This window comes from Mobula birostris, chromosome 1, assembly GCF_030028105.1.
Source record: "Mobula birostris isolate sMobBir1 chromosome 1, sMobBir1.hap1, whole genome shotgun sequence".
NCBI classification, from domain to species: Eukaryota; Metazoa; Chordata; class Chondrichthyes; order Myliobatiformes; family Myliobatidae; genus Mobula; species Mobula birostris.
The window spans coordinates 207,149,165-207,293,343 of record NC_092370.1 but is presented as its reverse complement, the minus strand read 5'-3'; the positions used below and the strand labels follow the sequence as shown (position 1 = coordinate 207,293,343).

The following is a 144,179-nucleotide window of genomic DNA, read 5'->3' as shown; positions in this document are numbered from 1 at the left end:
GGTTTTCTCCGGGTGCTCTGGTTTCCGCCCACAGTCCAAAGACAGACCAGTTGGTAGGTTAATTGGTCATCGTAAATTGTCCTGTGATTAGGCTAGGATTAAATCAGGGGATTACTGGGGCAGAGTGGCTCAATGGGCCTATTCTGCACTGCCTGTCAATAAATAAATAAATTTCAATTATTTATGGATTCGTGAACTTGGTTGGATATTGCCTTTAATTCAAAGGGAAGATCATTGTGATTGTTTGATAATGTAAACCAGGTGCAAGTGTAGCAGTCAGTCCTCAGTCTTACTTTTATACCCATGTACCCAGGTTTCAGTGAGTTCTGGGTCAATATGATATTGACCTTTTCCTGCATCACCTTCACCTTTATGCTCACTTCTTTGGCATGAAATTCTCAGCAGCACCACCACCTCCACTGATGACTGTCTCATCTCCAGCACTTAGAAAATGCTGGAGATGTGAGATCATCAATGTTCTCAATTCCGGGCTTGTACTTTTTCATCTCTAATTCTTGGTGTGACATTGCCTTTGCCTCAATACTCCCCTCCCCCAACATCCCCTCCCCCCCATGCTACACCTGGCTCCATCTACCCGCAGCCTCACTCCTGTCCCTCATCTGGTTCCTCCTACTGGCTACCGGCCTCTGCCTCACCCCTCCTCCTCATTTCCAGATGTTGTCTGACTTGCCTCCACACTCAGTCCTGGTGTGGGGTTAACCATCCATTTGCTTCCACGGTTGCTGCGTGACCAATTTCCTCCAGGAGTTTAGTTTTTTGCTAGAGTACTAGACTGATTTTCATAACCTGGTTTTCACTTCTATTCAGACCTCTAAATCTGCCAAGCTAGAAATAATTGTGATGTTTCTTTTTCCAAACAAGCAACTTGAATATGGATTTTAAACATTACCTAATTTAAAACGGTATGTAGTGCTGGAACAGGTTTAGTTCTGGCAACCTGTGTTGAAATTCTAGTTAGCTTCTGAAAGGAACCTTTTCACACCAGGGCGAACTGAATGATTATCAATGAAAATTAAACCAGGGCTTTCCATTTGTTTAGAGTTACGATTTTTTTGACCATCGATCCTTTGGATAATATCAGATTCCAGTACCTCGTCGCAGCACTTCAATGTTATATTTTAGTTAAACTATTTTAACTTGTAAAAAGCCACTGCTATTTCAAATTTATTAAATACTTCAGTGTCACATTAAGTAAGTTATTTGGGAGCCATTGATTTGACCTTAACACAAGACTTTCAAAGAACTTATGAAGAAAGCATGACAGCGCCTCTACTTCTTTAGGAGTTTGTGTAGATTCCACATGACACCTAAAACTCTGATAAACTGCTATAGACATGTAGTGCAGAGTATATTGACTAGCTGCATCACTGCCTGATATGGAAACAACAAAGTCTTTGAATGGAAAATCTTACAAAAAGTATTGGATACTGCCCAGTCCCTCACGAGTAAAGCCCTCCCAAACATTGAGCACATCTACATGAAACATTGTGACAGGAAAGCAGCGTCCATACAGGAGAGGCACCCTTCTCGCTGCTGCCACCAGAAAGAAGGTTCAAGAGCCTCATCGCACGCCACTAGATTCAGGAACAGTTATTACTCCTCAACCATCAGTTATTACTCTTGAACCAAAGGGGATAACTTCGCTAGTCCCATTATTGAATCGTTCCCACAAACAATGGTCTCACTTTCAATGACTATTCATCTCATGTTCTCCATACTTACTGATTATTTATTTCTTTTTGTATTTCCACAGGCTTCGGCACTCTGGTTGGGCATCCTTTCAGTGACTCTGTTATGCTTTTTATTCTATAGATTTATTGAGTATGCCCACATGAAAATGAATCTCAGGGTTGTATATGGTGACATATACGTACTTCGATAATAAATTTGCTTTGAACTTTGAAGTGAAAGAGGTGATCAAACACAATGCAAAGCTCTTGTGAAATTAAGTGCACAGTTCCTGATTTGCATGTATGTACTTATCCCTAGCAACAAATTCTCCTTGTGTTTGGTCACAGACTATACAATACAGGAGCTTACCTGTGATTAAAGATTAACCCAATGGATCATTATTGTTTAGTGAGTTCTCAAGTAACTCAACATGTGTGATATATCAATAGACATTTTACTTTGGAATTATATAAACATGATGCATCAAAATAAAATATTAAAAGGTGGTGAATATTACATTCATTTTAGAGGATGTAGGTAAGGCAAACACTTATTCTTCATTGCCAATTGCTCCTGTGAAGTCTGTTGTGAGCCCACTTACTGAGAAACTGCAAACTCTTTGTTAGGATGCTCCCAGACTGCTATAGGTTAGTGAGTTGCAGAACTTAAGACCAATCCAAAAAAGAACGATGATTTATTTCCAATTCAAATGGATGTGATGTTTGGAAGGGAACTTTTATGGGGTGGTATTCCCAAGTGATTGCTGTCTTTGTCCTTGGGTCATAGGTTTGGGTGGCAAAGTAGTCTTTGAACAACACTCCCTCCATCGAGAATATCTTCCAGAGGTGAAACCTCAAAAAAGTAGGATTCATCACTAAGGATCCTTTCCTTTCAGAACATCCCCAATTCTCATTATTACCCACACTCAATGAAACAGAGTGTGGCGCCTGGCCAAGTGGTTAGGACGTTGGACTAGCGATCTGAAGGTCGTGGGTTCGAGCCTCGGCCGAGGCAGCAAGTGTGTCTTAACCACACAATGCTCCAGTCTACCCAGCTGAGAATGGGTACGGGCAAAAATGCTGGGGGTTAACCTTGTGATAGATTGATGTCCTCTCTGGGGGGGGGGGGGGTCAGTCACTTCACGCCACGGAAACCAGCATAAGCACCGGCCTGATGGGCCACAAGACTTGTGACAGACTTTAATCTTAATCAATAAAACAGAAGCAGCTTCTTCTCCTCCACTATCAGATTCTTAAATCTCATTACTATGACATTACTGAATAATGACTTACTATGTTATTATTCTTTTTGGTGTACCATTTATTTTGGAATTTATAGTAAATTTATGTCTTTGCAATGTACTGGTGCCCCAAAACAAATCTCACATGTAAGGTAATATTCAGTTGACAAAAGTCCAATCGAGCCATTAGCATTTGTAAAACTGTGCAATGTTAGTCATTGCTGGAGAACTGCATGATCGTAATAAAACAAGAAATTAGATGGAAAGCTATTAAATAATTAAATAAATTAAATTGATGAGTATGCTATTGTGTACTTTCACTAAGTTGGCATTAATTTCTCCTGCAGGGGATTTTAAGGCATAGAGTTCACTGAAGTGAATGCTTTTATAAAGAAGTATCAGTGAAAATATAAGATTAAATTTCCTTGAAGTAGTGAAATCTAATTTTAATTTCAGAGTTCTCAGAAATCTATGATTTGGAAAATGTTACCTGGTTTTCTGACAAGTACATCATAATGTACGTGTTGAAATCCATTGTAGTATCACTTGGTAAAAAGTCACTGACAGTGACGACGATAATTCTGTCAACCTTGTCATCTTTTCCTCTATTGTCACAGTAAACGAATGTCCTTTTAAACTTGAAACAAACTGAGTTCTGCATTCTTTTGCTATCCTGTATTCCTACGGTTGATGTAACACAAACCAGTTTAACAGGCTAGAAGCGCATTTGGAGCCAAATAAGGGACAAAACCATTTTGTTTTAATACAGAGATGAGAAGATCCCAGTGTTGGCCTTGAGCCATTGTTCCCATAGCAACTGGCCAAGATGCAATTGTAGAAGAGAACGATGTTGAGGTTATTTCATTTGAGTCTTTTTTTAAAAGATCATTAAGGTATCATGTACCTTACTAAAGAATTTGAAGTAAGTGAAAATCAGATTTAGTTAAAAATTAAACAAAGATGTTTAATTGCTTCCAAGTTTTAACATCTGTGAGGAAATTTCAATAAATTGGTTGCCTTTGTACAAAATTTCATATTTTTAATCAATGTTGTAAAGTAATGTTTTCTTTGAAATGTATGCAAATAAATATAATCCTATAACTGCAGCAAACTTGGTCAACAAATACTATCTTTAACGATCATCTCTGAGAACTTGCCATAAAATATCATCCACAGCCTTGTTCATTCCTGCCATTTCCTAGGTTCCTTATCACAAATCTTACCAGAAGTTTCAACATTATTGATTTAAATGTTTTAGGAAATTTTTATCCTAGGTGTAGTATATTGCTAAGCAGATTTTAAAAGGAATATTTTATGTTACTCTTAAAAACATTGTTTTAAAAACCAACAATAGTGCTGAACCTGCATCTTTAGTACCTCTCAACCAACATAATGTGAGAAATTCTGGACCTCAATCAAGGATTCAGAGTCCATGGCATTATCTTTCAAATGTCTTCACTTCCTGCCTATGACTTCATTCAACTTAGTATAAATTTGAACGTTCAGTGAGGATAAACATGTAAATGTATAATCCATCTAATTAAAACACCATAAGACACTTTTTAAAAATGTCTAAAGTATAATTGATGACTGAATCCCACAACATGGTAGTTTGTTTAATTAATATAATTACCATTCAAAACCCTCCCAGCATGAGGAAGAATGCAACTGGGTAATACAGGTCGACCTTCACTAATCCAGCACCATTGGGACCTGAGGTGTGCCGGATTAGTGAAAATGCCGAATTACAGAAGGATCACATTAAGCAATAGCTAACCGCCTCATTATACCTTTAAAATACCATGTAAATCAGTACAAGTTAGATAATAATGAAACAGAAATATTAAATGAGTAGCAAGTGAAATTTTAATGAAGTAATATACTGTACAGGCACAGATAAAATAAAGGGTACAGGTAAATGTACAGGAATTAACTTGTATAGAAAAGTTGAGCACTTCCGCTTCTAAAGTGACACATTTAATATACCCTCAGGCAAAGTTACATGTGTGCAAGTGTAGGGTTGTCAGGATCATCAACATCTTCATCTTGAAGAATGAGTGAAGCATTAGGAACTGGTGCTGAAACTGGCAGAACAGTTTCTTCAAGAACTGTCGATGTTGGCGGCAGCACATCTGGGTGAGCAGAGGTTGATGGCACTGGATTTTGAAGAGTAACTGCATGAAACTGTAAGCCATGACGCTACTGTAACCGATGAAGCCAGCCTTCACTATAGTCACACTCATAATCTAGTCCTAGTCCTTCATGAAATACTTTTGCTTGTTCCTTCACCATATCTCCAGATAGTTCAACACCTTCACTTACACGAAGATTAAACCACGTTATCAGTACTTTATCCAGTTCCGAACTTCTTCCGTCTTTCATTGTTTTTCTTACGCACATCTGTTTCTTTCAGCCACTATCAGCAAAGAAATGTAGCAGTTTTTCTTTCTGTTTCTTTATATCGTACACTGTGGAAGAGCCAATGTTGTAACACGCGCACAAGCTTTTCACTGATACACCACTGTCCAGTTTTCTCAAGAGTTCAACCTCATCTTTAATGGATAATGTGCGGTGTTTTCACTTCACAGCACGAGGTGCATTTCCTTTACTCACTGGGGCCATAATTGGGGCTAAAAAGAGAGCAAATGATATTAATAACTGCAGGAAAACAAGCAGGAATCACCTGTCTGTGCTTACGAGGGCGTGCAACACATGAACAGATCTAGCGCAACCAAAACCATGTGCAGCAGATTGGTATGGTGGCCCAGGAAATTGAAATTACAGTTGCGCGGAAAATTTGAAATCAGTGCCAGATTATGGAAGGAACCAGATTACAGGTGGTCGGATTAGTGAAGGTCGACTGTACAATATTAAAACAAAGAAGTCTTGAGTGATGTGGTGCAATTGCATGTGGCACCTTCCACTCCGGGACATTTTACAGATCCTGCTCTGACCTGTGAGTGGAAAGATTCCTGAGTTCTGAATGCTTTCAAAAGACTGATGGTTTGTGAAGAACGGTTTAATGCATGGCAATTGAGGAAATGTAATCCCTGAAATTATGCCCTAGAAAAATAAACCGGTGCATTCCACCTTTCCGCCATTTGGTGTATTTGGTGGTGGGAACAATTTGATTTATATGTGATTACAGTATTTGTTTTAAGTCTTGGTAAAAAATCTCAGGGTTGTATATGGTGACATATATGTACTTTGATAATAAATTTCTTTGAACCCCTGAACCCTTTCTTTTGAGAAACATGTAATTATCCCTAAATTGTCTACTTCAATTATCCTTCCTGGGCAACTGATTTTGTAACAATCTGATCTTTAAGAGGAACCTCCTGTATTCCACTTCTAACCTTCTAATCGGAGTGCGTGGTTCTTTGAATGATTCATCATTATGAGCAATTTAGCTGAACTAATTTGTCAGATTCTTTTGTAACTGGAAACTTTAGTTAGGTCACTTCAAAGTCTCCCTTCCAAATTGGACAAGCCTAATTTCCTCAATCTATCTTCACTAATTAAATTGCTGACACATGAAATTATTTTTAATGCTTATGTCAACTGTAATAGCACTTTCCCCGTGAGGATAATTGACCAAAGACTTAAACTGGATAAGAAAACTGCAATAATCCATTTTGCTTTTTTTCTTTTAACTTTAGCTGCACTGACTAGACTACTGTGGATATTTTATGATCATTACATATTAACGACACACACCTTGTTTTTAACACGTTGCTCTCTTCCTAACTGCAACAAAGAAAACGTTTAACAAATAGACTTTGTTAGTCCAATTAACACTCTCATCAAAAGTAAACAAATCCAATTGAAGTTAGAGATGAAATCAGACGCACATCAGGTTTGACAAAGTTTTATCATGCCATTACTTTCTACAAGCTGAAACTTAACATCGTGAACAGCTGTGATGCTCCACGCCCAAATGAGCTCACCACTTGTTATGCATGCTTTGAAAAGGAGAAAATAAAACTACATTTGTAAGAATCGCCGCAGCATCTGGTGACCCTGTCATTTCTGCCTTGGAGGCCAATGTCAGAAGGTGAACCCTCTCAAGGCATGCAGCCGTGACAGGGCATTAAAACTCTCACTGCTGCAGTCAGAAGTTCCTAGCTACTTCAAAAGGATGACAACCATACCAGTCTCCAAGAAGACTAGCCCAGTTGCACTCACATCTGTGATGAGGTGCTTTCAGAGGTAGGTCATGGCCAGAGAGATTATGGACTTCGGGAAGGGGACGTCGAGGGAATACATACCAGTCATCGTGAAGGGATCGGGATCAGCATCAACAGTGGAAAGGGTGAGCAGTTTCAAGTTCCTGGGTGTCAGCATCTCCAAGGATCTATCCTGGGCCCAACATACTGATGCAATTATAAAAAAGGCATGACAGCAACTATATTTCATTAGGATTTTGAGAAGACTTTGGTATGTCACCAAAAGCTCTCACAAATTTCTACAGATGTACCATGGAGAGCATTCTAACGGGCTGCATCGAGGAGCCACTGCACAGGATCGGAAAAAGCTGCAGAAAGTTGCAAACTCAGTCAGCGCCATCATGAGCACCGGCCTCCCCAGCGTTGACGACATCTTCAAAAGCGATGCCTCAGAAAAGGCAGCATCCATCATTTAGGGCCCCCATCACCAAGGACACGGCTCTTCTCATTCCTACCACCAAGGGGGAGGTGCAGGAGCCCGAAGACACACACTCAACATTTTAGGAACAGCTTCTTCCTCCTCCACCTTCAGATTTCTGAGGGGGAACAGAAATGGGGAATGGTGAAGGCCAAATACCGGAAGTTTGACAAATCAATGTTCATGCCATCAAGTTGGAGGCTATAATTCAGATGAAATATAAACTGTTGCTTCTTCAAACTGGGTGCGGCCTCATCGCAGCAATAGAGGAGGCCATGAACTGATTCCTGTTTCTTCCTTTCATCTTAACTTCTTACCTGCCTATCACCACCCTCTGGTACTCCTCTTTACTTTTCTTCCATGGGATCCTACCCTCTCCCATCTGATTCACCCTCCCCCAGCTCTTTATCTCTTCCACCAATCAACTTCCGAACTCTTCACTTCTCTTCCCACTCTCCCTCTCCTGGTTTCACCTATCACCCACCACCTTATACTCCTTCCTCTCCTTCCTTCCCCATCTTCTTACTCTGTCTTCTCATCTTTTTTCCAGTCCTAGTGAAGGGCCTCTACCCGAAACGTTGACTGTTTACTCTTTTCCATAGATGCCGTCCGGCCTGCTGAGTTCCTCCAGTATTTTGTGTGAGTTGCTTTGGATTTCCAGCATCTGCAGCTTTTCTCATGTTTGTATATACAGGATGTTGAAAATTTGTTGGTGTGTTACACAATTTTACATTCAATGTCAAACTTGATATTGTACTTGACTTTTACATGCTTCTGCCTGTCATTGTAATTTACCTTTCAGTGCATTGATAGTATCTGTAGAAGGTGCTGACTCATGAAGGTTACATTCATTATCAAAGATCCCCACCCTCTGGGCTATTGTATCTTTACACAGCTACCATTGGACAGGAGGTACAGAAGTTTGAAGTCTCACTCCACCAGGCTCAAGGACAGCTAGTTCCCTCATTACAGGGGAGCAACTTTGTCATCACTTTGACAACTTTGCACTAATTTTGTTCTAATTGTATTCTTTCTTGTAAAAATTGTGTGTGATTTATGTTTCATTTGTTTTTTTTTCTTCTGAACACAGCTCATGTGATCCCACAGTATGTATTTGTGATTCTGCTGCAAGTAAGCTTTTAATTGCACCCCAGCATGCACTTACTTGTGAATATGACAAGGTTGACTGCTTACCTAACTACTTGAGCACAGATAATGAATTTAAACATTTGGGCAAGGCGCTTGCAAACATCTTCAATGTTAAGGTGTAGGTGTGTGCATTTTTTAAATGTTAAGATGAAAGTGGGTGGCAGGGCAAGGGGACAGATGACACTTTGGCCCTTCTACTTAACTCCAAATTATCTTCACGACTCAACACTGTTTATTGTTGTTCTTCAGTAGTCGAGTGTAAAGAGCAAAATGATTGTTACTCTGGATCCGACACAGCACACAAAAAGAAAGTAAGCATAAAACACAATAAATAAAATATAAAAGCAATTCTATAAAACCCGAACTGTTGCGTGTGGCCATATATACATAAGATTAGCTTCAATACATGGACTGATTGTAAGTACATAAAGTGATGCTGGGTGCAGGAGTATCTGTACATAATGTGACTCTGACAGTAAATGGTAAAGTGATTCTTGGCAGGAGAAACTCTCCTAGGTAACAACAGGACATATGAAAGCTCAGTAGGACAGTGACTGTCAATGTAGGTGTGAGGTGTGGAGAGTAAGTTTAAAGTGGCAGTGCATGATGGGGGAGGAGGGTTGAAGGGTGATGATTGGCTGATGTGGTGGTGGGGTGGGGTAATGGGTAGAGGTGTTGATCAGCCTGATGGCTTGGGAAAGTGACTATTTTTGAGTCTCGTGGTCCTGTCGTGGACACTACATAGCCTTTTTCCTGATGAAAAAGGGGCAAACAGTCTATAAGCAGGATGAGTGGAATCCTACATGATATTGCTGACCTTTTTATGGCACCTTTCTGTATAATATATCCTTGATGGTGAGTAATTTGGTGCTAGTGTGTTTGACAGTTTTAACTACCGGTTGTAGAGCCCTTCTATCGATCTCAGTGCAGCTTCCACACACACAGTGATGCAGTATGTTAGGTTGCACATCTGTAGAAGGTCATGATCATTTATTTCAATGTTTTATAAAATTGATCTTAATGTTCAAAACCTGCCTGTTATTATTCTAATTATGATGTCTTCAGGACAGACTATTGCAGAATATCCTTTAATTAACATTAGAATGCATTGTTTGTAAGGGCAAAGCATCGCTGTAGAAAGCTAAACTGGAAGAAGTCTATAATGTAAATTTAGTCATGGGTGTAACCAAGCACTCTGACAAAGAACCACACAGTTGATAATGAAAGTGTGAAGAAAATTGACACAGTCAGCCAGAACTAGAGGAAAAAGAGGATCAAAATTCAGGTTTAAAGTGCCACGGGGATGACTGTAGGCACATTTGAACAAGATTTTTTTAAAATTAAGCTATTGGAAATCATTAAGGCTTAGCATTTTCTATAGGAGCTTAGAACATTGGAGACAATGTATTCTTTTCATTTAAAAGTTACTGGCTTTCTTTTACTAATCAAAAGTCAATTAAAGCATGATGAGTTCATGATATTTTTCAATCGTATGATTAATCACAATTTTTCTAAATTTCTTGACAGACTGAATTTGAAAGCAGACTTTAATCTTCATGAACGACAGTGGGATTCTCATCTAAAGTGTTAAGGAATTGCCACACCTTTGCATTCCTCGGCTGAAATCTATGAGAACTCCCTCTGAGAAGGGGAGCAGCCAATTTTTAACCCTCAGTCAAAATTTGTGTGCCCTCTCAGTGTTTATGTGGAGAGAGGAAAAAGTAAATAAATCATCACAAAATGTGTTTCTTTTTCAACTCACATTTTTTGAAACATGCACAGTGATATTGCTTCATGTTATGAAAAATCATGTTAGGGCCCATTTTCTAGGAATATGTCCCAATCCCTCCTCCATGTAATCTGAGGAACCCCTGTGTAGTTCAATGGTTATTCACAGTTCATCTGTACTAGTCACCATTTCCTAGCAAGAGATTTCTGTTGTTCATTTAAAATAAAATGCATTCATGCCAATTGATCTTATTTGCAAAATATTTTAACTGAATTTGGATAAATTATTAGTTTTCATTAGCATTGTAAGAAATAATGCTGTCTTTTATAAATTGTAGAGAATCATCAACATTTTAATATATTTCGCTAAAGTCTGCAACATTAACATTGTTTTTATAAATTTTTATGTAAATGATTTGTAATATCAGAAATTATATTAATTGTTCTTGTCCTCCTTTTGAGATAATCTGCTACAGATTCCATTCCTGAATATTTAAACCTCAGCTTGTGATCAAAAGGCGTCATTTTTTACTATAAGCAGAAAAGTTTTGTTAGATAAGCCGTCAATCCCTTTTAAGAGTTCTACAACTGAACTATATTAGCTGATGCACAGAAGTTGATACCATAGCACCGCGTCCCTTGACAGATAGGACACCATCTGTTAGATAAATTTCCAGTTAGCATTATATTAACCCAATTAGGAAACTCGAGCTCACTGAAGCAGATGCACAAATGGGTCCTCTTGAGTCATTGTGAGCTCTACACAACATACAGGATCCCTTCTTTCTGCACGGCCATGACATCTGCATTTATATTAGCGAAAAGTCCTGTCCCTATTGCTCTGGACAAAAACGTTGCAAGAATAATTTAGGGGGTGGTTTTAACACTCCTTCAAACATCAGGAGGCGGGGAATTAAACATCCCCAAGCAGTCTGCCAGTTCTGGAATCAACCAGACACTATTGACTGTGACTTTCAACTCACTGTCCAGAGAAATCAGCAAGGATGCTGGGTTCTTTTACTAGGAAGGTATCTCGTGCCCAGGCAAGCAAGTTGATCCTGCTGCGTGCATAGCAATGAGCAGTCTGACTTCCTGTTTGTTTGGTAGCCAAAACTGTCAGGAGATTGACCAGCATCATAGCGTAACTGCTCAAATCACATTAGTTTTGGCCTGATCTTTGTGACCCTAGAGTAGATTTTTAATTCTCCTCACCACCTGTAATCTGTACTGGGTCAGATCATCTGCAGAATCTCTTGTGTTTGGGTCAGATATTGTAAGGCAAAGTTTAGTTCTCCATGCTGCTGCTGGACTGTACAAAAGTCAGCAGGTTTGAGATTTCTGCACACAGGTGTCGAACTTGCAACAGGTGTTCAGGTGATTTCCCAATTTTACCTCATTTGGACATCCCATGCAGTTTAGTAGTCAAGCACAATGTTCCTGCAACTCCCTATCCCTACATTTTGGAAACTCAGCTCAACAACTGAAAACAGACAGTCATAATTTGGGTAAGTATTATTATTTCTGATATTTTGATTCTGAGTTTTTCAAATGTTTTAAAATAATTTCCCACCATTTAAATGGTTCTGAATGTCTGAAATATTCTAAATACTTTTATCAGCCAGCAATTCCCAATCATGTCCATTCACATCATTGTTTCATGCAGCCACCAAAGTGGCATCACGTGAGGTGGTCAAGTCTAACCTTGCGCACAAGTTTGGGAAATAAGTCTGACAGTAGGCTCTGGCAGTATCAGATATAAGTTCAACTACTAAGAGTATGAAGCACTTAAACTTTTTTTCACAAAACCATCAAAGTCTAAGTTAACAACTGACTGGAAAGAGACTTTTCTTTAGATTTTAGCAACCAGAAAGGTAAAAATTTTTCTGAAGTAACATGCTGCTTATCATCTTCTGTCTGTGAGAAAGGGCTCTTTGTTCCTCCTTGTACTTGGTGCGGATGGTTTTGTACCAAAGTTTTGTGTTTGTCAACTTTATAAATATTCAGCAATTAGCAGAAGTCCATGCTCCCTCACCAAATCATACTGACTTTAATGTCAGAACACACCCTGTGGATTTACGTTGAATTGCTGATTCACAGCTGCAGAAATGTTAAAATTGCTGTCAGCTCATTTTTGTCATAAAATGCAGGTCATTCGTTAACTTCATTATTATAACATAAAACCTTGAACCCTATTGATTAATGAGTTTTGTATTTCAACTTCAGTGACAGAAAATTATCCTTGGTATTGTTGGATTCAGCCATTATTGTGTATATTAGTAATCTATACTTTATTATTAGTTAATATTATTATTATATTTATTATTTATTATTATCACTGTGTGTTTTTAAACATTACTGCTGTAACAAAATAATTTCCCACTCCGGATCAATAAAGTACTTATTATTATTATTACCCAGACCATTAACCATTATTATGGTGTGTGGATGAATTGAAATGGTGCAGACAAACTTTGACTTAATAAATTCATTTTAATTAGTAATACCCAGAACAGAACAATAAATCCAAATTTCAGAATGTTCGTAAAAAACTAAATGTCTTCCACATTTGATTGCAAAAATGTGTATAAAAATAAAATTAAATACTAATAATAGAAAAATACATCAGCTATCAAATTTAGCACTGTTCTACAGTATAAAAAGAAATGATCTGAACAAAGATTCACACACAAAATTAATTTTAAACATTATGTGATTCACCAAACACAATGTTTTTAATCAGAAATACAAATAGAAATAAGTTATCTGAAAAATTTGGGTTGTTAATAACTCAGGTTTGGAGCAGGGGGGGGAAAATATAAATTAGGAAACTTGGATAAGTTTTCAATGGTATACCTGTAAAATATTGAATATTAATTCCAGGATTGGACCTGTATGTCACAGTATCAATTGGAATATTTAAAGAAATAGTCCAAAGTTGGAATTTGCAGGAATTGAGAGAATTAAGATTCTTTGTGGATTTAAGGCGGACAAGGCTCTCCTCAGTTTCAAAGATGTATTGCTTAATGCAGTGAGGATTTGGAAAGAGATCACTTCCATACATTATGATAACTATGCTCGCTGTTGTACCAAATACAATGTGGTTGAGTAGCCATGAAGCTTGATCTATAAAACATGTGCCACTGTAGAACATCTATAGAAATCCGGGATTTGGAGCACCAGAATTGTAATGACCTGGCTGACTGAGAACGATGAATACAGTGACTGGTGTCTGTATCCTGTCGTGCACATGGTCCAACCTCACCCTTCCACAACACTGCCTTGTCAATTCCATTCCATCAACAAATTCCTCAAACCAGCTTATCTTGCAAACACAACCACAAGTGCCCTTAGAAACTTTTCTTATATCTCTTTGTTTGACCTTCCTCGAATCACTGTTCGTGAATTTGCTCCCAGCACTTGGCTCTGATCCTCATACAGTCTGTTGCATTTTGCTGCTGTTCTGCCTGACCAATAGTACAGCACTCATTAGAAGAACATGTACTTCTCCAAAAACCCGTTATTTCTCCCAGGAGCAACTGGTAAAGCAGGAGAGAGGTGAAGAAATCTTCAGCTGTGGAGAATAGCATAAAAGAGAGAGCTGGAGATTTGTGACACTTTGCCAACAGAGTTGGAGAGATTGGAATGTCTCAGTGATCCATGCTACAGAGCATTGTCATGTTGACTTGATTTTTCACCATGAATTTGGAACACTTTAATTATTTGACATCAGGTACAGAGGAGATGTCAGAGGTAAGTTTTTTACGCAGAGAGTGGTGAGTGCGTGGAATGGGTTGCTGGTGGTGGTGGTGGAGGCGGAAACGATAGGGTCTTTTAAGAGACTCCTGGATGGCTATGTGGAGCTCAGAAAAATTGAGTGTGTGACGAAGGCCCATCACTAACTACGGACGGCACATGGCGCACTGGGTAAGACACTCATCCCCAGCAGTAATGGTGACTGGGTCTGAAATAGAGGCAGCAGCAGCAACCTGCACAGGTGTGTTGATGGTGGAGGATACCATAATTAGCTTTTGGTTAGTCTAGGGGGAGGGGCTTAGTAGTTATAAGCCTCAGGTTACCAAGACTTTGGGGTTAGTTTTCTTTGGTGTTTAGTCTGAGGTTGACTATATATATATAGTTTTTTCCCCAGTTTTTGTCTTGTTTTGAGGTAAATAAAAGTACATCAACTTATTTTTGCGACTCAAGCCATCTGGTTATTTTTCTTAAACAATTGACCTACAGTTTTTTGTGACAGAGGGCTATGGGTAAAGCCTAGGTAGTTTTAAGGTAGGGACATGTTCGGCACAGCTTTGTGGGCCAAAGGGCCTGTATTGTGCTGTATGTTTTCTATGTTTCTATCTCTTTATCTTCCCTCCAGAGCCTTCATACACATATTAGTAGTCAGGGGTTTGGAAATTCCATTCAAGGTACTCCTACTTCTCAACCCTTGATTTCACTTCCACTATCTGTGCAGGCTGAATCCCCTCAGGTGCTGGTGGAGGAGTCTGCAATGATGCATCCACAAGTTGCCCCACCCAGTGGGAGGCTGCCAGCATCTTGAGCAGAGACTTGACAAGCTTGCTTTAATCTTTGCTGAGTCCACAAGGGTTGAACTACAGGGGACGGTTGGAAAAGGAAGAATAAAGCCTTGTAGGTGCAAAAGAATTGCTCATGATAATTTTCGAGTGGATGCATGTCTGCTGAATAACGCTGCTGTTGAACCGCTTACTGTTCATGAATTCTCCTGGTTTACGTGAGGGAGCGCAGGATGTTACTTATTTTGTCCAGGGCACCCTGCCCCAGTCGAAGTCAATCAGGGGTACAAGTGGTCATGGAATTGTCCATTCTAACGTTGAATATTGGAACTCAAGTGCACAAAACATACTTGCATCACAAGTATTTTCCACAAACTCTTTCCCAGAGGTAACTAAGAAAATGATTGTGAGCGCTTAATATTAATTGCTGCTATGGATCTGTCCTTTACTGAAGACCATGAACTGGTTTTTCATTCCAATCTTGCTTTCAAAGACAACCATCCAGAAGTTTGGGGAAAAGCAAGCCACTGGCATTCAATTTAAATGCAAGCTAAATATTATTGCAAACATTACTTTAGATATTCCAATTGATAACCCAGCTCTCTGGAGGGTGTTGCACGCACACAGCCAAATTTGCTCATACCAATGCAACCAATTGGGGTAGATTCTCTATGTCCTGATGTTCTTCAGTTCATTTAACCTTCTACCCACCTAAAACATGTGCTCGTCAATGTTAAAATTCTTCACAAGCCCTCTTGCCAGATCCGTATGGTTCAAAGTGCTTGGTGTATGTTAAGATTGAACAATCAGAGTAAGCAGGTTCAGTGGTCTGAGTTTGACCTACAAACCTCCGAGAGGTAGATATAACTGTTCCAAACCCCAGTGATGCCAATAGGTCTTCTCCTGCAAATTTGCATCTTTAGTTCAATTCTGTGATCATCAAACCTACATATTAAATCTACAGAAACAGTTTAATTTACCAGATATTATTAAAAATTGAATATATTTCCAGTAGATTGAGATTTAATTTCAGAATCAATTTTTGGATGAAATCTGCAAAATACAAGAACAATATTAATTTCTAGTGCACTTTTGTTTTCTTATAGCTCTTTCCTTCTAACTCTCAGTCAGCTGAAATAAAACAACAAACTGATGTTCGAAGATAAGATAAATTGTGACCGTAGGTTACAAAATAATCTCTTATGCTGGAGAATTCCCAATCTCAGTTGAGTTCTTCTGTAAAGGAACAAAAAAGTAGCCAAAACCTAGGTATAAAAGAGGGCAGGGTTCAAATTCTACATGGGTAGTTTGTATGGAAAGCTAATGCTAAAACAATAACAATGAGCTTAGAGTAAACACAGATGCTGGAAATCTGGAGCAACATGTTAAAAGGGTCGGGCATCATCTACAGAGAGAATTGGACAATTGTTTAAGACAAGACGTATCATCAGGACTGGAAAGAAACGGACAAAAGAGCCAGTAACTAAAAAAGTGGGAAAGAGGTGGAGCAAGAGCTGGTGGGTGCATCATAGGTGGATCCAGGTGAGCGGTTGCATTTAATATGTTTTGTTTTGGCTGCAAGTTTTTACGATTTGTTATACAGACCTAGCAAAGATTGGGCAGCTGAGAGGCACTTAATACCAAGGCCTCCTATTCTCCTACTAGCTGACTTGGGATGGCATTGCCAAAGGACCGCAAACTAAATGCTCATCAGACTATCCTATCATCCAGAATAACTGCAAAATTTAGATGAAACGTTTGCATTAGCACACACAATATTGAACATTTTCACAATTACATCATAAACAAAAGACTTTGGTGCATTGACAACAACACATTTGTTCATATCAAGCTTTTTTAACATAAGCATTCAAGCACAATGTGAAATGATTTTATTACGATAACTAGATTTAGCAAAATGTGGAATCAATAAATCTATAGCAACCTAACTAGGTTTGTAGGAAATGTTCTCCCTATCCCCTTCATTGCTTTTGAAAATGGGCTTGCTCCACACATCATGTTTAAAAATACACTGCAACAAGAAATATAATCCAACTTTGATGATTTTGATCTTGTATAAATATGCTATAAAGTGTTCTTTTATAGTGTCAGGAAAAAGTACCACCTCTCCATTCCTACATTGTAAATGATCATAAATACAGTTTCCCTCAGAGTAAAAGGAACATTAAGCTTTTCTACTGAGAAACTGGGCACTCGTAAATAGGAGCACAAGATCTGTGCCTGTTCATGCAGGTATACATTAGAAGCAGTATTCAATACGACCGATGTGCCTGTTGTGTTTGGAATGTTACCTTAAATGGCAACTTATTTGTGTCTGAACATTTTTTACTTGGATTAAAAACAACTGCAGGCTCATTCCTGCCACAGCTGATATCTAAGGCTCCAAATCTTAAGTCAGGGCACTGGTTGAAAGGCATTTTGAAGGGGGGAGGGAGCAGAGATCCATTTTTAAGATAAACTTTATAGGTATGTGGATTGCAGGGAGGCATGTCCTCTTAGCTGGAGAGGAACAGACAGCCTGCCAGTCAGAACTGATGCGAGAGAAGATGGCAGGAGATCTTCTGAGGTATCTTCCTGCAATTAAACATACCACAACTGGGAGCAACGTCAGGCAGGACTCCCTGACTGGACAAGAAATGTCAAGATGAGTGTTCAAGGCTGGGAAATGTACCTGCTTGCACTGTCTCTAAACACATGCAGCCGCAATCTTCATCCCTATGAGGCATATATCATCTAGGTTTGAAATTCTCCACTGAAATGTTACCATTTATCCATATTGCACAAGTGTGCTAGCTATTCCACAAATTCGCAACAACTACTTGGAAAGAAAATGTTTGTCTTTTTTGCCTACATCGTTCAGGACTCAGAACCAGTTGGGTTGGAATGATGAAAGTGCAGAAATAGGAACCTACTGTGCCACTGCAAATTGCATTAAAGTCTTAGCTTTAATATCGGTATTGCCAGGCCAAAACAAGTTGGACTATAGAAGAGGCAGAGAGGCTGCAGTTGGACAAAGACATTTGAAAGCTAGTGTTTGATCTCCATAGAGGAAGAAATCACACCTATATACTGCCCTCATGGACTCTGATGGAGGCTACAGATGAAAACAGTGATATGGTTGCCTGGCTGAGAAAATCCCAGGGTGATCAAGAAGCATGGGAGCATACTTCTCCAAACTCTCACAGGAGTCTCTGCAGAGCTGAGAATGTAAACCTGATTCTGGTTGGGATTCTGGTATTGTCATTCCCAACGGGCAATGGGTCAGAGTAATACAGTATGGAAACAGGCCCTTCAGCCCATCAGATTCATGCCAGTCACAGCATCTTCCCTGCTAGTCCCAGTGCCCACATTTGGCCTGTAACTCATCAAGGACACCCCCCCCAACACCGCCATTTACCTATCCAAATGCCTCTTAGCAGCTTTCTACTACCATGAAAGCACAAGAGGAAGCCATCCAAAAGCTTTGGGTTTCTGCGAATTCTCAGGTCACTTCCATTAGAATTCATCTTAGCACTACCCTAGTACGTAGTTCTTAACCAAAGGTAATGTAATAGCTGCTGGGAGCAGGCTTCTGCTAGAACAAAAAGTCCAAAGGGGGTGCTGTTCGTCCTGAGCACAGCAACTGTCCTGTTGTGTTGTTTAAAAGTTTTAGTTTCTAGATCTACGTGCTCTGGATTGTTTATTCATGATGAAGCTAGAGATAAAATCTTCTAGAAATAAGTTCCCACTTGTGTTCTGACATGAAAAATCAACTCTCATAATCTAATCTAATCTAATCTTTCTCTTTCCACAGATGTTGCCTAACCAGCGTGTTTCTTGCACTCTTTTTTAAATTTCAAGTTCCCAATTTTACTTTCAGCAGAAGAAAGCAGAAGCCTAAATTCAATAGTCGTTAAAAAAACAAGAAAGCAGAGAATGCTGGACAAGTAAACTCTGTCTGCTCATTGAAGTACAAGCCAAACTTCTGCTGTTTTATAATGTTGGCAAGATATATGGATTTCCTCTAAATAGATATTCAGAGGTGATGTTATGAGACTCTTGAATATAAAACCTATCACTATATCCAAAATAGATTTTTAGACTTAAGGTTTTGTAATTAATATAATATACACTTTGTTGTTATATAATTAACTATGACATATTTTGGAAAAAGAAACAGCTACACATTTTAGCAGCTCTCTGAATCTTTTCTTGCTTTGTCCACTTTAGAAGGAGGAACACAAGCACACTACAAATCTGCTGAAAGGATAGGAGACCAAGAAAGAGAATGTAAGTCTTTGAGTCTGTTGGTGTGCACGGGTAAAGAGTTTATGAGATGAGTCTGGTTGCAATGTCTTTTCTGGTAATAAAATGGGAGCCCAACCTGACTGTGGCCATTATGGGCCCAGGTGGTTATGAAATTGCTTCCATGCCCAGCTCAGTTATTGCTGGGTGTATAGTATTTAAAAAGTGCTGTTTGGCCAGGGAGTTCACTCTATTCTAGATGCCTCTGACCACTTTTTCTGACTTAAATTAATGCAAAGATTAATTTCAGTCAATAGCAAACGCTATATCCTGAAAGAAATAATAATCAGATAAAAGCACAGGAGAAGTCAAGAGTGTAACAGCATGAACAGGACAAAATAACAGCTCACACTTAAAGTGCATGTGCTCTTAATTTGTATATGGACAGGTGCGTGAACCTTTCAAACAGAAAGCACAGAAATGTATTTTTCTTTCAGCAAATAATATAGTGAAAGTGATGATATTCCTGCACAATGGATTGTTAGAAATCTATTCTGTCTGAATAGATTCTGATTTGTACATTCCATTAGCAAATATTTGATGGTAGGCGAGTAATAATCTGCTTGGGAAAGTAGCGCAGAAGTTATAAGATAATTTTAATAGCTAAGACTTCTGAAATTTTGGAGATACACCAATGGAGAACTAGGAATTAGACGTTCGTCGAGGCTCTGAGTGAGTATACGTTTGTGTTGAAAAAAGTGTCTCAACGTGGTTTTGATGTTTTATCAATATTTTCTGATTCTCCAAAGATTTTCGATCATGATACGAAATTGTGATATCTAAGGAAATGATATCAAGGAATATTAAAGAATTTCATATTGTGCAAGCTACAAAAATGACAAATATTTATAGGAACGGAATAGCAGTGAGGGCGAGAGTTCCAAAGCAGAGTCGGAGATAAGTAAGTAAAACTGCTGTGAACTGCTCTTCTTTCTGTAATAGTCTCCATTTAAATCCGATTAAAACAGTACAATGTTCTATTCCAGAATAAAGGGCACTTATCCTCAGCAGTGAGTAGTTAACCAAAGCAACTCCTGCAGTGTGAATTTTTCTAACAAGAAGCCTTGGAGAGCAAGTAGGTGAAGCCAGTGTGAACAATAGAGAATTGGGCTGACATCACGTTCATACCACGAAAGTATATGGAACTCGAAAATGTATTCAGGCAAAAAAATTGAAGACTTTAGGCCAGGCGAAACATTAGTTACATCACAAGTGTGGTAGCTGATTATACTGATCTATCATCATTAAAGGCCAAAGGTTGGCTCAGAAAGGTAAAGCTAGACTAGGAAAATGCGTACAGCCAGTGTGTGTGCTACAAAATGGCATTTACACTTACAGTTAGAAAGGTCTGCAGAAGTGCTCACAAACCTTACACTTTATCCATATGACCCAAGGCTGACCTAATGTACACCTTAGGTCTCAGTGTAAGCATTGAAGGTCCAAAGAAAGAGTTAGATAAATCTGAGTGACTGGGCAACACCAACTGTGGCAATGCCAAACGTGGACATTCCTGTTTGACACTGGACCAAGAGGTTGATGGTGAGCACCGTCTATTGCCTACTTTGTAGGATTTGCGTATAGAGCTGGCATGAGCCCAAGATTTCACCAAACTAGAACTCCCCAATGTAGCTATTTTCTGCTCAGCTGAATATAGATATTTTAAAAAGAGTGAAAAATATGTGGCTATTAATAAATTTCAGAAAATGTACACTAATATAAAACTACTTTATGATATGAAATTATTATCAGAGATATTTTCAATCAAAAAAGAGAAGGTACTACAAGATATAGAATGCTATCTATATAATCAGGATAATATAGCCATATGCACCAAAGAAAATGTTCAAACGTTCAAAGTTTTCCAATGGCAAGAGAAGCACAAAATAAAATTCTAAAGAAGTATGTACTTTCATATAGAATGTGGTTAGCCCTGGATTTATAAATGCAAAGGTATTGCAACCAGTTAAAGAAAAAGTGGAAGCAATTGCTAAGAGAGGAAATGACAACTTAGATCATTTTATGGTGCAATCCAGACTGTTGCTGCATCTTCCATCTGTGGTGATGCCATTATGAGTTGTTAAAGACAACAAAGAGAACTGGGGCAAAGAACAAAAAAATTATTTTGACTTGTACAATAGAAAAATAGAAAGTGATTTGGTAATTTAGTACAAGCATGCTGAAACTAGTTCTGTATTATTGAGATGTTCTAAATAGTTTGCCTGACTGCCATAAAAAAAAATCAAACACATTCACAAAGAGTGTTAGAAATGCTCAAAGTGAGAAAGAGGCATCAGGACTTATCTTTGAAGTTAAAAAAAAATCAACATATCTGCTTTGGGCTGAGAAGGGGAGAAAAGGATCAGCCATGAATGAATGGCGGAACAGACTCGATGGGCCAAATGGCCTAATTCTGCTCCTATGTCTTATGGTCTTAAGTCACAAACCGTAATTCTTTTGTTAACAATCTTTGGTGCAAAGTCAGCAGTGCCAATAATGATTGCATTGAGAATACAAAGGTGCACTCTTCTCTTAGCTCAGTATGGTGCACAATCAAGTCTACAACAAAATTCCAGTTCAGGTGTGTTGTAGGAGGTATTAAATGAGAATTCAGTCGCAGGAGGTACAGTAAATCTTCATGTTGAAAGAAGCAGAGGATGGACTTTCTGTTTACAGCAACATGAGAGAGCCAGGGAGGCACAAAGATACTATTTCCAAAAGAGTATGCAGGAAAGTTTGGAAAGTACGGACAGTAGTTCAGACGAAGTTGAAGAATGTAGTACAGTATCCACAGAATGTAGTATCCATGACGAAATAAGGTGTTGAAAAACAAGATTGTGTTAAGTTGGGACACAGATTGCATAACATCTCAATAGATAAATCAAGATGACAATTTTTTGAAATGTTTCGCTAAAGTTCAGTCAGAAGTTTTATTGCCTGCAATTGGGCAAAGATTTTAAATCATTAATCAATTTGAGTACTAAGCAGCATTAACATCTTTACAAAGCCGGAAATGGCCAATGGGTCTTTTCATAAGTGCACATATCAATTGTTGTGAGGAGGGAAACTGATCATTTCTTAATAGAAAAAATGCTGGTGAACGCAGCAGGCCAGGCAGCATCTCTAGGAAGAGGTACAGTTGACGTTTCGGGCCGAGACCCTTCCGCAGGACTAACTGAAGGAAGAGCTAGTAAGAGATTTGAAAGTGGGAGGGGGAGGGGGAGATCCAAAATGATAGGAGAAACTGTGATAGCGAGTCTGAGTCAAAATGTGGTAGAAAAGTTGAAGAGTCGAAGAAATTACAGATGGGGAGCAGTGAGAGTTGGTTTCACTGAACTCCCGTCGAAGAGAAGATTTAAACTTCTTCAGTGTAGGCATCACCGGAAGAGGCTTCGCAGTAGTGAATTTAAAAACACAAACACAGGGAATTCTGCAGATGCTGGAAATTCAAGCAACACACATCAAAGTTCATCTCTAGGAAAAGGTACAGTCGACGTTTCGGGCCGAGACCCTTCGTCAGGACTAACTGAAAGAAGAGATAGTAAGAGATTTGAAAGTGGGAGGGGGAGGGGGAGATCTGAAATGATAGGAGAAGACAGGAGGGGGAGGTATGGAGCCAAGAGCTGGACAGTTGATTGACAAAAGGGATATGAGAGGATCATGGAACAGGAGGCCTAGGAAGAAAGAGCCTAGGAGGCCTAGTGGGGTGGTGGGAGGATGGAATGAGAGGAGATGTGTGTGAAATGGGGGAGATGCGTTTGAGAGCAGAGTGGATGGTGGAGGAAGGGAACCCCTTTCTTTAAAAAAGGACATCTCCTTCATCCTGGAATGAAAAGCCTCATCCTGAGAACAGATACAGCAGAGACAGAGGAATTGTGAGAAGGGGATGGCATTTTTGCAAGAGACAGGGTGAGAAGAGGAATAGTCCAGATAGCTGTGAGAGTCAGTAGGCTTATAGTAGAAATCAGTAGATAAGCTGTCTCCAGAGACAGAGACAGAAAGATCTAGAAAGGGGAGGGAGGTGTCGGAAATGGACCAGGTAAACTTGAGAGCAGGGTGAAAGTTGGAGGCAAAGTTGATGAAGTCAACGAGCTCAGCATGCGTGCAGGAAGCAGTGCCAATGCAGTTGTCGATGTAGCGAAGGAAAAGCGGGGAACAGATACCAGAATAGGTTTGGAACATAGATTGTTCCACAAAGCCAACAAAAAGGCAGGCATAGCCAGTAGATTGTTTCGCTGAACACCTTCGCTCTGTCCGCCAGAGAAAGCAGGATCTTCCAGTGGCCACACATTTTAATTCCACATCCCATTCCCATTCTGATATGTCTATTCATGGCCTCCTCTACTGTAAAGATGAAGCCACACTCAGGTTGGAGGAACAACACCTTATATTCTGTCTGGGTAGCCTACAACCTGATGGCATGAACATTGACTTCTCAAACTTCCGCTAATGCCCCACCTCCCCCCCGTACCCCATCCGTTATTTATTTATATACACACATTCTTTTTCTCTCTCTCTCCTTTTTCTCCCTCTGTCCCCCTCACTATACCCCTTGCCCATCCTCTGGTCTCTCCCCCCTCCCCCTTTTCTTTCTCCCTAGGCCTCCTGTCCCATGATCCTCTCATATCCCTTTTGCCAATCAACTGTCCAGCTCTTGGCTCCATCCCTCCCCCTCCTGTCTTCTCCTATCATTTTGGATCTCCCCCTCCCCCTCCCACTTTCAAATCTCTTACTAGATCTTCTTTCAGTTAGTCCTGACGAAGGGTTTCGGCCAGAAACGTCGACTGTACCTCTTCCTAGAGATGCTGCCTGGCCTGCTGCGTTCACCAGCAACTTTGATGTGAGTTGCTTGAAATTCCAGCATCTGCAGATTTCTTCGTGTTCGCAGTTTTATATTCCTGCTGAGTTACTGATGTGTAAAATACTCAACATGATTGAGCTTCAATTCGGTAAATTTTGAAGATAGAATGCAGAAGAGGCCATTAAAAAGGAAACTAAATTATGGCTCGGGGTGGCAAGGCGGAGATGCATCTCTACCAAAGGAGGTGTAAGGCACTCCTTCCCTCTGCTAGCCTGCAGGTCACCCTTGGGCAAGGTTTTGTACCTGCTTAGCCTCTCGATCAGGGTCATGTGAAACCAGTGGAGCGGGTGGTGCATATTATAAATCCTGCTTATGTGACCACTGACGCCAGGTGGACGACGTCTGAAGAGTACTGATCATGGCTGGGGTTACCCGTCTTGCAAAGGCACGCCCAGAAGAAGACACTTCTGTAGAAAAATTTGCCAAGAACAATCTTAGTCGTGGATAGAGACAGATTAAAGACAGATGGAAAATCATGATCGCCCACGCAATATGACACAGCACATAACAATGATGAAATTATGGCTCAAACTATGGAGAGGAACAGCTTAAACAATATGATAGATTGCATGTTATCATGATTTAGGAAATCTAACATTCAGAAAGATATTTTGTTGTTTGTGGAATATGAAGTATAGAAACTCCTTGTGCATGGGAAATAAAGTCAAAGCACACACATAAATTACTTAATTCCTACAAAGAACACTCAACAGAATATGACAGAATTTTGTGATTGAGTGCATTCCAGAATTTGATCCACTGGAAACTGAAAACAAAAGGACACAACACTCTACTGACATCGTCATCAAGTTAACAAATGGATACAATCCACTTAACACACATTCCTTTGAGATTAAAGAAAACCTGTGAATTGCTTAAATCTGTAAATACTACATAGGTATGAACCAGTTGTTCTTTTCAAAAAGGAGAAAGCAATGTAGGCTGTACAGCCAGTGGCCACTGAATTAGGTCCAAGAGTGGAACCTGCTGTGGTTTTCGGCCACTGCAGCCCATGCACTGAATTCAAGGTTTGATACGTGCATTCAGAGATGCTCTTCTCACACCATTGTTGCCACGTGTACTTACTTGAGTTACTGTCACGTTCCTGTCAGCTTGAACCAGTCCGGCCATTCTCTTCTGACCTCTCTCATTAACAAGGTGCTTTTTTGCCTACAGAACCACCATTCACTGGACACTTTTCATTTTTCACATCATTCTCTGTAAACTCCAGAGACTGCTGTGCGTGAAAATCCCAGGAGATCAGCAGTTTCCTAGACACTCAAACCACCCCATCTGGCACCAACAATCATTCCACGGTCAAAGTCACTTAGATCACATTTCTTCCCCATTCTGATGTTTAGCCTGAACAACAACTGAATCTCTTGACCATATCTGCATACTTTCTATGCTTTGAGTTGCTGCAACACGATTGGCTGATTAGATATTTGCATTAACAATCAGGTGTTAAGGTCATACAGTCATAAAAAAGTAGAGCGCAGAAACAGGCTCTTTGGCCCATCTACTACATGATGATTTATTTAAATGCCTACTCCTTTCGGCCTGCAATGGGACCGTAGCCCTCCATAACCCCACCATTTATGTACCTGTCCAAACTTCTCTTAAACATTGAAATCGAGCTCGCATGCACCACTTGTGCTGGCAGCTTGTTCCACACTCTCACAACCCTCTGAGTGAAGAAGTTTCCCCTCATGTTCCCCTTAAATGTTTCACCTTTCACCCTTAACACATGACCTCTGGTTGTCGTCCCACCCTACCTCAGTGGAAAAATCCTGCTTGCATTTATCCCCTCATAATTTTGTATACCACTATCAAATCACCCCTCAGTCTTCTACATTCCAAGGAGTCAAGTCCAAACCTATTCAATCCTTCCTTATAACTCAGGTCCTCCAGTCCCAAGAACATCCTTGTAAATTCTCTCTGTGACCAAAATCATGTGGACACTTTTTTAAGGTATATTTAATAAAGTGACCACTGAGTGTATGTACATAGTGGAAATACATCAAAGTTTTTTAAAAATCCCATGGCCAAAGTTCTGGCAGCACTAGTTGGTTGATGTTGCTATATTATCTGCATTGTTTGGTGCAAAATAAGGAATGTGTGAGCACACAGACACATCACAAACAGCAAACATTTTACACTATGGGGATAAAATATTTGAACTTACTCTTAGATAATACTACATGTCTTTGCCTGATTTCTGGAAGGTTCTGGATCTTCTGTAGGTACAGGTTCTCTGTGGGAAAAGTGAAAAACTGAAAATGCAACCTGTTCTGCGCTAATTAGGTCGATTTGTTGGTCTATAATACACAAATAAATTGGAACATGATAGAAGGTAGGTGTAACACCCTTGGGAGGAACATGTGACTTTGAACACAAGTATCCACAGCTTTCAGCCTGCTTAGTTTTCCTTCTTAAGTTAGACGTAAAACCCTTGTAAATTGATTGCCATATATAGTCACCAACTCAGTTATGCAAACACTAGCGACAAAGCAGCCAAATGCGATGGACCTTGGTCTTTCCTCATTTATTTATTGTCTGTAGCCTCTACGATTCACAAGCTCTCGAACTCGATTGGAAATGTTTGTTCTATCTCATAATTTACCAGCTTTAATAAGTATTTAAAACAAACTTAGTTTTTCCAGAGCAGGAACTAAACCTAACTGTTGAAGGACTAAGGTGATTTATAATGATCATAACTCCTGTGTTTGATTGCCTGCAGCTCCTTATAAAAACTAATTTATTAAAATTCAATTTTATAAGGTCCCATATATAAAATTAATTTTAATTTATCATCTCAATTTGACATGAGAATAGTCATTATTTTTGATAATCCATAAATTCATTGTGTTACTCCAAATTGATTTTATGACTAAAAACACGGGATCCAACTTTATTCTGAAGGAAATCACATTATTTTACCTCTAAGGTAAACCATCAACAATTCAATCCTTGACAGCATGATCACACAAGGATCTGATTATATCATAGATGATCTTCAGAGCATAAAAATGAAACATTTTGATATGGAAAAACTGGGTGGTACAAGGAATCAAGAGTTTGGGAGTCTGAAACAACACAATCTTTAAGTTGCAGCCCTCCCCTCACAGTAATCAGAAAAATGAGAGCTGAAGGTAGACCACATGACTCCCCGGGCTCTTCTCTGAAAACTCAATTTACTTTCTCTATTACTATGTTTTGCAAATGAGACAAATGCTCAAAACACGCAAAATTATGTAAATTTGTACTTTATATAATAGCAACATAATACTGATGATGCAAGAATTCTTGGTCAATGAATGTGTGCAACAGAGAGAAGATCAAAGCTTACAGGAAAATAAATTTCCAGATTGTTGGAATAAACTGTATTTAATACTGTTTATTCAACTGATTAATTGCAAAGAGTACATTAGTATGTATACGCAAGTGGTTAGTTGAATTTTCTGCATTTTCCCCCAGTTTTACTTGCTCATTTTCTGCAAGTAAAGCTTGGAAGTTTAGGACAACAGGCACACGTACAATCCAAAAGCTCTCTAGGCAGTCAAAGGAGTAATGTGTGGAGGTATTTATATTTGTTAGGCCATGACAAAATTCATCTCAACCTTCAGGAATTTTGCTTGTCCCTTTCTGAAGTTGGAATTAGTTAAAATTTAGTTTATTTTTAAATTGCTGCAGTATATTAATTCTTCAAGTTTTAATTCTACAAATTATTTTGTAAGCTTGTCTTATTGCCATATCCAATAGAGAGAAGAAAAAAATTGGGATATGAAATAGTTGGGAGCCAAGTTAAAATGCCATTCATGTCAACGGCAATTAATTGTAAAATAATGTTAGGGCATTTGAGGGGATTTGATTTTGAATGCTGTTGAGATAAGTAATAACATTAAGATAGATAGCTTCCACTTGATTATTTCTCTGGTCACAATAATTGTTGCAGGGAAGTTTCCAGAATCTAAGTTTCAAGGAAATCATTCACTGAAAGAACCAGCTTGTAATTGTATTTAAAAACTAGTGTTGAGAAACAATATACTACAGTAATAGAGCAACCAAATTTGCACAAGTCAACACAATGATGAGAAATACAGATATCACAGAAGATTTGTGCAATTTGTTCAGTGTAAATAACTGAAACCTATATACTGTACTATGTAATAGTAGGCTAGAAGCATAGAGGTCATATGAATTTTGAGCTATGAATCCAGGTACATACAAGTTGTGTGTATTCTATACATGGAAAGGAATATTTTTGCCACATGATCAAAAATAAATTCTAATCTACAAAGTTTAATAATGCTAAATAGGGGCCAACTTGTAATGAAGTAGTTTAAGATTTAGAATTATATGGGCAAAACACTACCTGTTAACCCGTCACCAGTGTAACTTTAAATTTTTAAATAAAATGCCTATTAGAAAAACAAATTGCTTCTTGTGCTCTTTAATCTACTTTTGAATACTATTGTACATGCTCCAGTCTTTAAGTATGATAAATTCTTGCTAAAGGATTACTTGATTGAAGAACGAAGAAAATGTGGTTTAAACTGAAAGCTATGTCACCTTACAATTAGCACAGAAGTGGATGATTTACTTTAATAAACCTGTGATTACTTAGGCCATCATGCAGCTGGGGTGGTGGGATAAGAAAGGGGCAGGCCAACCAACTAGAACTAAGGAGGGAACTGTACATTAAGATCAAGCTAGAGAAATGGTTTCCATATTTGACAGCACAAGGTGGTGTGATTATTGGGGAATTTCATAAATACAAGTCAATGATAATTAAACAAAAAAATTGATCTTTTCAGAGAGCAAGACTGAATCTTCCTTCCAAGAGTAGTTAAGTTGAATATCAGAAGGGAAGTTAGTGCAACAGACGAGGGAGAAAAGAATAATGGATTGCAGTAGTAGGGAGACACAAATTAACATGTTAGAGATAACATATGGAATATCAGCACTCAGACCAGTACAGTGAATGTCCCATTTCCATGTTGTTAATATACTGCCTTGATTACAGGAAGCACTTGTGAAGACAGTTTAGAAAGCTCAAAGGTTAATTATGGTTTAACACTGACCATTGTTAGACAGGAAGCAATTTAAAGATAGATGCTAACACCACCAAGTGTTTAGTTGCAAACACTAACAGCAGATTAACCACCAAGGATAGATTAACCAAGTGTCTAAGAAAATTACTGTGCACTCATTTGTACAGACCAAAGTATATTTATTCATTTTTAATTCATCATCAGCAACAACAATGCAATGATTATATCTTCAAGATTTCTACTACATTTATGTCAAAGACAAGGCTCACCCCCCCCATTCCAGACTGGCATCTTGGATTTTTTTTAATATATTATACAATATATCCAGTGAATAGGTTAGAAGTTGAGATAAAGTGACTTTACTTCTGAGCTGGGATAAGGCTGTCAATGGCCTGGCCTTTTTCAAGGCATTTCTCCATTTCAATTAGCAGCTTTACACCATCGACCACCATTTGAACCAATTCAACTTCAGAGAAGCCTAGGCGGTCAGCATTGGAAATATCAAAAATACCACCAACTGCAGCTGTGTCAACTCCACCTAGCAAGAAAGGAACAGCAAACCGTATTAGTATATTTGTAGCTGCTTTACAGAAGCCACTTCAATACAAAAGAAATACTAAAAATTGTCATCTAAAGCTATGCACATGAATTTTATCTTAAACCTGGATGATTTGCATGTTAAAACATACCAAAAGTGAAAGTTAACAAATGGCAAGTGTATTTAAAAACATTCCATGTTCCTTACTTGTACTGTAGTGAATGCCAGCAAAATTTGAAATAACTTATCTGCAGTAAGTTTTGTTTAAAAATGATGTTTAACTACCCCAGTTAACAATTGGGGAATTGTGTTCTTCTGCTGTATTCAAATCATCTTGTGCTAATGTACATGAGCACAGGTAGGAAGAGCAAAGAAGAATATTTGAACTTTGAGCTCCAATGTTTCCTAATGTAGGCAGAAATGCATCACACTTTAAACATGTGTATGTTTAAGCACTGGAAACAAAAATAGCAACTAATTTATAACAAGTCAGAGTTATGGTGGGATGAATGCCAGAACTCATGATAATCCAAACAGAAGGGGGTTTGATCTATTTAACAAAGTCCAAATTTGGCTGAAAAGCTAACCGTTTTTTTTTTTAAATCCTGAAATACAAAGATGGTATTTGGAGAATGGCAGAGCATGATGTGTCCAGGCCACTTGCACACAACTGAGGTTTAAAGTCACATGAAAGTTTGATTTACTCCTATCCACACACAAAAAGCTACAATTTTCCTTCTTAAAGTTAGAGCAGCATTTTAGGTCCTTAATTGTTCCAAAAAAATCGAGCAAACCAAGAATATCATTGAGACATTAGTAAGACAGATGTAATCTGGAACCAGATTTATGGGTAATTTTGAAAGGCTATGTGTATAGATTACAGCTGTCCAAAAATCTTCCTAAAAAAAAAAAACAGTAGTTAAAGTTGTGCTTCTGACAGAATGCAGGAAATCAACTGTTCCAACTTTTCATGATCAAGAAAATAAATTTAGAGTGGTGATCCAGTCATTTACTGCCAAAACAAGTGCCCTGCATCAGGACATACTGCACTTCCACTTTCAGGTAAAATCCAACTCACCTGTGCCACGCTTCTGCAGTCGCAGTCGTTTCAGAACCTCGCCAAATTTTTCGTGTTTGCTGAGATTGGGCAGTTTCACATGAACACCAGCACGCAGGCCAGTCCCCAGGTTAGATGGGCATGTCAGGATGTAGCCAAGGTGCTCATTCCACATAAATGCATGGCCATTGCTTTTGAAGAGATTTTCAATCTATGATTTAAAAGAAATAGTTCAAAGAAAAATACAAAGTAGTTTTAGACAATTACTGACTCTCAGTAACACTCAATTGTACCTTTGATAGTCCAGTGCAGAAACGGGTGAAGACTTCCTTCATGTTTCCACCTTTCTGCATGGAGATAACACGAAGATGATCTTCTTCATTTACCCAAACGAGGAAAGTCTTATTGTTATTATGCCTGGAAAACAGGTTTAATTTGGAACAAGCCAATTAATATCCTGGACCAAAAAAAAAAAAAAAAAAAAAAAAAGTAATTTTGCTTTATTAAGAGTGTAAGCTTTGACAAAAATTCTATTACATCAAAATATAATTCCTTCAGGCATTATTTTTATCTAAATCTGTATCACACTAGAATTCTTTGGCCAAAAGACAGTCCTCAATTTGCCAACATAGCCAAGGCTGATTGAGGAAAGTGAAGAGAAGATAGCTACTTTGTCTTAATATGATAAAAATTAAAATTCATTAAGGAATGGGCTACATGTTTGGGCACAGAACTTAATACAATTGCCCAGGAAGTGGTGTCATCTAAATAGGTTAGGTACAGAAATATTATCTTCCACATAAAGCCAACCTAGTGGAAGTCATCAATTAGCTAATAATACAACGGCTAACTGAAGTTAAACAGATCTGTGAAATCCAAAAATAACTCTTCTTGCTGAAGCTGAACCATACCACTTTCCACCACCCCACCCAAACCAACCAAGATCATAACATTAAAAACCTTCCAGGAATTATAAAAATGTACTCATTCAGTAAAGGGAATATATATATAAAAATATAAATAAAGTTGTTTGTTGACCCTTCAAGAAAAAAGGACTCCCAACTAATTTCACTCCAGCTGGTCAATTTATCTTCATCAGATGCAAAGCTTCCAGCATGCTGCAATATTGTAAACAAAGCCATTCTCAATCTTTTACTCCCAAGCCAGGAACCAACCAAATGCCTCTGCCATCAGGCCAGTCACGAGCCATCCCAGAGGCTAGCAGCAATGGAGACACAGGCTTGTCAAACAGGAAGTGGTCATCAATTAGGGTCTGCTGTTCCTTGTCAGTCATGTTCTTCAGGGCATAGTATTTTCCAGAAAATTCACCATCTAGACTTTTCAAACCTAGAGAAAAGGAAAGTTACATTGCAAGAACTGTTTTAATGCTAGGAATAAATCCCCTTCATTTTATAACTGTTTTTACAACTTGATAAGTTAGTTCCTCCAAAAGGAAGTTTTCCTTTAGTTTAGATAAAAGGAGTTGCATTTATATGAAATGATTTGTGATTTTCTAAACATCTAGATATACTTATAGCTTAAAGTATCTATGAAGTCTCCTGAGATCGAGCCAAGCAGGCACCAAAATAGCAATGTGACAATGATCTGTTGAAGAAATGTTGATGAGAGCACATCTTAAAAATATATTTCTATAGGGAATTAAAGAGCTTCACTGAAATAACACTGAACCTGTATATAATGTACACCTTGAAAGCCTGTATTTAGGTAACATTAGATAAATTAGTCAGATCTCAGGATTGGTTTATGTCAAAATTGTAGAGATTATGTGCTTTTAAAAATCATAATCACCAGGGTCATCAGCAGTATACGGAGGGCAGTTGTGACCCTGAGGAAGAGCAGAGGCACATGCATCTATAACTTATTATGTGGCAAAAGATTGCAGCGACAGGAATGGGCTCTTCTGTGCTTAGAAATGAGGAAGTTCACATCAGTATATATAAAAGAATATCAAGGAACTCCAGTTTCAGGTAGTGCCAGAGCACCTCTTCAAGCACCTCAAGAAATATTTTAAAATTATACAACCAGTCCATGATCCCACTACTGGGACTCAGATGTGGGCCATTTGTATTATTAGGTTAGCTACCTGTAATTATAGGTTCAGTCTGAGCATCTCTTGGTGGCCAGAAAAGTAACCAAAATAAAAAAAAAAACACTCATCTTAAAACACTAAAATGGCAATAGTCAGGTTAGGGTCGAGTTTGGACCAGAATTCCTGGTGTATACTGGGATGCACCATGTGGGTTTTAACAATGCACATTGGAGATGCTGTTTTGAGGAATTTTACTATCTGATGCACTGTGAGGCTTAAACATTCTGAAATATATTATTCTTGTTAACTTTTGCCACAGTCATAATTTGGGGAAAAACTGTTACATTTCCCCTAGACCTTAAAGTTGAAGCGTCTCAAGCAGAAGATAAGTGAAGATTACAAGTTGGTCTTGTAAAATCCTTTCTTGCCAAAATAGCACATTTAAAAATGCCAAAATATACATAGTTTTGAAAGACAGTATAATGAGAAACTAAGATGTAGTGAGATATAATCCCCTCAAAGCTTTCCGCACAACTCGATTTTATAATCTGAAACATATGGTCCAGAAATTTTCCTGAAGTTCTACAATTAGTCCCTCCTCCCATGAGCTACAGTAACACGTGGCAGTTTACAGTTAATCCCACAATTGCAATGTTACTGGACACATACTTGCAATTCAGAGTGTAAAGTTTTATGGTACTGACTCATTTTCTGGATAAGAGGGAGTACTTGGTGAGAGCCCAAGTCTTCATTTAAAGGCAACATTTCAGTCTCTCAAAACTAATTTCCTTTCAAACATTAAAACAATATGTAATTGAGATGTATACTTCCTTGCTCAGTCTTAAAAATGAAACCACATTAGTTTGTATACAAAATTGGAGCCAGTAGCTGATATTTTAAACACTATAGAATTTGACAAGAGGTCACAAGTTAACAGAATAGAAGTATTCATTTCCATAAATGGTTCAACTATGCGAGTTACTTTCCACAGACAAATGGAAATAGCATTACCAGTAAAGCTGAAACACTAGATTAGCCTGAAGCTTGTGGGTTTTGTTTAGGGAAATGAAATAACTTAGTTCCCATTTCAGGCAAGAAACACCTCGTGTTCAGAGATGAGTCAGTTAACAGGACTTTAGTTTCTTTGGCAGAAATAATCCTTGTGTGGGGCTGGGAAAAGGGTGCAGTATGGCAATTCAAGAGCTGTCGATTGTTTATGAAGATAACACATTAATGTAAAATCGTCAGGCAATTCTCTTCTGAATTATCAGTGCTCATTCTCCAGAAGTGTGTGAAGACAAGGTCTTGGATTCTGTTTTAAGGAAACTTGATTTTCAAAAACTTTATCAGCTATTTAAAGGTTAAAGCACATTATGCTCTTTTGATCTTACCGTCCTCTGAAAGTTTCTCAATAGCACGGCGCTCCCCTCGGCTACAGTGAGGGGGAAGGCAAAAGCCACGAATACTGCGGCCAGTGCGGACTCTGCTACTCAGCACATAGTTAGGATCCAGGTCATCACCACCCTAAAAGAAAAATCACATTTACTATTTCACTTTCATTAACGAAAAAACTATTCGAATTTTCTTAACCACCAAAAGGCATACAATTGTCCATAATTTCAGATCAGATTCATCTTGGACTATTGCCCAGATTATAGTACACCATAATCGTGTAGAGAAACAATAAAATGGCAAGTAACATACTTTTGTGCCAAATGCAAAGATGCCTTAAAGTGAGTTTAAATATTCATTGCAGCTTCATTTGGAGTTGGAATGCAAGCTCAGACCTGAACAGAGCAGGTGCACTTTCCATATTATTTGACAAATGCCAATAAATCCAGTTGTTGGTCAGAAGGAGAAGAACAAATCTAAGACAAGCTACTTATGAAACTGGTACAATGTTGACACAAGGGCACCTTGAGGAAGGTCACCTTGCATTCTCAAAATGTCAAAACCAGATGTGGGGAGGGGGAAAAAAAACAGGGACAGTTAAATCTAATGACAGTCAAAACAACCACTACTAGGCAAAATATTGGGGAGAGGAAAAAAGGCTTCCGAAGTCTGTGGATTTGATAATATAATGAGCCTTAATTTGTATCATAATTGGAGATATTTTGGATTCCATTTATTAAAACAAGTTTTCTACAAATTAGACTATTATCTTCCTATCACAAGCAAAATTTTTTAGTGAATGGAAACTCATTATCAAATTGTTCAAGGGTATTTAAATCTAATCATCCTATTTTACAAGGCAAAATAATATTAAAGTATTGAATTGAGAATCCTGGCTGGATTCAACAGATAATTACTGGGTGTTAAAACACTTCCCATAGTTTTATTTTTACTATGTCACCTTTCATAATCTCAGGATGCCACAAAACATTTACATCCAACCCCACACTTCAATATGGTCACAACTGCAGGAAATGTGCATCTAAATTAATGTGCAGCAAATTCTCATGGAAAACAAAAAGTAATATTTATAGAGGTAGATTCTAATGTTTTATTGTGCTCCCTGCAGAGATTTATTTCTTGTGCTATGCATTCCAAATATCAACGTGGAGCATAAACTGATAATTACAGCACTTCATTTAAAGTTTATTCTGAAACCACTCCCCACTCCAGGAGTGGAATGGGGCAGCAGGGTTACTTGGAAAGGGAGATTGAAAGGCATGTATGGTTAGGGCACTCAACTCCCCAGCTTCACTTCAAAGTAGAGTCCCAAGATCTTTCAGGAGATCACAACCACATGAGAATTTCAAGTTCCAAGGAAAAGGGATGCCTTCTTCCCCTTCTGCACTAAAATGTCAACCAGATTTTTGTGTGCTCAAGTCTTTGGAGAGTACTTGAACCCACGATTTTATGACCGAGGCAAAAACTAGATCAAGACCACTAAGGCTAGTATGTTAGTTTATTCTTTAAAATGCATTGGAATTCAACCTATACTTGTGTTTAGTAAAGAAATGAACCCATTGTCTAACCTTGAGCTTGTCCGAGTGAAGGTCAGTTTTGTGCTTGTCACTAGGTTTGTAGCCACCATGGCGGTCCCGAATAACTGGATCAAAAAGATCTTTGAAAACCTCGTAGCTTTCTTCATCTCCAGCAACACAACCTACTGTCATAATAAATGGGTGACCTAGATACAAAAAGAACAATTACAGGTAGCGCTTCTTTCACCACATCCGCTTAGAATGTCAGACAATATCCGCTGACTTTTGAAAGGAGTACTCAGCTGCATTTATTTTAAAATGGGAGGGAAGGAAAGACGAAGGGGGAAGGGGTCACATCATTCAGTTCTTTTGCCTTACGAGTTATTCAAGTTAAATCTTGAGGGGAGGAAACATTCTGCAATATGAGTATTACAATAATGAACAGAGTCAAGCATCTTAAAAACGATTAATTAATAGACCAATTTAGTGGGTTATTTCAGGAGTACAAAAATAACAGGCAACGTGCTTAAATCAACGGCAATCGGTTTCGGTCATGGTGCTGATTTACGGAGGGTCAAACCAATCCACAGTCCCGCATTCTAACTGGTTGAGTATATTTTGCGTCAAAGTAGAGGGATTTCGTACTATTCCAGGCAATCTAAGTGTTTTTAATCTAAGTGTTTTAGCAGGATTACCAATCCATCACACAAGATGAAGCCACTGGGGATTGACTTGCCTTCCCGCTTCTTGCAAAGGTCGGGAGAGAGCACTAACCATAACCATGTGGCCATCGTGCTGACTCAAAGCGGGAAACTCCTCTGCTGGCCACCGCCTCTCTAGCCAAGCAGCAGCGACGTGTGAGGCGTCACAACTACTTTAAGGAAATAAAACGCGGAAAATGAGCAGCAGCACCCACCAATCCCAGCACTGAAAGCCCTCGGCTGTAATCCATTCTAGCAGATTTATTGGAGAGCGGAAAGCCAGGATACTGGCTGCTTTACTTACTATTTATAACATTTTCCGTAGCTTTGAATCAATGATGCCCTTTATTCTGTGGTGGGCTGGATAACAACCAAGCGCCAAGTTGATGTTAAAAATTTCCCCAAACTAACTTGTGCCCACCTTATAAAGCAACACTTCTCCACGGAGGAGGGTTTACCTGGGTTGTCCACTCCAGTCTGAATGATATCGTCAAGGGTAAATCCGCTGGGGGTCTGCTTATCTCGCAACTTGCCGTACATCTCCGGGGTCAGGACTTTGGCCATGTGGTTGTTGTGCTTGCTCAAATCTGGAAATTCGTCCTTGGAAGAATATTTCATTTTCAGGAGGTTGTGACTGTTGCTGAAGGGCATGGTGACGCTTTACTGTAATGCAAACAGCTTTAGGAGTTAGGTTTGATCGCCGAAAGAAATGGCTTCTCGAAGCGCGGATTTGATTGAACGGATTGGGTCCAGTTTACCAGAAATGCACTGAACGCTATACGACGAACACGAATTCATCTCATTTGCAGATTTTTACTTAAAGAAAATAGGCCATTTAGCGCGAACTTTGAAGCTGCACAATTATTCGAAATTATCAAAGTGATTGGCGTCCGTGATCGAAATAAACTTCTGCGCGAGTATGGTAAAGTCTCTTGCACATTTTAGACACTTTAATATATTGCAGGACGACGTAGGTCATGGCAGTACTCCAACCCGCAAAACTCAATACAGTATAAAGGATGCTTTTAAACGAAAATCCGACTTTTGACATTAAAGTCCCTAACTGATGGTCATTTCCGACATTTGAAAGAAATACATGTTCTCGATTAACTACCAGCATTTCCTGGGTAGTTTTACAATTCTTTGGCGTGGCTGAAAACTACGGGATTCTCAAATAGCGTTACGATTACGTAAATTTCTCGTCCTTCGTGACCCTATCGCGCTGTATTTCATACAAGATTTATGAAGGACAATCCAAGTACATTAAATCTGTGATAACGTCTACAAATCTTGGATTAGAAACAAAGCATTTACTCTCAACAGATTAGTGCAGGCATCATTCACAATTTTTAACAAATATCTTATTCGCAGTTTATGTGTATACTATGATACAAGGTTATTAATAAAGATTAAACTCATTCTATTGGTACTGATAAATTGTGTGGATTTTCATCTAACGCGCATTCCTTCAATATTGTATTAGAATGCAAAGATTGATTTACCAATCAGTAAATACTCCGGCTAATCCTTACATTTAACGATGCATTTAAATAGATGCTTCAAGATTAGGTTTAACCACTATTACATTTAATACACGTCTTATTCCAACTGAACTTCGTTATGATGTTCATCTTATTTCATCTACTCATGCTTTTGTCTTAAGGCAAGAAATTGCATTTAATTTGCATTAGGTTACTTTCCACTTAATCCAAAAATAGCGTTGAAATCTTTCCCGAAGCAAAATAAATAAAAATGTTTTAATTTTAGTTTACTAGCTGATTTTGATTTTCATAAAGACATTACCTGAATAAGCAAGGAAATTGAGGCACCAATTTAATTCTAAGCCCGTGCTTCCCACTTTATCCTGATCTCCGCACCACCCTGATTGGTGTCCGAGCGATCGGTGAGCTCCCATTGGATTATATAGTGCACAAGGGCCGCCATCTCATTGGCCGCTAAATTTAGTCCCATTCACGGCGCGATTTGTCAATCAAAGCGGTGTGGGTCGAAGAGGATGTGTCGAACGTCATCGTCATGCGACTAATTGAAGAAGGTCAAGACGTCATATTCGCGCGTCCGGACCCGGAGTGCATGTGTGCGTTTGTCGGTGAGTTTCGGTTCTTGTTGAAAGACCCTCCGAGATTTAAAGTTATTTCAGGTTTGATTGTGTGTTGTCCGGTCGTCGGAGCTTGTGTACTGAGTCTGGCAAGAACAGATCAAGGCTAGTGAATGTACCAGTGTGTTAATGGCCGGCATCTCGTGCGGCTGCTGTCCCGCCTTTTGTATAAAAGTGCATTACTTGATAAACTAAGTACAGCAGCATTTCTCCACACAGCATGTCGTAGAGCGCAAAGTGTACTCTGCTGTTATTCAGTTTAAATGTCTTTCATTCTGCTATTAAGAGATCATTCGAGTACAAGAAATTCTGTACTTGCGGGCAGTTTTGAGCAACACACACAAAATGCTGGAGATCAGCCTCTGTGGAGGGAAATGAATATTCGACTTTTCTACCCGAGACCCTAGTACTGATTGAAGAATCTGGCCCGAAACCTTTACTGTTCATTTCCTTCTATAGATGCTGTCTGACCTGCTGAGATCCTCTAGTGTTTTGTGCATGTTGCTCATTCTTCCTTCAAGATTATGTTCCCACTTGATGTCATTATAAAATTACATTCTGCTCAAAGAAAAAGCTGGTGATTAGAATTTTGTTTGCAGGCCTGTGCCAAGGAATACAGCATCGCGAAAAAACAAGCCCCTATCACTACTGCAACACACATCAAAGTTGCTGGTGAACACAGCAGACCAGGCAGCATCTCTAGGAAGAGGTGCAGTCGACGTTTCAGGCTGAGACCCTTCGTCAGGACTAACTGAAAGAAGAGCTAGTAAGAAATTTGAAAGTGGGAGGGGGAGATCCGAAATGATAGGAGAAGACAGGAGGGGGAGGGATGGAGCTAAGAGCTGTCTTCTCCTATCATTTTGAATCTCCCCCTCCCACTTTCAAATCTCTTACTATCTTTTCTTTCAATTAGTCCTGACGAAGGGTCTCGGCCCAAAACATCGACTATACCTCTTCCTATAGATACTGCCTGGCCTGCTGTGTTCACCAGCAATTTTTATGTGTGTTGCTGGTGATTAGAATTTTGTTTGCAGATTTGCAGACCTGTGCCAAGGAAAACAGTATCGTGAAAAAACAAGCTCTTTGACCTGAAATTCTTCTCTTTGTAGGAATTGCCTGACCTGACCATTTGCAGCACATTCTTTATTTTTTTAAAGCATATAATGTGCCACCTTTAGTTTCACACTGTAAGAGCTTAGTATTTTTGTTTAACCTTCCTCCCTTTGATTTGAGTCATCTAAAATTAAGTAAATTTTGTCTGCACCCACGTGTATATCATTGAAATGTACATTAAAGATTGCACTGGTTCTAGAACTGACTCTTGGAATACCCTGCTGTGCACTTTTCTCCAGTCTTTCACTACTACTTGGGGACAGTAATTCCTCAGTGTAATGAAAGGTGATCTTTGTGCCTTCTTGAGATAGCAGACAAGGTTTTAGTTTAACCGGTTTCATGGGGGTGTCATTATAGGTTATGGTCCTTGAGTATTTGGAGTGGGAGTTGAACCCACACCTTCTGATTCGGAAATGAGTGCTCTATCAAGCTCTTAGTGTTCTGGCGATTCAGTTGTTAGAATTGGTCAACACTGAATTACTTTGTGTGTGAATCAGAACAAGACATTTTGGTCTCGTGCTAGTGCTGGCACTTTTAAGTGAATCGTGTTGCAGAAAATCAAACCTCAATGGCTCTGATTCTGTGAGTTGTGCTTTCAATCATAGAAAAGCAGAGCACACAAGGAACTAATAGAGGCATCACATTCACACCGGTCAAAAAAAACGCTGGCCTAATCTTATTTGGTCTTGGTCTGTGTTACGTACCCCGTAACTGGGTTGCCAAACCAGCAGAAATGGATCACTCAGTTGGAGTCTGGATTACTAGAACTAAGAAAGTTTTATTAAAGAAACAAGCAACACAGTACTCTAATCAAAAGGATAATGAATGCAACAGTTCAGCAATGATAAACATACATGTACACAGAATTCAGATAACAGGATCAATCAAGCTCTATCGTTGTCTAGGGGTAAATGACCAGTTTCAAAGTGACACAAAGTTCAGGTCAATTTAGTTCAGTTCAGTTCGCAGTAATCGCTGCCGTGGGAGATGGACAGTGGGGGGAAGGAGAGAGAGAGCAAAACGAATGAATATTCAAGGCTTCCACACAGACCTTCGCAGTCAGCTTTTGGGCGCGTCCTTTGTGATGTCATCTGAGGTCACCGACCGTGACCCCTCCGTTTCCAGATACGATCGTTTCTCTGCGGTGAACCTGGCACCCAGGCAAGGGTGGACACACACCAGGTTCCCGCCGATCGTGCCTTTCCATCCTGTGCGTCTATGGCCCGGTACTACCCACCGACTTGTGAGAGACGCACCGCTTCCAGGGTCTTGTTACCTCGGGTGTCGTGTGTGTCCTGCCTTAGCAAACCTGTCCCTTTTTATCCCCCTGCTGGGGTATCGCCTGTCCATCACTTCAAACAGTTCAGGGTTCAAAGGGGGAGCTGATCTTGACAGCTCTCCTTCCCCTTCATTAACATCTCCAGATGCTGCTCCATTGTTTTCCTTATCTCTCACTCTCCTGAAGACAGGTGGCAGACCAACTGCTGATTCCACTGGTGCCAGCCCAGGCCAGCTACATCTTAATCTATGTGTATTCTTGTCACAGTCTGAAACCTTCTGTCTTGCACTCTGTCAAGTACATATCCAGTGACTTTTCAAATATGTTGAATTTTTCTGCCTTCTCCATCCTTGACACATGATGTCCGTGACACATGGAGCCAATGCAGACTAACCTCATCTGCTGGTACATGATCCATATCCCTTTAAATCAGAAATGTTCATGTATCTGCTTGAATGCCTTTTAAACATCACTGGCATATTTCCTTCCATCACCCTCTGATTCCCCAGCTACTAGCAGTAAGTTCCAGGCATCTACCATTCTGTTTTTATAGGGAAAAAATACTTGCGCCACTTATCTCCATTAAATGTCCCCCCCCTTACCATAAATGTATGCCCTCCAGTATTTTTGGCCCCCGGGAAAAGGACTCTGACTATCTACCATAACTATGCACCTCATGATTTTATATACTTTGCTTCGGTCTCCTATCAGCCTCCACAATCCAAGCTAGTCTAACCACTTCTCACAGCTAATGCAATTTAATCCTCTTCTGCACCCTCTACAAAGCTTCCAGTCTGTCCTGTAGTGACTGGAACTGCACAGTGCTCCAAAAGTGGCCTAACTGAAGTTTTATAGAGTTGCAACATAACTTGCTAAAACTTTCTACTCGACTGATGAAGACAAGTATGCTCGACGTGTTTGTTACCACCTTGTCTGCTTTGTCTCTTTTGGGAGCTCTGGACCTGCACTGCAAGATCCCTCTGCACTTTGATGTTCCTAAGGGTCTGTCATTTACTGTACACTTTCCCCTTGCATTTGACCTTCTCTCACGCACACCAGCTGCATTTCTGCACCCATTCTCCAGCTGAACTATGTCCTGCTCTGTCCTTTCACAACCTACTTCACTAAACAGAACTTTTGTGTCAGCTGCAAACTTACTAATCTTTCCATCTACAGTTTCATCCAAATCATATATGCATATCACACACAGCAGGGGTCCTGGCACGGAACCCTAAGGAACATGACTACAGATCTCCCGTGAGGATGATCCTTCTGGTACTATCTTCTGTGGCTAGTCAGATTTGAATCCAATCTACCAGGTCACCAGGAAGCCCATGTCTTTATTTTCTGGATCAGCCGACCTTATCAGATGTCTTATGCAGATGTCATCCACTGTCCTACCCTCATCAACCGTCTTCATTATCTCCTGGAAAAAAAATTATAAGCTATGACCTGCCCTGTGCAAGGCCATGTTACCGCTTCTAATAAGCCCATGCTTTTCCAAATGCTTTTCCCATTCCTAAGGATCCTCTCCAATAGCTTCCCTAAGGCTGATTGTCCTACACTGAGCTCGATTAACCATATTGCGCAAGTTGACTCTGATTAAGAAGGCATATGGTGCATTGGCTTTCATCAACCGTGGGATTGAGTTTAAGAGCCTAGAGGTAATGTTATAGCCATGTAGGACCCTGGTCAGCCCCCACTTGGAGTACTGTGCTCAGTTCTGGTCACCTCACTACAGGAAGGATGTGGAATCCATAGAAAGGGTGCAGAGGAGATTTACAAGGATGTTGCGTGGATTGGGGAGCATGCCTTATGAGAATAGGTTGAGTGAACTTGGCCTTTTCTTCTTGGAACGGCAGGGGATGAGAGGTGACCTGATTGAGGTGTATAAGATGATGAGAGGCATTGATTGTGTAGATAGTCAGAGGCTTTTTCCCAGGGCTGAAATAGCTAGCACGAGAGGGCACAGTTTTAAGGTGCTTGGAAGTAGGTACAGAGGAGATGTCAGGGGTAAGTTTTTTATGCAGAGAATGGTGAGTGCATGGAATAGGCAGCGATGGAGTTGGATATGATAGGGTCTTTTAAGAGACAGTAGGTGCAGGACTAGGCCATTCGGCCCTTCAAACCAGCACCGCCATTCACTGTGATCATGGCTGATCATCCACAGTCAGTACCCTGTTCCTGCCTTCTCCCCATATCCCTTGACTCCGTTATCTTTAAGAGCTCTATCTAACTCTTTCTTGAAAGAATCCAGAGAGTTAGCCTCCACTGCCTTCTTAGGCAGAGCATTCCACAGATCCACAACCCTCTGTGTGGAAAAAATTTTTCCTCAACTCCGTTCTAAATGGTCTACCCCTTATTCTTAAACTGTGGCCTCTGGTTCTGGACTCCCCCAACATCGGGAACATGTTTCCTGCCTCTAGCGTGTCCAATCCCTTAATAGTCTTATATGTTTCAATCAGATCCCCTCTCATCCTTCTAAATTCCAGTGTATACAAGCCCAGTCGCTCCAATCTTTCAACATATGACATTCCTGCCATCCCTGGAATTAACCTTGTGAACATACGCTGCACTCCCTCAATAGCAAGAATGTCCTTCCTCAAATTTGGAGACCAAAACTGCACACAATATTCCAGTTGTGAACTCACCAGGGCCTTGTACAACTGCAGAAGGACCTCTTTGCTCCTATACTGAACTCCCCTTGTTATGAAGGCCAACATGCTATTAGCTTTCTTCACTGCCTGCTGTACCTGTGTGCTTACTTTCAGTGACTGATGAACAAGGACACCTAGATCTTGTACTTCCCCTTTTCCTAACATGACACCATTCAGATAGGAATCTGCTTTCCTGTTCTTGCTACCAAAGTGGATAACCTCACATTTATCCACATTAAACTGCATCTGCCCAGTCACCCAACCTGTCCAAGTCACCCTGTATTCTCATAACATCCTCCTCACATTTCACACTGTCACCCAGCTTTGTGTCATCTGCAAATTTGCTAATGTTACTTTTAATCCCTCCATCTAAATCATTAATGTATATTGTAAACAGCTGCGGTCCCAGCACCGAGCCTTGCGGTACCCCACTAGTCACTGCCTGCCATTCTGAAAAAGACCTGTTAATCCCTACTGTTTGTTTCCTGTCTGCCAACCAGTACCCTACCCCCAATACCATGTTCTCTAATTTTGCCCACTAACCTCCTATGTGGGACCTTATCAAAGGCTTTCTGAAAGTCCAGGTACACTACATCCACTGGATTTCCCATGTCCATTTTCATAGTTACATCCTCAAAAAATTCCAGAAGATTAGTCGAGCATGATTTCCCCTTCGTAAATCCATGCTGACTCGGACCTATCCTGCCACTGCTATCCAAATATGCCACTATTTCATCTTTTATAATTGACTCCAGCATCTTCCCCACCACTGATGTCAGACTAACTGGTCTATAATTGCCTGTTTTCTCTCTCCCTCCTTTCTTAAAAAGTGGGATAACATTAGCTACCCTCCAATCCGCAGGAACTGATCCTGAATCTATAGAACATTGGAAAATGATTACCAATGTGTCCACGATTTCTAGAGCCACCTCCTTAAGTACCCTGGGATGCAGACCATCAGGCCCTGGGGAATTATCACCCCTCAGTCCCATCAGTTTACCCAACACCATTTTCTGCCTAATGCGAATTTCCTTCAGTTCCTCTGTTACCCTAGGTCCTCTGGCCACTATTACATCTGGGAGATTGTTTGTGTCTTCCCTAGTGAAGACAGATCCAAAGTACCTGTTCAGCTCGTCTGCCATTTCCTTGTTCCCCATAATAATTTCACCCTTTTCTGTCTTCAAGGGCCCAACTTTGGTCTTAACTAATTTTTTCTTCTTCACATAGCTAAAGAAGCTTTTACTATCCTCCTTTATATTCTTGGCTAGCTTACCTTCGTACCTCATCTTTCCCCCCCCCCCCCCGTATTGCCTTTTTAGTTATCTTCTGTTGCTCCTTAAGTCTCCTAATCCTCTGGCTTCCCGCTCATCCTTGCTATGTTATACTTCTCTTTTATTTTCATACTGTCCTTGACTTCCCTTGTCATCCACGGTCGCCCCTTACTCCCCTCAGAATCTTTCTTCCTCTTTGGAATGAACTGATCCTGCACCTTCTGTATTATTCCCAGAAATACCTGCCATTGTTGTTCCACTGTCTTTCCAGGGTATCTTTCCAGTCAACTTTGGTCAGCTGCTCCCTCATGGGTCCATATTCCCCTTTCTTCAACTGTAATACTGACACTTCTGATTTTCCCTTCTCCTTCTCAGATTGTAGATTAAAACTTATCATATTATGGTCTCTACCTCCTAATGGTTCCTTTACCTCGAGTTCCCTTATCAAATCTGGCTCATTACACAACACTAAATCCATAATTGCCTTCTCCCTGGTAGGCTCTAATACACGCTCCTCTAAGAATCCATCTCTGAGGCTCTCCACAAACTCCCTTTCTTGGGGTCCAGTACCAACCTGATTTTCCCAGTCTACCCACATATTGAAATCCCTCATACAACCGTAGTATTACCTTTGCGACATGCCAATTTTAACTCTTGATTTAACTTGCACCCTATATCCAGGCTACTGTTTGGGGGCCTGTAGATAACTCCCATTTGGGTCTTTTTGCCCTTACAGTTTCTCAGTTCTATCCATACTGACTCTACATCTCCTGATTCTATGTCCCTCCTCGCAAGTGACTGAATTTCATTCCTCACCAACAGAGCCACCCCACCCCCTCTGCCCACCTGTCTGTCCTTTCGATAGGATGTATACCCTGAATATTCATTTCCCAGCCCTGGTCCTCTTGTAGCCATGTCTCTGTTATTCCCACAACATCATACTTGCCAATTTCCAACTGAGCCTCAAGCTCATCCACTTTATTTCTTATATTCCGTGCATTCATATATAATACTTTTAACCCATTTAAAGTAATACTTTTACTCCCCTCACCTTTCACATTGATTCCTATTGCACTTGGCCATACTCTCCGATCCCTTTCTGAGCTTTCTGCCCCATTAATTCTGTTGTTCTCTCTTTCCCTTTAACTCCATCCTTATATTTCCAGTTCGTCCCCTCCCCCTCACTACTTAGTTTAAACACACCCGTGCAGCAGTGGTAAACCTGCCTGCCAGAATGCTGGTTCCCTGCCTGTTAAGATGCAACCCGTCCCCTCTGTACAATTCATCCTTACCCCAAAACAGATCCCAGTGGTCCAAGAATCTAAATCCCTGCCTCCCGCATCAGCTCTTCCGCCACACATTCAGATCCCCTATCTCCCTGTTCCTGCCCTCTCCAGCATGTGGAACTGGAAGCAAACCGGAGATAACCACCCTGGAGGTCCTGCTTTTCAGCCTTCTTCAGAGTTCTCTGAAGTCGTGCTGCAGAATTTCTTTCCTCATCCTCCCGACGTCATTTGTGCCGACATGCACCACCACCTCCGGCTGCTCACCTTTACCCTTGAGGATGCCCTGCAATTGGTCTGTGACGTCCTGGATCCTGGCACCGGGGAGGCAACACACCATCCTTAAATCCCGCCTGTTGCCGCAGAAACCCCTTTCTGTACCTGTCACTATGTGAAAAAGACTAAGGAGCTGGTGGTAGACCTGAGGAGAGCTAAGGTACCGGTGACCCCTGTTTCCATCCAGGGGGTCAGTGTGGACATGGTGGAGGATTACAAATACCTGGGGATACGAATTGACAATAAACTGGTCTGGTCAAAGAACACTGAAGCTGTCTACAAGAAGGATCGGAGCCGTCTCTATTTCCTGAGGAGACTGAGGTCCTTTAACATCTGCCAGACGATTCTGAGGATGTTCTACGAGTCTGTGATGGCCAGTGCGATCATGTTTGCTGTTTTGTGCTGGGGCAGCAGGCTGAGGGTAGCAGACACAAACAGAATCAACAAACTCATTCGTAAGGCTAGTGATGGTGTGGGGATGGAACTGGACTCTCTGACGGTGTGTCTGAAAAGAGGATGCTGTCCCAAGTTGCATGCCATCTTGGACAATGTCTCCCATCTACTACATAATGTACTGGTTGGGCACAGGAGTACATTCAGCCAGAGATTCATTCCACCAAGATGCAACACAGAGCGTCATAGGAAGTCATTCCTGCCTGTGGCCATCAAACTTTACAACTCCTCCCTTGGAGGGTCAGACACCCTGAGCCAATAGGCTGGTCCTGGACATTTCTTGGCATAATTTACATATTACTGTTTAATTATTTATGGTTTTATTACTATTTAATTATTTATGGTTCAACTGTAACAAAAACCAGTTTCCCCCGGGATCAATAGACTATGACTATGACTATGACTACCATGGCTCTGCCTGACTTCTGTCTCCTCGGATTTGTTTCAGCGCCAATTTTTGACTCGCAAACCTGTCCGCCTCCCAGATTGGCAATGTCTCTGTCCCGACAGCTTCCAAGAGGGTGAACCTATTTTCAAGAGTCTCCTGTACTCCAAGCATCCATCCCTTCCTCATTGTCGCCTTCCCCCCCCCCCCACACCTTTCTCTCTTCCGGTATCTTCGGTGTAACGATGTGGCTGTTGGTCCTGTCCAGAAAACTCTCGGTTTCCCAGATGAACCTGAGGTCATCCAGTTGCTTCTCCAGTGCCTCAACCCGGTCCTTCAGGCGCTGAACCTGGATACACTTTCCACATTTGCAGCAGCCAAAGGCACCATCAACATCCCTGACCTCCCACATCATGCAAGCAGCACACTGAATCAGTTGGCCTGTCATTTCTTCACCACTTCTCACCCTCTCCAACTGTGGCGTAGTCTCCTCCCTCAGCCTCCTCGCCGAAGACGCTCGAGACAAAGACTTGCACTTTTCTCACAAGGCACTTCCCTCGACAAGGCCGCTCCCCTAGATCAAACCTTGATGATATTAGCTGATATTTTGACTGATTCGTTTCACTTGTCGCACCTCGTCCGACCTCGAACATTGTGTTGCTGGATGGTCCCGTCGGGTTTTTAAATCAACCGCTCCTTCTCAGCCAATCCCCTCCTGGATAGACACCAGGACAGGTACATGGAGCTTAGAAAAGTAGAGGGCTATGGGTAACCTGAGGTAATTTCTAAAGTAAGTACATGTTTGGCACAGCATTGTGGGCCAAAGGGCCTGTATTGTGCTGTAGGTTTTCTATGTTTCTATATTGCCCTTAAGCAGAGGAACAACATTAGCTATTCCTCAGCCCTCTAGGACCTTGTCTGAGACTAGAGAGGATAGGAAGATCACTGTCAATGCTCCAGCAACTCTTCTGTTCCCTCTCTGAATAACCTGGAATAGATAGCATCAGGATCTGGGATTTATCCACTGTAATATTATTCTCGAGTCCAATTTCACCACCTTTTTAATATAACATGCTTTAGAATATCCATGTACCCCACACTATGCTCTCTCCTCCATGTCCTTTTACTTGCTGAAATCTGATGCAAAATACTCCTTTAGAACCTTGCCCAATTCTTCTGGTTCCTGTCTTTTCCCAAACTACCTTCTCCCAAACTACCCACTTGCTTTCAGTTCATATACAAAATGCCTTGGGATTTTCCTTGATCCTACTTGCTAAAGGCAATTACTGGCTTCTTTGGTCCTTCTGTTTCTTTAGGGTCAGAAAAGTACAGCACAGAAGCAGGCCTTTCAGCCCGTCTAGTCCATGTCAAACTTCAAACATTTACATCTTTCCTATAGGCAGGTGACCAAAATTGCATACAGTACTGATACTCCAAGTTTGGCCTCCCTAATGTCTTGTATAACTTCAACACAACATCTCATCTCCTCTACGCAATACTTCATTCCTGAAGGCCGATGTGCCAAAAGCCTTTACTACCCTATCTACCTGTGACACTTTCAACAAATTATGAACCTGTATTCCCAAGCCCCTTTGTTCTACCACACTCAGTGCCCTACTGTTCACAGTGTAAGGCCTACCCTGGTTGGTCCTACCAAAGTGCAACACTCACACTTGTCTGCATTAAATTCCATCTGCCATTTTTCAGACTATTTTTCCAACTGGTCCATATCCCGCTCCAAGCCAAGATAGTCTTCCTCACTTTCCACTATACCACCTAATCTTGGCGTTATCCACAAATTTGCTGATCCAGTTAACCACATTATCATCCAGATCATGATAGAGGTAACAAACAACAATGGAGCCAGCACTGATCCCTGCGGCACTCCACTAGTCACAGACCACCAGTCAGAGAGGCAACCATCTACTACCACTCTCTGTCTTCTCCCACAAAGCCAATGTCTAATCCAGTTTACTACCTGATCTTGAATGCGGAGAGACTGAACCTTCTTGACCAACTTCCCATGCAGGACCTCATCAAAGGTCCATGTAGAAACCATCCACAGCTTTGCCTTCATCAAGTCATCAACTTTCTGGTAGTTTCCTTGAAAAACTCTAGGACTGTTCTAAGACATGATCTACCACACACACACATGCTGATAATTCTCAATCAGTCTATGTCTATCCAAATACTTATATATGTGGTCCTCAGAATGCCTTCCAATAACTTTCCCACTACTGATGTCAGGATTACCGGCCTATAATTTTCTGGTTTATTTTTAGAGCCTTTCTTGAGCCTATTTGAACTTAAACTCTATTTGAGTTCTTTCAGCTTTTTTAACGGCCCTGTCTGAGGCTACGTTTGTCAAATCTCTTATCACCCAATGTGCTGGTCCTGAATTCCAAGCAGTCCGTACGTTAGTGACTCCCATGTGTCAGATGTGGACTTGCTCAATCACAACAGCAGCCCTGAGCCCACTCTCTCCACCTCCTACCTAACTATGCTGTAATTTGCCTTCACCCGATTTAGTACTTTCCTCCAAGATCCAGGATTATAGCTATCCTAAAACTAATTTAGTTGGGATCGCTGTTTCCCAAATGCTCTCCCTTCCATTTGCTCTGCTAGATATATACCATGGAGTAGTTGGAAATACATCAGAAGTGGTCGTTGGTTGGGTTGAGTTGTTCTCTGATCTTCGCAATTTACTTGCAAATGTTTCATCACCATGTGAGGGAAACTTCAGTGCGCTGTTGATTGTGGTGAGTCCTCCGAATGCTTGCCCTTTATATACTTTTCAGTCAGCTGATTGGGTGGTATTTTGGAAACAGTTTTTTTTAGTTTAGTTTTAGTTTCAGAAATTAGTTTCCAGATTTAGTTTCTGAAAAGACGTCCAACCAGCTGATTGAGAAGTATATAAAGGCCAAGCATTCGGAGGATGCACCACAATCAACCGTGCAGTGACCATGCCTCTTCGCACGGTGTCAAAACATTTGCGAGTAAATTGCCAGGATCGGGTGATAAAGTTTAAGGGAATGGGGGATTCTCACGATTTCTGTAAACAATGAATTAAGTACTGACTATGTCTGTGACTGCAGTGTGTTTGAATAATGTCTCACAGCTGCCTTCTTTGGAGCAAGATAAGGGTTAAAGTTCACCCAGATCCACATAAGATGCCTCTGGGCTTTTCACACCTTTTGATTTTGGCAAAAAGCAGTACCTGGTGGAAATGAGACAGAACATTCCCTTCTTAATTAAAGCACAAATTTGACATATGTTCTTATCTTTGTCATTAAGTTGTGGCTCCAGCAAACCAGGCAGGACATTCTTTTCTTTAATTAAGGTGGCTGGATTGTTTAACAAACTGATTGCACTTTTGTATCAATAGTCCATTGACTTGGCCGGAATGGTTATCAAACTGATTGTTCTTTGTATCAATAGTCCATTGACTTGGCCGGAATGGTTATCAAACTGATTGTTCTTTTGTATCGGTGGCCTTATAACTTCTGACAATTCTGACATCGGGCAGTGAACTTGTAGAACTGCCAGGGACATGAGAAAGGGTCTCTCCCTGATGTTGGGTCCAAGTTCACTCGCCGGCTGAGCTCGAAGAAATAAATGGGTGAAAAGATAAGTAACGACAATCTTTTTGTGCTGTCGTTATTTGATCCAGCAAAGTTACGTTTACACGGGGAACGACTCTACCCAACTATGGTGCAGTCTTTCCTTCGTTGGATTATCTACATACTGTTTCAATAAACCCTCTTTTATGTACCTAAAATGTTCAGCACATGGAGGCCAGATCCAAACTGTAGAATAATTCAAACAAGTTACAGATCTTTGGTATTTGTCCCTCACAGACTGGAGTAAAGAAAGTCATCCTCAACTCTAGCTCGCTGACTAAAAAGTGACATGACTCTTGCATAGGGCAGACTTGAGGAAGGAAATGTGCCTATTTTACTATTGAACAGATAGACCAGATGAATATTCCTGCAGCCTCAATTACCATTACTAGTAATGTATTTTTCTTTCTAGACTTCAAATTGATTTACTCACTTGTACTTAGCATATTTAAACGTGTGTCCAGCCTTTGGGTCCCAACATGCTCTCTGTACCCTCCCATTTCTTGTCTGTATGCTGTCTTTTTGTCGTCCCCGAATACATTACTTAGCACTGCTCTGGACTGAATTCCATTTGCTTCATTTCTGCCCGCCCTTGCTCATTAGTAGCAGAGAAAATTTTGTGCATCCTCTGCAGAGGCCTCCATCGTTTCTCTTACACTTGGGTCTGAATTACTAGTACGTACAATGAAAATATTCCTTGTACTGATAGACATTCTTCCAGATTAGAGCATTCATCAGTAAAACAGAGTTAGGTCTAACTTTCCTATGGATCTTGTGCAGTTTTAATAAGCTATGCCATCGTAACAAACAAAATGCTGGAATGCTGGAAGGAACTCTGCAGGGGAATAAAGAGTTGACGTTTCAGGCTGAGAGCGCTCATCAGGACTGGGCTGTCCCTGGAACGTTGACTCTTTATTCCTCTCCAAAGATGCTGCCTGACCAGCACTGTGTGAGTGTGTGTGTGTGTGTTACTCCAGATTTTCAGTATCCGTAGAATCTTTTGTATTTATAGTGTTCTGTAGAGATGCTTCAGACTTAAACTAGACTGGAACTTTTGCCAGCCATTCTTGAATAAGAGTAGAAAAACATAATAATTAACTACTGGACTAGAGTATGATGTGGTAAATTTAAGTCTTTAAGTTGAAAGGAAAATACTTGACTAGTAATGGTAATTGCAGCTGTAGGAATGTTGGAAAACACATCTGGTTTATATATATATATATATATTATTCAGGAAAGAAAATTTGCCTTCAATACTCAATCTGCCAATGCGTGACTTCCAATCTGCTTGTTTGTCGGCCCTGTGGGATCAAGGATGATTTGTTTTCACTCCCAATTCTGAAGGTAATTAATGAATTCTGACTCGGATGCTCTCTGTCACAAATTGTTTGGATTAATAGTCAGTTTGTATTTGCCCTCCATGTGCTACTGTCAGAGTGGCTTGAAGTACCTGGTGCCTTTAAGGATACTTCTCAGTTGTTCTAATAGTTTTTAAACTAAAGATTCTGGTATAATGATGAGAATGTTATGGAAGCTTTGACAGTGTGTTTTTTTAAAGTGTTTCTTGTTCTTTTGGGACATTGCTTAGACTGATGGGACCGTCAGATAAAGTAATTGTTTCTGGAGTCAGGCATGGACTTGCTATAGCTTGCTTATTGGAATTCACTGAGTATGATCGGAGCCTCTGTTGGATTTTCTATCCTGCTAATGGATTACATGGCGAGAGTATACAATGGGACCAGGAATGGCAATGTTTGGTTGTTGGTAGGTAGGGTTAATACCTGACTTTCAAGAGCTCTTGTGAGTTATGTTCTGGCTGGACCTTGTCCTTAAACTGCTGGAGAACAGTGCGGAAAGAACAGGTGTTGTTTTCTCCCGGTAGGGATTATTTTTTATTTCCAAGTGCTCCCCGTTTTGTCACCCTGCAACCTTACCCTTCAATCTCTTTGAATTATGGAGGACAGCATGTGTATAAATGTCTCTCTCCAGCAGACTTCATTATCATCATGACTCCAGTATTTCTGCTATTTTTTAATGTTTCTTAATTGTACATATGATTTTTTTGTGTTCTATCGCTGAGCAGCAGTGAACCATCCGACTGACCTATCAGAGTTCTCTTTGGGAACTAGTTGACTTGATCCGCATTTCTGATCTCGCTATTGTTCACGATTGTACTTATTTAAAAAAAACAACAATGTGCACACTGTTGCTCAGTTATGGTTGATGCTGCTTTCTTTGTTCTTCTTGGATTTGTTTTGTCATGAAGATCATCTCCATTATGCCTTTTGCTGGGTGGAACCTGCATTCGTCTGCAGTGGAGCTCTTCAGTTTATGGAAGAAGGCAGCTGAGGAAGACTCTTGCAATGTTTTCTCTTTGGCAGACAATGCGAAGACTCCCATTTGCGTAATTACTACATCCAGATGTTTCCTTTCTGGAAAATGATCCTGACTCCGACATCCGAGAACACCCTGTGTAGTCTCCTAGTGTCAGATGAGAGGCATGAGTCATGAATTTGCAACATAAGTACTTTTGACTGCATGTTAGTATTTTAGCAGTGTTTTGATCTGCTCCAGAGGCCTTGTTGGTTTTGACTTATGGGTGGCCTCTTGCTGGGCTGGGGATGTGACATGATTACAGTGGATAGCATACTGTGGCACAAAGTGAAGGACAAGTCAGTGACAAGGACCTTTTACTTCTATGAAGTGCTCCTTCAGCAGGCACTATTTGTCCTTGATTAGTTCTCTTTGGAAGCGTCATAGTTGCTTGAGCCACATGTTCTGGACAGTGTGAAGAATCCATATATCTCACTTAGCTTCTGCATCTCCTGCAGTGACTTCACCTACCACCTGTTGTGTAGCTTGAGGATATTTTGTACTCTGTCATGATGGTAGCTTCCAGTCTAGGAAATCATGACATTTGCAACTTACTCACACGTCTGTCATGATCATTCTTACCTATGCAGTTCTGCTTACTGGGACAGAAACTGAGAGATTCTTTGCAAGTGCTAATTTGGAAAGGCTTTTGTTAGTTGCGACAGTACAGTGGCTGTTGGTCCAGCAGTCATTAACTCCTGCCATGGAGCTGGAGCTGTAAACGTTCAGGCAGTCCTTCACAAGAGAACTGCACTCTTTTGAGCACTGTATCTCAAAGGATGTGTTTGTTTAGAGAAGAGTGCAGTGCTTGATGATTCACAAACTCCACTAGTTAAATTACAAACAATAAAGCTGTGCTTATTGAAATTTAAAATGTTAAGGATCAGAATCAGATTTAGCAGCACTAACATACGTTGTGAAATTTGTTTTGCCTCAGCACTACTGTGCAAGACATAAGCTCCTGTAGGTTACAAAAAAAGACTGAAATTCCCAATATTTTGAAGGGAGCTGATTAGATCTAGATTCAAGATTGTTTAATGTCAATTCCAGTACATAATTGTAAAGGAAATCAAAATAATTGTTAATCCAGATCTGACGCAACACCAAAAAGAACACAATAATAATAAAATAAAACAGTAAATACTGAAGACTCCTGTCCTGATGAGGGGTCTCGGCCCGAAACGTCGACTGTACTCTTTTCCATAGATGCTGCCTGGCCTGCTGAGTTCCTCCAGCGTTTTGTGTGTGTTGCTAGGATTCCAAACATCTGCATATTTTCTCTTGTTTGAGCTATTTTATATACATTGTTTATGTGCCTATAAAGTGACCTTGCATCTGTATATAAGGTGACTGATGGGAACCTAGTGATGGTTGGGGATGTAAAATAGAAAAACTATTTCAATTACTTAGACCATCTAGGATCAGAGCAAGAACCTGCCCAGGAAGTAAGGGGATAAAGTGACTTCACTAAACAGTGGAACAAGCTTGAAGCCCACACCTGTTTCTGAATACCTAAGTGTAATTTTAGAAGTGACCATGGTACATATTTAAATCATTTAGCATTATTGGTTCCTTCCTAGGCAGTTGCCTCTATTTCATTTCCTCAGCCAAGTTTCAGCAGCAGCCATTGTGAAATGTTTCATCTTGTTTTTCACCATGACTCTGGTTTCTTAATGTAATGTGATTATGCAAGTTGCTTCCTCAGTAAGCTCTACATTGGAAGATGTTCAACAATCTTATTTCTCTTGATGTTTCAGAAGCACTTGCAGTCCTGGGGCTAGTCTCGATGTAACAAACTGCTCTACACTGTAGATGCTTGTCAGTTCCTTATTCATTTACATATGAGTTGGCTGATAATGAATCGGTGTCATTTTCTGTTCAATTGTAGTGACTTCTGTTACAGTATTGGGTTCTTTATATAGTAGGTTAGCTCTAGCATGCTAGTATTTGCCTTTTTGATCAAAATAAGTTGTGTTGCATCTAGTCAATTAAAATTTGAATGTGGTAATCCTCTAACAAAACATCTTGTGATCTTGGGTATGAGATTCCAATGTAAGTGTGATGCAAGTTAATAAAACATCTCATGATTAAAGTTTCTCCAGGCAAGACAGCTTTTGTTTCCCATCCCAAGTTGTTCTTGACAAGGTGGTGGTGTGCTGTCTTCCTCACTTGCTACATTTTGTGTGCTAAATTCCCACAATGTTGGGTACGATGTTCCAGGACTTCAACTTGGTGATGTGGAGAGCATTCTAACTGGCTGCATCACTGTCTAGTAAGGAGGGGCCACTGCACGGGATCGGAAGAAGCTGCAGGAAGTTGCAAGCTCAGCCAGCACCATCATGGACACCAGCGTCGCCAGCATCGAGGACCTTCAAAAGGCAATGCCTCATAAAGACAGCATCCATCATTAAGGGACCCCTGCCCCCCCCCCAATCAACAGGACATGCTCTCTTCTTATTGCTACTGTCAAGGTGGAATCACAGGAGCCTGAAGACACACACTCAACATTTTAGGAACAGCTTCTTTCCCTTTGCCATCACATTTCTGAATGGACAATGTACACTATCTCAATATTTTTTGCTCTCCTTTTGGATTACTTATTTAATTTAAAAGACATTATTGTAATTTACAGTTTTTATTATGTATTGCAATGTACTGCTGCCTCAAAACAACAAATTTCATGGTATACGCCAGTGATATTAAACCTGATGCTGAATTCTGAAGTATTCCAAGTGAGGATAGTGTGTGACGTGGAGAATAGTTTTCCTGTGTATCTGCTTCCCTTTGCCTGTCCTTCCTTTTTGGTGAAAGGCACAGATTTAGGGGATGTTGCTACGGCAGCTCTAATGAGCTGTAAATAATGAGTACTGCAGCATTGCATTAGAGAACTGGAGAAAAGCAATGCTTAAAATAGTGCAGACTGCTCTGTACTGGATAGTTTTTGAGCTTTTAATGTTCTATTAGAGCTGCAACTGTCAAGATACACATTCCTGATTTGTGTCTTGTGGGTGGCAAAAAGGCTTTCCAAAGTCAGGTGAAGCAGTTCCCTCCTGAATAACTAGCAGCTCCAACTGTTAGATGAGAACTATAGTCAGAATTGATATTATCTAGGTTATAGAAATTTGGCTATAAAAACAATTATTAATTCAGGTTCTGTTCTGCCACTGTGTGTGTGTGTGTCTTGAGTTTGCAATTTCCGGAACTATTTAGTAAGGTAATTTTAAAACACTGCTTGTGCTTCTTTAAAAAAACATGCTAACTTTGCATAGGCCTTCAGAAATAGATTTCATTAGATAAAGTTGGGTTTAGCAAATGCATGGTGGCATTGTGTACTGTGACAGGATCTGTATTGTATCAGTAGCAAGAACTCAACCTCGGTAAACCAATTGCAGTAATTAATATGACCTCTGATATCTTGCATGGTGTATCAAAAATAACTCACCACTTCTATAGGGAGTGCATATATGAATGTTGTTTTTGACCAGCTTTGCTCTCTAGCAAGTTAATTGGATGAATAGCTCAAATGTTTAGGTGAGGTGACAATATGTTGATTTTTGGGTGACTAATTTGGAGTGCAAGAGAAAAGCCTATTTATAATTTGGCTAGCATCATTCTGTACGGAAGTATACCACTTCTTAGGGAAATTTTTGTAACAAATGTCTGAAAATGTGCTTGAATACTTCTGCATCATCTAAGAAATAAAAATAATTGAGCCATAAATTATATCCTTGCTTCTTTGTACGACTTGCAATTAAATTTCTGCCTTGCAAGTTCCCTGGACCGTAGTGTTTGGCTATTCCTTATGCTTTGTTAAATGTTGCATTGCAGTGAGTCCTTGAAGTTCTATTGGTTGAAGGGGTAGATGTAATGCATGGGAAAATATTTCATTCTAGGGACAGGCACCACCGCCATTATTTGACTGTTACATCACTGTCTATCTACTAATGGTCCTAATGAATGTTTTAGTGCATTTGATACTGGAATTGAGCTTCCCAAGCTGATTAAAGCACTTACATTGGCTCTAGTTTCCTGCTGTAACAGAAAATGAAGTGCAAAGTTCTTTGTTAACATGTTCATCATGGTAGATATTATGTTCTAAGCTATGATAGAAGTATGCATAAAAATTTGAGGTATTAAACCTGTCTTTAAAAATAATACCAGGCACCAGCTTTCACCTGCAAAGTGCATTTATTTCTAGATTTTGCTTAATTGACAATGTTGTGTTTTCTAGTTAGTGAATCAGAAATTATTTAATTTTTCAAACCTGACTATAGCAGAGTCCAATAGAGCTATTTAAGCATTGCTAGCAAGAAAAAATCTGCTATTAAAATATACTTCAACTTTCCTGATTACTGATCTAGTGTGTGCAACGTGCTGCTGAGTCATAAGATTAGAAAGGTCACATTTAGTTCTTAATCTGTCTTGAGTTATTTTATCTCAGCAGAGGGCAAGGTAGGAGTTTTACAGTTTTTCATTAGCTTTGAAATCACAAGTTGAAGTCTATAATTACATGATTGCTATTCAGTACACCAGTGGGCGGAGAAAGGGTAGGGGAGGGTTCAGCTGTGCTGCTTTTTGTTTTACCTCCCCTCACCCTCAAGTAATATAATAGTTTGTTGAAAATTATCTTTTTTAAAAAAAAAACCAGCACCAGAGCAAGGAAGGAGAAGCCAGTTAATAATGAGCAACTAAATAGGTCAAGGTTATTTAAGAACACAAGTAATTGGAAGTTGCATAATTCAGTGTACCTGTACCTGCTAGATTGAATCTTGTTTCATTTGTTCCATTATTTTCAAATTCACACTTTGACCTCACTAGACTTAAAGGTGTGGTTGTATTAAGAAAATGGGAAATATATTACTGTTCTTTTTTCAATTGGATACTCATGTCAACTAAGGGTTTATGTACTTCCAGAGTACATAACTATCTGGTTAAACCCTAATTTCCATACACTTTGCTTTGTGTTACTTGAAACTCTGCCAATGCATTTCCTTTATCTTTTCCAAACAGAAATAGGTGTTTACTTGACTATTTAATAACTGTCATGGGATAGCAGCCTTCCTACATTGTGATTCTGTGTGCTGATTCTTCCGTTCCCAAATGCAACTGGGAAATTTAAGAAGTGGTATTTGAGATGACCATAATTGTATTCAATATTCTGATATTTTATTTCGTGATCTGTTTTTGTTCTTTAATGCCCTAGACTCTGCAGACGGGTGATGTAATGACCCTTGCTGCTAATGTTGAACGATACGTGTTCTAATGGGCACAATGCGTTTGATCAGTCACGAGTACTAGGGAACGGTGATAAACTGGTGGCATTTTCACCATTGTATGAAGAGGAATGTAAAAACTCAGCACACCATTTGGGATAGATTATTGTTTTGAAAGGAATCTTAAAAAAGTTTTGAATGTTAAAACCATTATTCTAAACAAAATACAGAGAGGTGGTTCAGCAAAGATTATGACTTGAAATGCTTTTGAAAATGCCAATGAATTCAAGCAATTTTCATTGTGTGTGTGTTTTTAACAGCAGGATTAGATTGCAAAAGGCTAAGGTGTTTTCAGTTTACTCCCATGATAAACTGAATGAAGATTATCACAATAGGCTGTATGGAAGGACAGTCTGTCTATAGTTTTTGGATTTCACAATGATGATTGTTCAATCATTAAGTTGAATAAAGTTGTTTAAGATTTTCTCCTTTATAATTCTGAGTACCAATAGCCTTGCTGTTAGTCACTTTGGAAAGTCTTGGAAAACAGTCATCTAATTTTTCAACCTAGTTCTTTCTGTATATTTTAAAATTGAGGGTTAAATGTTGATCAGAGCACTTGCAGAACCCCAACCTATCTTATCATCTCCATTTCCCAGTCCAGTGATACAGTTTCCCTTTATCCCCCAAGTGAGAGGAAAAATGCAAAATAAATCAAAAATAATAACAATAAAACATAAGAAAATCTGTAAGTGCTGGAAGTCAAAGCAACACACATAAAATGCTGGAGGAATTTAGCAGGTCAGGCAGCATATAGTAAACAGTCAACGTTTCAGGCCAATACCCTTCATCAGGACTCAAAAATCATCAGTTGCTCATTCCTTAAGCATGTATTTTATTCTCATATAATATAAAACAATTACCTACAAAGCTTGGAAAAAGTGAACTGTGTTGTATACACAACCTGTTCTACAGGATCCATTCGGATGTTTTGATACAAGTTTGTGTTATGTTGGCGTAGTAAGAAACATTGAAAAGTTCAGTTATGTTTAACTTGATTTTTTTTTAGAAAATGTTAACAATATTATTCTTTACATTATTGTTCTTCTCTAGATTGTCAAAGTTCTAGCATTCCATTCGAAAAATGAGTTTTGTGGAGTATAAAGACATCATCCAGAATGGTGACACTGCCATTGTCTTCCTGGGTCATGACTCTATGTTTGCGATTAAAGTTCAGCAAGGTGGTGCAACGCAGACTAAATATGGTGCCATCAAGCATTCAACAGACCTTATTGGAAAGAGGTATGGCTCTAGGATTACATGCAGCAAAGGTGGATGGGTGTATATACTTCATCCAACACCAGAACTCTGGACAGTGACTCTTCCACACCGGACCCAGATCCTTTATTCCACTGATATCTCAATGATCATTATGATGCTCGAGTTGAAGCCAGGATCAATTGTCTGTGAATCGGGTAAGCTACACGAATAACATGGAACCTAAGCACTCAGACTTCAATTTGTCCTCCATTTGTTCTTGTACATAACAAATGTGTTTATTAATATAGTTTTGCAGAAAAGAATTGAATCCTTGACTTCATGATGTTTTTTTCCCTCTGGTAGATGAAGGGTCCTAATCTGTTCAGCAGCTGTGTTTAATTTTTAAGGCTGGCAGTTTTCAAAATTGTTAAGGAAGCTTTATTCTTCTGATCTTCTCAATGTGGTACATTTATTCTGAAATTCTAAGCCTCTTGCATGACATGTGTAGTTATATCCTGCAATCTATACATCTGGCTCAAATATTACAGCTCATTTCTTGGTATAAAGGTGGATATTTAAATTTTTTTGGTGTTAATGAAAGAAGAGATGGGTTCCTTCTCCATCTTTTCCTCAGTTGCTTCAGTGGTGCTCTGGTCACCCTCCAGAAGTACTTTATCATGTGAAAGGCCTGAAATATTTCCATAAGCTGTGGTGCTAAATTATTGCAAGTGTTTTCTTGGGCCTTGTGACATCAGTGAAGTATATTTTATTAGGATATTCAATATGCTTTGTAATCTCATGTTTTGACATTTAATGAAAACATGAGGTGCATTTAACTGTACCCATTCGCTGACTGCTACTTCAGAAATATTAAATGATTTTCATCGAGGACAATTAAGTACTTTTTAAAGATAGGATTTAAATATCAGATTGAGTAGTTGAACTAGAAGTATGTTATAAGTATAGCCTGAGGCAGCGAAAACTTTGACATGGATAAGGGAGAATACCAACGTTGCAAATTTATGTTTGTGGCTAGTCAAAGATACTTGGTGCCAAAATTAAAGGAACTTTGAAGGAAATGTTCCAGCATGGGTTTGAGCATCATTGAAAGTGTGGGCCAAGTTGCATGCTTCTTATTTATTTAATAAACTGTGTGTGAAAAGTGACTAAGACGATCAAGTTTGGAACACGAAAACTAAATGGAAGACATGTTAAATATAAAACAGTTAGGGTGGGAGAATAACAGGACCTGATGGAAAAATGAAGCTCATTGTGCTTAAGTGTGTTTAGTACTTGGAATACACTGTGTAGTAGTGCATAGATTTTTATAGTTGAATTGGTTGCAAGGTCATAGGTAATTAGTTTATTGTCACATGTACTGAGATATAATGGGAAAATAACTGCATGCCATTCATACAGATTACTTTGAAACAGAAGTACGTCAAGGTAGCACAAAGAGAGGGGCAGAAAGTCATAACAACTTGATTTGAGACTCTTAGACCATAGCCTCAATATCTTTCAATTCCGTGAGAAAGAGAAATTAGTGCCTCATTTTAGTAGATGTGTTCTTGATGCTGAGATACATCCTAGGATGCATTGGGACATATCATCAGTGATATAGCCTGGGGTCATCGGGTGTTTCCAGTCGGACATTCTCACCTAGACTACTCAGCCAGGGCTGATCAGGCCCTGGCACGTGTCCCAGCAGCACTGGTCCATGGGTCACACCTCTTGATCCAGAGCCATCTAGAGGCTCACTCAAAGCCTCTGAGAAGGTCCTGATGGTTCTTTTCTTTGTAGCCCCTGTAATGCCAAGGAGAGAGTAGGTTCTGCAGAGCGAGCAGCCAGAGAAACCTCTACGCTCCAACTCTATAGGCTCGCATCACGCACCCCACCCCTGTCTCTGGCACTGCTCTACCTGCTCCTGGTATTTGGCTTTCTTGTGCTCAAATTCCTCTTCAGTCCAATCTTCCCAAGAAACTGTCAGTTGTACCATGACCACCTGCATCGAGGTTTCTGACAGAATGTCCATGTCAGGCCTCAGGGATGATGACATGATGAAGTCAGGGAACTTTAATAGCTTGCTAAGATCAACTTTCTGTTGCAGTCAGATGCCATGATGAGCAAGCCTGCTGGTGGTCTGTGCTAAGGCTGTGGTTGGTCTCCAGCTTTGACAAAGGCTATGGGATTTCTGGGTTGGTGGAGGTGCATACCCAGTAACAGGGTCAAAGGTTATGTGGAGAAGGCAGGATAATGGAGTTGAAAAGGAAAACAAAATCGGCGATGATCAAATGGCAGAGCAGACTTGATGGACTGAATGGCCTAATTTTGCTCCTAGGTCTTATTGTCTTATTATGTTCTGCCCATTTTATGGGGAAGAGAAAAACAAGGACAATAATATTTAATATTATTTCACTACAACCTGGAGAACAGTTTGCATTATGTGCAGTTAAGTGTGAAAATTTTACGGTGCTCTGCCTAGTTTACTGCTGCTCCAGTAGACGTGTAGAAAGCATATATTGCCTCCTGATTTCTCCATTTGATTATTTATTCTGAAGAGTATATTTTTATTAAATATACACTTGTATAGTCCAAGAAGTTGTATTGCCTTCATTAATCCTACCAAGTATATGTTTACGTTTGCCTATATTATGGACATTCTTTTGACGTAGCATCAAACTTCTATTCCCAAGAAACATTCATCATGATTAACTTGACAGGTTTTTACAGTCCTGTTCTGTATTATCCAGTGGTGGGAAAACCTAACCCTGACCTTTGCCCTCGAAGAATCATTGTGGCAGCTTCAGTGTCTCGATCAGTGCATTCCTGCACATTGGAATGTTTTTCTGTGGCTTTATGCTGTAACCAGCTCCTTGCACTGGAAGGAGAGCAGGTTTCAGACAGGCTAAAGTATGTCTTCCAGCAACTGTCAATGTTGTCTTATGTTGCATCTCTGGGATTGGCCAGCAGAGCAGCCCAGTGTTTCAAAGTTCAAAGTAAATTTATCATCGAAGTACATATATGTAACCATAAACAACCCTGAGACTCATTTTTCTTGTGGGCACACTCAGTAAATCCATAATAGAATCAATGAAAGACCACACCAGTATGCAAAAGAAACGAGCTGTGCAAATACAAGTAGAAAGAAATAACAGTAAAAAATAAATGAGCAATAAATATCGAGAACATGAGATGAAGCGTCCCTGAAAGTGAGTCGATAGGTTGTGGGAACATTTCAGTGATGGGGCAAGTGAAGTTAGCTCCTTTGATTCAAGAGCCTGATAGCTGAGGGGTAACAACTTTTCCTGAACCTTGTGGTGTTAGTCCTAAGGCATCTGTACCTTCTTCCTGATGGCAGCAGTGAGCAGAGAGGATGTCTTGGGTGATGGGGGGTCCCTGAAGCTGGATTCTGCTTTCCTGTGACAACATTTCATGTAGATGTGCTTAATGGTGGAGAGGGCTTTACCTGTAATGGACTGGGCTGTATTCACTACATTTTTGTGTAGGATTTTCTTTTCAAGGGCATTGATATTTCCATACCAGGCTGTGATGCAGCCAGTCAATATGCTCTTCACTATACACATCTAGAAGTTTGCCAAAGTTTTAGGTGTCATGCTGAATCTTCGCAAACTCCTAAGGAAGTAGAGGCACTGCTGTGCTTTCTTCATAATTGAACGTGTACGCTGGGCCAAAGACCAGACCTCCAAAATATTAATACTGAGGAATTTAAAAGTTGCTGAACCTCTCCACCTCTGATCCTCCAATGAGGACTCCTTCAGTTTCCTCCTCCTGAAGTCAGTAATCAACTCCTTGGTCTTGCTGACATTGAGTAAGAAGATGTTGTTAAGGCACCACTCAGCCAGGTTTTCAATCTCCCTTATTCATCACCACATTTGATTCAGCCTACAACATTGGTGTCATCAGCAAATTTGATTATGGCATTGAAGCTGTGTTTAGCCACACAGTCTTAAGTGTAAAGTGAGTAGAACAGGGGGCTAAGCACACAGCCTTGTAGTGCACCTGTGCTGATGGAGATTGTGGAGGAGGTGTTGTTGCCAATCCGAACTGACTGGGGTCTGCAAGTGAGGAAATCAAGGATCCAATTGTACGAGGAGGTATTGAGGCCAAGGTCTTGAAGCTTATTGATTAGTTTTGAGGGGATGATAGTATTGAATGCTGAGTTGTAGTTGTTAAAGAGCATCCTGATGTATGCACCTTTGCTGTCCTGCTGTTCCAGGGTTGAGTGAAGAGCCAGTGGATAGCATCTACTGTGGACCTGTTGCTCCGGTAGGAAAATTAGAGTGGATATAAGTTGCTTCTCAGCCAGGAGTTGATCTGTTTCATCACAAACCTCTCAGAATACTTCATCACTGTGGACGTAAGGGCTACTAGACAATAGTCATTGAGGCAGGTCACCACATTCTCCTTGGGCACCGGTGTTGAAGCCTGCTTGAAGCAGGCAGGTAACTCAGACTGCCAAAGTGAGAGGTTAGCAGTCTCAGTGAACACCCTAGCCAGTTGATCAGCACAGGTTTTCAGTGCTTGGCCAGGTACTTCGTCTGGGCCAGATGCTTTTCGTGGGTTCACCCTTCTGAAGGTATGTTGACCTCAGAGACTGACATCACAGGATCATCAGGGGCTATGAGAGTTCGTGAAGGTTCCTTCATGTTTTGATGGTCAAGTGAGCATAAAAGGCATTGAGCTCATCTGGAAGTGAAGCCCCGTTGTCACCTATATCGCTTGATTTAACTTTATAAGAAGTGATAGTATTCAAGCATCCTTTGTTGATTCAAATCTAGTGTGGAATTACCACTTTGTCTGTGAGATGGCTTTCCAGAGATTGTAACTGGATGCTCAGGATGACAAAGATCACTGCATCCCTTTCCAAGTGTAAAAGGAGACAGGCGAAGGCCTTCTCACTTCAGTTAGCTCGAGGGCAGTAGGCAATGGCGCTGAGACTAGCTATGCATAAAGGATCTGATGGGAGGGGCTCACCTCACCATTAATTAAGTCAGGCGTTGGTGCTCATTTAAATGTTTTGGTGATCGAGCATCTGGGCAGGGAATCATCCAAAGACTCCACTTATTCATCGAACACACTGTGCAGGTGTACGATTGACATATCAGGTGTTCTATTTGCACAACTTGTTTTCCTCCAAGGGTCAGATAACACAGTATGGTGCAACAGAATGAAGTGCTCTGTGGGAACATTGCCAGGCCCATCCTTTGCCACATTGGGTTGTCTGGAATATCAGCATTTAGTGATCTCTATACGAAACAGAAGACGGACCAAATGAATGCTGCAGGACAAGGGAAGGGAGTACGAACTCCACTTGCACCATGTACGGCAGCGCAAGTTCAAATTTAATTACGCTGGGCAACAAAGATTTAGCTTCCTGAATACTTTTGGGTGTATGTTATGGATTTTGGGCTGCTCAGCATGAAAATCACAATGAAATTTCCCTATCATGTATAATTTTTGAAATCTCCTATATTTATCATTTCGATTTATAATTCAAGTCAATTAAAATGTTGGCCACAGTGTAAGCTGAAAAGTTCCCTATCTTGTCCAGGCATGCCTGGGCGGATTCTACATGGCAGGACAGGTTTTAGCAGTAATTATTGGGTTCAGGACTGTAAGGATGGAATTTGCTATCAAAAGGCACAAAAATTTCTGTGAAGGATTTTGATATTTGAGACAGTTGCTTCCCAGAATAACTGATGCCAAGATTCAGGAAAGCATTTTTGTTGGTGCACAAATCAAACAGGTCATCAATGACAGGTAATTTGAAGAATTTCTAGTAGGACCGGAGAAAAATCACATGGAAGGCATTCAAGGAAGTTGTTGAAATTTTTCTTGGCATCTACAGAGCACCAAACTACATGCAGCTGGTTGATAGCGTGCTTCAAGCATATAAAACCATGAAATGCAACAGGTCACTAAAGATTCATTTTCTGCATTCCCATTTAGACTTCTTCCCTGCAAATCTTGGTGCTGTTAGTGACGAGCATAGTGAAAAGTTTCACTGGGACATTGAGGTTATGGAGAAAAGATACCAGGGTAACTGGAATCCATCAATGCTGGTGAATTATTGTTGTACACTTAAGCGAGAAGCCTCAGACACTGAGTACAAATGAAAATCACTAACAAAATACTTTTAACTTAGTTGAAGTATTGCAAAGCATCAGCACCATTATGCAATTAAACACATTATGTTCAATAAAAGTTAATTTGTTGTTTCTCCAAATTCCTACATTATACAAGTAGTTTGAAATTATATTTGTGTTCATCTTCAAGCAGTCTATCATAAACAAAAAAAAAAATTCTGAGGAAGCAACACTTTTGAAAAAATTTGTTGTCCGGTGTTGTCATTCAACCAAATATGGCGATCCATGAATACAGCCAAATAAAACAGCATTCTTCCTGGGTCAAGGTGAAAAGCACAGTACTAATAGTCATACACAGCACAAGGCAGATATAGCACATATAAGGTAACAAGTAAACGGACATTCACACAAAAATATATAGAGCCCAAGTCCCTGAGTGACATGTCCTGTAAATTGATGGTGCTTGAGTGTTACCAGCAAGTACAAGCAATTCTCAGCAGTCTGCAGAAGAACGTATGCACACAATCCAGCTTGCCTTCTACCGAGCGAACACTGGAGGGGCCAGCTGTCAACCCAGGATGGACACTGTGCTAGGCCGCTTTCAGTGTCTATTCTTCTGGACTGCTGCAACAGGTAAGCTGGTTAGAACTGAAATCATGCAGCCCTTACCCACTGTCTGTCTCACTAGTATACAAGGGAAACAGACTTGAAGCATTTTATCTTACCAATGTCCAACAGGGTCTTGCTGTCGCAAGAGAGATGTCAAGACTATCACTTGCTGTTAGACTACACACCACTCACCAACTCCGATGCCTTTCCGCAGCAGGCAGTAATACGGTCCGCACCAAGTCCAGCTTCTTCGCCAACGAGCAGCTCACTGATAGGTAGACCTGCAGTTACTTGGAAGTTCTTAATCTTCAGCACTGTCTTGCGATCCTAAAAAACAATGTTTAAGATAGACAAAAACACCTTTGGTTGGCCCTCGCAAGGCCGCTGCATCTGAACGCACCACCATCCTACTGGAAGGGAGCCGCACCTTTTATCTGATAGTCAGTTTCTTTTCTGCAATACCATTTTCAGTTTCTCGTGAATGCCACGAAGTGTTCCTCAGCTCCATAAAGCATATTCCAAGCACTGTCTGGTAATCTGAACCTTCCTCATGGATTCTGTCAAACTCATTTTCCAACAGAACTAGCCTGATCCAGCCCCAAAGAACTGAAAACAACTCAACCAGTAAGCCATTGCTCCAAGGAGTTCGACTTCTCTCAAGAGAATGCATAGACCAAGTCAACATCCAGAGTCAGCAGCTGGTCTGCTGTTGATGTAGAGGATATAGAGAACTTCTTTATAGAAGTTCCATGAAGCTTCTCTGAGAAGCACAGTCAGAGTCCTTAGGAAGAAGAAACATACAGAAGTTTTATCCTGCACTAAGGAGAAAACTCTCAATTAAAAGGCTTTGAGGTTTGCTGGCTCGTCGAGGTCCTCTTTGACCTCTATCCCTGATGCAGGAGCAGATTCTGCATAGTTTTAGGAGTTGACATATTTACTCTGATGTTCTGAACATTCTTGAGCATATAAAAAAAACCTACTGTTAAATTTGCTTCCCACCAGTGTGCTAGAGAATAAATAGAGGTTTCATGGTTCTACTATTTAATCCCTTTTCAGTGTTTTTGGGAGCTTCTATTTCTCCATATCAACCTTCTGATCTTTCTTTAGGAGGCATTGACCTCAGACAAGTATGATATCTTGAAATCTTGATTAGTTTGGACACAAACAGGAAGCCATTTGGGACCAGATTGATCTTGATCAATTATAATTACTCCATCTGCGGGGTTGCTGAAGGCACTGCACAGCTCAGTAGTGTTTACTATTTCAGTCAAAGGTGTGGCGGTGGCCTCCAGTTTACTGTTGACTCTGCTCAATCGACCAGTCTCATCACTGTTGAGGCCCTCCGTTGGACGGGTTCGACCTTGGATATCGTGTCCTAACTGTACGTGATATGCAAGCATTGGCAGTACAATATGGAGAGCTGGCTGCTGCCCATGCAGCAGGCTCCCCTGTTCAAGAGCTGATGAACACAAAGGAATGGCAGAGACCGATATAGTTTACCACCAGCCATGTCGCAGGATTTGCCAGTCAGTATTGAACTCAATGTAGGACTGCCTTAGGGACTCTAGTTCTGGATTCTTCCTCAGAGTTTACTCCCGAAGCCTTCCCCATGGGTGGGTATAGCCGCAAGGCAGCAGAAGTTTGAGATCAAAAGTTTTCCTTCTCCAAGGTGGGCTACCAACCGCGGCTGATGATCCCCATCTGCCCGAAGCAACTGCTTTTTAGGCATCAGTAACCAGTCTTTGCCCCTTCTCTTTTCAGTAGAAACTGTTTCACCAGGCTTAGTAGCTAAGCTACACTTGTAAGCCAGGAGCTAGACTTGGTTGTCAGAGATTATTTTAGACCCATGTTATTATGAGCGTTTAATAGGTAATGGGGGCTTATCCACACTACCTTCCCTGGCTATGACAACCTTAAGGAACCAGTTTCAACGCTGAAGCACAGAAAATCCAGCCAGGAACTTGCAAGTGGCAGTTGGTCTGCTGGAAGACTGCCAGGCATTTGTCCTCTGGGTTGTAACTTGTGCATTGAACTGGACTGGATTGACTTTTGTATATCACATCTCCTACCAGCCATTTCTTTGACTTTTGTTGATGGTGAAGCTGTCTCTCTGCAGCCAAATACCCAAGCTACAGGACAGCAGTCACCATCTGACCACTAGGTTGCCTGTGGGACCATCATTGCAGTTGCTGCCAAAGGTTACTTAGTAGGGCAGGTTCTGTTCCTGACGAAACAGCAGGTTGGACTTTATGTTGGTGAGGTATTCCAAGGATGCTATATGTTGTATGATGCTTTTCACATTGCGTATGTTAATTGATACAATTTTTAAAAAGCATTGTTTTATTTTAATTTAAAATTCAAATTGCATCACGGTAGTCAGCTATTCTGTCCCAGAATGTCTACTGTATCTGTAAGCAGTAGGCTGAGGCATTGGTCTTGATCTCCCCCAAAGACTGAGTTCAGCTGCATTGAAACTGGTGGGGTGACTGAGGGAAGACCATTTTGTTTCTCCTTCACTGTGTCACCACTTCTGGTTCTGGGCTCCTGGATACGTATTTGCTCTTGAATTTCTGGAGCTAAGCGGTGTTGGGCAATGTGCTGTTTCTGGATTCTAGAAGTTTGGGTTGGGTTGGCTGATGAACTGTTCCCAGCCTCCTATAGCTAAGGTGAAATGGACTCTGCTTCTCCCTCAGGTTCTTGACTGGGACTTCTTTTCTGTCTCCTCTTCATCCCTTTTATTTAGTGCTGCCTCATCATTCAAAGAGGAGCAGCTGCTGATGTCTGCCTGGGACATTTGTTGCTTTTTTGTGCCACCGAACTCTCAAGGACCACTTGACAAATTGTTGAAGTGAAATGGGAAACAAAAGGTTGCTGGAAAAGCAGTCTCCTGCTTGCCTTTGCCAATCATCCATTGATGGCAGTGGGGTAAGGGTCTCACAACGGAGGTCTGGCAGCTTGTTTAGACTGCATTTATTTTTTCTTTCTTTCAGTAGTCATGTTCTCAGCTGGAGGAGGCAAGTTGTATTCTCTCGGGGAGAACTTGTTGTGAGCTCTCCTCTCTGTGTATCTGAAGAAACATTTGAGACATCCCTGTGGGAGTGGCTTCCCTTTCCATGTTCATTGTTCCCCTTGCAGTCTTTTGCTTGATAGTTTCAAGCCTGCATTTACTGCAAAAGATGTCATGAGTCCCGGTTTGATGTAAATGTGATGCATTCTGGGATGTCCTGCATAGACTGAGTAGATGAAGCTTCCCCCAATAGCAAAGCTGGAGAGTGGAAAAATAGTGGCTCCTTTTCCATCTACTCTAAATGTTATCTCAGCCTGACAATTGTTTTCTCGGTGTCTGACAAGATAGTCAGTGTAGATGGTGTTTCTAACTCCCTCGATGTACCCAGATAAGGGCATCCACAACTGGAAAGTGAGCCTCGCACTGTGCACTATTGGGAGAATGTGCAGAAATGACAGTGCTTCATTGTTTTCCCTTTTTTCTCCTTTTTCTTAGAAGGCCCGGAGCAAATTTAAACAGGGTTACCAAAGGTAGCATTGAATTATTTAGAAATTCTGCAGATAGGAGGTTCCTGTTGCTTTGAATCCACTCAATATTTTCCTGAGGAATGACATGGCCCTTCTTGATATCCCCTCTGTCACAATGGTTTAACTTTCACGTTGATTTGCTGACATGACTGACAAAAGAGCAAGTACTATTGCTGGCTACGCTTTCAAGTATTTTGAATGCTGGGGTTTTGGATTGCAATGTATACCTGACTTTCATGAAACAAAATTGGGCTTTTTATTTTGAGAATCCCATTTAAAGAAATTTTTTTTTAAATTTGTGGAGGGTTTTGATTGTGGGCAGATAACCTCTGGTAGAAAAATTAACATTTCAAGTTGTTCTTCAGCATTTTATTAGTGTTGAAGATTTCCAGAGAAGAAATTTTGTCACACATATGGTCTTTTTAATAATCTGTGTCTCTTCTCCCTTTGTCACTCCCCATCACTATAAGATCTTTCCTCCATCTGTATATTGTTTTGGCAACTGTGTTCATTGAATTTATTCTAATTGACTCTTCCTTGTTAAGTTTTTTGGGGTACAAGCATCGAAAAAGGCAGAAGGATAAATAATGTCTATATTATCAAAAATAAATACAAGAATATGCTCCATAAATATTTATTGTTCCTCCAAAGTAATAATTTTTTAAAAATCTGCTTTCATTGATATTGTTTAAATGTAATTCTTCAGTCAGAAACAAAACCTAGTCATTATAAAGACGCGCTAGTATGAATTTTATAATCTATTCACTTCATTTTTAAAAGTAATACAGTCCTGATGCATCTTTCCTGCAGTGTCCTGAATAGAATTCTGAGTTGAATTGGAAGCAAAGGATAAAAGATACAAAAAAAGTGAGTTGAAGCACACCTCGTGGAATCGTATTGATCCCGATCCACAATGACATGAAGTTGATTAAATCACTAAAATCTTTGTGCCATCAGATCACTACCTACTTCCTCAGAAGCCTTGAGCTTCACAGAGCCAATGCGCAAAAGTTAAAATTTCTCATAAGCAGGTTAGCCTTAAAAAAAACTGATGCAGCATTTGTAGAGTCCTTGACTGCTGTGCAGTTACTGCAGGAGGGAAGTCATGTGACTCTAATCTGATGAGCAATGTGTAATGCAATGACTTTCATAGAGCTATTGTATTTGCTTTATCGAAAGCTGACAACCAGTCAAAATGAATATCCTTGTTAACTATGTTTTATATCTACTACCATCCCATTTCTGTATTCAGTTTTTTTTGTGATTTCTCAGGCCTATGAAAGATTAAGGCAGTTATTGTTCAATAATACATCAGGAAATGTATTCCTCTGGTTTAAAAGATCATTAGCCAACTCATCTTTACGTTGATATTACATCGGCCACTGAAAATACTTGCCATTTAAAACGATTATTTGCAAAGTGGACCACATTAATATTCCTATTTAAAAGGTTGAGGTAAACCTATCACATTAGAGATTTTGTGTTGCACTTTTGAAAGTAAATACAAAAGCATGAGTGTGACTTTGTGAAAATGCTGAGGTAAAATATTGTTCTGTTCAGTGAGTGTGGAATGTTTTGGCCATTTGGTCCTTTTTAACATCCTTTCAATGATACAGTGTAATTAGGCCTCTTTAGTTGCATGATCAATATTTCTGATATGGTATAATCTATTTTGGTGTTAATGTGTATCTAATCTAGGACATACTGAATTATAATGCTAAAAGTCTCTATCTTGATAAATACTATTTAGTTTCATTAAATAGTAACTTAAAAGGTGAAATTGTACCGTGCAGTCTTGAGATATACTGCAACTTCTACCTGTTATCCAAAATCCCAAAATCTCCTTTAAATCTTTTTATTGAATAAGTATACAAAAAGGTAAGCCATATAGGCACTAATACCCTGTTAAAATATAATAAAATTACAGGAGATATTAATACAAAAAAAATACAAACAATGTAATTTAAACATAATGTACCAAGGTAACATAATAATATACTAATTTTTATATATATATCAATAGAGAAAAGGAAAAAAAAAACCCCCAAAAAACCCACCGTGCAACTAACTAAAAGCAAAGCAAAGCAATGGGCTAACTTGAAACCAAACAGAGTTAAAAAAACTTAAAATCACGTCCTCAATCCTGACCTCCATAAAAAACAGTAAAAAAAACAAGAAGGGTATATATTACATTAAATGAAAATATTGAATAAAAGATCTCCAGGTCTGTTCAAATTTAAATGAGGAGTCATAAAGATTGCTTCTAATTTTCTCCAAATTCAAACATAATATTGTCTGAGAAAACCAAAAAAAGGTAGTTGGAGCATTAAGCTCTTTCCAATGTTGTAAGATACCTCTTTTCGCCATTAAAGTAAGAAATGCAATCATTCTACGGGCTGAGGGAGAAAGATTACTGGAAATTTTAGGTAGTCCAAAGACAGCAGTAATAGGGTGAGGAGAGATATCTATATTCAATACCTTGGAAATAATATTAAAAATGTCTCTCCAAAAAGTTTCCAGAGTAGGACAAGACCAAAACATATGAGTTAAAGAGGCTATTTGCCCCGGACATCTATCACAAAAAGGATTAATATGAGAATAAAAGCGAACTAATTTATCTTTGGACATATGTGCTCTATGAACAATTTTAAATTGAATTAGGGAATGTTTAGCACAGATAGAGGAAGTATTGACTAATTGTAAAATCTGCCCCCAGTCATCCACGGAAATAATAGATCCCAGTTCTTGTTCCCAATCTGACCTAATCTTATCAAATGGAGCTTTCCTAAGTTTCATAATAATATTATAAATAATAGCCGATGCACCCTTCTGACATGGATTAAGGTTAATTATAGTATCTAAAATGTATGTAGGAGGAAGCATTGGAAAAGAAGAAAGTATAGTACTTAGGAAATTTCTAACTTGTAGATATCTAAAAAAATATATTCTTGATAAATTATATTTATTAGATAATTGTTCAAAAGACATAAGGGAACCATCTAAAAATAAATCCAAAAACCGTGAAATACCCTTAGTCTTCCAAATTTGAAAAGCACGATCCGTAAAAGAGGGAGGAAAAAATATGTTACCTAAAATAGGAATCGCTAACCCAAATTGGTTAAGATCAAAAGATTTTCTGAATTGAAACCAAATACGTAAGGTATATTTAACTATCGGGTTAGACACCTGTTTAAGGCGTTTCAAATCAAAAGGAAGAGAGGAACCTAAAATAGAGCCAAGTGTATAGCCCTGAACAGATTGCAATTCCAATGCTACCCATTTAGGAATGGATAGTATATCCTGGTCAAGTAACCAAAATTTCATATGTCGAATATTAATTGCCGAATAATAAAATCTAAAGTTAGGTAATGCTAAGCCTCCATCTCTCTTAGCTTTCTGTAAATGTATTTTACCCAGTCTCGGGTTTTTATTTTGCCAAATAAATGAAGAAATTTTGGAGTCAACTTTATCAAAAAAAGATTTTGGAACAAAAATTGGTAATGCCTGAAATATATATAAAAATTTTGGCAAAAAAAACATCTTAACTGCATTAATACGACCAATCAAAGTTAAATATAAAGGAAACCATTTAGATGAAAGTTGAATAATATGGTCAATTAAGGGTAAAAAGTTAATCTTAAACAAATCTTTGTATTTACAAGTAATTTTAATCCTAAGATATGAAAAATAATTATTAATCAATTTAAATGGAAAGTTATGATATAAGGAAAGTTGTTTATTAATCGGGAAAAGTTCACTCTTACTAAGATTTAATTTATAACCTGAAAAAAGACCAAATTGTGCTAATAGCTCTAAAACAGCAGGGATGGATTTTTGAGGATTAGAAATATATAAAAGTAAGTCATCAGCATAGAGTGATATTTTATGGGACTTTAAGCCCCGAGTTATCCCAGTAATATTTGAAAATTCTCAAATGGCAATTGCAAGAGGTTCTAATGCAATATCAAATAATAAAGGACTAAGAGGACAACCTTGTCGAGTACCTCGAAAAAGAGGGAAAAAAAGGTGAGCTTAGAGAGTTAGTACGGACCGAGGCCACAGGAGAATGATACAACAATTTAATCCAGGATATAAATTTTGAGCTAAAATTAAACATTTCAAGCACCTTAAATAAATAAGGCCATTCTACTCTATCAAAAGCTTTCTCAGCATCTAAAGAGATAACACACTCAGGAACATTTTGTGAGGGAGTATAAACAATATTTAACAGTGTGCGAATATTATAAAAAGAGTAACGACCTTTAATAAAACCCGTTTGGTCTTCCGAAATAATAAAAGGAAGTACTTTTTCTAATCTATTTGCTAATAACTTAGAAAAAACTTTAGAATCAGCATTTAATAAAGATATTGGTCTATAAGATGCACATTGAGCAGGATCTTTATCCTTCTTTAATACTAGAGAGATTGACGCTCTATTGAAAGATTCAGGAAGTTTACCAAGTTTTAATGAAGCCTCAAAAACCCTACAGAGCCAAGGGATTAATGAAGGTGCGAAACATTTATAAAATTCTACAGTAAACCCATCAGGGCCAGGAGCTTTCCCCAAATTCATAGAGAAAATAACATTCTTAATCTCATCCGTGGTAATGGAAGTATCTAACATAGAAGACATATCCTGTGAAATCTCAGGGAAGTCTAGATTATCTAAAAAATCATTCATATATTTAGAATCTCGAGGAGACTCTGATTGATATAAGGAAGAATAAAAATCACAAAGTTTGATTAATCCCCACATGATCAAGTATAAGTCGGTCATTTTGGTTATAAATCTGATTAATTTGAGATTTAGCATAATTAGACTTCAGTTGATTAGCTAACAGTTTGCCAATTTTGTCACTGTGTACATAAAATTCTCTTTTTGTTTTCTTTAATCGGTTTACAATCAAGGACGAAAGTAATAAACTGTGTTCCATTTGAAGTTCAGTTCTTTGTATATATAACTCCTCAGAAGGAGCTATAACATATTTCTTATCAATTTCCTTAATCTTGTCCACGATTGCCAACTCCTCCTGCTTCAGCTTCTTCCTCAAAGCAACAGAATACGAGATAATCTGACCACGAATATAAGCTTTAAAAATATCCCAAAGAATGTTCACAGAAATATCCTCTGTATAGTTGATTGTAAAAAAAAGATCAATCTGTTCATTCATAAAGTTAACAAAGTCCAAGTCCTGAAGCAACAGCGAATTAAAACGCCATTGTCTATTATTTTGTGTATTGGCCTGAATTTTAATAGAAAGCTTAAGTGGAGCATGATCTGAAATGGTTATAGAGTCATAATCACATTTAATCACTGAAGAAATAAGACGAGAATCAATAAAGAAATAATCAATTCTTGAATAGGAATGATGAACATGTGGGGAAAAAAAAGAAAATCTTTTTCCTGAGGATGCAAAAAACGCCAAATGTCCGTCAACCCAGAATCAGAGAGGAATGAATTAATCAAAGTTGCAGATTTATTAGGTACAGTCTGTAGAGGAGCTGAACGGTCCAAAGCTGGAGATAAACAGGTATTAAAATCTCCGCCCCAGATCAATGAAAACTCATTCAAATTCGGGAACTGATTGAATAATGATTTATAAAATTCCGGACAGTCCTTATTAGGAGCATAAACATTAACCAAAACTACCTTTTTATTAAATAGTAGACCACTAACCAATAGAAATCTACCATTCGGATCAGAAAAAATATCATGTTGTATAAAGGTAACTGAGGAGTCTATAAAAATAGAGACGCCTCGAATCTTAGCATTGGAGCTCGAATGAAACTGTTTTCCCTTCCAGAATTTAAAAAAAAAGTAGTCTGTCCCCCCTCCGCACATGGGTCTCTTGTAAAAATAAAATTTGTGCTTTAAGTCTCCGGAACACTTTAAAAACTTTTTTTCCTTTTAATAGGATGATTAAGACCATTAGTATTCCAGGAGACAAAATTAATAATAGACTCCATAAACCCTAAAGTCAACCTGCATCAAGGAGGATTGACGATAGGCTCGACCCACGAACCCGGAAAGGGAACAGAACAAATAAGAGATACCGGGAAGGAGAACGCAACCAATACTTCAATAATGTACATAGCCCAAGAAGAAAAAAACTAAAACGTGAAGCCCCTCCCTCCACCCCCCACCCCATGACCCCAAGGCTAAATCTAACGCAGACCAGCCCGAAAGAAGCAAGCACTAAAATTACCCCCATGACTTCCGGTATACGCTCCCTAAAAAAGGTGTAAATATAAAAAAGGATCAGCTAATTATAAAACAGTAAGAGAATAAAAAAAGGTAACTCAATTAAAACAAACACATAATATAACAGAGTAAAAGCCAGAAAATATTAAAAAACCGCAACAAACCCCAAACCCTATAAGTAAACAAAACAAAAAAAAATAAGATTATTAACATAAACTAGTTATGAAAACCTGCAAAACAAAGTAGATTTTAAAAAACTACACAATTTAAGGCCACAAAGGAAATACGTAAAATGACGGTGAGGGAATAACCACCCAAAATCCCCTGGGGAAAAAAAAGGAATGACGCAGTTAAAAAAGAAAGTTTAGCAACCATATTAAATAATCAAAAATAAACTTTTCTGCCCATATAGGACAAAAAAAATTAAGACTGACAAATTCACCACCTCCGATCAACGAAGATAGTTAAAAATTACGATTAAGATGTTGAAGGTGAAAATTGATCCAGATAACTCTGGGCATCTGTTGAAGATTCAAAAAAACGGAGGGCTCCATCCGATGTACGAATCCTTAGACGTGCAGGGTAGAGCAGTGCTGGTTTTAAATCCATCTTGTAGAGTTCCAGATCTATAACGAACCTGTTGATCCCGGATTGGTTTACTGAAATCCTCCACGAATCGGAACTTAAGATCCAGAAAATCAACGTAACCTTTAGATCGAACGAAACGAAACAGTTTCTCCTTGTCTTGAAAGTAATGAAAACGTAAAATGACATGTCGAGGTTTATCTGACCTAAGCGAGTATGATGGAACTCTGTGAACACGATCCAATAACGGTGGTTGGTCAGGAAATACAGTAGGAAATGCATCTTTTAAAAGTTGAGAAAAATACTTCATAGGGTTATCAGATTCAACAGCTTCACGCACCCCAATCATTCGAAGATTCTGCCGTCGCATTCTGGATTCTAAGTCAGAGTTTTTAAAGGTCAAAAAGTCGAGTTTCTTCTTCATTACATTAATTGTTTCTTCGATTTTTCTCCATCTTGAGCTCACTTTGTTGCGTGGATTTTTGAAGATCAGATATAGCCGACTGATGTTCCGTAATAGATATTTGTATCTTCTCGATTGAATCGGCAATTTTCTGGAAACTAATTGAAATTTCCTCGCGAATCAGCTCCGTAATAGAGGTTGAAATTTCCCTTTGAATTAGCTCCGATATAGCTTTCAAAGTCACCGGTGGTTCAGTCGGAGGGAAATCGGTACCTTTTGGTTTACCCGGAGGTTTGCCGTCCTTCCCGTTTTTTCCATTCTTAGACATAGCAGACCTTAAAAACACCCAATTATCAAAGAGCCCAATTTGTTTCAAATTATTGTAAAAGTCGATGCCTTAATGGTTAATTAAAATATAGCTGATCAAAAGAAGAAAAACTCAGAGATAATGGAGCGAGTCAAGAACGCGACTTCACTCCATGAGCGCTACCGGAAGTCCCCCAAAATCCCAAAATCTGAAAACCTCCAAAATCCGATTTATTTTTATTTTTTTTTCCCCCTGACATGACGTCGCAATTGGATAATTCTGCAAGGCGCAGGGAAGGTTCCCAGGCGATGTGCAGGTTTCTGCACACCACAGACAGTTCTGAGAAGTGACCTCCACATATGTAATGAACAGGAGTTAATGAAACATAGAAAAACCCTAAATAAATAAGGCGGGAGGAGAAGATCGCAGCGCGTGCGCAGCTCTCCGGTGAAAATGATATTGTATCCGTTAAATAGGGGCTGTGGACAATTCTGATTTGATGGAGAATGGACGTGAAAGCACAGAGGAACATCTGGAGAAATTTCTGAAACGCCCATTTGCTGCTGTCGTTACTGTGTGGTTGTGAATCTTTCGGAGGGTAGGCCTCAAAATCCCTGGCCTTGCCTGCTTTTGGCGACCGAGAAGGAGGTTGAATCGTTCGGACAGAGATGGTGCTCAGTACTCTGTGTCGGAAAGCTGATCAGAGCTCGAAGTTTTCGGATGACTCAGAGTTGGATGGTGGTCGGCATGGCAGGGAGAGTTTTTCTTCCTTCTCCTGTCTGAGTGAGATGTGGGACATTTGAGAAACTTTGAACTTTACTGTGCTCACGGACTTCTTCATCAAGTTATGTTATTGTTACACTGTTGTAACTATATGTTATAATTATGTGGTTTTGTCAGTTTTTTCAGTCTTGGTTTGTCCTGTGTTTTGTGATATCACACTGCATTACTAAATGATAATAAAAGAGGACTACGTATCTTCATAATCATATCATAAAGTGAAAAATGAAGATCTTGATCATGTATTGAAAGAGTGGATTCATCAGCATCAGAGTGAGCATATGCTGCTTAAAGTATGCTGATCATGAAACAAGCAAAGATCTATCTCAACAAATTGAAAATTGAAGGTAATTGTGAATATGCACAGAAATTAAAGAAAAGGCATGGCATTAAAATTTCAAAGGTTTGTGGTGATAGAGTCTGCTGATCACGAAGTAGCAAAGAAATTCATTGAGTTTGCCAGGGTCGTTTCTGATGAAAATTTAATATGCTGAATGGCTGCATCAGTACATGTGTGATGAACAAGTTTAAGACAAAGACTACTTAGCAGCAGCCAAGGCTGTGGTAAGACTGTGGTAGCTATTAAAAAATTATATAAAACTACTTTCAGGGTATAGATAGAAGCTGTATATGTAATGTAAATGGATTTCGTATTTAGACTTGGATCCCATCCCCAACTATCTTAATTATATAGCTGAAGATATTCCAAAATTGAAAAAAATATCTGAAATCTGAAACACTTTTGGCTGCAAGCATTTTGGATAAGGGATGCTCAACATGTATTAATACAGTTGAACAAATTTCTAAGTACTTTTCTCACATAATATTGTTTGCAAGGTGGTGCATAATGGATCTCATTTGCTATCAAGCAGTTAGTGCCTCACAGTTCCAGAGTCCCATGTTCAGTCCTGTCATGGGTGCTGTCTTGTGTGAAGTTGGTGCATTCTTCCTGTGATCAAATAGTTTTCTGCCAGATGTTGGAAGTAATTTAGCCCTTTAGTATGTTAAATTCCAAAATAATCAAAAAGGAACTGATAGGCAAGCCAGATAATTTGTAGGGAAGGGGGAAGGAAGCCAATGAGATTGTTCTGTTGGGAATCATAAACACAAGAGATTCTGCTGATACTGGAAATCCAGAACAACACACACAAAATGCTGGAGGAACTCAGTAGGTCAGGCACCATCAGTGGAAATAAATAGTTAATGTTTTGGGTCTAGACCCTTCTTCAGACTGAGAAAGAAGGGGGATTCTGGTGACTTCCCCCTCACACTGAATATTTTGGATGTTTAAGTTGCATTCCCAAACAGGTGTCTCTTTCCAAGACACTCTGTATAGGGGGAAAAGCCACCTGCATGATGCTTTCTGCCTGGGGTATCCTGGAGATTCCCCCGCCCAGTTGCTCCTAGAATTGGGTTGTCGGCTAAAGTACATGAGTGCAGTCTATCAATGCAGGCACTTCAGGGAAGTTTGCAATGAAGCCAACTGCCCACTTCTGTTCTGCATTCTCCTGGGCTGAAGGAAAAACTGATGAGGTATCTCCTTCATTGTAGGTTTTGTGATGACTTGAGGCTTTTAATGACATACTGAATGCTCCTTCTCACAGGCCAGGAATTCCCAAGAATGAAAGGGAACATTGCCTTTTTGCTTGAAGGAGGCTTTGAGAACATCCTGAAATTGTTTCCCCTGTCATCTTGATTGAGCTTGGAGTAAAATGTCTTGTTTCATAAGTCTGGATTTGTGTAATTTGGCCTTTGCTAACTGGGGCTAATTGGGAGAGGATTCATACCTGATTTCTTACCAGTGAATTTGGAGCATTTTTTTGGATGGTAACTTATTTCAAATGCCTTGATATACCTGTGATTGTTGAAGACTCTGAGCCCTATAAAGGGGCAGGAATATCAGCTTTTTGTTGGATGGTTTGTGCCAAGTTTGAGTTCTTCATCTTCAGAGTTTTCTGTTCAGTAGAAGTTAGTACAATGGCAGTGTGCTCCTCTGCTTCTATTCTGGCCTCCTACCTTCAGCTATTGGCTGTCAACAACATGCCTGTGCATTGGGCAGGGTATATGTGGTAGGAATTTCGCTGGGGACAGGGCAAGGTCTGCAGATGTGCATGAGAATAGGAACTTGATCTTCTGAATAACAGTGAACACATGTCTGTGTTGTGCAGAAATTACAGCATTGGTCTGAAATGATCCTGAGCAGAAAGTGTCAGTGACCCAAATTTCGTGGGCAAAGCAGTTAACATGATTGAAGTCATTGGATGTCACAGTTGTTCTGCAGAACAAAGAATGCAGCGTGAATACTGATCCTCTAAGTAGCACCAGTTAAAGGGAAATTCAGCAATGTTCAAAGTAAAAACTTTCCTATCAGAATACATAGATGTCACCACATACAACCCTGAGATTCTTTTTCCTGCGGGCATACTTTATACTGTATACTTATACTTTATACTTAATTGTCGCCAAACAATTGGTACTAGAACGTACAATCGTCACAGCGATATTTGATTCTGCGCTTCACACTCCCTGGATTATAAATATTAAAGATATTAAAAATAGTTAAAATCAGTAAATATTAAAAATTTAAATTATAAATCATAAATAGAAAATAGAAAAATGGGAAGTGAGGTAGTGTAAAAAAACCGAGAGGCAAGTCCGGATATTTGGAAGGTACGGCCCAGATCTGGGTCAGGATCCATTCAGCAGTCTTATCACAGTTGGAAAGAAGCTGTTCCCAAATCTGGCTGTACGAGTCTTCAAGCTCCTGAACCTTCTCCCAGAGGGAAGAGGGACGAAAAGTCTGTTGGCTGGGTGGGTCCTGTCCTTGATTATCTTGGCAGCACTGCTCCGACAGCGTGCGGTGTGAAGTCAATCCACGGACGGAAGATTGGTTTGTGTGATGTGCTGCGCCGTATTCACGATCTTCTAAGTAAATACTCAGTAAATCTATAAAATAGTAACTGTAAACAGCATTAATGAAAGATCAAGAGCATAGAAGACAACAAACAGTGCAAATATAGTTATAAATAAATTGCAATAAATAACAAGAGCATGAAATAACAAGATAAAGAGTCCTTAAATTGAGATCGTTGGTTGTGGGAACATCTCAATAAGATGAGTGTAGTTATTGACCTTTGTTCAAGAGCTTGATGGTTGAAGGGTAGTAACTGTTCTTGAACCTGGTGGTGGAAGTCCTGAGATACTTGTACTTTCAATCTGAAGGCAGTACCAAGAAAGAGCATGGCCTGAGTGGATGCTGTTTTCCTACAACAGCATTTCACATACATGTACTGTGCAGAACATTCTGACAGGCTGCATCACTGTCTGGTATGGAGGGGCTACTACACAGGACTGAAAGGAGCTGCAGAAGGTTGTAAATCTTGGGCACTAGCCTACAAAGTACCCAGGACATCTTTAGGGAGCAGATTCTCAGAAAGGCAGCGTCCATTATTAAGGACCTCCAGCACTCAGGGCATGCCCTTTTCTCACTGTTACCATCAGGTAGGAGATACAGAAGCCTGAAGGTACACACTCAGCGATTCAGGAACAGCCTCTTCCGCTTTGCCGAAGATCCGATTCCTAAATGGACATTGAAGGTTTGGACACTACCTCACTTTTTTAATATACAGTATTTCTGTTTTTGCACATTTTTAATAATCTCTTCAATCTGTGTAATTTACTTGTTTATTTATTATTATGTTGTATTTTATTTATTATTACTTTTTTTTCTGTCTCTGCTAGTTTATGTAATACATTGAACTGCTGCTGCTAAGTTAACACATTTCACGTCACATGCCAGTGATAATAAACCCGATTCTGATTTTGAATAGTTGGGAGGGCTTTACCCATGATGTACTGGGCCAAATCCGCTAGCTTTTGTATGATTTCCTGCTCAAAGGCATTGTTGTTCCCATACCAGGCTGTAATGCAGCTAGACAGCACGCCTTCCACTACATATCTACAGAGGTTTGTCAAGGGTTTAATGACATGCCAAATCTCAGCAACCTTCTAAGGAAGTAGAGGCACTGTTGTGCTTTCTTTGCAATTACATTTATGTGATGGGTGCAGGACATGTCCTCTGAGATAGTGATACCCAGAAGTTTAAAGTTACTGATCCTGTGGTGAAGACTGGCTCTTTGTCCTCTGGTTTCCCTCTCCTGAAGTCTACAGTCATTTCCTTGGTCTTGCTGACATTGAGTGAGTGGTTATTAATATTACGCCACTCAGCCAAATTTTCAACTTCCCTTTTGTACGCTGATTCATCACCAGCTTTGATACGGCCCACAACAGTAGCTGGTAGCTGGTTGGATGGTTGGTATATGAATTAATTAAAATGTTGTATAAGCTGGTTGGTAAATGAATTATTAAAAAGTGATGTTTTCCACAACAGGTTGCAGACAAATTTTGCAGTATTGTGATGTCATTAAAAGGTGCTTTTAGTCACATCAAAATATCTTAAAGAAAAACAAAACTCCTTCCAAAGATGTGTGTGAATTTCTAACAAGCAGAAAGTAACCAAGCAATGTGTGGATAGTTGTTCTGTTCTGAGTTAACTTCATGTTTGAACTGCACATTTTGGAGTTGAGCAAATGAATTTCTGCTCTTCACATCATGGGTTTAAAATCTAATGTCTTTGTGAACATAGATTTTTTTTTTTTGCAAACTGACCAACTTTGTGTAGCATGCTTCCTGTGCCAGGGATTGGAAATGGGCTTCACTTGGAATTTCAGGATATGGCTCTGATTCAGCTGTGTGTGTATATTAAGACTTTATATAAATATATACTTTATAAAATATGTGGAGTATTTAAATTAAATTCTATGTACATAATATGAGTAATCCATCAACAAATAAGTTAGTGTAAAGGGGTTACTCTTTTCTCTCTTTAATGCCAATTGATATCCTGGCACATCTTTCTTCCAGAAGAATTTTGAAGATTACAGGTGACCCCAATATTCCTTACATTTTTATTTTGCTCTCAGTTTCTTCCATTTGGAATTTCCAAACGCAAATCATCAGAAATCAGTGATCTGTTTACCTCCAGTTTGGGTGTTGTCTTTTGTATTATTTCTCTTTTATCAGTCTTCAGTGATAAACATTTCTGGTGATTCTGTAATTGCAATATATGCTTAGTCTCTGAAAGTTCAGACAAACAAATGTAGTTCTGCTTGTTCTTTTATTTATTGTCTCGTATCCACTCTTATGTGAAGGAACAAAAGCAAGAAAACAAAGAACTTAATTTCCTTTACCCTTTAATCATTTATTTTACATTTCTTCAAATTTCTTTTAGCTTTCCTCAAATTTCTGCCTTTATTTTCCCAGATTAATCCCAGCCTTTGCATTTATTCTGCTGGCATATGCTAGAACTGAAACTTTTTATTTACTAATTCTATTGATACTCAGTGCTTCTGTCTGTTTTTCATTTTGTTAACTTTTCTATCTTCCTTTGCTCCTGACCTCAGTGTAACTTTATCTTCAATTTATCTCTTCCTCTTAGCATTCCACTACTGAGGTTAATAGTGTTATGGCCATTACTCAGGAATGGTGATGGAAATATAATGATGCCATTTCAGATCTAGCAAAATAAAGTGGTTTGTAATTGTATATGTTTTTAAATTTGCTTTTTGTCCTCCTGTCATAGTTTAACTTCAGGTCAGCTTACAAATGTATCTTGTTTTACTTTGGTGTGGACTGCTCATTTGCTAAAAATGGTGCTCAATAGCTGCTGTTCATCGTCCTGGTCCTGCGACAATGCTGTTCATCACAGTACTATTGGGACAGTACTGACTGTTTCCCTGTAGGCAAAGTTCCACCATGTATGAATAAACAACTGCAGTTGCATAATCAGTTTATTAAAGATAAGCATCAGCTTATTGTCTGAATTCTTGTAGCTCCTGCAATTTGTTAGTGACACGGTAAATCAAGTCCTTGCCATCACCTGGTGAATGATGATCAAAGCCTGTTCTCTGAAGCCAATACTACATATTAAAAATTTTTGCAGTAATTGCATGGGAGGACAATGGTTACCTTTATATATACAATTCAGCATTTAAGCACTCTATTTTTCTGCATTTATGGGAGGTATTGTACCTTCATTTAATTCTCAGTCTTTAGATGGTGGTGATGGGTACCAGCTTAAACCTCAGCTCCAGCAGCTTGTGCTTGAATTTTGATTTTCAGTGCAGGCTCTTCACAAATCCAACCTGATGCTGTAGGCAAGTGCCGTATGGTCATGCAACTGGCCAGAGGGAGTATGGGGTATTAAGTGCTGAATCAAAACAGTTAATTAAAAGATCATATTTTTAAAATTCATCTTATTTTTAGTCAGATCTAATTATTTGTTTCATACTTTTTTCAATATCCTTGAAGTTTGCATTAAAAATTGTGTTCGTATTCAAAGTTTAAGATTGTTTAATATAATTTCCAGTACATAAGTGTAAAGCAAAATGAAATAATTGTTACTCCACATCTGATGCAACACCAGAATCACAATAAGGTAGGGAACACAGTAATAATAAAAACACAATAAATATAAATACATAAGATAGCTTATACATTGATTATATGTGCATAAAGTGACGTGAGGTACAGGAGTGTCCTGTTGAGGTTATTTGCCTGCACCAGGCCCCGAGCTCTTCCACCTCCTCTCTGTAGGAAGTCTCATCGTTGTTGGTGATGAGCCGCACCACTGTCATGACAGTGTGATTGCTCAGGTGCTTGGCCGTGCACTCGTGTGTGAGCAGAGTGTACAGCAGTGGGCTCAGCACACAGCCCTGGGGGGCACGCGTGTTGAGGATGATGGGGAGGGAGGAGTATTTGTGCATCCTGACTATCTGATGGTTGGGAAGTCCAACACCCAGTTTATTTAGACTGACGAGTAGGAGTTTGTTCAACAAGGTCAGTGGGACGTTTTAAATGCAAATATATAGAGTTGTGATTTCCTGATTTATTTGTAGTATGGTTTTCAGGGATACAAGTAGAATCTGTTGCAGCATTAACATGTTAGGAATGATTGTAGTTTCTTAGAATTAGTTTATTTTCACTACGTATAAAAAAAATACTATGAAATACCTGTTGACCAATTTCCAGTGGCTAGTTGAATTGTGGGCTTCTTCTGTTACTGAAAACTGAAGTATTTTGTGGTTTAATTAAATCTAAGAGCTACATTTTTTAAAAAATGGAGGGAGGCATCCATTTTTAAATAGCATCAGAAAACAAAAGTACAAGAAGCTGTTTTGTCCTCCTGTCCCAAACTATATCACTAACCCAGTGAAGCAATCTGTTGGCAAGTTAGTGTGTTGTGCCAGCCCAGTAAGATGCTTTTTAATCCGTGATATCCAAGCTCACTCTTTGCGGGGAAATCTATCACTAATATCATTGCCCTGCTTTCGGTCCATAACACTAATGTTACCTCCGCAATTAACAATTAATCCACTTTTCCTTGAAACCACAGAATGTTAGATCTTGCTGTTAAGTATTTGTCACAGTTGCCTTTTGGATTTCATCCTGATCAGCATAATAAAACCCTAAGGGAAAGGAAAGATATTTTCTCACAGCAATAAAACACACTGGAAGAGGAGCTGACTTGAATCTGGTGCGTGTTTTCTTGTAAACCAATGAGCAGTTCTGTTATTAGTGCATCTCTTTAATGTTACTGGGTTGCATGTAACATTAAAATCTGACCGTATTATGAACAAACAAGATTTAATTAGGAAAATATTTAAAAGCATTTTAATAGTTTTATCAAGTTATTTTAAATTAGAAATGCAGTGCTCTCAGTTAAACATAACTTGATTATGCTTCTTGGTATTTGGTCTTGTTCTGAATAAGTACAGAAATGGGGAGGAAAAAAGGACCAAGTTGAATTCTTTATTTCATTTGCAGAGTCTAAGGCTTGAATAGCAAACCTATTGAATCTCCACCTGCAAATTTTAACAGAATCAGTTTGCAGATATTGATTTTGTTTCATGATTATCAGGATTAGATTAGAAAAAGACTTGTGATTAAGGTTGACTGATTATGCAAACATATGCGGGCAGACATGATGTCAAGCATTTTTTTTGGCATTATCATGTGATTCCGCTGGAGATGTGTTCAAATGGTGCTTGCAGATGGTGCTTTCAGAAGCAGCTGACTTATAAAGTCAACAAGCAGCCTCTTTTGGAGTAGGATGAGTTTTCACAATGTTTGAAAAATATTTTAAGGATTAATGTATTTCTGAAGTTGTTTAGTTTGATTCTTAAATTTTGAATTTGGTGAACTACTTCATGATGTGCTCTGACTGGTCAGCGTTCGTTTGCCAGGTCCTGACTCAGTCCTGTTATGTCAGTACCAGGATGGAAATAAAATGTTTTCTTCAAATTAGATCGTACACAATTGTGCAAGGAATAAATTTGGACTGACATTGTAAGCAATTATTTTTATTCAAGAATTTGCGGATATTCATTTTACTGAAATGCCTCTCTTCCTCCCACCTCCCCCCTCCAGTTCAACACGTGGATGAACAACACAGGCTACCGCTGTCTACACCCACTTCTTGCCCTGCACCTACCATCCACACCTCCACATACCAACTGCTATCGTCTCAATCTTCACCTCCCCCAGCCCCACCTTCCACCAACTCCCCAGTCATCATGCTCTCATCTTCACTACTGTGTGGGTGAGAAGGGCTCTGGGGAAACTCAGGCACGGCAAAGCATTGGGACCGGATGGTGTGATCCCTGAGGTCCTGAAGGAGTGTGCTGAGCAGCTGTGTGGATTTCTCCAGTGCATGTTCGATCTGAGTCTCAGCCTGGAAAGAGTCCTGACCATGTGGAAAACATCTTGTGTGCTCCCAGTACCCAAGAAAGGCTAACCAAAGGTCTTGAATGATTACCAAAACACACAATAATCTGCAGATGCTGGGGTCAAAACAACACTCACAACACGCTGGAGGAACTCAGCAGGTCGGGCAGCATCCGTGGAAATGATCAGTTGACGTTTCGGGCCAGAACCCTTCGTCAGGACTGTAGAGGGAAGGGGCAGAGGCCCTATAAAGAAGGTGGGGGGAGGGTGGGAAGGAGAAGGCTGGTAGGTTCCAGGTGAAAAAACAGTAAGGGGAAAGATAAAGCCCTCCCTTCCTCTATCCATATGTCACTCTGCCCCCTCCCCCAACTGCCTATCACCTCCCTCATGGTTCCACCTCCTTCTACTACCCATTGTGTTTTCCCCTATTCCTCCTTCACCTTTCCTGCCTATCCCCTCCCTGTTTCCCCTACCCCACCCCTTTATCTTTCCCCTTACTGGTTTTTCACCTGGAACCTACCAGCCTTCTCCTTTCCACCCTCCCCCCACCTTCTTTATAGGGCCTCTGCCCCTTCCCCCTACAGTCCTGACGAAGGGTTCCGGCCTGAAACGTCGACTGATCGTTTCCACGGATGCTGCCCAACCTGCTGAGTTCCTCCAGCGTGTTGTGAGTGTTGCCTTGAATGATTACCGTCCAGTAGCCCTAACGTCACACATCATGGAGATCCTAGAGAGGCTGGTCCTGGCTCACCTCCTGCCCCCGGTCAAATCAGCCCTCGATCCCCTGCAGTTTGCCTACCAGGAGTACATTGGACTCGATGATGCTGTCCTCTACCTGCTGAACAGAGCCTACTCCCATTTGGATAAGCGGGGCAGCACTGTGAGGATCATGGATTTTGATTTCTCGACTGCCTTCAATACCATAGAGCCCTCATTGCTAGGGAAAACCTCGATTCAATGCAGTTGGCACTTCTATTATTACCTGGATAATGGACCAACAGAATGGCAGACCACAGTTTATGCAGCTTCAGAGCTGTGTGTCAGACATGACTATAAGCAGCATTGGGGCCCCACAGGGGACTGTATTGGCTTCCTTCCTGTTTACCCTGTATATCTCGGACTTTAGATACAATTCTGAGTCAAGTCATCTGCAGCGATTCTCTGATGAATCAGCAATAGTTGGATGTTTAAAGGGAGGATGGGTGGATGAATACAGGGCCCTGGTGGAGGATTTTGTCAAATAGTGCAGGGTGAATCATCTGCAGGTCAACATAAGTAAGACCTGATGGTAATGGACTTTGGGAAGACCAAGCCTGCATTGTTCCCTGTTACTATTGATGGTGAGGATGTGGATGTGGTGAGGTCCTACAAGTACGTGGGGTGCACCTGGATGACAGACTTGAGTGGAACACCAAGATAGAGGCTGTGTACAAGAAGGGCCAGAGCTGCCTCTACTTCCTGAGAGACTGGGGTCCTTTGGAGTATGCAGGCTTCAGGTGTTCTACCAGTCTGGTGTCACCAGTACTGAACAGAGCCTACTCCCATTTGGATAAGTGGGGCAGCAGTGTGAGGATCACTGTGAGGACCTTGCGGTGGTGAACTGGGGCAATGGCATCAACATGGGTGATGCCAACAGGCTCAACAAACTGTTTAGAAAGGCTAGCTCTGTTGTAGGAGTCAAACTGGACACACTGGAGGCTGTGTTAGAACAAAGGACCGTCAGAAAAATCCTGGCAATTCTGGACAATGTTTCTCATCCTCTGAATACCACCTTGGCTGAACAGAGGAGCACTTTTAGTATAGACTATGACAACTGTGCTGCTCCAAAGAGCACTATATGAGGTCATTCTTACCCTTGGCTATTAGGTTCCTTAATGAGTCAACCTATAGCCTGGAAAGTGACGACCCCTCCTATGAGACTGTTTGAGGTAAATTGTTTTCCATTCTTTCTTCTCTTCTAATATTTGTACACCCATGCACTTGTAATGCTACTGTGGCACTAATTTCCTTTGTGATCAATTAAGTCTCTCTCTCCCCTTCCCCTCCTCCTGCTCTCTTCCCCTCCTCCTCCTCCCGCTCTCCTTCTCTTCCCCTCCTCCTCCTCCCGCGCTCTTTCTCTTCCCCTCCTCCCCCTCCCGCTCTCTTTCTCTTCCCCTCCTCCCCCTCCCGCTCTCTTTCTCTTCCCCTCCTCCTCCTCCCGCTCTCTTTCTCTTCCCCTCCTCCCCCTCCCGCTCTCTTTCTCTTCCCCTCCTCCTCCTCCCGCTCTCCTTCTCTTCCCCTCCTCCCCCTCCCGCTCTCCTTCTCTTCCCCTCCTCCCCCTCCCGCTCTCCTCTTCTCTTCCCCTCCTCCCGCTCTCCTCTTCTCTTCCCCTCCTCCCGCTCTCCTCTTCTCTTCCCCTCCTCCCGCTCTCCTCTTCTCTTCCCCTCCTCCCCCTCTCCTCTTCTCTTCCCCTCCTCCCCCTCTCCTCTTCTCTTCCCCTCCTCCCCCTCTCTTCCCCTCCTCCCCCTCTCTTCCCCTCCTCCCCCTCTCTTCCCCTCCTCCCCCTCTCTTCCCCTCCTCCCCCTCTCTTCCCCTCCTCCCCCTCCCTTCCCCTCCTCCCCCTCCCTTCCCCTCCCCCCACTCTCTTCCCCTCCCCCCACTCTCTTCCCCTCCCCCCACTCTCTTCCCCTCCTGCTCTCCTTCTCTTCCCCTCCCCCTCCTCCCGCTCTCCTTCTCTTCCCCAGATATTTTGAGGTCCAAATTTTTGATGGTTTATAAATTATTGAAAGTTAATTTCAAAGTATGCAAGTAAATTTGTTGCACTGTTCTTAACATCAAAAATACTTTCATGGTTCCTGTGGTAAATTCTCAATTTGCTTCAGAATGGATTATTTTTCTCAGTGGCAGTCTTGAACTTCATTCATACAGAGATTTGCATTTAAATGGAAGGTTGTTGAATTGCCATTGTATTCTTGTCATTAGGGAGAACAAGAATCTTGATGTCTGCTGGACAAAATGTGAGAACAAATCAGATTTACAGAAGTTGTAACACAGTGAGAAAATGTGGGTTCTATACCTGCTCTTGCTACTACTTCACAATTAATAGTCCACAACAGGCAGAGAAAAGCCACCATTTCCCCATTTCAGCTTGCATTAAGTACTTCTTTAGTTTTACATTTGGACTGGGCCATTGTGTTTCTATACCAGGCTGCGATGCAACCAGTTAAGATATTCTCCACAGTGCATCTGTGGGGGTTTGTGTATTGCTGAATCGAAGCAAACTTCTAGGAGAGCAGAGGTGCCTTCTTAGTGATAGCACTTGCATGCTGGACCCAGGGCAGATTCTCTGATGTGTTGATGCAAGGAATTTAATGCTACTGACCCTCTCCACCTCCCTTCCCCGATGAGGACTGGCTCATGGACTTCAGGCTTCTTCCTGCTTTAGTTGACAATCATCTCTTTGGCTTTGCTGACGTTGAGTGAGAAGCTGTTGTTGTGGCACCACTCAACCAGATTTTCAGTCTCCCTCTACTATGATTTGTCACAGCCTTTGATTCAGCCAACAAAGTTGGTGTTGTTAGCATATTAAATATGGCATTGGAGCTGTACTTAGCCTCACATCATAAATAAAAAAAAGAGTGGGGCAGAGGTCTAAGCACAGAACCCTGTGGTGCACCTTCAGCACAGGTACACCTAGTAGGTCCAGCTACATATTAGTTCGAATACTTTCTTGGACACACACAAATTCTGCCACATCAATTCCCTTAGCACTAATGCAATCCCAGTCAGTTTTAGCAAAGTTAAAATCACATACTATTATAACCTTATTATTCCTGCACTACTTTGATATTCCTACATATTTGCTTCTCTAATTCCCACTCACTATTGGGAGGTTTATAATATAATCCCTTCAAAGTGATTTTTTTTCTAAGTTCTACCCATCTGGCCTGGCCAGATATTCCCCTCTGGGATATCCTCTTTTAAGTAGTGCCATAATCCTCACTCTAGTCAATAATGCAATTCCTCTCCTCTCTTAACTCCACCAATGTCATGCTGGAAACACTGGTACCCAGAATGTAGGTTATTTTGAGCTTTCCATTTGTAAGGATTTACTAATTGAAGCTAGAGTCTGAGTACTTGGCTGGTGTCTGGCAGGATATGGATTATATTTGTCAGATTTGGGCATCAACAAAAGTCCAAGCAAACAAAACCCATTCCCATTCCGACATGTTGGTCCATGGTCTCCGTGATGAGGCTACTGGCAGGTTGGAGGAGCAACTCCTCATATTCAACCTGGCAGCATGAACATCAATCTCAAACTTCCAGAAAATTTTCCCCCTCCTGCTTTCCTTTTCTTCCATTCCCACTGCAGCCCCCCTCTTAAACTCTTCTCTTGTCCTCAGCTACTTATTATCTCCCTCTGGTGCCCTTCCTCCTTTCCCTTCTCCCATGATCTACTCTCCTCTCCGATCAAGTTCCTCCTTCCTCAGCCCTTTATTTTTTGCACCTGTCATCTCCCAGCTTCTCACTTTATTCTCCCTCATCATGCTTTACCCATCACCTTCTAGCTCGCACTCCTTCCTCTTCCCCAACTATCTTATTCTGGCATCTTCCCTCTTCCTTTCCAATCCCAATAAAGGGTCTCTGCTGAAAACATCCATTGTTTGTTGCTTTCCAAGATTGCTACCTGAACTGCTGAGTTCCTCCAAAAAAAGAAGTCCTCTAGCTTAAGTCAGAATGACTCTGGTTGGGCCAGTTTTTGACTGGGCTTAAATGAATGTATTTTAATAACACTTCAGAAACTCAAAATTATCCACCATCCTCCTTCAGCCCTTAACCTTTCCCACCCACTTGGCTTCACCTATCACCGTCCAGCTAGTCCCCTTCACCTACTCCCACTGTTTTATTCTGGCTTCTTCCTCTTCTGGGTCCTGAAGAAGAGTCTCAGCCCGAAACATTGACTTTTTTTCATTTCCGTAGATGCTGCCTGACCTGCTGAGTTCCTCCAGCATTTTGTAGGTTTTGCTTTGGATTTACTGCAGCTGCAGACTTTGTTGTGTTAATTATTTACCATCTATTCAAAATCTTGATTGGCATCCAGCCCCCAATCTAGTTTTTTTTCCTTCTTTCTCCCCTCCATCCACAATCACCCATAGCTCCCACTACCCATCACCAGTGTATCTATTCTCTTCCTAATCAGAACTTTATCATTTTGGATCTCCCCCTCCCCCTCCCACTTTCAAATCTCTTACTAGCTCTTTCAGTTAGTCCTGACGAAGGGTCTCGGCCCGAAATGTCGACTGTACCTCTTCCTAGAGATGAACTTTGATGTGTGTTGCTTGAATTTCTAGCATCTGCAGAATTCCTCGTGTTTGCGTTTTTAAATTCACTACTGCGAAGCCTCTTCCAGTGATGCCTACACTGAAGAAGTTTAAATCTTCTCTTCGGGAGTTCAGTGAAACCATCTCTCACTGCTCCCCATATGTAATTTCTTCGACTCTTCAACTTTTCTACCACATTTTGACTCAGACTCACTATCACAGCTTCTTCTATCATTTTGGATCTCCCCCTCCCCGTCCCACTTTCAAATCTCTTACTAGCTCTTCTTTCAGTTAGTCCTGACGAGGGGTCTCGGCCCGAAACGTCGACTGTACCTCTTCCTAGAGATGCTGCCTGGCCTGCTGCGTTCACCAGCAACTTTGATGTGTGTTGTTTGTATTTAGGATCTGAAATCCTTGTTTTGACTCTTCCATCTCCCTTATGCTTCAATTATTGGTTCACAAATCTCTTAAATAGCATCCTTTGCTAGGGTGAAACTGAGCTTGTCTAAATGTGTTAAGCTTGGAGTATTCAGAAGAAAAGATTAGCTTAACCTTCTAGAAGCTTGCTTTGAATTTAATTTGATCATACAAATGCTGCAAGTCTGGCATTCATTGCCCCTTTCCTGGTTGCCAGAATAAGTGGTGATAAAACATCTAAGACATTTCAGCAGAGATTGAACCACAAAATCAAAAGCAAGTTATTGGGACTGGTGGGATTTTTCTGTTTGCTGTATGTGAGATCACAAACAAAGTCAAAGTTTATTGCCCCATCCTTATGGTCCTTGAAGGGTTACTGTTTCTATGTCATACAGAGTGTCAGAATGCAGTTCAGTTGGGACATTTAATATTTAAATACAGCAATGTTGAGTAGGGGCTGTATTTCAAATCAGAAATAGTGTTGAGGGGGAACTTACAGGAGTTCTATTACAGTCATTTTCCCCTTTTTCCAGAAATGGATCATAGGTTTGGGAGGTGCTGTAAAGGAAATCTTACCAATTTTTTTTGGTGCTACATTTTGTCTAAGTACTGCTGATGGCAAGAAGGAAGAGCTAGAGTGGAGGATTGGGTGACAACCAAACAATGTTTTGCTCTCTGATACCGTTTCTTCAATTTGACAAATATTATTCTGGCAAGTGGAGATTATTCTGTTACATTCATTTGTGTCTTGTCGATGACAGCATAATAACAGGGAGTTGAGAGCTGCATTGTATCCAGATTCAGTTTCTGAACCTTTGTAAACATGGTATTTAAATGACTGCCCAGGTGCGCTTGAAGAGGATATAGTTTCTAGGATCCTTCTAATGGCAATGCCTTTTCACATCAAGGAAGCTGTTAAGGGGGTGGTCCATTGTTGTGCTCTTGTTTGGTGCAAATGTACTTTATATTGCTCAGCCTTTGCCTGAGTCATATCTAGGTTTTAGAATACTCTGGCGTAAGCTATCATCTGGGAAGTTTCCTGCACAATCGAATTGTAAACGTAACTTTGCTGGATCAAATAGCGGCAGCACAAAAAGATCGTTACTTATCTTTTCACCCGTTTATTTCTTCGAGCTCAGCCGGTGAGTGAACTTGGACCCGACATTAGGGAGAGAACCTTTCTCATCTCCCCGGCAGTTCTACAAGTTCACTGCCTGATGTCAGAATTGTCAGAAGTTATAAGGCCACCGATACAAAAGAACAATCAGTTTGATAACCATACAGGAGGAATTCTGCAGATGCTGGAAATTCAAGCAACACACATCGAAGTTGCTGGTGAACGCAGCAGGCCAGGCAGCATCTCTAGGAAGAGGTACAGTCGATGTTTCGGGCCGAGTCCCTTCGTCAGGACTAACTGAAAGAAGAGCTAGTAAGAGATTTGAAAGTGGGAGGGGGAGATCCAAAATGATAGGAGAAGACAGGAGGGGGAGGGATGGAGCCAAGAGCTGGACAGGGGATTGGCAAAAGGGATATGAGAGGATCATGGGACAGGAGGTCCAGGGAGAAAGAAAAGGGGGAGGGGGGAAAACCCAGAGGATGGGTAAGGGGTATAGTGAGAGGGACAGAGGGAGAAAAGGGAGAGAGAGAAAAAGAATGTGTGTATATAGATAAATAATGGATGGGGTATGAGGGGGAGGTGGGGCATTAGAAGTCAATGTTCATGCCATGAGGTTGGAGACTACCCAGACGGAATATAAGGTGTTGTTACTCCAACCTGAGTGTGGCTTCATCTTTACAGTAGAGGAGGCCGTGGATAGACATGTCAGAATGGGAATGGGATGTGGAATTAAAATGTGTGGCCACTGGGAGATCCTGGCATGAACATTGACCTCTAACTTCTGCTAATGCCCCACCTACCCCTCGTACTCCATCCGTTATTTATTTATATACACACATTCTTTTTCTCTCTCTCTCATATCCCTTTTGCCAATCAACTGTCCAGCTCTTGGCTCTATCCCTCCCCCTCCCACCTTCAAATCTCTTACTAGCTCTTCTTTCAGTTAGTCCTGACGAAGGGTCTCGGCCCGAAACATCGACTGTACCTCTTCCTAGAGATGTTGCCTGGCCTGCTGCGTTCACCAGCAACTTTGTGTGTAGTTTGATAACCATTCCAGCCAAGTCAATGGACTATTCATACAAAAGTACAATCAATTTGTTAAACACTCCAGCCACCTTAATTAAAGAAAAGAATGTCCTACCTTGTTTGTTGGAGCCACAACTTAATGACAAAGATAACATCCGTCAAATTTATGCTTGAAATAAAAAGGAATGTTCTGTCTAATTTCCATCAGGTACAGCTTTTTGTCAAAATCAAAAGGTGTGAAAAGCCCAGAGACATCTTATGTGGATCTGAGCAAATTTTAACCCTTATCTTGCTCCAAAGAAAGCAGCTATGAGACATTATTCAAACACACTGCAGTCACAGATTTAATTCATTGTTTACAGGGATCTGAGAATCCCCCATTCCCTTAAACTTTATCAGAATAATGCACAATTAGCGGTAAGCAACGCATTTCTGACCTCTTAATGGAAGGAAGGTCACGTAGGCAGCTAAAAGTGGTTGGAGCTACTTACCTGAGAATCTCTTGAAGGAAAGATCTGGGGCTGCCATGTTCAACCAATGCCAACCACTGCCACCTTGATTGCTCCAGAAATGACTGGAGTGAAAACAGAACCAAGGGAGAAATTGTTCATTGGTTTCAGTTTTGCCAAGCCTACACTTGTTCCTTTTTGTCAAGGATGTTCCTATTCATTTTGCCCATGCATTCAGTTTGTTTACTTGGAGTAAGGCTGACTTTGAGCATATCTGGCAAAGTACAAACTGATCATTAGAACAGAAGTTAATGTTAGATGACTGCTGCATGTAGATTTTCATGGAGAAATATTTGTAATGTATTTTTCACATTGTTTTGTATCCCAGTGTACACTTTATCGTGTTGTAGACAATGCCAAATCCTTGTCACTCTTGCTGAAATCACCAGGATAACCCTGCCCTAAATAAACTGTACCCATTGGCTAAATGGTCGTTCCTCCATATCTCATGTTTTCTGCCGTAAGTTTTATTGTTCAGCATTGAAAAGTATCTTCATCATGTAAAATATACTTTGGTTGTGAACCAAAAGCAATCTTTTCCTTTGTGTTGTAGGTACGGGGAGTGGTTCTCTTTCCCACGCCATTATTCGGACAATTGCACCAACAGGACAGCTGTATACTGTGGAATTTCATAAACAACGAGCAGACAAAGCTAAAGAGGAGTTTCATGAACACAAGGTAGATCATTTGGTCACAGTGAAAACGCAAGATGTGTGTAAAGAAGGCTTTGGAGTGACAAATATTGCGGATGCTGTTTTCCTGGACATTCCATCACCTTGGGAGGCTGTTAAATATGCAAAATCTGCCTTGAAGATAGAAGGTAAGACAACGGTCCCAAGGAATTATCTGATTGCTTGGAGGGAGAGAGAGTTTAAAACAAGTGAGTGGGGTCAGTCAGCATATTTTCCGTGCCACAGTCCCCATGAGTCATAATAAGGCACTTGTCAAGATCCAATAAAAAGAAGTTGGATTTAAGTGGAGCAGCTATTATGTGAGTGGGCCAGTGCTAGAGTGGGGTATTGAGGCTTTAGCTCACTGAGGAGACAGGTAAGCCATAGGTAGATTTTTTTTGCTGCTCTTTCTTTCTCTCTTTCTTTCCTCCTTTCTTGTTGCATATTTAGAACAGTGGAATGCTCTTGCAGGATGTGGGAAGGTGGGGAGACCTCCAGAGACCGTGATGACTATACCTGCAAGAAGTGCATCCAGCTTCAGCTTCTTAGCAGACAGTGTTAAGTAGTTGGAGCTAGAACTGAATGAACTCCAAATCATTTGAGCGGTTGATAGACAGGACTTTCAGGAAGGTACTTACACCCAAGGTGCAGGACACAGGTAACTGGGTGACTATAAGGAGGGGCAAAGGGGATGGGCTGCCAGTGCAGAGTACTTTGACCGTTCCTCTCAACAACAGGTATACTGCTTTGGATACTGTTGGGAGAGGGGGGAGATTGACCTAGCAGAGGAAAGCCATACTAGTCAGGTCTCTGGCACTGTTTGGTTCTGCAGTTCAAAAGAGAAGGTGGAAGGGGGGTTGGAGAAGAGGCAAACTGTGAAAGGAGATTCATTGGTTAGGGAACAGAAAGGAGGTTCTGTCGATGAGAACGAGATTCCCAGATGATTTGTTACATCCCTGGCTCCAGGGTCTGGGACATCTCAGATCGAGTCCACAGCATTCTTAAGTGGGAGGTTGAGCAGCCAGAGGTTGTGGTCCATGTTGGTACTAATGATGTGGGTAAGAGGGTTGATGAGATCCTGCAAAGTGAGTTCAGGGAGTTAGGTGCTAAGTTAAAGAACAGGACCTCCAGAGTTGTGATGTAGGATTGCTACCGGTGCTATGTGTTCGTGAGGCCAGAAATAGGAAGATCATACAGTTTAACACATAGCTAGGGAGATTGTGCAGCTGGAAGGGCATCAGATTTTTGGATCATTGAGCTCTCTTTGAGGAAAGGTGGGACCTGAACTGGAAGGGGACTAATATCCCAGCAGGAAGGTTTGCTAGTGCTGCACAGAGGGTTGCAGGGGGATGGGAACCAGAGTGCGGGAACAAATAATGGAGTGATTGTGGAGAAAGATGTTGTTAAGCCAACTGTATATACAAACTCAGGAATCAGAAGTTCGAGCAAGGTGGGCCTGATATTCTGAGCTGCATATATTTCAAGGCAAGGAGTATTGTAGGAAAGCTGGGTGAGTTTAGGGCATGGATTAGCACATGGAATTATGATATTGTAGCCTTTAGTGAGACTTCGTTGCAGGAGGGGCAGGATCAGCAGCTCAGTGTTCCAGGGCTGCATTGTTTTAGATGTGATAGGGTGGGGTGGATCAAAGGGGGAGGGGTTCCATTGCTAGTTAGAGAAAATATCACAACAGTGCTCAGTCAGGACAGCCAGGAGAATTCGTCTGGTGAGACTTAATAAGAAAGGTATGACCACATTAATGGGATTATATTATAGACACAGGATTTAGCAGTACAAATTTGCAGAGAGATTGCAGACCATTGCAAGAAACAAAAGGTTGTGATAGTAGGTGGTTTTAACTATCCATACATTAACTGGGACTCCCATACTGTAAAAGGGCTGGATGGGAAAGAGTTTGTTAGATGTGTTCAGGAAAGTTTCCTTAATCAGTACAGAGAAGTCCCAACTTGAGAGAGTGCGATGCTAGAAAATTAGACAGGGCAAGTGGCAAAAGTTTGTAGGGGTACACTGCATCTAGTGATCATAACGCCATAAGTTTCGAGGTAATTATGGAATAGAATAGGTCTGGTCTGTGGGTTGAGATTCTAAATTAGAGAAAGACTAAATTTGATGATATCAGAAAGGATCTGGCAAGTGTGGATTGGTTCAGGCTGTTTTCTGGCAAAAGTGTACTTGGTTTGTAGGAGGCCTTCAGAAAGGAAAATTTGAGAGTATAAAGTTTGTATGTTCCTGTCAGAATAAAAAAGCAATGATAACAAATTAAGGGAATTTTGGTTTTTGAGAGATATTGAGGTCCTGTTTAAGAAGGAAGGTGCATAGTAGGAAAAGGCGGGTAGGAACAAATAAGGTACTTGAGTATAAAAAATGCAAGAAAACATTTCAAATGAAAATCAAGAGGGCTAAAAGAAGACATGACAAGGTGAAGAAGAATCCTAAGGGCTTCTACAGATAAATTAAGAGCAAGAGGATAGCAAGGACGAAATTGGTCCTCTGGAACATCAGAATGGTAATCTGTATGGAGCCAAAAGAGATGGGGGAGATCTTCATTGGTCTTTTTTTTCATCTGTATTTACCCAGGAGACAGACACAGAGTCTATAGATGTGAAGTCTATATGGGCAATGTGGCAACGAGGTCATGGACCCTGTACAGATTACAGAGGAGGAAGTGTTTGCTGTCTTGAGGCAAATTAGGGTGGTTGAACTCCCAGGACCTGACAATATGTTCCCTCCGTCCCTGTGGGAGGCTAATGCTGAAATCGCAGAGGCCTTGGTAGAGTTACTTAAAACAACCTTAGTCATAATTTTATAAGACATTGTCTGAGGATTAGAGAATAGCTACTGCTATTCCGTTGTTTAAGAAAGGCTCTAAGAATGAGACGGGAAATTATGGGGCCAGTGAGCTTGAAATCAGTAGTAGGAAAATTATTGGAATTTATTCTAGGGGACTGGATATATAAGTATTTGGATAGACAGGAACTAATTGGGGATGGTCAACATTGCTTTGTGTGTGGTCAGTACTGTCAAAACAATCTTACAGTTTTTCAAGAAAGTTACAAAGAAAGGCTAGGTCTTACACAGTAAACAACAGGGCACTGAGGAGTGTGGTAGAACAGTGGGATCTGGAATACAGATCCATAATTCTTTGAAAGAGGCATCGCAGATAGAGCCATAGACAAAGTCTTTGGCACATTGGCCTGTATAAATCAATGCATTGAGTACAGGACTTGGAATGTTGAAATTTTATAAGACATTTGTAAAGCCTAACTTTGAATATTGTGTCCAATTTTGGTCACCTGCCTGTAGGAAAGATGTAAATAAGTTTAAAAGAGTGCAGAGAAAATTTACAAGGATATTGCCAGGACTTTTGGACATGAGCTATAACGAGAGGTTGAATAGGTTAGGATTTAATTCCCTAGAACATAAAAAATTGAGGGGAGATTTAATGGAGGTATACAAAGTTATGAGGGGTATAGATAGGGTAAATGCAAACAGGGTTTTTCACTAAGGTCTGGTGAGACTACAACCAGAGGTCACAGGTTAAGGGTGAAAGGTGAAATGGTTAAGAGGAATATGAAAGGGAACTTCTTCACTCAGAGGGTGGTGAAAGTGTGGAATGAGCTGCCAGTGTAAGTGCTGGATGTGGAGTTGATTCAACATTTAAGAGAAATTTGGATAGGTACATTAATGGGAGGGGTGTAGCAGACTATGGTTTGGGTGCAGGTCGATGGGACTGGTCAGATTAATAGGTGGGCACAGATGAGATGGGCTGAAGGGCCTGTTTCTCTGCAGTGGTGTTCTATGACTCTAATAGTATCCAAAAAATGGAATCTAAAGCTGAGGAGAAAGATTGTTTTGAAATCAGAGCAAGTGATAACTCTCTGTTTAGGACTGAAGAAATGGAAGTTACAAATTGTTGTTTAGAGTTGAAAAATACTTGTATAAAGTTGCTAGCTGTGATTTATGAAATTGTATAAATAGATTCCTACTCAGCTCTTAATTCCTTAAATATTAACAAAGGCATAAAAATAAACAAGAGAATGTGGAATAAATCTTGCATTTCAGCCAAGTGACTGGAATGTGATATTTGCTTTAACAGAGCATTTCACTCTTGCATGTCTTCTTTCATAATGGAGCTGGTATTGATACAAATCATTATACCAATTTATACGTTTCCTGGATATCCAATCCCTTACTTCCTCTCCCTTTGTAAACATCCTTAAATACCTTGGATCTCAGATGCCCAAACTTTCCCTTTAATTTAAACAGTCCTTGTGAATTTAAGACATCCTCATCATTTCTCTATATTCATGAGAACTTTACTCCCCTGAATCCTATTTGCAACTGCTCACCCTAGGTCCTTCCATGAGTATATGAAGATAAATCTTGTTTGTATGCACAAGGTGAGAAATGAATGATTGCTTTTGTCCTCCATGCTTTGTTTAACTGTTGAAGGTTAAAAAGTTTTAAAAATCTGCTGAAGATGTAGCAACGCACATAAAATGCTGAAGGAACTCAGTAGGTCAGGCAGCATCGATGGAGGGGAATAAACAGTCAACATTTTGGCCTTCATCAGGGCTGGAAAAGAAGGGGCAGATGCCAGAGTAAGAAGGTGGGGGAGGGGAAAGAGTACTAGCTGGCAGGTGATAAGTGAAGACAGGTGGGTGATGGGGAGAGGGAGGCTGAAGGAAGAAACTGGGAGGGGATAGATGGAAGATTAAATGGCTGAGGAAGAAAGAATCTGATAGAGGCCAGTGGACCATGGGAGAAAGGGAAGGAGGAGGGGCCCCAGAGGAATATGATAGGCGGGTTAGGGGCAGAGAAGAGGGGAGAAGGAAACTGGAATGGGGAAAAAAGAGGAGGGAGAAATTGATGTTCATGACATTAAGTTAGAGGCTACCCAAATGGAATATAAGGTGTTACTCCTGCAACCTTGGAGTTGCCTCATTGTGGCAGTAGAGGAAGGCAAAACTTGTATTTACATATTGTGTACAGTGTGACCCCCCCCCCTTACCCTTGTGTAAGAAAGGATGTACTAGGATTTAAGGTGATCCAAGAGAGAGTTACTGGGTTAATTCCTGGAACAAAAGTGCATTTGTGTAAAGAAATTTTATCTGTATCCTTTGGTGTTTACACGAATGAGAGGCAGAGCTGATCTTATTGAAAACACAAGATACCATGATGGACAGGTTAAATGCTAAGAAGCTTAAACTAGCAAGAGAGGCTTGAACTTGGAGACAGAGGTACAAGATTAGGTTGAATATAAAACCAAGATGCATAGGAATTTCTTCTCAAATAGTGGTGAATTTCTTGGATTTTCTAACCCAACAAGTTATGAAGACTAAATCACTGGAAGCATTTAAGAAAGAAGTACAGTACCTATGCTTTTGAAAGATGGAGGAATGGAGGACTCTGGGGAACTAGCTCAGAAGAGTGGATGCATGGACAGATCAGCCATGATTATATTGAAAGATGAACAGGTTTCATGGACCAGATACCTTGTTCTTGCTCCTTTTTTCTTGTATCTCACTGTCGGGTGTTACAGGAATCAAATGGAAAGATAGTTTTATATCTGAGTGTGGTGAGTAGATGTTCAATGAGAAAAGAATTAAGGTTGGCAAGATTGGTTTCTCTTTAAGCATTGAAGTAGTAATAAATTAATGTGCATGAGAATGGTGAAGTTTATTTAACATTAAGGGGAGGTGGGGGCGAGAAGAGAAACCAGGAACTTAAAATGGAAGTGGATGGCATTGCTACAAACTTTCAAATACTGCAGAGTGATGAAACTATATCAGAGGTAAGAGTGAATTGTCAGGTTGAAACCATCATTTGGTTCAGGGGTTCCCAACCTGGGGCTCATGGACCCCTTGCTTAATAGTTTTGGTCCATGGCGTTTTAAAAAAAAGGTTGGGAACCTTGATCTCATTAATAGTTTTCGGGGGTGAAACCTGATGTGTTAGATACTCTTGGTTAGTTTTCTGAATTAGTTGTTATCTCACACGTCCAATATGAATTTGAAATGTGAAGACATGTAATTGATTATTTTTTGTACATATTGATCCTTGTGGGTGAAGAAAGATCTATCCATTAGTACAAAATGATATTATCTCAGGCGTAATTATGCAGTAGCTGTAACTATCTAACACTTCGTAAAATGTCAAAATAAACAAAATGGTTTGGAATTTATTTAATGCAAGTTGAGTGGTTAAGAATAATGTTTGAACTTGAAAATATTTAATGTAAAGACTAGATTGCAGTTGGCAACAAAGATATTTTCTTACTTTTTATTGGTCTGGTTTAAATACAGCTTTTGGGGGGGAGCAATAATCTGAGTTTGCATAAAGAAATGTTAAATAAATAGTAAAGCTGAAGTTTGTCTAGATCATAGTACTGAAGGTTAGTAACAATGTATCTCCTTTAAGAAAAGAATTCACAGGAAATTTGAGTCATGAGCCTAGGATTTGTTTCTTGTTTCACCCTTACTGGTAAATCTTGATCTGATTTGATCGTGCTTTCAGTAATCTCCTTTCGTCAGCCACCCTGAAAAGGTGATTTATGGATCAGCAGAGGAAAATTTAAACCTGTGTTTAATAGACATTGAAGTTTTCCCCGAGGCACATAATTGTGAATAGAATTCTTCCTACTTAGTTATCTATTAGCTCAGAAATGGACCACACTTAGAAATTTTAGAAATAACATTGCACTAAATATTTATTTCACTTATTGTTAACAGGATGAGAGATAATCTTTTAATCATACAGGCCATCTGTATGTGGGATGATTGCATCCAACTGTTTGACACAAATTGGAAAATATTTGACAATGTGTCAGATGATGGAGGTGCTCCCCAAATAGACTGCAATATTTATTGCTGACATTATCTTAATCAAGATTGCACTATGAACTGTCATCTAGGCAATATTACTGCTGACACTTTAAGCACTAAGAATTGACAAAGTGAGGTGGATGTCCCACTCTTCTGAGGCTGTGCCCTTTGGTTCTAGACTCATCTGCTATAGGATACAACCTCTCCAGATCAAGACCTTTTGATATTTAATAGGTTTCAATGAGACCCCCCCCCCCACAACAAACACTGGCCCAGAGCCAACAAACTCTCATTAGGGGTTAACCCTGTCATTTGCAGAATTATTCTTGTGAACCTCCTCTGGTCCCTGTCTAATGCTAGCACATCTTTTCTTAGATAAGGTGCCCAAAAATGCTCATAATACTCCAAGTGCAGTCTGAACAATGTCTTATAAAGCCTCAGCATCACATCCTTGCTCTTATATTCTAGTTCTCTTGAAATGAATACTAACATTGCATTTGCCTTCTCTACCACCAACTCAACCTGCAAATTAACCTTTAAGGACTCCTACACAAGGGCTCCCAAGTCCCTTTGGACCTCTGATTTTTGAATACTGGACTTGACAAAAGCCTAGATGTGTGCATGAAAGTCCCTTTTATTTCTAATGGAATTCATAAATAAAGAACACAAGATATTTGGCATGTATATCAGCTGTGGTTAAGCACAGGTTTAATGCCATATTAGTTTGTTGGCAACACCAATGTTATAGGCTGAATCAAAGGACACTTCATCTCATGTTCTCGATATTTATTGCTTATTTATTTATCTGCATATCGGAAGGGGAGTGAAAATCTGACTGAGTGGTACCTTAACAGTTTCTTATTCAATGTCAGCAAGACCAAGGAGCTGAGTATTGACCTCAGGAGAAGGAAACTTGAGGTCCATGAGCCAGTCCTCACTGGAGGATCAGAGGTGGAGAGGGTCAGCAACTTTAAACTCCTTGGTGTCAATATTTCGGAAGACCTCTTCTGGACCCAGCACATAAGTACAATTACGAATAGAACATCGCAGTGCCTCTACTTCATTAGATGTCATGCCAAATATTTGCAAACTCCTAAAACTTTGACAAACTTGTATAGGTGTGTGGTGGAGAGTGTATTGACTGACTGCATCACAGCCTGGTATGGAAACACCATTGCCCTTAAACGGAAAATTCTAAAAGAGAGTAATAAATACGACCCAGTCCATCATGGATAAAGCCCTCTCGTGAAATGCTGTCACAAGAAAGTAGCATCCGTCATCAAGGACTCCAACCACTCGGGATGTGCTCTCATTTTGCTGCTGCCGCCATCAGGAAGAAAGTGCAGGAGCCTTGAGACTCACACCACCAGTTTCAGGACCACTCAACCATCAGGCTCTTGAACCAAAGAGGATTTCACTCATCCATTCATTGAAATGACAGGGTTAACACATAGGAGAGTTTATTGGCTCTGGGCCAGTGTTTGTTGTGGGGCGGGGGGGGGGTCTCATTGAAACCTATTAATATCGAAGGGTCTTGATTTGGAGAGGTTGAGTCTAGAACCAGAGGGCACAGCCTCAGAATAGTGGGACATCCATTTAAAACAGAGATGAAGAGGAATATCATTAGCCAGAGGGCGGTGAGTCTGTGGAACACATTGAGTATATTTAAAGCAGTGGTCAATAGGTTCTTGATTAGTCAAGGCATCAAAGGTTATGGAGAGAAGGCAGGAGAATGGGGTTGAGAGGGATAATAAGTCAGCCATGATGGAATAGCAGAGCAGACTTGATGGGCCAAATGGCCTAATTCTGCCCCTATGTCTTATAGTCATATCATATTGCTATATGCTGACAATCTTTCCTGAATTCTTTCAGTCCTGATGCAGGGCCTTGACCCCAATTTGCCCCTTTAGCCTCTGCATGCACTAATTGACCTGAGTTCTTCCAGCTTTGTGCTCCAGAAGCCAGGTAGCTGTCCAATCTGCTGAAAAGTGTTCATTTCCAAAGGACTGAGTTGTATTTGCATCTGGTTCATACCATATCAGCTTGCCGCTTTCATGTGGTGTTAAAAGAAAGCTGCCTGGGGGATAGTGATAGAGTGGGAGAGGGATTATTGGTGTGGGGTGAGCACACTGCCCTGCCTTGTACACCGAGTCAGTATGAGTCAATGCTTTGAAAGGGTGGGAGATGGGAACTTTGAAGATTAAATGCCAAGTTTGGTGTGTATATGTGATGACTTTAAAAGAAATAAAGGGGAAAGTAATTTTATTTGCAAAGAGCAAAAGGAACGTACTGAATTTTAATCATTTTTATTTTTGTCCCCATCAGGTGGAAGGATCTGTTCTTTTTCTCCCTGCATTGAACAAGTGCAACGCACCTGCCTTGCTATGACTGAGCAGGGATTTAATGATATCAGTACATTTGAAATCCTTCTTCGGGTGCATGATGTCAGGACTGTGAGCCTGCAGCTCCCTGACTTTGGTACAGGAGACAAAAATAGCCTGGACAAGCCAGCTGACACTGTGAGCCAATCAAAGGGAAAATGTTGTACAGATTCGCAACAAGGAACTATCCAGTTTAAGAGTGGTGCGCCTGTAAAAGAGATGGCAGGTCATACTGGATATCTGACCTTTGCTACTAAATATCTTTCCTAAGGGACAAAGAAATGTTATTTATCAATATATTTGTTTCTTGCTAAGGAAGGTACAGTGTAGAATTAAATTCTACAGAGATGTGTTGACGTGTGATGTCCTGTGGATGCATGCCTTGATTATGGCATCTGATTAACATTTTACTTTTACAGAAATTTACTGTGAAAGAAATAGCATACAACTTGATGCAAATTCAGTACTTGGGCTGTAAATGGAATGAGCAGTGGGATCTAAACCATTTATAAATTCCATGTGGGCATAGTGTATTGACCTTCTTTCAGCAATGCCTTGTTCGGTTAGTTTAATTGACTTTCTAATAAATATTTTGTTTACTGAGGAATATTAAGTGACGTGTTTATAACATAATATTGAATACAGTTAGATCTTTATCAGTTCAGGCTACATGCATGCAAATGTGATTTAGATGGAGAACAATCTTAATGGCTGACTTATGATGTCTGTACTTGTTAATTAACAGTGAACATTTGTGAAATACTGACGTAAAGCCATTCAAATATTCTATTGTGGTAACACAATTTGAAAATGTTGACTAACAAGAAAATTAATTTCTGATTCTATAATTTCTATTTGTTTAAGTTATTAATATTGTAATGCAGAATATTCTGCTGTGTTTTATTTAAATATCTCCAAAATGAACCAAGCCAAAGTATTTGAAGTTTTGGGTAGTGCTGTTGAACCCACCCAATCTTCCCTGGTAAGCAATAATCAATATCTGCTCTGGTCTGCCTAAAAGAACTTTGCAACTCTCTCAGTAATAATATATTATACAGTACAGCAGAGACTTAACATGTCACAGTATTTCAGATACCTCATTGGACAGACAAATGGTACTGAGGATTTGTTACTTAATTATCTTCAAGCCCTCAGTACCTGACTTGCTGTCTTTGGGCTAATCAAAATGTGAGATCCCCGTTATCATGGATTCACTCTAAAAACTTGGCTTTTTGATATATTTGTTGGTAACGAATTCAAATATTGACATAATTCAAATGCTAAGGTTTGACTTGACTTCCTGTTACAGTGAGCACTTAATATTATGTCATGAAAATTTTCTTAAAACGTTAAAATTTTGAAGGATAGAAATGAAGTTTGACCATGTCATCGATGTATATTGTGCATTTCTTGGTGATACAAGAAAACAAAGGATCAATGAAGAGAGCAAGACAACAGTTCTGAAATATTACTGGATTATCAGAATTTAGTCATTTCAAGGATTTTGTGTCTAATTTTATATGTAGAGTCATGGAGTCTTAGAATCACAGAAACAGGTATTTGGTTCAACTTTCCTTCTTCACCAAGTTGTTTACCTGAGCTAGTCTGTTTGTCTCTATTTGGCCAGTATCCCTCAACCTCTCTGAGCCATGTACCCATCTACAGTGCAGTTTTGGTCCCCTAATCTGAGGAAAGACATCCTTGCCATAGAGGGAGTACAAAGAAGGTTCACCAGATTGATTCCTGGGATGGCAGGACTTTCATATGATGAAAGACTGGATGAACTAGGTTTATACTAGTTGGCATTTAGAAGATTGAGGGGGGGATCTGATTGAAATGTATAAAATTCTAAAGGAATTGGACAGGCTAGATGCAGGAAGATTGTTCCCGATGCTGGGGAAGTCCAGAACGAGGGGTCACAGTTTGAAGATAAAGGGGAAGCCTTTTAGGACCGAGATTAGGAAAAACTTCTTCACACAGAGAGTGGTGAATCTGTGGAATTCTCTGCCACAGGAAACAGTTGAGGCCAGTTCATTGGCTATATTTAAGAGGGAGTTAGATATGGCCCTTGTGGCTAAAGGGATCAGGGGGTATGGAGGGAAGGCTGGTGCAGGGTTCTGAGTTGGATGATCAGCCATGATCATACTGAATGGCGGTGCAGGCTCGAAGGGCCAAATGGCCTACTCCTGCACCTATTTTCTATGTTTCTATGTTTACATGTCGTTTAAATGCTCTAATTGTACTCGTCTCTACCATTTCCTGTGGCAGCTTGTTCCACGTGCCCACCATCCTCTGTGTGAGAGGTGGACCTTGCCTCTAAGATTCTCTAAATCTTTCCCTGCTCAACTTAAACCTATGCCTGCAAGTTTTAGCCTTCTCTGACCTGGTTAAAAAGACCAACCATTCACCTTACCTATGCCTCTCAAAATTACCCCTCAGCCTTCTACACTCCATAGAAAAATGCCACAGCTTATTAAGACTCTCCTTATAGTTCAGACCAGTAACGCCCTCATGAATCTTTTCTACACCCTTTCAAGCATAAGGACACCTTTCCTCTAACCAAGAACTGCACACATTACAACAATACCTTGTACAACTGGTATTTAAAAGCCAAACTGCTGAAGGCAAAGTCAGTGTAAATTTATTATCAAATATGACTATGTCACCATATAATACCTTGAGATACATTTTCTTGCAGGCATTTATAGGAAAATAAAGAAATTCAATTGTTTATGGAAAAACTATACGAACAAAGGCTAACAAATAAATAATGTGCAACCTGATGGTGTGCGACCTAAGGCTTCACTGCTCCACTGCAAAGTCTCCATGAGGGATACCAACCCTGAAGAAGTTTAAATCTTGCCTTCGACAGGAGTTCAGTGAAACCCTCTCTCACTGCTCCTCCACTGTAATTTCTGCTGCCCTCTGACTCTTCAACCATCTGTTCACCCAGACCTGTTACCGCAGCAACATATCCTTCCTGGGAGCTAGTCTTCTGCACCATCTTGCGATGAATATTGATTTTTTTTTTCCTCTGTTGAACAAAATGTCCCCCCTCTGCCTCCTCTATTCCTCACTCTGACCTTTAACTACTTCTCACCTGCTTATCACCTCCCCATGGCTCTCCTCCTCCTTTCCTTTCTCCTGTTGTCCACTCTTCTCTGCTAGCGGATTCTTTTTTCCCCAGCCCTTGACCTTTCCCACCCACCTGGCTTTCACCTATTACCTTCCAGATAACCTTTCTCCTCTCCCCACCTTTTAATTCAGGGATCTTTTTCACCGCCCCCAGTCCCAATGAAGGGCCTTGGCCCGAAAATTCGACTGTTTGCCCCTTTCCGTAGATGCTGCCTGACAGTCAGACAGAGGGACAATAGCCTTGCTACTCTCAGTTTTGTCTGCCAAATAATGAGTTTGAAGGAATGTCGGTCCATCAGACAAGAGAGTCGTAGCTAGTCATAGAGAGGAGATTTCCTTGTCCATTTTCTCTTTTTCTGCAGTAGGATATGATATGTCTATAATGTTAGTTAAGTGGCTTGGTTCATGTGCTGTTGCTTCAGTAACCATTGGAACCACTCTACCAATTTACAGGCAACTTCCCTAATATGTGTACTGAGTATTTTACATGGTCACACACATCAAAGTTGCTGGTGAACGCAGCAGGCCAGGCAGCATCTGTAGGAAGAGGTGCAGTCGACGTTTCAGGCCAAGACCCTTCGTCAGGACTAACTGAAGGAAGAGTGAGTAAGGGATTTGAAAGTTGGAGGGGGAGGGGGAGATCCAAAATGATAGGAGAAGACAGGAGGGGGAGGGATGGAGCCAAGAGCTGGACAGGTGATAGGCAAAAGGGATACGAGAGGATCATGGGACAGGAGGTCCGGGAAGAAAGACAAGGGGGGTGGACCCAGAGGATGGGCAAGGGGTATATTCAGAGGGAGAAAAAGGAGAGTGAGAGAAAGAATGTGTGTATAAAAATAAGTAACAGATGGGGTACGAGGGGGAGGTGGGGCATTAGCAGAAGTTAGAGAAGTCAATGTTCATGCCATCAGGTTGGAGGCTACCCAGACGGAATATAAGGTGTTGTTCCTCCAACCTGAGTGTGGCTTCATCTTTACAGTGGAGGAGGCCGTGGATAGACATGTCAGAGTGGGAATGGGATGTGGAATTAAAATGTGTGGCCACTGGGAGATCCTGCTTTCTCTGGCAGACAGAGCGTAGATGTTCAGCAAAGCGGTCTCCCAGTCTGCGTCGGGTCTCGCCGATATATAAAAGGCCACATCGGGAGCACCGGACGCAGTATATCACCCCAGCCGACTCACAGGTGAAGTGTTGCCTCACCTGGAAGGACTGTTTGGGGCCCTGAATGGTGGTAAGGGAGGAAGTGTAAGGGCATGTGTAGCACTTGTTCTGCTTAGCTTACATGGTCAGCTGGATTTTCCATGTTTGACTGAATTGAGTACATTTTTTTTTGTCCTGTTAGATGTCCAGTTTTCATATAAGTTTTCCCAGGGCATTAAAAAGTAAACCACATTTTTTTGATTTAGGGTGGAGGCATGAAGACCAGAATAGCTAAGAGCAGCAAAATTCTATCCCTAAGGTACATTCGTGAAACAGCTGCCTTTTATGGCAATTTAATTTATTGGCGACTATCACTGCTGATATCCAGACCTGAGGAAGGGTCCCAGCCTGAAGCGTCAACTGTTTACTCTTTTCCATAGATGCTGCCTGACCTGCTGAGTTCGTCCAGCATTTCGTGTATGTTGCTTTGGATTTTCAGAATCTGCAAAGTTTCTCATGTTTGTAAGTTACTGCTGATATTAGTTGTTTAAAATGTTACTCAACTAACTTAATTTAAATTCGAAGTCTGGCAACATTACCAACAACAGAGCATTCCTATCCAATAAGCTTAAAGTATTTTATGCAAGTTTTGAACAGGAGGGGATTGGAATGTCACCACCCACCCCCTCCAGTGCACCTGAACCCATCGTCTTCATTGCCGATGTAAATCAGTCTTCCAGAGAGTGAACTCACAGAATTCATCAGGCCTGGGCAACCTCCCTGGCCATATCCTTAGATAGATCTGATCCTTATGCAGATCAGCTGGTGATATTTGCAGACTTTTTTAACCTTATCCTGCTTCAGTCTGTAGTATCCACCTGCTTTATGAAGACAACTATCATCCCAGTATCTAAGGAATGTTAATGACTATTGCCTTTTGGCTTTGATATCCACTGTCACAAGGTATTTTGAAACGCTGGTTATGGATCACATTAAGTTCAGCTCCCAAAGAAACTTGATGCACTACAATTTGTCCGCCGTCGAAACAGCTCTACAGATGCTACCTCCCTGGTCTCTCTACGTATCTGGACATGCAAAACACTTGCACTGTGTGGCCACTTTACTATGTATATCTAATCAGCCAAAATCATGTGACAGTAATTCAATACATAAAAGCATACAAACATGGTCAAGGTTCAGTAGTTGTTCAGAACGAGGAAGAAATTTGATTTAAGTGACGTTCAAGTGTGCAGAAAGGCGACAGTAACTCAAAGAACTACACATTACAACACTGGTGTGCAGAAGAGCATCTCTAAAGTTTAAAGTACATTTATTATCACAGTATGTATACTATATACAGCCTTGAGATTCGTCCTTTTGCAGGCACCCACACAACAAGGACTGTCAAGCAGCTGATATGTGGAGAAAAGAACAAATTATGCAAGCAGTAAATAAGTAACACACACAACATGAACTGCAGAGTACCTGAAAGTGAGTCCACAGACATGAAACCAGTTCAGCGCTGACATAAGTAAGCCTTACTGAGTACTGGGGTGAACACCAGTTGTCCTTTTCCCTTGGCTCTGATGCCCCAATCTAGCTTGGCGCTTTGCTGTTGGGCCTGGGAGCCGCCACTTCCCTGTCCCAAGTCCAACCCCAAAATGGCGGCAGCTGTGCCCTCAAGAGTCCAGTCTGCTGATTTCCCTGGGACACTGCAAAAGTGTCCGGTCATATAGACAGCTCAAAAGCACAACTTCCAAAGGGAAACCACAGACTGTCGATGGCAGTGATCATAGTCCAGCAAAAGTACTATACTTAGTACTTTTTCTTGCTGCCTGCAAAGCTTCACTGTGTCTCACCAGTGCCACCTTTTACAGGTTTTATCTTAGTGGATGGGCTACAGCAGCAGAAGACCATGAACATACAGAAATACACTCAGTGGCCATTTTGTTAGGTACCCCCTATACCTAATAAAGTGGCTACCAGGTGCATGTTAATCTATTGATGACAGCTCCACCTTCAATACTATTAAGTCCAAGCAACCTTATCTCCAAACTCCTAAACCTGAGTCTCAACACCTACTTTTGTATCTGGATCCTTGACTTCCTAATCAAAAGACTGGTCAATCATGAAGAACAGGTAGCAACACCTTCACCACAATTATCCTCAACACTGGTGCCCCAGGAGGCTACCTCCCAGCTCCCTAATCTACTCCCCATATATTCACAATTACGTGGCTAGACGCTGCTCTAGTTCCATCTACAAGTTTGCAAATTATACCACCATATTAGGATGTATCTTAAGTAAATGACTCAGAGTACATGAAGGAGATTAGAGAGCCTAGTGACATGTTGTCATAACAACAACCTTTCCCTCATTATATACAAAACCAATGAACTGGTCATTGACTTCAGAAAGGGGGCAGTGCACATGCTCCTGTCTGTATCAACTGTGTTGAGGTTGAGAGTTTCTAAGGTCCTAAGAAGACAGTTGTCTGTCCTGGTCCAACCATGTTGATGCCATAGCCAAGAAACCTCCCTGTTGCCTCTACTTCCTCAGGAGGCTAAAGAAATTTGGCGTGTCCCCTTTGACCCTCACCAAGTTTTATCAGTGCTCCATATGGAGCCATGATGCATCCTCTTTGCATGCATCGTGGCTTGGTATGGCAACTGCTCTGCTTTTTGTCTGCAAGAAACTGCAGAGTGGTGAGCACAGCTCAGCACATCATGGAAACAAGCCCTACCTCTGCAGACCCTGGCTATACAGTACTTTGATTATACTGGCTTCATTAAAGCAGAGAGCATAATTAAAGACACCACCCACCCCAAACATTACCCTTTCGCCCATCCTCATATGAGGCGGAAAATACAGAAGTCTGAAGCCACATACCTCTAGGCTCAAAGACCCTCTTCCCCAATGACCATTGAATGCTGCTCTAGTATGATGAGATGGACTCTTGGCCTCAGTCTACCTTGTTATGACCTTGCGCCTTATTGCCAACCCATATAGCTCTTTCTCTTAACTACAACAGTGTATTCTGCACATTTATTGTTTTACCATGTACTACCTCAATGCACTGTTGTAATGAATTGATCTGTATGTACAGTATGAGAGACTTTTTATTGCACCTTTGACAATAATAAAGCAGTTATAATTTACCAAATTCCTTCCTCGGTGGATTATGAATTTATGATCCAGAAGCCTGGACTGAGGACACTTGAGCGGTTCTTTTATGTTTAAAATAGAACATGGTGGTAGTCGTGTTTGAGGAAATGGAGACACAGATGGTGGCACCGTCTGTTTTTTTTTTCAGTTTCCACTGCGTCTGCTGAGGAACCATGTGGTCAATTTATCTGAAATTCTAAAATCCCTGGAAAAGCTAAAAGCTATTTTTAAAAAACATGTTTATTTGATTCTAAGAATTATTCAGCAAAATATTTTCTGCTGTTGACAATTATGCAGAATCATTTGCATTGAGATAGTCATCACAGCAGAGCAGTCTCAAATGTTAACATTGGATTTTGCAGTCTTGGAAGTCTTGCTAGATCAAATGAAAACTTTTAAATTGCATCTTTAATTAACTTGATATATGTATAATGCATGAGTATTATTAAACAGCTCTGATATAAATGTTAATGTGCATATTAACTAAATTCCTCTCAAAAGGAGTGTATATTTGGGAGAGAAATAGATGGGTTTTTTTTGGAATTTTCTGTAGCAATTTATATTCATCATACTTTAGTACAATATGGTGGATTAGAACAGTTTCTGTTGAACCAAAGAAGATCAATCTTGTACTCTGCATCTAAATTATGGCAGCATAATAAATCATCTGTCATAACTCCAGTGATATCTATACATAGACATTGCTTCAACTTGCTGTACCAAAGTTCACATAGTTAATGATTGCTATATCATCAGCTTGAAATGCCTATCTCTTATGTAGATGATTTATTTGTAGTAATAACCAGCAAATTAGACTTTCCTGGAAGAGATCTAAAATAAAAGACTGATAAGCTAAATATAGAAGAAATGGAATATATAAATTAAACTAGAATGAGGTTGGTTTTGTTAGGGTCTACAACTCGTTATATAATTATGTACTCGGCAATCATATGATTGGCATATCTGTATTTTCTCCATCTGCTTATATCTTTGTAAATGATTGGTTAATAATGGCATGGGTTAAAAAAGGAGATGAAGTGTTGCAACATGATTTGGTGAGCTAAGTTGCATTCTCAAGTTCAAGTGTAATTGCCATTTAACCATAGACTAATACCCATGAATACAGCATACTGGCCTGGTTTTTCCCAGTCCACTTTCATGTTAAAATCCCCAACGATTAACATGACAGTGCCCCTCTGACACACCTTTTCTATCTCCTGCTGTAATTTGTAATCCACATCCCAGCTGTTGTTTGGAGGCCTGTATACAACTGCCATTAGGGTCCTTTTACCCTTGTCATTTCTTAACTCAACCCATAGGGACTCTACACCTTCCGATCCTATGTCATCCCTTTCTACCAACTAACCTATCTTTCGGATACACAGTATATCCTTGGATGTTCAGCTCCCAAGGGCAGCCATTCTTTAGCCAAGTTTCAGAGATGGCCACAACGTCATACTTGCCAATCTGTAGATGAATTTCAAGATCGTCCTTTTTATTTATGCTGCGTGCATTCAAATATAACATTTTCAATCCAGTATTTGTTGCTCTCTGTTTTAACTGCACTACGCCTCTATTGCCTTGTAACTCATCCCACTGGCCTGTGAGTATGCCTCATCTCCTACCTGTCCTTTCTGCTCTGTTGCACTCTACCTTTGATTTATTTCTTTTCCCCTTTCACAATTTCAATGTGAAAGGACAGGAACTGGCAAAACTGGTTGCAGAGCAGCTACTTTCATGTAACTCTGTGTGCAATCAGTGGGAGTCATTCACAAATGGAATGCTCCCAGTCCAGGATAACTTGTGTATTAAGGGCGTCAAAATGAAAGAACTATGGCTGTTAAGGGGGAAGAAAGAAAAACCAAGGTCATTTAGGGCAAGTATGGAGAACTGGAAATGGGAGAGGCTGTCCAGAAGTGTGAGGTGGTTGGGGGAGTAAGTTCAAACAGCAAATAGGAAGCAAAGTCATAAAGTGACATTGTTGATGAGATCCCAAAGTATCTGAGTAGCATATTAAATGCAAGAGGCAACAGGAAAAGAGTAGGGAGAAAAGTGGCAATCTGCACGATGCTCAGGAAGATAGGTGAGGCTGTAATCATTGGCGTTACTGTGGAGAAGGGGATTATAACCAAAGAATTCAGAGAAAGGCACAGTGGGATTGCAGAAAAAAGGAAGGCATTGTAGATATCTTAGTGGGCTGACAGTGGATAAGTCTGCAAGGCTGGTCAAGTGTATTGCATGTTCCTATGGAAGGCAAGGGAGGACATGGGGAGATTACTAAAGCCAGGTAATTGCTGACTGGTAAATTAACATAATTGTTAGGGAACTGTGTGTGTGGTGAGGTCTATTATCCAGAAAGTAGCGGAGGGCTTTGAGGCCTTCATGGGGAATGGAGGTGTATAGGGATTGGACATCCAATTTTGAGGATTGCCTCAAAGCCCTTTGCTACTTTCTGGATGGATGTCCAATCTCTATACACATCCATTCCCCATGAAGAAGGCCTCAAAGCCCTCCGCTACTTCCTGGATGCATGTCCAATCCCTATACACCTCCATTCCCCATGAAGAAGGCCTCAAAGCCCTCCGCTACTTTCTGGATAATAGACCTCACCAGTTCCCCACCACCACTACCCTCCTCTGGTGGAACTGGTTCTCACACTCAATAACTTCTCTTTTGGCTCATCCCATTTTCTTCAGGCCAAGGGTGTAGCTATGGGAACTCACATGGGCCCTAGCTATTCCTGCCTCTTTGTTGGTTATGTGGAACAGTCTGTGCTCCAAACCTATTCCGGTATTGCTCCCCAACTTTTCCTTCGGTACATTGACGACTACATTGGGGCTGCTTCCTGCACCCATGCTGAGCTCGTCAATTTCATTGACTTTACTTCTAACTTCCACCCTGCCCTCAAATTCACTTGGTCTATCTCGGACACATCTCTCCCCTTTCTCGATCTCTCGGTCTCCATCTCTGGAGACAGACTGTCCACTGACATCTTCTACAAGCCCACTGACTCTCATAACTACCTCAACTATACCTCTTCCCACACCGCCACATGCAAAAATGCCATTCCCTATTCCCAGTTCCTCCAACTCTGCCGCATCTGCTCCGAGGATGAGGTTTTCCGTTCCAGGACATCTCAAATGTCCTCTTTCTTTAAGGATCATGGTTTCCCTTCTGCCGTCATCAATGATGCCCTCACCCACATCTCCATTTCCCGCACAGGCCCTCACCCCATCCTCCCGCCACCACAACAGGGACAGAGTTCCCCTTGTCTTTACCTACCAGCCTACTAGCCTCCGGATCCAGCACATTATCCTCCGCAACTTCCGCCACCTTCAACAGGACCCCACCATTAAGCACATCTTTCCCTCTCCGCCTTCCGCAGGGATCGGTCCCTCCGCGACTCCCTGGTCCACACGTCCCTCCCCACGGATCTCCCACCTGGCACTTATCCCTGTAAGTGCAAGTGCTACACCTGTCCCTACACCTCCTCTCTTGCCACCATTCAGGGCCCCAAGCAGTACTTCCAGTTGAGGCAACACTTCACTTGTGAGTCTGTTGGGGTCATCTATTGCATCCAGTGCTCCCGGTGCGGCCTCCTCTACATCGGTGAAACCCGACGCAGATTGGGGGACCGCTTCGTCGAGCACCTCCGCTCCGTCCGCCACAACAGACAGGATCTCCCAGTAGCCACCCACTTCAACTCTGCTTCCCACTCCCATTCAGATATGTCCATACATGGCCTCGTCTACTGCCATGATGAGGCTAAACTCAGGTTGGAGGAGCAACACCTCATATACCATCTAAGTAGTCTCCAGCCCCTTGGTACGAACATAGAATTCTCCAACTTCCAGTAATTCCCTTCCCCTATCCCTATGTCTCTCTGCCCCCTCCCCCAGCTGCCTACCACCTCCCTCATGGTCCCGCCTCCTTCTACTACCCATTGTGTTTTCCCCTATTCTTTCTTCACCTTTCCTGCCTATCACCTCCCTGCCTCCCTTCGCCCACCCCTTTATCTTTCCCCTTACTGGTTCTTCACCTGGAACCTACCAGCCTTCTCCTTCTCACCCTCCTCCCACCTTCTTTATAGGGCCTCTGCCCCTTCCCCCTACAGTCCTGACGAAGGGTTCCGGCCTGAAACGTCGACCGATCTTTTCCACGGATGCTTCCCGACCTGCTGAGTTCCTCCAGCGTGTTGAGTGTTGCTTCGACCCCAGCATCTGCAGAGTATTTTGTGTTATAGGTAGACCAATGGTGGATGGAATTCAATCTGGAAAAATGGTGTAATGCATTTTGGGTTGACTAATAAGGCTAGGATATACACAATGGATGTTTTGACTGCTGGAAATACTGAGGATAGAGGACCCTTGGTGTACGAGTCCAAAGATCCTGAATGTGGCAGCATAGGTACATAATGTGATTGTGAGAAGCACAAGGGATACTCTCTTTCATTAGCCATAGCATAGTGGACATGAACACGAGGCTTTGAGACAACTAATTAAAACATTAGTCAGGCTACAGCTGGAGTACGGGGTGCAATTATGGTCACCCATAGTAGGAAGGGCATGATTACACTTGAGAGGGGGCAGAGGTTCACTCATGTGGCCTCTAATGGAGCCTTTCAACAATGAAGAGGCATTGGAAAGGCTTAGGATACATTTAAGATAAGAGGGGAGATCAAGGGGGGATTTGACGAAGAAATCTGGAGCTCAACTTTGGGGGAGGTGGAGGCTAATCCTCTTACATTTGAGAAGTATTTAGATGAGCCCGTGAAACACTGAGCATAGCAGGCTGCGTGCCGAATGCTGGAAATGGAATAGTATCATAGGTATTTGTTGACTGGCACAAGGTGGGGTAAATAACCTCTGTCCAAGCTGTTTGACAGTGCATTTTAATGCATATATTGACTACTGTGAGCAAACCTAGAAACTGTAGGTTGGCTATCAACATTCTATAGAAAATTCAAATTAACCTTCATAGTTTGGGAGCATCCAATTGTTGTTTGTAAAATGTTAATGTCAGTAAGAACAGCATTTTGGTTATTTATATAAATAATTTATATAATCGTTATGAAATCAAATGATTTTAAATTGGGTTATTTTCACTTGAGCAGAATATATTTTGCACAACTGTTTTTGTACTTTTGTAAGCAGAGTTTACTAGGTGTAGCCACTCGACTCATTACCTTAACTGGTAACTGTTTAAATGTTGTCAAGCCAACTTAGTTTACAATAACACAGTTGCCAGGAATTCATTTTACATCTTGTGATTAAGGTTGTAATTTAAACTTTTCTATTAAATGTTCCTTACTTCCCCAATCACCCCAATAACAAAGGAAACTTTCAAAGGTGATGTTTTAAATGCCACAGTATTATGTTTTACAGTACCATTATTTTTATTCCAGTTTGCCAATGCCTTTTTCACCCTACCTACTTGAGGTGCTGCTTCCAATGAACTCTGCGTTTGTACTCTGATCTGTGACACTCTCCAGCATCCTTTTATTTACCGTACAAGCTTTACAGTACTTTTATCTCCCTAAGCGCAATACCTCACCAATTATTTGGATTAAAAGCCATTTGCCAGTCCTCAGCCCACATACCTAACTGATCAAGATCCTCCTCCTGAGCCTCAGAGCTGGTCACAGTACCATTGACCTGGTTACTGCCTCTGTACCTAAAAAGGTCATTCTCCCCTAGCAGTACCCAAAGGGGTGTACTCTTTCCGATGGCCATAAAGAGATCCTGCACTGTCTGTCTCTTTCCCTTGCTTCTCCTGTTGGTTGCTCAGCTATTTTCAGCTTGCACCTCAGGTGTGGTGACCACCTCACCAAAACTCTAGTTCCTTGGGCTCAGTCAGTGTTTAGCATTACTGTGAAATGAGTCACATATGGCTAAGTCAAATAGCACCTGCATTTTCATATATGACCAAGGATCTTTTCATTCATTTACAGGACGACGGTGGACGTTTTGGACCAAGACCCTTCCTGAGGACTGGGGGGTGGGGGGGGGGAGAGGAAAACGGGCCAGCATAAAAAGGTGGTGGAGGGGAAAGAGGCTAGTTGGAAAGTGATAGATGAAGCCAGGTGGGTGGGAAAGATTGAGGGCTGGAGAAGAAAGAATCTGATAGGAGAGGAGAGTGGACACAGGAGAATGTGGGGATATGGCCTGTGAGCCAAGGGAGCAGTAACCCAAAATAGTTTGTGAACCACTGATCTAGATTCTATGGTGACTCATCATTCCCCTCACTGGGATTCTTTGACATGTACAGAAATGAGCAACTTGTTAGTCATAGAATACTACACCACAGAAATAGGCTCTTCGGCCCATCTAGTTCATGCTAAACTACTAATCTGCTAGGCCCATCAACCTGCATGTGGACCATAAACCTCCATATCACTCCTGTCCATGTTCAGTACCTATCCAAATTCTCTTAAATATTGAAACCTGCATCCACCACTTTCACTGGCAACTCATTCCACACTCTCACCACCCTCTGAGTGATGAAGTTTCCCTCATCTTCCCCTCAAACATTTCACCTCTCACCCTTAACTCATGACCACTAGTTCTACTCTTACCCCACCTCAATGGGAAAAGCCTGCTTGCATTTTCCCTATCTATACCCCGCATAATTTTGAATACCTCTGTGAAATCTCCCCTCATTCTCCTATGCTCTAGGGAATAAAAAGTCCAAACTTATTATTAGTCTAAACCTGGTCAACCTTTTCCTTTAATTCAGGTCGTCAAGCAAAAGCAACGCCTTTGAAAATTTTCTTTGAACACTTTCAAAGGTATTAATATCTTTCACGTCAGGAGGTGACCAGAACTGCACACAAGTTGGGTCTCTCCAATGTCTTATACAAATTCAGCATAACATTCCAACTCCTGTGCTCTGTCCTCTGATTTCGGAAGGCCAATGTGCCTAAGTTGTCTTTATGACCCTATCTACTTTGCCACCACTTTCAAGGAATTATGGGTCTGTATTCCCAGATTGCTTTCTTCCACCATACTCCTCAGTGCTCTACTGTGTAAGTCCTACCCTGGTTTGTCCTCCCAAAGTGCAACACCTCATATTTTTCTGCATAATATTCCACCTGTCCTTTTTCAGCTCATTCTCCAGCTGGTCTAGGTCCTGCTGCAAGCTTTGGTAGTCTTTCTTGCCATTAACTATGTCCCCTATCATGGTGTCATCCCGAAATTTGCTGATCCAGTTTACCACAGATAATTGATATAGATGACAAAGAACAATGGACCCAGCACCAATCCCTGCAGCACACCATTAGTCACAGTCCTCCAGTAAGAAAGGCATTTATTTTCTGCCACTTTCTGGTTTCTCCCACGAACCCAATGTTAATCCAATTTACTACGTCATCCTGAAACAAAAAGTACTAAGGAGAAAAGTAAAAGTGGCAGGCTGACAAATCCAGGGCTAGCATTAAAAAGGGCCAATATATATTAATGACTTGGATGAGGGAATTAAATGCAGCATCTCCAAGTTTGCGGATGACACGAAGCTGGGTGGCAGTGTTAGCTGTGAGGAGGATGCTAAGAGGATGCAGGGTGACTTGGATAGGTTGGGTGAGTGGGCAAATTCATGGCAGATGCAATTTAATGTGGATAAATGTGAAGTTATCCACTTTGGTGGCAAAAATAGGAAAACAGATTATTATCTGAATGGTGGCCGATTAGGAAAAGGGGAGCTGCAACAAGACCTGGGTGTCATTATACACCAGTCATTGAAAGTGGGCATGCAGGTACAGCAGGCGGTGAAAAAGGCGAATGGTATGCTGGCATTTATAGCGAGAGTATTCGAGTACAGGAGCAGGGAGGTACTACTGCAGTTGTACAAGGCCTTGGTGGGACCGCACCTGGAGTATTGTGTGCAGTTTTGGTCCCCTAATCTGAGGAAAGACATCCTTGCCATAGAGGGAGTACAAAGAAGGTTCACCAGATTGATTCCTGGGATGGCAGGACTTTTCATATGATGAAAGACTGGATGAATTGGGCTTGTACCCGTTGGAATTTAGAAGATTGAGGGGGGATCTGATTGAAACGTATAAAATCCTAAAGGGATTGGACAGGCTAGATGCAGGAAGATTGTTCCCGATGTTGGGGAAGTCCAGAACGAGGGGTCACAGTCTGAGGATAAAGGGGAAGCCTTTTAGGACCGAGATTAGGAAAAACTTCTTCACACAGAGAGTGGTGAATCTGTGGAATTGTCTGCCACAGAAAACAGTTGAGGCCAGTTCATTGGCTATATTTAAGAGGGAGTTAGATATGGCCCTTGTGGCTACGGGGATCAGGGGGTATGGAGGGAAGGCTGGGGCGGGGTTCTGAGTTGGATGATCAGCCATGATCATAATAAATGGTGGTGCAGGCTCGAAGGACCGAATGGCCTACTCCTGCACCTATTTTCTATGTTTCTTGATTGACTTCTCATGTGGAACCTTGTCAAGGGCCTTGCTGAAATCCATGTAGGCAACATCCACTGCCTCACCTTCATTAACTTTCTTGGTAGCATCCTTGGATTGGTTTGACATGACCTACCCCACAGAAAGCCATATTGACTATCCCTAATCTGTCCCTGTCTATCCAAATACTTGTATATCTGGTCCCTTAGAATACCTTGTTCCAGGAAATGAAAACTCTAAACTTCAATTCAGTGCTTTGAAGTATTAACAACTAATTGTTTATTTAAGAGTGGTGAAGACTTCATGCTCAACAAAACCTTCAACTGGAACAGCAGATGGGCAGAAAGGAAGGAGGGACGAGTGGAATACAAATAGAAATGTTACATTTTGCAATCCTTTTAGTCTGGCATACACCTTAGCTGTAACCTTCAGCAATATTATGTCAACCTATACATATTTCCATCACATCTTTGATTCAAACTCCAGCCAATTAGCATTAGAAGATACATTTGAAAAGCTTTGCAGCTTCTTTAAGGAGACAGTAGCAATAATCTCGAAGAGGGTTCTCACCTCAGTCACATCTAAACTTTGTTTTCTTTTCTCCTGCAGTTTTGTTTCCTTATTTTATCTTCACCCTTCTCCCTCTTCATTTCATTTTTTACCTCCTGTTTGTCTTCCGTTTTTTAAAACTTTTGTTTTATTTTGCCTTGCTCTATTTCCTTTTATAAATCTGTTATTCATCAAGTCAAAGAACAGAGAAATAGTCTCTTCAGTCCACTGTATCAGTGCTGGGCATTAAGTACCTGTCTACAGTAATCTCAGACAATGCATTTTGTCCAATCTCGGTGAAAAATAATTTTCCTTGAGTCTCCTGTAAAACAGAGCTTTGCTTTAATCCTTTGTCCTCTGGTCATAAGCATCCCTGGTACGTAGAACAAAAATAAAAGGAGCCTGAGAGTGGAAAGTTTTGAGGTACAGGTTTGCAGTACTTTGAAGATGGCAGTTGAGAAAGTGGCTACAAAAGGACACAGGCTCCTAGGTTTTATAAAAAGAGGCACTAAGTAGAACATCAAGGTATAACAAGGAACCCTTTTAAACAAAAATGCTGGTTCTACTACAACTAGTTTAATGTGTCTGATTGTTGGTATCCTCTCTAGGATTTATAGAACATGCAGAAGAGATTTTCCAGAATGATTCCAGGGATGAAGGGCTTTGGTTAGGTGGATAAACTGGATTGTTCTTAGAACAGAAGATGGTTGTGAAGTACTTATAACCATGGTGGGTGTAGACTAAACAGGTAGAAGTATGCTGGCAGATGGGATGAAGGTAATTGAGAAAAGAACCAAAATGACATGAGGAAAAACATTTTTATTCAGTGAGTGAAGTTTTACTCCCTGGGCTAGTCTGGGGCTTAGATTTCAATTGTACTGATTAAAAGACAGCTGGCGTGTTTGCTGAAAGGAAAGAATTTGCAGGAAGTGGGCACTGATGTGAGACCTACTGGGTTGCTCTTGTATAGAGCCGGTACAGACCGTATGAGTTGAATGGCCACCTTCTGTGCCAGAACCATTCTGTGCTTCTGTGATTCATCAGAATAGGATTTGCATTCTACACGTGTAAAAGTATCATCCGGGGTCACCAAACAATTGCGCTGTTTAGATGTTAAATTGAATAATGCTTGGACAAAGATGCAGGGCTTTGGGAGAGAGTATGAGTGGGATTAGTTTTATATAAATCTAGCAAAGAACCAGGGCAAACACAATTAGCCAAGTAGCCTCATTCTGAGTTGTTTCTGCACTGTTTCTTGTCAGAACCTACACTGGACTAGTGACAAAAGAGGACCTCATCAATTTTTTTGATAAAAATACTTAAAAGGAAAGCTAACACTACAAGGAGTCAATAAATTAAACAACTAAAGACTCCACCCCATCACAGCCATTCCCCCTTTTGCTTCTCCAGCCTTCTTCACAACTTATTTCCCAACTAGGCCTAAAGCCTTAAATGTTAACTCTGCCTCTCACTCCACAGATACTGCCTGACCTCCTGAGTGAAGCATTTTGTTTTTTTTTTAAACAGGAAGTGTTATACATGAATTACAGTTATAAAAGTAGTACGTCTAATACCTTTGAGATTTTAGGTATTAGTAAAAAGTAAAATTATTAAAAATCTTTTTCTAATAAAGCAACTGTGTAAATTGGATTGAACGAGAAGTTCAGTGCCCATTATTTTGCACCACTGTGGAAGAGGCATATTTCCTGGAAATGTTTCTGCTTTGATTTTTGTATTCACTTCCACCCTGCTGGATATGCTTCATAACTTAAGTTTAGAAGTCTATTTTTGCAGCTTTTACTGTGAATATTTTTAAGTATTACGTAAGCACAATATTTAACAACGGGCAATTTTCATATTCAAGTTTCTTGTATCCTGAGGCTTTGTTGACCTTGACAGGCTGTGTTTTAGACTTCCACAGTTTTGAAGAGATTTGAATTTTTTTAAAAATTGTCCTACAGCATGCATAATTTCCTTGATAACAAACAGACATGTCATGTGATGTGACAAATGCCTGGATTGTCAAGTTCAAAGTCATGAATATAGAACCATAATACCTGAGCAGATTTTCATTCTCAGACAGAACCTCAACAGATTAATTATCATTGGAAATGCATTGTTGATTACGTTCTTGATTTACATTGTAAATTGAAGCCCAGGAAACAAGCTGCTTGACTAGAATATAATTATAATGCAAGCAGGCAGAGACTTTTAAGGTGTTTAAGGGAAGTGCTACCAGAATGGTATACTGCGACAGAAAAAAAACAGCGAAAATAAATGACCTTCCAATAAAAGAGAGCAGCCAGAGAATTTGCCTCCTCGGAAACAGCAGAGTAAAAAGCAAACCTTCTTAAATCTGAAATGCTGAATGTTTAGATGAGCATAAACGTTATCACAGAACATAGAATAGTACAGTACAGGAATGGGCCTGTCAGCCCACAATGTTGTGTGGAAACAGCTAAAAAGTAAATAAATAAAACCCCAAAACTAATCCCTCCTATCTACACAATGTCCATTTCCCTCCATCTTCCTCACATTTCTGTGCCTATGTAAACGTCTCTTAAAAGCCTCTAATGTATTTGTCTCTACCACCACACCAGGTAGTGCATTCCAGGCATTCACCACTCTCTGAGTAAAAAAACTTGCATCCCCTTTCAACCAATGCATGCCCTCTGGTATTAGATATTTCTATAATCTTATAAACCTCTATCAGATCTCCCCTCAGCCTCTGCTACTCCAAAGAAAACAAGACAAGTTTAACCAGCCTGTCATGATAGCACCTGCCCTCTAGACCAGGCAGCATCCTGATAAACCTCTTCTGCACCTTCTCCAAAGCTTCAACATCCCTGTAGTGGGGTGATCAAAATTGCATGTAATACTCCAGACATGAGAAAATCTGCAGATGCTGGAAATCCAAAGCAAAATGCGTTTTGTCCCCTTGTACCCGCCATGACGCCAAGCTCTTCTTCCATTGCCTCCATCTCTGTGCCTACTTCTTTGCCAAGGACTCTCCAGCCTGCACTGATGACCCTTTCTCCTGTCTTCAATCCTGCTCCTCTTCGTGGACACCCCCACTCTGGTCTTCTGCCTGCTCTGGATCTTCTTATTGCTAACTGCCGATGAGACAGCAACCATTTTGACTTTAAAACTCTCTCCGGTTCTAACCTCTCTTCTTCTGAGCTTAGTGCTCTCCACCCTTCCCGCATTAATCCCAATCTCACTATCAACCCACAGATAAAGGGGGTGCTGTAGTAGTCTGGCAGATTAGCCTCTACCTTGCTGAGGCCAGGCGGCAACTCTCAGACACCTCTTCTTATTTAACCATTGAATAAGACCCCACTAAGGAGCAGCAGGCCATTGTCTCCCACACCATCACCAACCTCATCGACTCTGGGGATCTGCCATCCACTGTCACAAACCTCATAGTTCCCTTACCCTGCACCTCCCATTTCTACCTCCTTCCCAAAATCCATAACCTGCCTGTCCAGGTAGACCCACTTCTGCCTGCTCCTACCCCACTGAACTTGTGTCTGCATACCTCAGCTCTGTTTTATCCCCCCTGGTTCATTCCCTTCCTACCTGCCTCTGTGACACTTCACACATTCTTGATCTTTTCAATGACCTTAAGTTCCCTGACACCGAACATCTCATTTTCACTATGGATGTCCAGTCCCTATACACCTCCATCCCCCATCAGGAGGGCCTTAAAGCTCTCCACTTCTTTCTGGACAACAGACCCAAACAGTTCCCCTTCGCCACCGCTCTCTTCCACCTGGCGAAACTGATCCTCACCCTCAATAATTTCTCCTTTGGTTCGTCCCACTTCCATCAAAACAAAGGTGTAGCCATGGGCACTTGCATGGATCCCGGCTATGCCTGCCTTTTCATCGGCTACGTGGAACAGTTCATGTTCAAAGTTTACACCGGCATCGCTCCCCAAGTCTTTCTGCACTACATTGATGACTGCATTGGTGCTTCTTCCTGCACCCATGCTGAGCTCATTGATTTTATCAACTTTGCCTCCAACTTCCAGCCTGCCCTCTAACTTACTTGGTCCATTTCCAACACATCTCTCCCCTTTCTCGATTACTCTGTCTCCATCTCTGGAGAGAGTCTATCTACTGACATATTTTATAAACCCACTGACTATACCTCTTCTCACTCTGCACTTGTAAAGATGCCATCCCTTTTTCTCAGTTCTTCCATCTCCAGTGTATCTACTCTCAGGATGAGACTTTTTATTCCAGAACAATTGAGATGTCCTCCTAAGAAAAGGGCTTCCCTTTCTCCACCATCTACGCTGTCCTTACCCACATCTCTTCCATGTTGCGCACGTCTGCCCTCACCCCATCCTCCTCCTGTCACACCAGGAGTAAGAGCACAAGACCATAAGACATAGGAGCAGAATTAGGCCATTCAGTCTGTCAGGTCCATTCTGGCATTTCATCATGGCTGATTCTGAATCCCACTCAACCCCATACACCTGCCTTCTCCCCATATCCTTTGATGCCCTGACCAATCAGGAATCTATCAACTTCCACCTTAAATATACTCATGTACGTGGCTTCCACCCCAGTCTGTGGCAGAGCATTCCATAGACTTACTACTCTCTGGCTAAAAAGATTCTTCCTTACTTCTGTTCTAAAAGGTTGCCCCTCAATTTTGAGGCTGTGCCCTGTAGTTCTGGGTACACCCACCACATGAAACGTCCTCTCCATATCCACCTTATCTGGTCTTTTCTGAGACTAGGGGCCCAAACCTATTGAAAACACTCCAAGTGCAGCTTGACTAGTGTCTTATAAGGGATCAGTATTATCTCCTTGCTTTTATATTCTATTCCCCTTGAAATAATTGCAACATTGCATTCGCCTTCTTTACCACAGACTCGACAAGTAAATTAACCTTCTGGGAGCCATCTGGGATAGGGTTCCTCTTGTCCTCACCTACCACCCCATTAGCTTCTGCATCCACTACATAATTTTTCATAACTTCCACCATTTCCAACACGGTCCCACCACAAAGCATATCTTTCCCTCCCCCCACTTTCAACTTTCCACAGGGATTGCTCCCTACATGACTCCCTTGTCCACTCATCCCAATAACTTCTCATAATTGCCCAACCCCTCTCCTCCACCATTCCCCCACTCGTTTCTCTGTCTCACCTTATCTCCTTACCTGCCCTTTACCTCCCTCCTTGTGCTCCTCCCCCTTTTCTTTGTTCCATGGCCTTCCCCGTCAGGTTCCCCCTTCTCCAGCCCTGTATCTCTTTCCCCAACTTCCCAGCTCTTCACTTCACCCTCCGCCTCTCCTGGTTTCTCCTATCATCCTCTACCTTGTATTTCTTCCTCCCCTCCTCCTGCCATCTTCTTACTTTGACTTCTCCTCTTCTTTTCCGGTCCTGATGAAGGGTCTCGGCCAAAAATGTTGACTGTTTACTCATCTCCATAGATGCTGCCTGGCCTGCTGAGTTCCTCCAGCATTTTGTGTGTGTTGCAATACTCCAGATGTGGCCTAACCAGAGTTCTATAAAGTTGCAACATATCCTTTTGATTTTTAAACTCAGTGCCTCAACTATTAAAAGCAAGCATTCTATAGCCTTCTTAATCACCTGTGCAGCCACTTTCAAGGAGCTGTGAACTTGGACCCCAAAATCTCTCTGCTCAGCATTATTGTTAAGGGTCTTTCCCTTAACAAGAGGAATAGAGTACACAGTTAATCATTTCATTAGCAAATCAAATTTTTATATAGTAATTGCCATAGCTCTGTTTGAATTATCTTCATAAGTAGATGTATACCATTCTGTTCCAGCCCAGTTAGTTCCAGGATTTCCTTCTTTGATGATCAAAGGGAAAGATTATCTTTTCCTCCTATTAAAAAACCATAAGGTTTAAATCACCTTGAATGCTGGGCCTACAGATCCTGTTGGTTACCAAAGATTACCAGAAGTAGAGACAAAGTTCCTTATTCCTTGATGTTAATTGTTAAAATTATTTCCAACAAAGAACATCATCACTTTTCCATAGATGTGATCAATCCTATGCATTTCTAACAAATGTCCATCCAGTTGCCATCAGTGTGGCTGGGTTCATTGGAGAGTTGTCTTAACCAGACGAGACAGGACATTACAAAAGCATGAATTCATGTGAGTTAAAACATTTACACGCTCAGGGAGCTAAGTTCATGTCAAAGTCCAAAAGGGTGCAGCTCTTCTGGTACCTTGAGTTCCTATATCACCTTGTGCAATAAATAGTGTACTGTATTGTACTAAAATCAAACTGTACCGTAGTATCGGAATTATTTCCATTTTCAGTATTTTTCTTACTTTTAGTCATGCTGCAGGGATAGAACTGATTAGTTGGTTCAGTGAGTTCCATGAGTGAAATGTATTTCGATATTGCCTGTACTGTATGTACCTTATTAATTTGTACCTTTTAAATGTCTGATTTTTATTTCCCAGATATAAGTTAATATGCTTCCTTATTTGCAAGTATTGAGAAGTCCATGTCCTTCATAATTCCGTCAATGAAAATTAAACTAAGTTTCAGAAAGTCTTTGAAGAATTAATCTGTAAAGTCTTTTACCAAATGTGACCTGATTTTTAGGTCACATTTGGGAGAGACCAATTTTAGTTCATTAAATTAAGAAAAACATTTTGATTATTTATATAAATAGGTAATAATCTTTATGAAAACTCTGCTCGTGTAACTTTGGTATCTTTTAGGTTTTGGAGGCGCAATAATTCATTTGACAGCCATATTAGTAAATGCAACCGATAATGCAGGAATCTAAATTTTACTACAGTTGCTTGACCCAGTTCTGAGCTTAAATCTATCATCACAAATTATAAATTTAGTAAACTAACCATGCTTTCTGCAGGGCACCTTCACAGCTGAGTTATTATCAGTCGAACTGTGCATTTACGCATTTGTAACCTACACTGGTGATTTGAGTTACTATGGCAACAAGGGGACTAACCCTAGAGATGAATAGTTCCGTATTTGCGGTCTGTGCCTGCAAAGTCATTTCAGCTCCAAGCTCGTGCTGAGGTAATGTTCCTTTGTATGAGGAAGACCTGTATTTCATAGAGCTTATCACTTAAATTACCTTGCACTAATCTATATTTTATCATTGAAGTGAGAGCTGCGGTACAGTCGGCACCTGGCATAGCAATGCCGTCTGACCTGTGCAAGCTATTAAACAACGATCAGTATTTTTAGAAGTGAGCTAGATGGAGAAATAGGAGCAATAATTTTAATGTACATTAACAAAATTATAAAAAGGCTGTTCATCTGAGAGAAAATCATAGATCAGTTAACGTCTCTTATTTTGAGGTTGATAGTTAACAGGAACCATTCTCATATGACTTGGGGGGACAGTCACCCTATTAGGTCTGCTCTCTGGGTAATGCCTTCACATCCGTTCTCTCATTTATTTTCCAGTAACTCATTCTCTCTCACATCCCATCATGAATCTCCTGCCACCCTCTGTTACAAGGGGTGATTTGCTGTTGCAATTTACCTTACTAATGAGGATGTTGAGGAACGGAGGACCCGACTGACACCCATATAGGAAACATACACAGTCACAGACAGAGCATGCGAATGTCACGCAGGGGTCAAATTGAGCCTGGGTTGCTGGAGCTGTGAGGCAAAAGCACCACCTGCTTTATTCCTCTGTCCTCCAAAATATCAAAAGGTTTGGGATGAAATGAAAAGCTTTTTGTTTTAAAGCCACTGTGAGATGCAACAGCTATACAATCAGTCTGAAGAAAGGCTTGCCTCAGCATGAGTAACTGTGAACCATGAATTGTTATTAAAACCCCACATAGCTTCCAGTCTGCCATCCTGTGTTGACTGGCCCAGCTGTGACACCAGGTTCACTAGTGTGGGTGACTCTAACTGCCTAAGCATCATTTAGGATTAGACGATAAATACAGGCCTTACTAGAAATGTTTACAAAAAGCACTGCATGAGTAAAAATGCCGGAAAAACATTCCTCTGTAGTAAAAAAAAAGCCTTTTTAAACTTAAGAGTCTTGAAAAATTGTACTGTGGAATTGTAGTGACCTATACTAGGAATCTGAATGTCACACAGCTTGGCTAAAAGTACTGATACATGACTTTTTACAAGTCGTAAAGTCCTGCCTAATCAACAGCACATAGTCATGTGTTAGATTTGTTTGTTTAGAAATATATAACCTTATGCTGATATGTTTTTGGTGCAGCGGGCAATCTAACACCATGAGGGACGTCTGCATCCATAGATTAATTTATTATCATTAATTATACATTAACATGTTTAAGAAAATTAAGAGATGAAGCTGAACTGCTAACCACTTGTGTAGAGATCGCGTGTGAATCTAACATTTAATACTCATGGTTTTCTTAAACTGCATGCTTTTTGTTTCAGAACTTAGTTATATTAGTTTGGAATTTCATTCCAGTTTTTAAACCATAGAAACCATAGAAACTGCAGCACAGAAACAGGCCTTTTGGCCCTTCTTGGCTGTGCTGAACCATTTTCTGCCTAGTCCCACTGACCTATAGAAACCATAGAAACTATAGCACAGTTAGCCACCATTTTATTTTATTAGGGCTGTGCTACCATAAAGTGCCTTGAAGTTGCACCTTTAATATAACTAGCAGTAAAGGGCAGAGTGAATAACACTCTCCCTATGCTTTTGGATAGAGCTCCAGAGTTTTCTTGTCAGTATTTTCTTCTGTCTCATGCTGACCTGGAGGCATGGATGCTGGCTGGGGAGTGTTTCCATGGACACTAACCACCTTCCGTTGCCTTACCATTATCCATGCATGACTTTTAATAATGGGCTCCGGCAGGAGGCAACACATTCATCCAATCCTACCCTCGCTCATCCTCCCCACAGTCACACTTCCAGCAGGGATTTCTAGATAACGTTTACGAACAGCATAAGGCTGTTACTCCCTTCCCACCATGGGTAAAGAGGCAAATTATAGCAATAAGCTAACTCACTGAGAGCTGTTGGTTAAAGTTATAACCTTTACTAATCAATGGGTAAACTTGCTGAACCTTGAGGGAAGCCCAGTTGTGATGCTAACTAATTTCTTTATAATGCAAGCATTGTCCTTCCCAGTTTGCTTGCTCTGAAAGATCAGATAATGGAATAAAAGAGCCAGGGTGATAGCAAGTACAAAAGGTCAGCGCACACGAAACCCCTCAGCTCCATTCTGCAAGGTATTTTCTCTTCCCCTTTAAAGCCCTCATATTTAGTCTTTGGGTTTTTGTTGTGTAAGTGGAAAAGCAACAATCCTCTTCTATTCTCTCCCCCCTCCCCCCCCCCTCCCCTCCCCTCCCCTCCCCTCCCCTCCCCCAGTGAAAAACAACTAACTATGAGAGGCTGATTTGACTCTGAAGTTTCCCTCAACACAGAGAAGCTTCACCTCTCCACTGGGTGCCTCTATTAAGTAGGTTAGTTAACAGCTACAGCCCACGCCATGGGAATCTTTGGCAGTAGCTTGAAGGTATCCTAATATACAGATTATTTTCTGGTGTGGCAGAACTAGTGATTTGCATATTCCGTTTAGAATTACATTTAAGAAACTTTATAAACTACACATCTTCTTCCTTGATTCGGAGCATAATGGAAATAGAAATACTTCAGAAGCTTTTTCTAGTGATATTATGTTTAGCTCCATTTATAAAAGATCTGAGAACTCTGACTTCTTCTAAATAAGAAGTGGTCCCCACTATGTGGGGGGCGGGTGTTGTTGCACTCCTAGAAAACAAACCAGATTGTGGTTTTCCATAAAGCATAATGTGGGGAAGGCCATCAGGCAGTGGTCGGCACGAAGTGTCCTGCAGGCACTGCAGGAGAAGGACGTGATGGACACAGTGGGGTGGTTCCCTGAGCAGACTGTCCAGTTCATCTGGCAAAATGCCTCATCGCCAGATCTCACCAACAGGCACCAAGACCTCGCCTGGCTGGCGGTGAGAGGGGCCCTCCCAGTCAGAGCCCTCCTGTACGCCCGGAACGTCATCTCCGCACCCCACTGCCCACGGGAGGACTGCAGTGAGGAGGAGTCTGTGACCCACCTCTTTGCACACTGCCAGTTCGCAAAGAGGGTGTGGAGGAGGATGGACGGGCTAGTGTCACGTTTCATCCCCAGCAGCTGCGTGACAGAGGACTCTCTGATCTACGGGCTGTTCCCGGGGACGCACACGGAGACCAACATCCGGTGCTGCTGGCAGATCATCAACTCGGTGAAAGACGCTCTTTGGTCAGCCCGAAACTTGGTGATCTACCAGCACATGGAGATGTCCGTGGGAGAATGCTGCCGACTGGCACACTCTCGGCTGCAGGAGTACGTGCTGAGGGACGCACTGAAACTCGGTGCAGCCACCGCAAGGGCCCGGTGGGGAAGGACCACAGTATAGGTTTCTCCACCTGTGGGAGTGGGAGGGGTCGGTGGGCGGGGAGTATACCCCTCAACAATGCGATGCTAAGCTGAACTACTGGAGTGCCACGTGGGTGGCTATAAACACGGGTATTTTACTGAGTATAATGGAAACGTATGTAAAGGATGAAAAGTTATTGAATGGTTTATTGTATATATTTATTTTTGAATAAAGTATATTTTGAAATAAAAAAAATAATGTGGGGAAGGACCATGGTTTAGGTTTCTCCACCCGCGGGAGTGGGAGGGGTCGGGTGGTGGGGAGTATACATCTCAACAATGATGTGGTAAGGTGAACAACTGGAATGCCACGTGGGTGGCCATAAATATGGATATGTACAGACTATAATGGAAACGTATGTAAAGGATGGGAAGTTATTGAATGGTTTATTGTATATATTTATTTTTGAATAAAGTATATTTTGAAATTAAAAAAACATGACTTCAAAGACATGTTAGAAAAATAACTTCTTAAAAAATTTACTTTTTCCCATATGAATTCTGAGGGAGCAAATTTTATTCCATATATCAAAATTTTAGGCAGAAATTTGCGAATTCTGCATGGTAAATTTCCATTCCTCAGCTGCCATAATGCAGGGGTCACCTTTAATGAAAAGAGAGACTTGTATTTCTATAATGTCATTCACTGCTTCCACTAATCCCAAAGAAATTTTGCAGCTAATGAAGTTCTTTAGATACGTGATGCAGGATCATCATTGTTTTGGTTTGTAATTCCAAAAACTAATTGAAAGAAAAACACCGGAGCTGGGATGTTTTGTCTACTTAATTTTTCTTTAGTGAGGCGCTCACGTATGATGTGGTGGCATAATGACATATGCCATTCACATACTTTTACATATAACCTGTATTAAATTATGTAAACAAAGAATACATAATCAAACAAAATATTTACAATATTACTGAAATATTAAATATACAACACTGTTCCTCCTCCTCATTTAACTATAAACTCTAACCCTAATGCACCTCAACTCAAATATGTAACGTATTGCTCTCTAGTCACCAAAGTATAAATAATAAACATATATACACATACAATATACTATATAATACAACTACTATATAGACATCCACAGCATAGTAAATTTTAAATTGCCCCATTTAAAGCTAAAGATTTAATCACTGTTGAGGATTTCCTACTCTTGTGGGATAACATTTTTTCTGAAAAGGGAGTGGAGGTCACTCTGCTTGGCAGGTGAGACTTGCGGCTGTGAATCTGGGGCCCCTCCATGGTGATTGTAGAAGTTGATTCCAGGACTGCAGGAAGTGGTTCCGACAGCTTTGGATACCTTTCTTCTGGATGTGTTGGCATCCCAAACAGTGCATAGGAAGATGCTAGATCTTCTGATCTACCCCAGGCCACCAGACAAAGCTTCAAGCCAATGCTTCATTTTAACCATATCTAGCTGACCAGCATCTAACTCCTCCAACATTTTAACTCTGAGCTTGGATGGTACAACAGCTCTCAATCCCCACATAAGGCAGCCCCTCTCAAGGGCAAGTTCATCCCAGCATTTGTAAAAATGAAGCAACAGAAATTTCTGCTGCATAGTCAAGCCCATTTCAGTCTCATGTAGAACTGAGACAGTGTCGGGCATTTCTGGTTTCCCTTTGGATAATCTCTGCCATAATAGGGAGAATATGTTAAGAAGAGTGTCTTTTTTAGTAAATTTTTCAGATATTTCCTTTAGCAAGGATAACCAGGACAATCCATCAGCATTTCCATTAGTTGTCCTCTTGAATCTGATCTTGTAATTGTGTGTCCTCCAAGAAACAGAGCCCATCTCTTCATTCAAGCTGCTGCTGGTGTGGAACACCTTTCTGTGGATTGAAAATGGACAAAGTGGTTTTATGATCAGTAATGAGGGTAACCTCTCTCCCATGCAAGTACCCTAAACCAGAGTGAATGGCATGACTTCACTCATAATAAGTGAAGTGACTGCACCTATACCATAAGGCAAGGTTTCACAGCCAAGCTTCACCGGACAATGTGGATCACAATGTGTGAGTACAGTGTCTGCTAGCACCATTTTCTTTGCTTTTAGAAAGCCACCTCACATTGCTTCATCCATTGCCATTTCTTCCCAATCTGTAGTAATGAGTTCAAGGGGTGGAGCACAATTGCCAGGATTGGCAGGAACCTGTTGTAGTAATTGACAAATCCTAAAAAGTGTCAAACTGTGACATGTCCTTTGGCCTTGGGGCATTTAGCACTGCTTGAATTTTCTCAGCACACTTGTGTAATCCTTGTGCGTCAATAGTGTGACCGCAGTAAGTGACGCTTGCTTTAATTAAGAATTCATACTTGTTTCATCATGCTTTGAGCCCATAATCTTCTAATTTTTTTAAACATTGTCTTGAGATTTTGGAGATGTTCCTTATCACCCTTACCGGTAACAAAATTATCATCCAGGTAACACAGAGTGCCTGGACTGCCTTGCAGCATCTGGGCCACAGCTTTTTGTCAGAGTGCATGTCCAAAAACAAGCCTATTATAGTGAGAAAGCCCTTTGTGAGTGTTTATGGTGAGGTGGACTCTTATTCCATTTCCATCTGTAAGTTGGCCTCAGCTAAGTGCACTTTAATGAAGTGTTTTCCTCCAGAAAGACTTGCAAAGATATCCTTTATTCTGAGAAGAGGTATTGATCTACTTTCAGTATTGAGTTGATAGTGATTTTAAAATCACCACTGATCCTGACATCGTTCTTGGCAACTGGAGCATTACCTTTGAAACAATTCCTTCAGCCTCCATGCAATCTAGCTCACTGGCTATGTAATCATGGATGGTATAAGGATCCGAGCAGGCTTTGTAAAGCTTGGGTGTGCCATTTTCATTTAACACTATTTTACCCTTGATACGTTTGAGTTTTCCAATGCCACCTTTGAATACTGCTGTGGAATTATCCAGTTATCATCATCATGTGCCATATTGTGTGGCGTGGGTGCTCAGGGTCTCCATGACCATGATTCTTCCTAGTAAATGTTTCTACTGCCCTTCTGGGCAGTGTCTTTACAAGACAAGTGATCTCAGCCACTATCAATACTCTTCAGAGATTGTCTGCCTGCATCAGAGGTTGCATAGCCAGGACTTATGATATGCACCAGCCGTTCATACGGCCATCCACCACCCTGATCGGGGGTCTAAGCAAGTGCTACACATTGTCCAAGGCTGACCGGCAGGGAAGCAGAGGGAAGGAATGCCTTACGCCTCCTTTGATAGAGACTTAACTCTGCACTGCCACGCTTCCTTTGATTTCAGTTGACTCTGTTGCAGGGGATGTGGCATGCAAGTGGCTAATCATGGCCCCACAATGCTGGCCCTTCTGGTTTTACTACATACAAGCCCCATGTGGCTTGTTGGTTGTTGTATTTCACTGTTACAAATGTCGTTCCCACCGGAGATATCGTTTCCCCAGTATAAGTTCTTAGTTGGATATCTGCAGGCTTTAGTTCAGTATGTTGGAAATGCATTTCAAGTTCGTTTTGTGGAGTGACTGAAACAGCGGAGCCAGTGACCAATTCCATTTTAATTAATTCGCCGCTCACTTCTGGTTTAAGCCATATTGCTTGTCTCTTGTTAGTTATCACATTGTAAATTTTAAGGCTGTCCAGTCCTATGTCACTCTCATCATTGTCAGATTTTTCACCAGCAGCGTATAGATTAGTGCTTGTTTTGAAACTGCAACTTGACTTTTTCTTTTTTTTTCCCTTCCCCGGCCAAGTTTGTGGATGTTGAAGATAGGTGGAGGGGCAGGTAGTGTTGAGGAAGCTGGGAGGCTGCAAAGGACTTGGGCAGATTAGGAGAATGGACAAAGAAGTGGCAGGTCGAATACAGTGTATGGAAGTGTATGGTCATGAACTTTGGTAGAAGGAACAAAAGTGTAGACTATTTTCTAAACAGGTAGAAAGTTTAAAAATCTGAGGTACAAGGGGACTTGAGAGTCCTCATGCAGGATACCCTGAAGGTTAACTTGCAGGCGCAGGTGGTGGTGAGGGCGACAAATGTAACTTTAGTATTAATTTCAAGAGGACCAGAATATAAAAGCAAGAATCTAATGATGAGGCTTCACTGGTGAGGCCTCACTTTGAACTTCATGAGCAGTTTTGGACCTCTTTTCTAAGAAGGGACGTGCTGATATTGGGAAGGGTTCAGAGGAAGTTCACGAGAATGTTTCCAGGAATGAAAGGATGATTGTATGAGGTGTGTTTGATGGCTCTGGGTCTATACTCATTGGAACTTAGAAGAATTAGTTGGGGGGTTAATCTCATTGAAACCTATCAAATATTGAAGGCGCAAACACGAGGAATTCTGCAGATGCTGGAAATTCAAGCAACACACATCAAAGTTGCTGGTGAACGCAGCAGGTCAGGGAGCATCTCTAGGAAGAGGTACAGTTGACGTTTCAGGCCGAGACCCTTCATCAGGATGGATATTGATCGAGGAGAGGTGGAGAGGCTGTTCTGATAGTGGGGGAAATCTCGGATCAGAGGGCTCAGCAGCAGAATAGAGGGATGTCCGTTTAGAACGGATAGCAACAACGTCATAGCTTCATGTGTTGATACTTCTTGCCTTAAAATAAATACATTCTAAGTCATCCAACTGACTGCAATTATGCCCAACCTACTGCCTGTCCTTCCTCACAGATGACCTATCAATTTGGTTCCCTTTCAGATCAGTTTAAACCCTTCCCAAAAGCTCTAGCAAACCCGTCCGCAAGGACATTTCCCCCCTCAAGTTCAGGTGTAACCTGTCCATTTTGTACAAGTCATACCATCACCAGAAATCATCTACAAATCTGAAAGCCTTCCTTCTGTACCAATTCTTTACCACACATCCTATTTCTACCCTCATTAGCACATAGCACAGATAGCAATCCAGGGATTACTACCCTTGCAGTCCAGCTTTTCAGCTTCCTACCTAGCCCCTTATATTCTCTTCTCAGAACCTCTTCCCTTTTCCTACCATGTCATTGGTACCAGTATGTACCACGACTTCTGATGCTTAAGACCAGACATCCCACCTCTCCCAGAACTTCTGGGAGTCTCTCGCATATTAATAGTGGCTCCCTGATGCCCGCAAATTATATACAATATCACGGAAATCAATTTTTTTTGAGAGCGAGCGAGAGAAAAGCAAGAGAGAGCGTGAGAGCGACCACGAAAGAGAGCGAGAGAGCGAGCGAGAGCATGCCATGACAGAGTGTTCCAAAAAAAAAATAAAACGTACATCACCCCAGACTACACTAAAGTGTACCCCTGCCTAATAGGGGTCGAAATAATGAGAGTGTTACTTGCTGCACTGTTTGCAACAGTGACTTTTCTATTGCCCATGGAGGGTTAAGACTGTAAAAGACATGTTGAGGTGAGTTTAACAGATGTCATTCGTTCATTAGCATAGCTAACGTTATTTAAACTAGCTGGCTAGCTGCTAAGGAGCTACTCTATTGCAGACATCCCACCTCCCCTGAAGTCTCCTGCAAATTGATGGTGCTACCTCCCTGAAATGAGTTTTTGCAGGGTGGGATGTCTGCTGCAGACCCGGTATGAGACATCCCTGACCCTGGCACCTAGAAGGCAACGTACCATCTGGGAGTTGCTCTCACTTCCATAAAATCTCTTGTCTGTTCCCCTAACTATTGAATCCCCAATCACGACCACTCTCCTCTTCTCCCCCTTCTGATCTGAGTCACAGAGCCAGACTCAGTGCCAGAGACCCAGTTGCTGTGGTTTTCCCCGATGGGTTGTCCCCCACAAGAGTAACCAAGGTGATATGCCTGTAATTGAGGGGAACAGTCACGGGGGGGGGGCACAGTGCACTGTTCACCTTTTCCCTTTGCCTCTCCTGACAGGCACACAGCTAGCTGCTCCCTGTAGATCCTATCTATAAATTCCTCATTCTCCTGAATGATCCATAGGTCACCCAGCTCCAGCTGCACTTCCCTCAAAGTTCTGTAAGGAGATGCACCCCACAGATGAAGCATTCAGGGAGACTGGTTGTCTCTCAAGTCTTGCAAAAGAAGCACACCACTGCTCTGGAATTCATTCTCGCTGCTCTAGCTAAGGCACTAATAAAGAAAGAAACAGAAATTTGAAGAAACCTCAGTTTAGTCTCTGCCTGCCTTGCTGTAGCTTCTTGAGCCAAACCCACTCTAATTCTATCCCATCCCAATGACGGCCACTCCACTTAAACCTAGCTCCTTTTTATTGGCTCTTGACAAGTACATAATAACCCAAATGATCTCATGCTCTGCAGAAACTCCTGAAAGGCCCCGCTCACTTTTCAATTTTACTACTCTCCATAACTCATGATCTCAAACACTGTATTTTACGATCTTAAATAAATTACAAAAAGAATGGAATAACTAGATTTAACATTTATGAATATTAGACAATTCCAGTGCTAATGAAATTGTTGCAAAAAACAACTATTCTCAACACTGGTACCACACAAGACTTCATCCTTAGCCACCAACCCTATACCCTGTACTCCCCATGACCGGATGGCCATATTCTGCTCCAGCTGCAACTGCAAGTTTGCAGATGATACTACCATAATGGGCCAAATCCAGAGTATGAAGGGAGATAGAGAGACTAGTGACATGATACCATAACAATAACCTTCCTCTCAATGTCAGCAAAACTAAAGAGCTGGTCGCTGACCAGGAAAGGGGGTGGTGCACCAACTATCTCCTGTCTGCATCACTGGTGCTGAGGTCGAGCAGGTTGAGAGCTTCAAGTTCACTGGAGTAAACACCACCACAAGCCTGGCCTGGTCCAGCTATGTCTATGCCACAGCCAAGAAAGCTCACCAGTTTCTCTACTTCCTCAGAAGGCTAAAAAAATTTGGCATGTTTTGGTATCAGTTTGTGATTATCATGTATACCAACATACAGAGAGTAGCTTGCCTTACATACTGTTTATTCAGATCAAATCATTATACAGTGCATTGAGCTAGAACAAGGTAAAGTAATAACAATGCAGGATAAAGTGTAAAAGCTACTGGAAGAATTGCAGTGCAGGAAATGATGAAGTGCAGGATCATAATGGGATAGATTGTGATGCCAAGTGTCCGTTTTATCACACAAGGGGTCTGTGTAAGAGTCTGTAACATCTTATCACACAAGGGGTCTGTGTAAGGGTCTGTAACATCTTATCACACAAGGGGTCTGTGTAAGGGTCTGTAACATCTTATCACACAAGGGGTCTGTGTAAGAGTCTGTAACATCTTATCACACAAGGGGTCTGTGTAAGAGTCTGTAACATCTTATCACACAAGGGGTCTGTGTAAGAGTCTGTAACAGTGGGCCAGAAGCTGTCCTTGAGCCTGGTGCTTTCAGGCTTTTGTGTCTGATGGAAGAGGAGAGAAGAAAGGATGTCCAGGGTGACTGAGATCCTTGATTATATTAGCTTTTGCTGCCACAGAAGTACAGTATAGACAGAGCCCATGAAGAGAGGCTGCTTCCTGTGATGTGCTGAGCTGTATTCACAACTCTCTACCAAGGCAGCGAGAAGTATACACAAAGTCAATGGAGGGAAGATGGATTTCTGTGATGTGCTGAGCTGTGTCCACAACTCTGCAGTTTCTTGTGGTCAAGAGCAGAGTAGTTGCAATACCAAGCCATTACACATCCGGTCAGAATGGTATATCAATAAAAATTGGTAAGAGTCAATGGGGGACATGCTGAATTTCTTAAACCTCTTGAAGAAGTAGCAGCTTGGGGAGATTTCATGCCATGAGATCAACGTGGTTGGATCAGGACGGGGTATTGGTGATGTACAGACCTAGGATCTTGAAGTTCTCAACCCTCCCAAACTTTGTTCCCTTTGACTGTCACCAATTTTTATCAATGCACCTATCCAGATGCATCAGAGCTTGGCATGGCAACTGCTTTGTCCTTGACCACAAGAAACTGCAGAGTTGTGGACACAGCTCAGCACATCACAGAAATCCATCTTCCCTCCATTGACTTTGTGTACACTTCTCACTGCCCTGGTAAAGCAGCCAGTATAATCAAAGCCCCCACCCACCCTGGACATTCCCTCTTCTCCTTCTCCCATCTGGCAGAAGATACTTGTAACACCAGGTTCAAGGACTGTTTTGCTCCTGCTGTTATAAGACTATTGCTTGTTTCCTTAGAGTGATAGGAGTGCCTCTTGACCTCTCAATCCACCTTGTTATAATCTTGCACAGTATTTTCTACCCTGTTCCTGTTATTCTGCAATCTGTTATTGTTTCATCTTATACTGTATTACCTTAAAACACGATTATAGTGAAAAGATCTGTATGAACCGTAAGCAAGGCAAACTTTTTACTGCATCTCAGTATGTCGCAATAATAAACAAATTTGACAATTGATTTGCCAATTAAATACTGTACAAGGAACAGTAAATGAAGATCTGAAAACGAAGTAAATATAAAAAATGCTTTTGTAGCACATCGACGCATTTTAAAAATGTATTGATGTGCTACAAAAGCATTTTTTTCTATTTTTAAATTTTTGACCAAAGGCAAACAAATATTTTATTCTTTGACTGGGTTTTCATTGAGGCTCCTAGCTCTCTTTGTTTTCATTTTGTATGGATCACTAATTTACATCTGTTGTATATATTCTGGGTTTAGTCACCAGTTGATTCAAACTGATAGCTGTGACCTTGTTTCTTTCCAGCTACATACAACCAAAAATTACTTTTTAAATTTATAGTTTACACAGATTGTGAGTGACAGGGTTGCTTAGTGTTAACGGGTGAGAACTCTTATGACAAAGGATTTCTGTAGGGTGGAAACAATCAGGGCTCATTAGCAATTTTATTTCAGATTTTTAAACAGATGGTCGTCTTAACTAACATACAACTGTCTATTTGAATTATGCCCAATGAAGGTTTAGTTAAATTCCTTTTATTCTTCAATACTTTAGACTTAACTCCTTATAAATTGATGAATAATCCTCATTTTCACACTTTTCCTCCAGTAAACTAAAATAGTAGGATTATCTCATTAGGCTTAGTTAAAACTCAATCTTTGGACATGTACAATTTTTAGCAAATTTCTTGAGAAACAGGGATGGCAATTTTACTTCTATATGCTTTTGCAATTAATTAGAATATATTTCGAGTAGCTATCAATTAAGTTAAATGAAATGGAAAAACAATCCTTCAGTAGGTTTGCAAAGGATGGGGAAATATTTTACACTCTCATGTGTGTGTAAAGTGGCAAAATTGCCAATTCAGGGAATATGTGAAACCTGTTACTCTACTGCCACATTCTTTTATTGTAAGAAATAATGGGCTCGATGCTTAGGAAAAAATGATATCAAGAACAATTGTAATCATTTTGACAGAGAACTTCCTTGCCCAGTATAACAAGTATTATAAGGAACACACACAAAATGCTGGAGGAACTCAGCAGGCCAGGCAGCATCTAATGAAAAAAATAGAGTCAACATTTCAGGCCAAAATCCTTTGGCAGTCCTGTCAATTTTTCCATAGATACTGCCTGGTCTGCTGAGTTCCGCCAGCATTTTGTGTATGTTGCTTGGGATTTCCAGCATCTGTATATTTTCTCTTGTCAATATCATAAGGAGATATTTATACATTTGTATACAGTTTAGTTACATGTTCCTCAACTGAGCACATGCTAAAAGCATGCTGGGATAATTTGTTTCTCTTGCCCAAGTGCTTACTGCTGGTGCCACAGTATATCACAATGCATTCTACATAATAGTTGCTGAAAGGTAGCTTCTTTTGCAACATTAATATTATGGCACAATTAATTATTAGTACCACACAGAAAAGAAAACAAACGACAAAATTCTACCAAATATTGCAGTGTAATCCTCAGTAACTTTAAAGATTTAGCTTATGGAAAGAAAATAGTTTGCATTTGTATAGCATCTCAAAAAATATCAAAATGTCCTTAAATATTTTATAGCCAATTAAGATACTTTATAAAGTTTAATCACTGCTAAGGTACAGGTGATCACCATGTTCCAGCTAGATTAAAATTCCCCTTTCTAGAATTTACAAATTATTGCCCAAAATCTGAGATGAGGAATAAAATTAGTTCTCATGGAATTTATGTTTTTAAATAAGTAAACGATTATTATTTTCAACTTGTGTTTCTTGACACAGCTTCATGTTACAGAAACTCATGATACAAACAAAATCTTGGAACACAGTAACACACACAAAATGCTGGAGGAACTCAGCAGGTCAGGCAGCGTCTATGGAAATGAGTAAACAGTCGACATTTTGGGCTGAGACTCTTCTTCAGGAAGACAGTTCTTCCACGATGCAGAGTTCACCTGTATAGAATTCGCCATGTTTTATAGTATTGTTTAAAAGATAAACACGAACAATAATTCCCCTCCTTTTTACAAGCAGTGCTATGGGGTCTGAGAGTCAGTGAGTCCGCTAGGGAAGTCTGGGCCCAGTGTCTGCAAAGCCTCGAGACTGCTGGAAGCTTAAGACAGTCTGTCCTGGGGTTAGAGGATTGTATACGTGCATGTGTTTAGGAGGGAAGCAGGAAAGGGGCTATTTTTGTTGTTGCTGCTTTGTCACTAGCTATGTTCTGTTTGGTTGTTTTCTGTGCTGTTCTGCTGAGTGTGGTGGGCATGCTACGTTGGTGCTGAAATGTATGTCGACACTTGCGAGCTGCCCCTAGCAAACCCTCGGGTGTGTTGGTTGTTAACACAAACGGCGCATTTCACTGTTTGTTCCAGTGTACACGTGACAAATAATCTGAATCTGATTGATGAGATTATTGCATTCTTATCTGCAGAGTGGAACCACTGACAGGACAGCACTGTCTTAGCCAGGTCATTAGATAAGGACAACCCTATAAACTGATGCAGCCATTAGGGAATGTTAGTGAATATCCCATCTTTAGGTAGCTACCTGTAATGATTGCTGATTGTACCGCACCTTCCCTACATCCATCCAGCAGGTAGCAGTAAACTGGAGTGACCAAACTTGCAAAGTGTTTCTCCCATTCAAGAATTCAGTTAGAATGAACGACTAGTCCCACCGCTCTTTGATCTGGGTAGAGCCTGTTACACTTTAGCACAGGGGTAAAATCAGTCTGCATATGACCTAGAGTTACAAGTTGTGTTTGTACCTGTTAATGAACACCATCACTGCTGTAAATGAGCCACTTAAATGTTTATTTGACACATCGCACTCCTCAATTTCAAACTATATTTTCCTGCAGATATAAATGTCAGGAACCTATTAGTAAAATCTCATGGTTTTCATTCATATTCCCAAACTGATGAATATTTAAGCAGATTGTGGGCAGGTTGGTTGTAGAAGGATGAGTTTGCATTGCAATCTCGGATATCCTGCTTCCAGTGACATGGCTGGTGAATTACTTCACACCATTCACTGTGGGTCCTCTATGGAGCAGCTCCTCGGACGTGACTGCTTTGTTACAGGAGCAGCTGCAATGCTGTGAGTGAAAATCCCTGCTCGTATAATGGCAATGCAGGCATTGCAGCAAAGCACTAAATTTAACAATCGAGCTCCAATGTGAGCATTGCTGCTGAAGTCTCCAATATTTTCATTTGTTTTTAGGGTCTGGGAATTTCTGGCAAGGTCACTGACCCTTCGAGGGATCTGGCTGGGAAATTACTACACTGTCGGCCTTCTGCGGACAGTACTTCCACACTACTGCTGAGTGGGATTCACAGGTTGTAAACCCAGCTTATAGTGAAGGAATGGAGATGTATTTTTGGTGTGATCTGGTGGAGAGCTTGCAGTGATAGTGTCCTATTCACCTTGAAGTTTTTGTGCTATTTGCTGATTGAAGTTATGGGTTTGAAAGGTCCTGTTTGCAATACTAAGCAAACAACTGCAGTCATTTTATAGATGATAAACTCAGCAGCCAGCGGTGGAGGAAGTGAATGCTGCTGCAGGGAACCATTAAGCCCACTCAATGCATTTAAAAAAGGCTTTTAAATGTCAATTATAAACTCCAGTTTCA

The 144,179-nt window shown here is 40.8% G+C and overlaps 2 protein-coding genes across 3 annotated transcripts; one reads left to right on the top strand and one right to left on the bottom strand.

The window, feature by feature from the left end:
- Nucleotides 1-29,360: 29,360 nt before the first annotated feature.
- ckba (creatine kinase, brain a) lies at nucleotides 29,361-38,386 on the bottom strand. The gene is made up of 8 exons (XM_072269936.1): nucleotides 38,282-38,386; nucleotides 36,937-37,141; nucleotides 35,829-35,983; nucleotides 34,239-34,371; nucleotides 31,973-32,144; nucleotides 31,091-31,214; nucleotides 30,819-31,008; nucleotides 29,361-29,740 (listed from the first exon to the last, which is right to left on the bottom strand). Exons 2-8 carry the CDS (start codon nucleotides 37,127-37,129, stop codon nucleotides 29,562-29,564), a joined length of 1,146 nt encoding a protein of 381 aa, XP_072126037.1. The 5' UTR covers nucleotides 37,130-37,141; nucleotides 38,282-38,386; the 3' UTR covers nucleotides 29,361-29,561.
- Nucleotides 38,387-38,517: 131 nt separating this feature from the next.
- trmt61a (tRNA methyltransferase 61A) lies at nucleotides 38,518-106,791 on the top strand. Of its 2 annotated transcripts, XM_072282516.1 has the most exons (5): nucleotides 38,545-38,585; nucleotides 52,166-52,275; nucleotides 59,631-59,992; nucleotides 96,011-96,277; nucleotides 105,298-106,791. In XM_072282516.1, the coding sequence occupies exons 3-5, from the start codon at nucleotides 59,662-59,664 to the stop codon at nucleotides 105,621-105,623; spliced, it is 924 nt and encodes a 307-aa protein (XP_072138617.1). In that variant the 5' UTR covers nucleotides 38,545-38,585; nucleotides 52,166-52,275; nucleotides 59,631-59,661; the 3' UTR covers nucleotides 105,624-106,791. The 2 variants fall into 2 exon arrangements, with proteins under 2 accessions (XP_072138521.1, XP_072138617.1); XM_072282420.1 differs by lacking the exon at nucleotides 52,166-52,275 and having other exon boundaries at nucleotides 38,518-38,585.
- The last annotated feature ends 37,388 nt before the right edge of the window (nucleotides 106,792-144,179 follow it).

Excerpts from the sequence above, each read along its gene's own strand:
- ckba (XM_072269936.1), bottom strand. The coding sequence starts at position 37,129 with ATGCCCTTCAGCAACAGTCACAACCTCCTGAAAATGAAATATTCTTCC. Across the intron at positions 32,145-34,238 it reads TGAGAAACTTTCAGAGGACG|GTTTGAAAAGTCTAGATGGT; the intron begins GTAAGATCAAAA and ends CCTTTTCTCTAG. Across the intron at positions 31,009-31,090 it reads TCTGCACTGGACTATCAAAG|ATTGAAAATCTCTTCAAAAG; the intron begins GTACAATTGAGT and ends TTTAAATCATAG.
- trmt61a (XM_072282420.1), top strand. The coding sequence starts at position 59,662 with ATGAGTTTTGTGGAGTATAAAGACATCATCCAGAATGGTGACACTGCC. Across the intron at positions 59,993-96,010 it reads ATCAATTGTCTGTGAATCGG|GTACGGGGAGTGGTTCTCTT; the intron begins GTAAGCTACACG and ends TTTGTGTTGTAG. Across the intron at positions 96,278-105,297 it reads ATCTGCCTTGAAGATAGAAG|GTGGAAGGATCTGTTCTTTT; the intron begins GTAAGACAACGG and ends TGTCCCCATCAG.